The sequence below is a fragment of the Protomyctophum bolini genome (genome assembly GCF_963924005.1).
Source record: "Protomyctophum bolini genome assembly, chromosome: 13".
Taxonomy (NCBI): domain Eukaryota; kingdom Metazoa; phylum Chordata; class Actinopteri; order Myctophiformes; family Myctophidae; genus Protomyctophum; species Protomyctophum bolini.
The window spans coordinates 27,346,300-27,490,478 of NC_137874.1; the positions used below are offsets into that span (position 1 = coordinate 27,346,300).

At 41.3% G+C, this 144,179-nt stretch overlaps 9 protein-coding genes across 21 annotated transcripts in view; 5 read left to right on the plus strand and 4 right to left on the minus strand.

The window, feature by feature from the left end:
* Positions 1-641, minus strand: part of LOC308326525 (sushi, von Willebrand factor type A, EGF and pentraxin domain-containing protein 1) — an 895-nt gene extending 254 nt beyond the window's left edge. Inside the window, exons 1-2 of the mRNA XM_080779451.1 lie at positions 493-641; positions 54-254 (exon numbers count right to left, since the gene is read on the minus strand). Coding sequence (XP_080635577.1) covers positions 54-254; positions 493-625 — 334 coding nt within the window. The 5' untranslated portion in view covers positions 626-641. The remainder of the gene's footprint in view (positions 1-53; positions 255-492) is intronic.
* A 2,263-nt stretch (positions 642-2,904) lies between these two features.
* On the minus strand, positions 2,905-9,553 carry hinfp (histone H4 transcription factor). 2 transcript variants are annotated; one of them, XM_080780744.1, is made up of 10 exons: positions 9,088-9,553; positions 8,527-8,759; positions 7,870-7,981; positions 6,486-6,638; positions 6,284-6,361; positions 5,490-5,610; positions 4,770-4,908; positions 4,559-4,683; positions 4,073-4,463; positions 2,905-3,799 (listed from the first exon to the last, which is right to left on the minus strand). In XM_080780744.1, the coding sequence occupies exons 1-9, from the start codon at positions 9,236-9,238 to the stop codon at positions 4,103-4,105; spliced, it is 1,473 nt and encodes a 490-aa protein (XP_080636870.1). In that variant the 5' UTR covers positions 9,239-9,553; the 3' UTR covers positions 2,905-3,799; positions 4,073-4,102. The 2 variants fall into 2 exon arrangements, with proteins under 2 accessions (XP_080636870.1, XP_080636869.1); XM_080780743.1 differs by having other exon boundaries at positions 2,905-4,463.
* A 177-nt stretch (positions 9,554-9,730) lies between these two features.
* dpagt1 (dolichyl-phosphate (UDP-N-acetylglucosamine) N-acetylglucosaminephosphotransferase 1 (GlcNAc-1-P transferase)) lies at positions 9,731-15,771 on the minus strand. The gene is made up of 9 exons (XM_080779472.1): positions 15,305-15,771; positions 14,814-14,928; positions 14,252-14,465; positions 13,211-13,357; positions 13,018-13,102; positions 12,072-12,260; positions 11,858-11,945; positions 11,020-11,175; positions 9,731-10,906 (listed from the first exon to the last, which is right to left on the minus strand). The coding sequence occupies exons 1-9, from the start codon at positions 15,457-15,459 to the stop codon at positions 10,841-10,843; spliced, it is 1,215 nt and encodes a 404-aa protein (XP_080635598.1). The 5' UTR covers positions 15,460-15,771; the 3' UTR covers positions 9,731-10,840.
* A 211-nt stretch (positions 15,772-15,982) lies between these two features.
* On the plus strand, positions 15,983-36,184 carry c2cd2l (c2cd2 like). Its single transcript, XM_080779598.1, has 15 exons — positions 15,983-16,320; positions 16,696-17,136; positions 26,579-26,674; positions 27,045-27,164; positions 27,416-27,526; positions 28,308-28,421; positions 29,190-29,292; positions 30,003-30,135; positions 31,015-31,079; positions 31,402-31,523; positions 33,083-33,254; positions 33,357-33,455; positions 33,858-34,006; positions 34,470-34,686; positions 35,010-36,184. Exons 2-15 carry the CDS (start codon positions 16,762-16,764, stop codon positions 35,258-35,260), a joined length of 2,127 nt encoding a protein of 708 aa, XP_080635724.1. The 5' UTR covers positions 15,983-16,320; positions 16,696-16,761; the 3' UTR covers positions 35,261-36,184.
* Positions 36,185-38,253: 2,069 nt separating this feature from the next.
* Positions 38,254-39,063, plus strand: h2ax (H2A.X variant histone). Its single transcript, XM_080780075.1, has 2 exons — positions 38,254-38,550; positions 38,654-39,063. The coding sequence occupies exons 1-2, from the start codon at positions 38,381-38,383 to the stop codon at positions 38,910-38,912; spliced, it is 429 nt and encodes a 142-aa protein (XP_080636201.1). The 5' UTR covers positions 38,254-38,380; the 3' UTR covers positions 38,913-39,063.
* A 4,001-nt stretch (positions 39,064-43,064) lies between these two features.
* On the plus strand, positions 43,065-81,345 carry phldb1a (pleckstrin homology-like domain, family B, member 1a). Of its 11 annotated transcripts, XM_080780711.1 has the most exons (27): positions 45,808-45,912; positions 46,198-46,283; positions 48,453-48,554; positions 49,461-49,584; positions 50,781-50,951; positions 52,827-52,952; positions 54,228-55,387; positions 57,694-57,747; positions 59,761-60,000; positions 62,945-63,103; positions 63,704-63,841; positions 64,985-65,113; positions 66,685-66,840; positions 67,179-67,289; positions 67,624-67,716; positions 68,113-68,271; positions 68,898-69,029; positions 69,358-69,513; positions 69,918-70,061; positions 71,091-71,204; positions 71,312-71,381; positions 72,958-73,105; positions 74,999-75,089; positions 75,422-75,568; positions 75,986-76,205; positions 79,138-79,223; positions 80,259-81,345. In XM_080780711.1, the coding sequence occupies exons 3-27, from the start codon at positions 48,495-48,497 to the stop codon at positions 80,397-80,399; spliced, it is 4,329 nt and encodes a 1,442-aa protein (XP_080636837.1). In that variant the 5' UTR covers positions 45,808-45,912; positions 46,198-46,283; positions 48,453-48,494; the 3' UTR covers positions 80,400-81,345. The 11 variants fall into 11 exon arrangements, with proteins under 11 accessions (XP_080636836.1, XP_080636833.1, XP_080636840.1 ...); XM_080780710.1 differs by lacking the exons at positions 45,808-45,912; positions 46,198-46,283 and adding an exon at positions 43,065-43,323; XM_080780707.1 differs by lacking the exon at positions 46,198-46,283 and having other exon boundaries at positions 45,799-45,912.
* An 8,012-nt stretch (positions 81,346-89,357) lies between these two features.
* atf5a (activating transcription factor 5a) lies at positions 89,358-95,111 on the plus strand. Its single transcript, XM_080780353.1, has 4 exons — positions 89,358-89,583; positions 90,527-90,775; positions 91,119-92,307; positions 92,617-95,111. Exons 2-4 carry the CDS (start codon positions 90,634-90,636, stop codon positions 92,801-92,803), a joined length of 1,518 nt encoding a protein of 505 aa, XP_080636479.1. The 5' UTR covers positions 89,358-89,583; positions 90,527-90,633; the 3' UTR covers positions 92,804-95,111.
* Positions 95,112-95,121: 10 nt separating this feature from the next.
* On the minus strand, positions 95,122-105,362 carry stk36 (serine/threonine kinase 36 (fused homolog, Drosophila)). Of its 2 annotated transcripts, none has more exons than XM_080780352.1 (19): positions 105,163-105,362; positions 103,112-103,252; positions 102,264-102,341; positions 102,027-102,157; positions 101,681-101,930; positions 101,405-101,498; positions 101,015-101,187; positions 100,536-100,913; positions 100,094-100,222; positions 99,832-100,008; positions 99,643-99,734; positions 99,473-99,536; positions 98,361-98,471; positions 98,191-98,265; positions 97,986-98,100; positions 97,750-97,876; positions 97,430-97,610; positions 96,285-97,244; positions 95,122-95,850 (listed from the first exon to the last, which is right to left on the minus strand). In XM_080780352.1, the coding sequence occupies exons 1-19, from the start codon at positions 105,244-105,246 to the stop codon at positions 95,755-95,757; spliced, it is 3,456 nt and encodes a 1,151-aa protein (XP_080636478.1). In that variant the 5' UTR covers positions 105,247-105,362; the 3' UTR covers positions 95,122-95,754. The 2 variants fall into 2 exon arrangements, with proteins under 2 accessions (XP_080636478.1, XP_080636477.1); XM_080780351.1 differs by having other exon boundaries at positions 97,986-98,103.
* Positions 105,363-110,051: 4,689 nt separating this feature from the next.
* LOC308327463 (A disintegrin and metalloproteinase with thrombospondin motifs 15-like) lies at positions 110,052-125,029 on the plus strand. Its single transcript, XM_080780972.1, has 8 exons — positions 110,052-111,203; positions 115,780-115,912; positions 116,418-116,585; positions 119,055-119,341; positions 119,622-119,799; positions 119,904-120,079; positions 121,621-121,796; positions 122,168-125,029. The coding sequence occupies exons 1-8, from the start codon at positions 110,268-110,270 to the stop codon at positions 122,961-122,963; spliced, it is 2,850 nt and encodes a 949-aa protein (XP_080637098.1). The 5' UTR covers positions 110,052-110,267; the 3' UTR covers positions 122,964-125,029.
* Positions 125,030-144,179: the final 19,150 nt, after the last annotated feature.

Below are 144,179 nucleotides of genomic sequence, written 5' to 3' on the forward strand. Positions count from 1 at the left end.
CCACCCCCAATTACTACACATTCTGAATTTCTGATTGGCTGAGTAGCACTCACCGCAGGATATGGAGCAATCACACACGCAGGGGGAACATTGCGCAAAAAAACGTTTCCAGCCAGTCTCCTTCTTTGTACAGTTGTCGATGCGGCTGCAGCCTTGCTTGAGGGGACCGACGTAGCTTTTGTTGGTGCAGGTGGAGGAGCAGGTTCCATTCAACTCCCTCTCATTGATCTCAATAATCCCCTGTTGACACATCCCTAAAGAGAGACAGGACACAGAGACAAGTCCACTGATATTCTGAACTGACACATCCCTAAAGAGAGACAGGACACAGAGACAAGTCCACTGATATTCTGAACTTTTACAATCAGATCATTGGGAATGAATGATCAATTTCACCCCGTTTAGCATGATATGCTTTGTTTTTGCTTAAATGTAAGTCGCTCTGGATTAAGAGCGTCTGCTAAATGCCTAAATTGTAAATTGTTTACTTACGGAGGCAGATGGGTTTAGGAGTCCAAAGGCCGTTGGGTTGACAGGTTCTGGTGGGGTCACCTACCAGCATGAAACCATTGCGACAAGCATACCTCACGACAGAGCCTACCCACCAGTCATTTCCATACACCATGCCATTATGGTCCACATCCGGCCGACCACAGTTCACTGCCACACACAGAGAAATCTTAAAGATGATTTTAAGATAAAAAGATAAAATAAGTTTTATACAAAACATTTTCTGAGACAATTACCTCCTATATACCGAGTGTAGTTTAATCTACAAAGACAACTACTGCCTGGATAATGTAGTTTTTGTTGTGAGTGTAACCTCTGCAGAGGAACTTGAAACCAAACCAGCAACATTCAGAGTCTCCACAGCGATCTCTCCTCAGCTCCTGGTGTCTCCCCTTACAGCCTCCCAAACACAGGGGGGCAGTCCCAGACCAGTATGTGTCATCTATGAAGTCTGGCTCGACCATCCATTCTCTTTCACCTAGGATAGGTTACCTTTGTCAGCTTATTTTACTACTAATCCATTGCCATGACAAATAGAGCCCGAGTTGTGAAGCCTTAAATGTGGAACACAAATGAGTCAAGTCAAGGCTGACATGTAGGCCCAATAAAACAATGTACTACTCCCATCATGTTATAATTGTTTAGACTTTAGAGGTAACCCAGCTACTTGTTTGTATCCTGTGCCATTATCAAACCAACATGTATACAATTTGGTAAATTGGTATAATAATTATGAGATCTTACCACTATATTCCTCTTCTTCTCTTAGTTCAGGCAGTTGAGTAACGCCTGCGGTTTCCGAGGCTAGCAGCTGAGTGAACACCCTGTGGAAGGACCCCAACAACAGTAGCAGTCCATACAATCTCACAGTGGACAGTCTCCTGTTGCAAGCGATGTACCCCTGGCAAACAGCAGAACATGTTATTCATATCTGAGAACTGTACCTAGAATTATATATTTGAATCTAGTGGTATACTGCTTTACCATGATTGTGAAGAGAAACTGATCCAGAAGTCATTGAGTTATTATGCAATAGTCAGTCCCCTTGCTCCTTGACAATACTGTGGTTCAATCAGGGATGGAAGGAAGGAGGGCTGCTTACACTAAGCTAGGCTGGCTAATCTTCTAAACACTGCTAATGTTACAGTTAATGCTTTTGACTTTCATTTATAATTTTACTCAAGTAATGTATGAACGGTGGCTTTTATAAGATCACAGTAAAATACTGGGGAAGACACAAAGAAGATTACATTACATTGAGATATAAAATGTAAAAAGGTGATTGACTGAATTAGTTTGAAATTATTTGTTACACAGTATAAATTGCTTACAGCATCAAAACACGTAGCCATTCACTATCGCCACATTTCTGTCTCTGTTCATCAGAGTAATGAAGGAAGAAATGTTTGGCACTAGGTTAAGGCCAGATAGATGAAAGTCTCACTAAGTGGATTAGCTCCTACAACAAAGTGCTTTCTCACCCTTGCTCTCTCTTGTGTACTCCACCCTATAATACACACACACACACACACACGCTTTGGCAATAGCATAGTCTCTTTGGCCACTAAAGATGGCCCATACCATTTTGTAAGATTTTCTTTCCTCTTCAAATAAGGGACAGGGGGAAAAATGACTCTTTTTAGAGTCACATTCACTTTCTAGTTAAAATGTTATAATGCTGTGTAAAATGAATGCAGTTTCTGAAAAAAGTTATGTATGTCTAGGGGGGTGTTGGGTTAGAAAAAACTTCAAGCAGAACCCAACTTTAGGGTGGGCGGCTAATATCTCCTGCGTTATCAATAAAGATCTACCTTTACAGTTACACACACCCAAGGCCCCCAAAATACATATTACTGTATGTTGATGAAACAGACTCAACATACAACTTGTTCTTCAGAAAAACAAAATTTTGGCTGTCAGAACAAATAAAGCGGATTGTATTCACCACATACAGGTATGTGCTGAATCCCAGTGCTCACTCAGTAGCTGGGGATCACAGACAGATAGTAATACATTGTGAAACAAATTACTTAACACAGAACCCATTACTTGGCACATAATACCAGTAAGACGCGCAAACGCGGGAAGCGAACGCAGCTGAGACCCTGGAGATCATGTCTGTCTGTGTGTCTGTCCCGCTGTTACTGTATATGTGGACCTGGCCCCTTTTGTGCCCATATATGGAGCTGAGTGGACCTGGCCCCTTTTGTGCCCATATATGGAGCTGAGTGATTGCTGATGCAACACACTCCATATTTGGATAGCGGGACAGACACACGGACACACGGACAGACATGATCTGCTAGGTCTCATAGTAAGTGCTCAGTGCGTTCGCAATTAAATAAGTCAGTTGTTTCTTTGTACATTTAAGATATTTGTACTCATGACTGCTCTGTGACATTTATTACCAAGCCTAAAAGGCAAACATAAATGTTATTTGTTTTCATATGCTCCAAACAAAATGGATTTTTTAATTGGAATTATTTGTATGACAATTAATCATCAACTTAAAATGTGTAATCGTAGCAGCCCTAGCCCTTCTCTACACAGTAGACAAAATGAACATCAGTTGTGCAGTGCAACACAGGCAATGCAATATTGTGGATGTTACAAAGAAATCTGGTTGAATGAATCTGATTGAACAGTGGGTAAATGGTAACAACCATAAAACACAACATAATAATTCCATCCACCTAATATAGGTTTACAATCATCACTGCGACTGTAAATCACCAGTGTATATATATAAATTTAATTTACCCAAAACATTTATTTTCTATCAATTACACACGCCAGGACATTCTTTTTTTTGTTTTGTTGCATTCCTAAGGGCCGATTCATACTCATACTATTTTAAAGCAGAATAAAAGTCGGTTCGGCGCTGTAGAGCCTACAATTTGACGTCATTGGGGGGGGGGGGGGTACCGTCCTAAAGTCGGCTCTTCGGTGCTACTGAAGTTTTCTGACGAGCCGAAATCATTTCGGCACTACAGCGCCGAAACAGCGGTTTGGGGAGCATCTTTCCACTGTCAAACTATTGGCTTAGGCATGAGACTAAAATAATAAAAAAATGTCACATGAATTTAAGGTTTCATGGGGTATGTAATTGATAGAAAATAAGTGATTGTTTTGTGCCCTGTTTTCATGTTGAATCCTGAGATATCAATTTTGTGTAAAGTTAAAAGTAAATGGGGTGAGGGATACTTACTTACTGTGGGCCTTCATGTGGGCTTCAATCACAAGCTAGTCTGTCGCTGTTGGCCAGAAACCTTGTACGTTCAAAGCGTTACTTTTCAGGAAATGGGAAGGAAAAAATGGAAGTGTGTTCCAATGTAGTTATTATTTAGTCACAAGCTAATGTTAATACTTTTCATTGGTGAAATATAAAAATAAACGCACACAGACTTAACTACCTTCACTTTCAAATTTGTCAAAATGTTGTGAGCTTGTACTGTACATCTTCCATTTTAGCTACTTTTACACACGAATCTGTTGAATGATCAAGTGGGGAATTAATTTACAAAAAGAAAAAAGGCGAAACAGGGTTTCTGCCCGAAATTACTTTAAGTAGCTTTGGTCTTTGGTGTGGCTGTCAAAGCGCCTGCAAGCCCAGCTGCGTTGTAGTGTCTTGAAGCTGCAGCATGACAGAGTCCTCCCCTTCAGTCAGAACATAATAGATCTCTGCCGGATCTCCCTCTACAGCGTCTGTGTCCTGCTCTGCAGTACCCTGCGCCTCCTCCAACAAAACGCCTTTAAGATCTTCCTGCACCTGTGTGGAAGATGCCACATTAGCATCTTCGCCTAGCCCGAGGCCCACTCCTGGGGCAGGGGCAACATCCTCATCCTCGTCGCCTTGTCTTTCGTGTCTCTCCCTCATCAGCTGTTCGGTGAGCTCTACGCTCTCGTAGCGAATCAGCTGGAGGCGCATGAAGCCGTCCTCGTGCTCCTTATACCTAAACAGAACAGAGAGATTGTCCAGATTTAGGGTTATGTGAATTGGCATTTTGCGCTGCTGGAAAATGTAGTGTAGGCCCGGGCCGAGGCTTACCTGAACCTGGGGTGTCCAGAAGGCCATTTAAACTGGTGCTTTTTCTGTAGGTGAACAGTCAGGTTGTTGCCTCGGGTGAAGCACTGATCACACACGTGGCACTTATAGCGGGCCGTAAGGTCACCCTGATGGGAGCAGTGAGCAGGATCAATACAGAACGTTTAGCTCCCTGTCTGAGTGACAATTGGGTAAAAATGGTTTTGCCTCTCACCTCATGTTCTCTTTTGTGGTGAAACTTCATGGTTTTGATGGTGCGCGAGGTAAAGTCACAGCCGGGATTGTCACAGCGGTATGCTGCCTCACTGCTGTGAGTGTCCAGGTGTTTACGCAAATCGACCAGGTTCTTACAGCTGAGAGCAGAAAACGAAGTGGCTGAGCCAATGAAGAATACTTCTGTGTAGTGTGTGCACTTGTGTTTGTTTCAACCACCGAGTCATATAGTGATATATTTCTAGCAGTTTTGACATCAACTCATTATCATGCTGTCATTTGCATATTGCTGTGTTCACACTGGCAGATAGATGCATAAGATACAAAGCTAGCATTGTAGCTTTTGTAGCAGCTTTGTATCTTCATGTCACTGGCTTCCAATAAAAATTAATGGTAGACTGTAACCTTGTATCGGCAGTGTGAACATGGCATAAAACTGTCCTGTAACAATTGACAGTTATGGTGGCACTTTGCAGTTATTTAGGTAATGTTTCGAGGCACCTCTTCCTCATACTATTTACGTTTGATCCAGCACCCAGCCTAGTGGGTTTGGGATGCCTTCTGCACCTAACCTCAAAGATATGTATGCACTGAATGCACTACTACATGGAACTCTCATCTCATTCTCTATTTCCTTTCCAAAATACCATCAAGAATAACTACAGGTCATCATTACCAGACTTGGTCAATAACAAATAATATGGTTCAGCCAATGTTTTACCTGTACTCGCAATATTCACAGCTGTATGGCTTCTCGTTACTGTGGCGGAATTTGATGTGATTGCGCAGAGATGACGGTGATGTGCATGTCATGTCACACAATGGGCATTTGTAGTGGTTTACTAACAACAAGGAGAGAAACAAATCAATGGCGACATCAAATCATATTTAAATACTGACTTTAAGACTGCAGTGCTGCATACAGGCTAGTCAACACAGTAGGACTATTATATTATATTATTTCTATTAAAAGAAAATCAAAGTTTTTATAATGCACAAAAATAGCTGATATAAAAGCTTGCAATGCGCTGTGAGCTTGTAGAGTGACTATTTTTAGCCATTTTTGAGAATCGATTGTTTATAATCGATTACATTAGTTTGATGAACGGTGACACCTCTACAACAGTGGTTTTCAACCAGTGGTCCGGGGACCAACAGTGCTCCTTGAGGAGGTTCCAGGTGGTCCGCAGCTAAATGGAGTTGTTAACCAAGATCTTTATATAGTTAAAGATCTTAATTACTTAATTTACAAGTACTGTACATATTAGAGAATGTAGAAGAATTGTTATTTTGATCAACATTTGCCTGTTATCTCGCCTAATGGTACCACACAGCATGGAATTGTGGACAAAATCTTATCCAACGATAACAAAATATTCAAAATTTAGGGTCTGAGGATAGATTTAATCAAATTTAGGGTCTGTGGCTCAAATGCAGAATAAATAATGGGCCTTGAAATGAAAATGGTTGAAAACCACTGCTCTTCAATACAGACAGCATAGTGAAGGGACTGACCATGGGACCTCATGTGATCTCTCAGCAGTCGTTCTGTAGCATAGCGCTTGGAACAGTGAGAACATTGGAACCGCTGACCTATAGCACACGTTGAGACATTAACAGTGACAAGTGTAATCCGTGTGAAGAATTCTACACAAACACAAAGATGACGTTATTGTATCATGTTCCAACACCAGTACACCTGAGCCCACCGTCTCACCTTCCGTGGCGCTCTGTCTTTTGATGTGGTCAAAGAACTTGGTGTTGTTGGCGTACATTCCACCACAGGCTGGACATGCCACAATCTTCTCCTGGGTGTGGCTACGTAGGTGCTCCTTCAGCTTTGGGCGTCCTTTCACAGTGGCATCACAATCTGAGGAACAACAGACACATGGAGGAGTACCAAATCAATCTAATCAGTCCAATCAATGTCAGAGTTCGGGGGCTGTTGCAATCCTGATTTTGACAAACATTTACCAATATTCTGATATTTTGTTAAAAAGAAAGAAAAAGAGAGGAAGACAATTCTCTCAAATTGTAAAATAAGATTTGATGAAATTGATTTAAATTTATAATCAAACAAATCAATAAAAATATACTATTTTAAAATTACATATATTAAACTTCAATATAGAAAGAACATTTAACTTGAATTATACAATGAACAAGCAGCAAACAAAAAAATAATTATTTTACTTAAGTACTAAAGCTGTATGTAAAAAGATAAATGTGAGCTTGTAGATGGGCTATTTTCTGACAAATTCTAAAAAGGTAAAAAAGAAAAAATCGGGACACATCAGCTGCATAACTTTTGATACCGATGCTATCAAAAAGGTTCACCGATATACCAGTCGGGTTCTACTGCAACCGGATCTATAGACCAATTATTTGTTTACAAACATTGGGACTGAGCGCAAGGATGACTGTTTCATGTAATCAATTCCCAACAGATCTCCAAACCTGTTTGGGGAGAGTTGGTTTCAGTACATTCAACCTCCTCTTGTGTGTTGGCTAGTGAGGTGAACCCTAGGAGACATTTATACTTCATTGCGCAACAGTATTGCGCACAGAGAATAGCTGATATACAAGCTCACATCGCATCGCGGATGCGACTGTTGTGAGCTTAGAGGTCTGCGTGCACGACACCATCGTGGGACGAAGCATAAATTATACTTGATGGCCTGCAGGTGCGCGTGCAGCCATGCACAAATAGGCTCTGCTGCCACGATCATGAGCGCACCTCCCGTTCTTATGACAGCGACTGGAGGTGTGGTTTTGAGGACAACTGCTTTGAATTGCTATTATTGTTCACACACACACACACACCAGAAACGAATGGTTTATATATTTCAAGAGTGAGAGAATACAATACAAATCCTAATCATTCTTCCTCCACACTGGGAGAAAAACTGAAAAATCGGAAAGTTTGATGGGGCATTTTGTACACGTGAGTGCTGCTAGAACTTTTCCATTGTATCTTATGAGAGGTGGTGTTCTTCTGTTGCCGGCATGCACGCGCATGCTGGTGCTTATCAGTGTGACCTGTGACGTGGTCTGTTAAGGCGTCTATAGGTGCATACAGTGTTATGTTCCTGTGACTTTACCTTTCCAGCCACAGCGTATCAAGCATTCAGCGTCACCAACTGGTACATCTACACACAGGCAGTGCAACTCCACATGACGGTAAAACCACTCCGGGTTCTCATATGGAGGTTGCTGGTAACACATACAGATTAATTAATTAAAGACAATTAAAGAAAAACGAATCTTTAGTTTAGTTAGCCCTATTTTATACTTTTTGGAGTCAGGTGAAAATAGATGCTCTACAGTACTGTAGATGGCATGCCCAAAGCAGAGACAACAGGTTTAAAGTGGTTAGGAGATTATATAATAAGCATTTCCAACTCCATAATAATGTTTCTTTGACAGGCAGAGAATCCATAGCCTGGCATTGTCAGACTGATCATATGGAGAAAGTCCCACGTGAATGGTTTAGACTTTAGATTGATGCTAGGTACTTGGTTTTCCCGTGGTACCTAGTTTACCATGGCACTACAGTACACTGTCTCTTTGCATTTGATGTATGGGATTACCTTGCTTATTGTAATGTAAGCTGCTCTAGATAAGAGCGTCTGCTTGCTAAATGCCCACATTGTAAATTGTGATCAGTAAAGTCTAAAGTGAGGCAATGCCAAGCTAGAGGATCCCCGGGTCACTGTGTCAATACCAAGTCCTCTCTTCCTGTTCAGTAGTGGTCTTACCTCACAGTCGTCCCATAAGCAAGCAAAGTCTTCTGGGATTTCAGGAATGATGTTGCGGCTCTGGTAACCAATGGAACATGTGCCAAATCTGCCAATGTTGCGATGAGCATTTAGCACTTGCTGGCCCCACTGTTTTAGCTTAGTATGATAACAGTGGAAGAACACATGACGTCTCATCTCCTCGGGACTCTCCACAGAGCAGAAACCACAATCTTGCCACAGGCAGGTGTCTTCTGGGGATACAAACAAAACATGAAACCACTTACAGTACATTTCAAGCACAACTCAAAACAAAACTGTTAACTGTGGACGACACCATAAAGCATTACACTTGTTTACAATAGGGCCCACCATGTTCAATTCATCATAACAATTAGGTACAAATATACTCGAATTGTGGCCCTACAGGTGCCCTTTGAGAGCGGTTTTGAAGGAGTCAAGGGATTCAGATGTCTTAATGACTGTTGGTAGGGCGTTCCACATTTTGTGGAACACATTCTGTGTTAATGTATCCATTTAACATAGATAAATATAGCGAAATGTTACACTGGGGGCTCTTACCCGTTTCTTCGTCGTGTTCTGACATCAGTGTGTCAAGGTGACTCTCTACATGTTTGCAGAAATGTTCCAGTTGGCCAAACGCCTCCTGACAGGAACCCCATTCACATTCTAGTTCTAGCGGTGTTTTCTTCTCTATCCGTTTCGGAGCCATGTCGTCTAATCACAACTACTACCAACTCTACGCACAGGTTCATACACCAGTAGACAAGTTGCGTACTAAGGTTTCCAACACCGACCTGGGTGGGTTTTCGCAGGTTGGACCACCATCATCACCCCGGGCCGTCACCTGCCTGGCGAGTGGCGACAACTGATGTTACGAGCCAACCGCTTGATGCTATCGTGCCAACAACAAAACAACCAACTGCTCTAAGAGAAGCCTCAAAGATTGTTCCTCGTACGTTTAGATTCTGACAAAATAAATATGAATCGTCAAATTACTCCAAGAGCTTAATGACATTTCGTTGGTTTAGATTCAGAACTGGGAAAGACGGAGCAAAACACAAGGTAGCTACAGCCAATCACAACAGCTGTTATGACACACGTGCCGAGTTGCACTGAAATATGCCCCCAGGAAAGAGAATAACTTAAATTTAAGGTTCCTGGTCAACAATTTAAACAATGACGACACCATTATAATTAAATTACGAGTACTTTTATTTTTCAACTTGACACTTACATTTTAAAAGCAGATCATTTCTTACATTTATAATACCATGAATTGCTTCAAGTCCAGTGTCATTACAAGTTGACTTCACATTGATAAAGCTTGTTGAATATTTAAAACAGAAAATTCCTTTTCAGCTATCTTTCAGAAATATCCATCTATATTTCCAAATAGCTATAAATGTAAAAATCTTCATTCTAAAGGCCATCTTAACTTTTTACCCTCCACCATCCATAAAACGGAAGTAACTTTTAAGCGCTCCTGAGTTTCTTCTCACATAAACTGTTTTACTTGACTTACTAGAATGTGTAGATCATTCTCTCCAGCTTGAGAATGGTTCCCCTATTTATTATCTTTGCGGTATGACTACAGATATACACTCCATTTTTATTTCAGAGGCTATGAAAAGTAACTATACCTTTACCAAACATTGTTGACAATGACATTTATTTTCGCATTGGAAGAGAAGAGTTCAAGCAACATCACCATGCAAAACTATTTCAGTTTTTATTGCACAAAACTCTAAGCTATTCATGAACATTCTACCGACAAGTATGGCTGCTCTGTTGACCCAGTAGTCACCAACACCAACACCATTAAAAAAAAGACTTAAACAATAAACACATAAACAAGGCTGTTTTAATTATTCATTATTTGTTCGCGTTTGTTTACCATTAGGGAACAATAAGGTTTTATCTTTGTTGTCAAGTATTAATTTAATCCATGATTGGTGATAATTGACAGCAGTTCCCTGAGGAAGCTCATGGCGTTGTGCAAGCTAAAAAGTGAAAGCGTTCCACCAAAGTTAGAACTTGCTTTAAATCCTCTGAATCTTTACTGTAAACTGGTCTATGTCAAATTAAAAGTTGAAGTAAGTGGTCTGAAGAAGAAAATTAAAAGGTAAAGAAACTGGTCTGAGAAAGAAAATAAAAAGGGTGAAGAAAAAGTTACAGAATCTCAATCTCAGGTCAAATGGATCACAAAGCCATACGAGTAATTCCATGATATATGTCTTTCAGTCAATCTTCAGTCCGATTTCCTTCAGCTGTGTCTGCACATCATAAAAGAGTTGTTTTTCTTCACCTGTGTCTACTCATCATAAAAGAGGCGGACTAGATGATAGCGGATTCCAAAAGCAACAGCACTTCCCATTACCTAGGTCACAGACAAATAAAAAAATAAAACATTGGAGAAAAAAATAATCTAAGATGAATATATTACCTAAGAATCTGTGTTACTTTAACATTTAGAAAATAAGTTGTTGTTACCTGAATGAGCAGCATGATGGCAGTTAGATTTCTCTCATGGACGGGACCCAGTATTTTTAGCACCAGGTTAATTAATGTCATGTTGTTGCATTCAATAAACTCATCATCCCCCTCTTGGCCTCTCCGGACTTCTAACACACGCAATAACTCTGCCACCTGTTGGATATCAAAGGAATTGTTACTATTGTACAAATGAATGTTTTCTGGTGAGTTACCATTGGTCTGCCTTGTGTATCAATCTCCCTTTTCCCCCATTTTTTATAAATTGCAAAAATAGTACAAGCTCACAATATTATGTCACAATGTGACACTTTATGAGCTTGTACATTACCTATACTATCTTTACAAAAATATATATAATTGAGAAAAAAATATATAATTATGAAATAGGGCTTAACCACTGACTTTGAAACAAAAAGATATTTGAAATAGAAAAGCGATTTGGAGTAGAGAGAGAACAAAGCAGGTCTGGAGGACCCAGGTCCACTTTACGTGGCTAAAACGTGTTTAAAACCATGGAAAGACAACATTTTTGTTTATTGACCCCATTACAGCTGTCACCTGATTAGATCTGTCATAATGCATGTGCACAGGAAGGCCAAGCATTCTACATGTGAATGTCCTTCAAGTTATTTAGAAAATAGCCCATCTACAAGCTCACAATGAGACATGTCATAAGCTTGCAGCTCTGCCATTTTATTTTTTTCCCCTTTTGCCTAATGACATGCTGAGAATTGGGACACCAGGGTCAAAGTTGATCAAGAGATATGAAAACATTCTCCTTAGATCAAGTAGTTTGATAGGGAAAATTAGATAAATAAACATATTCCGCAATTACCTTAAGGATTAGATGTCCTAATTTAGAGAGGTCCTTCCTTTTGAATTTAGAGTAGCTCATTCCCAGTTTGCCAGTGTCTGGGTTTAGTCTTCATAATCATGAGTAACATTGAGATATAAAAAGAAACAGACAGGCAATGAAAACACACATAATCAGTATGTTTATATTAATGAAGAAATTGTCAGACAAGAAGAAAGGCCATATAAAGTGTTACCTGGGGAGGCGGTGTCTGGGACAGGGAATTACATGGAAGAGCTGAGGCAGCGAAAAGACAAAGTTGACAATCTGAGGAATGAAGAAGAGTAGCATTGTTTTGCTGAAGTGTCCCAGGATGCCTACTACAGCAAAGGTCATCCCAGCGAAGTAGCAGAAAGTGTCTCCCACAAACACAGAGGAGGGGTACCTGTCCAAAACATGATAGATACTAAAATAATATAACAGAACTGGCACAAACAATATTGCTGCTTAACCCATTTAGGGCAGGAACCGCTTTGGGGGGGTTTTACCTTTTTTTAAGTTTTTCAGAAAACGTAGGTCAGGATTTAGAAGCAGAAGGCATACAGCATTGTGTCTTTGTACAGTATGTATGAGCCGTGTTTGTAGCACGGATTGTGATGATTTGTTTGGTTGAGCACGTAATGTGACGTATGTTGATACAGTATATGATGATGTATGATGATAAGAGAGCCCCCAACTGTGTTTTTTTTGTGGGGGGCTACACCTCTTATATTCAGCTATTAGTGTCGATGTCTGTCCTACACAAAGAATTTACCATTGACAATGAATGGAGAATTCACGTCATATGTGTCTGAGCAAATCAGTATTTTGTCCGACACAAAGATTGACAATGAATGGAGAATTTACGTCATACGTGTCTGAGCAAATCAGTATTTTGTCCTACACAAAGATCGACAATGAATGGAGAATTTTACATTCAGTGTCTGAGCAAATAGGCAATATTTATCCCTAAACTTCTTTGCCATATTTTACTATCTTGAAAAACATGTTAGTTTAGTTACATCCAAATGATAAGAGCACACCTCACTTCACACAATTTATTTATTTTGAAATCGGCCTCAGGTCTAAATGGGTTAAGTTCAGCAGGAATACAGTGCATTGGGTCCATACTCAAAATGTTATAAGTAATGTGTCACACTTACCAATTGTGGTAAAAAAGTGCTAATGTGGTAAAGAAGAATGGTATCATAAAATATAGGGAGAAGACATGGTCATCCATGTAGTCACCTGCAAAATTAGACGACCAACAGGAAAAGACACAACAACCCAAGCGTCAAACAAAGAATGTGTGTTATATTGCAAATGTATGGATTGTGAAAGGAAAGCACCACTCACCACCAAGCTCCATCAGGTTGAAGATGATGATGGAGGCAGAGATAAACAAAGCTTGTCCTGACTCAATACCATTGATGCCTGCTAATATGTTGATGGCATTGGTGCAGAATACCGCCAGCATGCCCATGTACACATAGTAGAGGATACCTGGAGATCAATGACAAATGACCAATACAAATGTAACTGGTTCCGAACATAAACCCCAGAGATAAATTGGGTATTTTCGCTCTCTGTCTAAAGCATATCAAACTGTGGTGGGTGCTTGAAATTAAAAGGGTTTAGAATGACTGGCATAGATCAACATGGATATAGCCGTATTAGCCTGGAAGAGAGATCAGGTGGTCTCCAACCTTCTTCCTCCCCTCCTCTGGGAGACTCTGGGGGTATTGCTCATTTATACGTTCTGAAGCTTGCTTGGTGCCCTCTTGTGATTGCTGCAACAGGGGTTGCTGGCCCCTGTTACCCTGCCAATCTTTCCTGGAGGTCAGCCGTCTCTCCAGCATCACTGACCACAGTTGCCATCCAGACTTTCCTGGCTGGAAGTCACTGGAGTTCAGTTTGTAAATGAATCAAAGATGCAATTATAATATAATTTCTAATGGATATAGCCTTGGCCTGGAAGAGAGGTCATCAGGTGGTCTCCAAATTCTAACCTTCTGAGAGTGCTTCAATCAACCCTCAACCACTAAACTCTCAGGGGCCCGCTGGCCAAGTGCTCCAGGCGCATGCCACATATAGGCTTTGGCCTGACAGCGTCACATGTTCGAGTCCCGTTCATGACGACCTTTGCTGCGTGTCTCTCCCCGAGTCCCCTTCTCTCTCTCCCTCTTTCTGTCTATCTTAACTTGATAGTATCAATAAAGGCAGAAAAGCCAAAAATAATAATAAAAAAAACCCCACTAAACTCTCCAGTTGGTGGGTCGAGAAGTGATTGGCCAAATCAATGACCCTCTCATCCAAAGATGGACCATTGTCACCTCTTCACTGATTTACTTCTGTCACTTCACTATCTATCTATGTGGTAAAAATAAAAGAACTCACCCAGGTCCAAGTGTAGACCCAGCAGCGCTCGGACCGGCTTGGGTACCACAATGACGGTGTTGCCAAAGTTGGTGAAATAAACCATGAGCAGTGGCAGGGACGCCATGGTAGGAAGCAGAAGTTTGTGTCTCCAACGCAAGTTCAGCACATCATCCGCAAAGCCCAGGAAGATCATACAGCAGATGGCCAACAGAGCGCCAATTATCTGGACAAACTGACACAAACAACACATTGAACACAACTAAATTAGTGTGGAACAAAAAAAAAACTTTAATAGCCAACGGGAAGCGTTACCACCTATTCATCAACCCAATAGTTCTCAAAGTGGGGTCCGGGGACCCCCATGGGTTATTGAAGGGATTCCAATTTCCAGGGGGTCCACAGCAAAATGATTGGAAGTTAAGAACCAAATGGACATGGGTCTGTATGTAACTATTGCTGTGTGAGCAATATATATATATATTATAATGAAAAAAGTATCACCTGGGGGTCTGTGGCCTAATGTATATAAAGTTGGGGGTTCCCGGAATTAAAAGGTTTGAAAAACACTGCATCAACTCACCTCATTGTGAGGGAAGCCTGTGCCTCCTACGATACAGCTAAGGAAAGGCACTGGTATGAAGCAGAAGAGGATGATGAGGAACACGGTCCCACTGATGACACCCTGGGATTCTGGACTACAGACGACAGATAGAAAGACAAAGAGACATTTAGAAATACGATGCAGGTTAGAATGTCCTTTTGTTTTGAATAAAAACACACTGTATGTATGTTACATGTTAAACAAAAACTTGACAGAAACAAAGAGGATAATCCAAGCTTTCTGTACAGCTGCAATCTTTGTGAGTTTAACGTTGTTTACTACAATCATATAGGACTTTTCTGTTTGGATAAATGGGCTGTTGGTAAATGGTTGATAATGTAAGTCTAGATGCCAGATAGCATTATAGCATCTGAGTTTCTTGCGGCTATGGATAAGCCATAAAGCCAACCACGACATGATTTCTCTCATTCCAAAAATACAAAGACATGACAGATCATGTCAGCACTCACACTTCCTTTTTGATGATTTTGTTCAGGTCCACGCCGGACAATCTGGCTGAGATGAAATGGTCTTTGAAAGTTGGAATGAGTTTCAATGTGGCCACGCATCCAAGTGCAGACATAAAACAGTTAATCACAAGCGGTAGGACAGGAATCGGAGACATGTTGGTACTGAAGTCCTTCTGATAGATCAAAGCACACTGTCGCACAGTTTGTTTAACCTATTATACTCTTACGATCGATACCTGAGACCATGGATGGGAATTAACTGATCATTTAAACTAAATACATCCCGACTATAAGAGAAACATGGCCCCCTAAATTGTAACTCTAATCCATTTTAGCGAGCAAAATGTAAACGTTCCCATTGTTTGTACGATATATAACGTTAAAGTGGTCTAAACTACTACTCTGTAATAGGCAAAGATTTAAATATTAACTAGCTCATAGGGGAGAGACTGAGCCTCTTCCGGACACTCGGACAGAACCAAAGAGACGGACCAATAATAGTGTTACCACGGAAGTGACGTGTTCCTTACTTCCTTCTTCTTTGCGTTGCACCAAGGCATTACGACCAGCTTACACTAGCGCCACCTACAGACTGTACAGAGTACTGTAGAGCTGTGTCAAATCGTGGGCAGTGCTTGGTGAACAACAGTGTTACAACACAGCAGGGTAGGCTGAGGCTGCAACGACAAGTGAAGTGAAGGACTGAAGGTCTGCCTGCGCCCTGCACTGCCTGGGGATCGGGGAAGCTAAGTGCTGCTGCATCTAGAGTTGCAGTTTGTCGGATTGATACGTGACAGGACAGCGTATGTTCAAACTTCGCAGTGCCGGTGGCGGCGGATCGACCTAAGTGAACACCGCCGAATGATCTGATGATTTGGAGTGAAACATTTTTAAATGGTTGTTGTTATTGTTGACACAACTCTGCCTGCGCATCGCCATGGAGGTTTCATGTTACCGAGTTCTTGCATTCGATGCGTGCATTGGCAGCAGCAGCTTGGACCATTCAAACTAAAGCGGTAAGGCTGCTGGTCTCTGTTCAAAAAAAATGCATTGTAATATATATATATATATATATATATATATATATATATATATATATATATATATATATATATATATATATGTCATGTGTGTGTGTTTTGTTTTAGAATCGATACAAACCGTAGCACAGCTTTACCTCGTTCACGCGTGGCTCGTCCTCGTTATAAGCTAATAAATCTACGCAATGCAATATTCAATGCACTGAACTGCTTTCTTTTTAACGTGACCTAGAAACAGGCCAACGACTTTAAAGTACGTTGATCACATCCACCATCTTGGTGTGTATCCTGTGCTTTTCTGTGACATTCCATTATAAGCTACTGACTGGCTGTTGTGCTTTTAACTCACAGGCAGGCATTGGGCTGACGCGCTCACACTGCCTTGATCATTCCTCCAGAGTAGACCATGAGCTGTGAATGATGGAGGACGTCCTGGACATGAGCTGGCTGTGTCTGCTGGGGCTCTTTCTGACCTCCTTGCTCATTGTGCTGACATGGCTGGTCCAGTACCTGCTGACTGCACTACGTCTCAGGAGAGCGAAGCAAGACAAGCAGGGCAGGGCCGACACTGCCCATCAGCACCCCCTCATTCCGTCCCACCGCCAGACCAAGGGTGGAGGAGGCGTGTGGGGCTTTCTGCTCAAGTTGCGCTCTGGCAGTGATGGAGAAGGGTCCGTCTCTGAGGCAGGGGTGAAAGGTCTGCTTGCCTCTCTCTTCTCCTTCAAGTCATTCAGGGAGCACTGGCAGAGAGCCTGGGTCCGAGCTCTGAACGAACAAGCTTGCAGACATGGGGTATGTTTCAATTGGATATATGAGTTTATATTGGTAGTTATTATAGAATGCAAAGACAGCAGAGAGAAATGGCAGAAATCATGTTTAAAGAGAGATTAGTAACCATATTAATGTCATCCAGATCTGTGTATCTCATGTTTGATGTGTGGCGATACAGAGTGTGTGTAGTCACTGCTACTCCTATACTTGCGTAGGAGTTGGACTGTCACAATCATTTAGATGAGGATGGGGCAGGGCCTTGTATAACATCACCAGACTGATGCATGTGAGTCGAGATCCAAGACCAAGAAAACTTGGCATTGTACGAACACAGTGACACCCACAACTCATAACAATACTGTAGACATATTCTAGTCTATGTGGGGAATACATTATTCAATTATGTGTAGTTCAGACTCTTCAAGGAAAGAGAAATGTCATTGTTTAACCACCCTGGCCTTAACCAAGGCTTTTTGAAAAATATTAAAAAATAGTACTACATGCTCAAAATCCATCCCTTTGCGAAGCGTTGTGCACTTATGCTTATTTGTATTTTTTTTAAATGGGGCTTAATCGGACATAGCTTTAACCGTCCTCTTTCTCACATTTCTGAAATGTGTCAGTTATCGTATTACAACACAGCTTGTCAAGTTGTGAAAGACGGAGGTACTTAAGTTAAGTATTGCCCAGACAACACAGCCTAACAAATAAAAGCATCCATGAATTAGTTGTGTAACCTCCTCTATTTCATGCCACCAATATCGTAGGCAGATTGTTGCCTGTTTTTCCGTGTGTTGGATGCAGACAACAGATCCTACAGGTCTTTGATCTTGTGTATCAAAGTGAGCCACCCAGTCAGTTTGTCCTTTTAGCACTGAAAGTCTATGGATGGATTCTCTGGAGTGAAATGGTCAGATCCCTCTACTAAGGGCCTCAGTGGCACAGGTCTCATCTGGTCTTCTCTTGAGTGTCTTAAATGGAAGGTGGACTTACTATAACAGGAATAGATACATCTAGTAGGCTGTATGGAATTGACGTGTTAGGGGAAAATGTTAGGCGATAGATACCTTCTTTCTTGTTCATCCGCAAACCCAAAATTGTCATTCACGCCATGTCACTGTAACCAACGTCTGGGTTTCAGATCGCTACTGTAACCAGTACTTAATCCATGCTATTTTACGACTGGTAATTAATTAGAATGATTAGAAAGGGACAGCAATCCAGCATGGTCTTTTCATACAATAATGATTGTTTTTCTCCTCAACATTCAAAACCTTAGCAGCAGGCATTCCATTGAAAATAGGTTTAATCAAGACCACATGGCTTTAGTGAAATATTTGTGTTGAGAGACTCTCAATAATTGAATAAGTTAGTGATTGATAAAACATAATGAAAATATATGTTAAACTGTGGTGACATGTACTGTAGCATGTGGCAATTGATATGGTGAATTATATGTGGTTATGGACATTACAGTTCACAGTGATGTGAATTGTAACAGGAGCTCTTCATGGGTCAAGAGTTTTTCATGGGCCTGCAGAGTACACCGATGTGATGTCACTGATCACATGACCCCAAAACAGAAGGGGGGAGGGGGGGGGGGTATATTAATGACATATTTAAATGTTGAAAATGCTTTAAGACTGCAACAGTGATTAAGGGCAATGCAAATAAACGTAACTTGCATTTAATCCCTATATCTATATCCCTATATCATAATGTAAAGCCTTTTGTAATAATGAGCTGCAAGATTGTGGTTTGAGACTGACTTGTAGTGTAACTGAGAGAAGTTAATTCCCAAGTAGCCAAAGTGTCCCTTCTGCATTGGCCAAAAGACAAAAATGTAAAATGTAGGCTATAGTGATTGGGTACAATGCATGATTAGTGGAAAGAAACTCAACATCAAAGTATGAGAGAAAAGGTTGCCACTAGCCCTATGTTTCTGGATGGAATCTCCGACTGTTTATTTAAGTTGTTCACGTATGGCTAAGATCTGTTGTCTGTATATTAGCATTGCTCCCACACACCGTTTTATAGAGGGTATGCACGTGTCGTGACATCATCAACATACCTGTAAGTGCAGGAACGTCTACTGTGGCAAAAAACGACTTTCTGGCCTTGACAGCCCATACATCCAAACAGAAAAAATCTGATTGCATTAAACGATGTTAAACGACATCAAACTTTTGCCACTCACTTTATGCATGCTCACACCTTTTATACTAGTATAGAATTATTTGGTTTAGCTTGGACTTGTCTTCTGACTTCTGTCCTTCCTTCCTTACATCCTGACTTTAAAAATCTGCCTGAGGGGTTGTGAAGGCATGGCAGGTATTAGGTGGCCAAAGAAAGGCGAGTCATATCTCATCGTTAGCTTCTCACATAGCTTAGAAACACTCGCCACCTGGCCAGTGGCCACTAGCCAGGAATGTTGCTATTGCCGAAAATTGACACTTGAACAACAGCCTACTGTAAAGTACGGTCCTGGAGACTGGCATTGTGTCCTGTCTTGCGTCTCAGGATTAGGTTTCATCATAAGTGCCACTGGAGGACTGAAGAAAAGGCATCCATGTCATCATGTAGGGATTACCTAGTGACACCCTTTATAGTATTAAACCTACTGTAAGTATGGTTGTTAATCTTCTAGAGGGACTTGAGATGAATAAGCCTATGTTCCAGTTTGTAGGTTTAGGAAATAATTATTAGGTTGAAGGAAGCGCTTTTGTTTCTGCTGTTATACTGCTGGAAGTGGAATGTTTGTTTTGGTATAGTTAGTATTATTTTTCTCTTCCAATTACCAATGGGACCCAAGAGAATATTTGACTATTTGATAATAGATAATAAGATAATTTGTGTAATAATTGCCTCCAATATTCTAGGACCATTTTGAAAATTACAGGGGCTCATTATAATAATAAATGCTTGATTATTTCTGAATCTGGCAATATTAAATGTGTAAGACATATTTGTCAATATATGAAGTTAGGAGTTGTTGAATGTGGGTGTTATATGATATCAGCCTAATGGCTATTGGTGTTGGTTGACAAGGTCACTGTGCAACTTAATATTCCTGTTATGGATCGCTATTATTAAATGCATGCCAGCCCAGTGCTCACCGCTCATAGAACACCATCAAAGGGGTACTGTTTAGTCATACACATGATGTAAGCATTGAACATTCCAATGTCCAGTCCTATTAGTCAGTTTTACACTATTACAGTTTTAATAAAAAATAAATATATACTTTAGTTGCATTAGGCCTATTTTCACAGGTAGTAACTTCATCCTAATTTTATTATTTTGTATTTTAATGTTGTACTTCACCAATTACTGAATAAAACATTTATAAAATAAACTTTAGCTAGGTACACATGTTAGTACATTATGACATGATTATTATGTGATTCGTGATGGTGACAGACAGGGGCTTCTCCTACACACCTGGTTGTGTTTGGTTGTAGGCTCAAAACCACAGGTTGGCTATGACTGCCTTGGTTTCTATTCTTCAACCTTATCTGACTATGATCACAGTAGCATAGAGTTGCACATATAAGCTCTCCTTTACTTAACTGGGTCCATATAAACTGGTCAACAGAGTTACAAGCTTTCTGCCTGCTAGTAATAACTGCCCTGTGACTGGACTTGTTATAGCATGTTTATAGCATAGGTATTTGAATAGAAAACGGTGCAATTGTTCTGGGTTTAGAGTAGAAGAAGAAGTTAGAGGTTGGAGGTCTGTTCTACTCTTTCCAAATCCCCGAGCATGGCTGGCCAGGACACTTGATTGTGCAATATCTTGACGTAAAATTAAGTTAATTTTTACATTATTTATGCTAATATAAATGCACCATGTCTCTGTGTGTACGTACGTGTGTACATATGTCTATAATCCACATAACTGACCTCCAACACTAACCTTGACCACCGACTTCAAATTTGACACACACGCTCCACACCACCACAGTGAGTGCAGTGCCCGGTGTCAAGTCTGTCGGATCATCACAATGTGTTCTGACATCTGCATAATACTCCATAGTTGGGCATGCCTGATAAATAACTCCATATATGGGCATAAAAGGGACACAGACATAATAACTGGGTGGGACATCCATTTCCAACTTGTATCGTTCCAAGTATGCCAGTGCCCAACAGGCATTATAATGTGCCTGTGATCATTGACAGGCACAACAGACAACTGAGGCAACACATCATCTCTGTTCTGAAAAGGAACAAAGCGTGTGTGGAGAGCTCCTTGGTGTAGCAATAGACTTAAGACATGTAATGGCAGATCTAAGCTCACAAAGCGATGCATTGTGTTCGTGTTCAGTTTGTGACACTGGCGTGCAACTGCCATGATCTTCACCATGGGTGTCTTGTCTAGTTTACCTCTGGTTTGATGATAATGGTTCATATAGGGTCATCACTAATCCAGGGATTTGGCTTCAGCACAGCTGGTTATGGGTAATAATGTCAACAGAAGGCCATCCTCTTAGTTCCCATGCTCTTACATGTAGGCCTATATATTTGACACATTCAGTCAATAATTATCTGCTCCACTGATTCATTGTTATTGTTAGATGTGCCATTCTGACTAATACACAAACAAGGTGCTATCAAAGTAAGCAGGATAATGACTGTACTGAGCTTAGCCTACTTCACACAATCTAACAACTTCCCTGATCAGATTTCAACTGTACCTGTCTCCAGGCAAACACATACTGTACTGTGGTATAGTATAACATGAATAAGCACAAGACATAGTGTACTCGATCCTCCTTGAAAATGGGAACGCGGCACACTTTACAACTATTTAAGTACTATGCTTTATCTCTGACTGATGTGTGCAGCAGCTTAACTACATATTACACAGCCATTTGCAGAGCATCTAGATTCAGAAGAAATGTCTAATTTGACCAAGTTTACTCTGTGGGAGCACCTGAATCATTGGTGTGCTGTGGATCTTTTAACTAGTAGGGCTGTGACGTCGCGCATGTGCATAAAGCTCATTTGAATTGCATGTGGGGGGCGTGCAGCGGTGCGTGCGGCGTCTGAACTACCGGGATAACACGGCAGCTGCATGTTGAATTAAAAAACAGCGCCTACCATAACTTGGTGACTGAGAAGACAGTATGGCGACTGAACAATATATTAAATGGGACAGATGAAAACATATTTTGGCCATAAACATGGATGACATGACATTAATGATGATAAGATGAGCAACCCTGTGTAAACAGGCAGTAGACTAAGGGTAAAATGATGATATGGGTTATGGGAGAATAAGGTGACATGGCATGGCATCGGCCAAAGTTCAGGAGGATATGGGACATTGACAACTGGGCATTAGTTTGTAAACAGATAAGACATATTTATCTAACAGTTATAGTGAAGATAAACGTAAATATATTGCGTGTAACTTGGAACATTATTATTATTGTTGTTATTATTATTATATTGTAGATCGGCTAGTTGAACTATTTTAAAATGTTTTTCAAAATAGTAAAAAATGGCAAATACGTTTAGGGATAAGAGTGGCGCAAGATGGAGCCCTTGATGCTTTTATAATTGCAAGGCAAACTGAAAATTGCTCATTCCGATTGGACAACCAAACAGCAGCAGCTTTGTAACTGTTTGTACTTTGTAATGTCTTTATCGGCATGTCCATGTCTTAAAAGACCCTCGACTCACTTTTGGATTGTGACACCGACTTAGAAACAACATTCTAATATTTTATTATTTATCACATGCTCATACAGTATGTGTAGTGAAATGTTGGTTCAACACTGCACGATAGTGTGATGCTAAAAAAAGGGTGTGAAATAAGAATGAGGTCAACAAAAGCCAGGGGGCAGACTTTTCCTGGGTGGTCCACTCCACATGACCTTCAGAGGCTGTTAGCAAGACCCAGAGGTTAGTTGCTGACAAATCTGAAGTGGCACCATGGATGTCCTCAGGAAGAATGCCCACTGCAGTGTCTTTTGGACACATAGGGCCGATTCATACTCCTATTTTAGAGCTAAATAAAAGTCGGTTTGGCGCTGTAGAGCCTACAATTTGACGTCATTTGACGTTCGGGGGGGGGCGGGTACCGTCCTAAAGTCGGATCTTCGGTGCTACTGACATTTTCTGACGAGCCGAAATCATTTCGGCACTACAGCGCCGAAACAGCGGTAAAATAGGAGTATGAATCGGCCCTAACAGTGATGACTTATAGATGGAAATATGGTTAGAGCATCATGATTGAGTTAGTTATATCACAGAGTTGCGGGATGAAAATAGATCCACAAGCTTGTAGATCTGCTATTTTAGGCTTGCGACTTCATTGTGTATCAATCAGCTGGCCAAGTTTTTTCAATATAGAAAAATAATCTATGAGTCATAATAAATCGGTTATATCTCTATGAACACGCCACCATCTGAAATACGAGCCATCATACTGTCCTGTGTGGTGGACATGCCTGGGGGTGACAGAGCATTTTCCAGGGCCCAGCCAAACCGAAGTAAACACACACAGCATGTTGTGTAGTGTAATCATGTGACTGCAGTGTTGATCCACAAATCCTGCGTATGCTTGCAGCATTGTTCTTGGCTTCCTGCCCTTCTGGTTAGAGCACCAATACTACTTCATACACAGTCACACACATGCACGCACGCACGCACGCACGCACGCACGCACGCACGCACGCACGCACGCACGCACGCACGCACACACGCACACACACACACACACACACACACACACACACACACACACACACACACACACACACACACACACACACACACACACACACCACACACACACACACACAGCGTCCAACAGGTGCTCGACTATAGGCAGGGCCGGATTTACCTTCCTGAGGGCCCCCGGGCTGGACCAAATTTGAGGGCCCCCCTTGGGGGGCATATTGCGAATCGACCGAGCGGCGCAGCCGCGAGGCCGAATTCTTTTTGGGCTATTTTGTTTTCATTTTGGGGTACCCAGGCCCAATGTTCCTTCTAAAAGAAAATCGGTCTGAGCAAACACTCAAACCTCCTGAGCAGACATCAGCAACTACTGAGCAATCATACATCACCTTGACACCAACTATCCAAACGTTAGATAATGCGAAATGACGTCCCTCAGGTGTGATTTTTTATTTTTTCCAAATGGATTTTGGTATACGAGTGAATCAATGAATAGTTACATAAGCAAGTCACAACATTTATATTTTATATCAAGGTGGTAGGCTAGCAATTTTAGGAATATTCAGTTAGTCTACATATCAGTGGTTCTCAACGTTTTCAGGCTGTGGTCCCCCAAAGTAATCATATTTGAACTGGGGACCCCCCCACCCAGACAAGCAACAGAATGGTTCCACAGATAAATATTGTGAAAATAGCCGATCTACAAACTCATTGTGAACTTGTAGATCGGCTATTTTCACAATTGTTGCCTTTTTCTTTATTATTTAATAATCTGGCCAATGTTTATTTGACCAGTTTTTATAGCATGCATGGTTTTCTGATTATTTTTGATGCAGTAATGGTAGTTTTCTTTTAGAGCCTTTGAGGTATTATAGAAGTCTTAAAAGTCGTTAAATTGTCACTTTCACTGTCATCTGGGGTCCTCCCCCCCACCCCCAAATCATGTGGGGACCCACAGGTTGAGAACGACTGGTATATGAATACTCAATTGTGCATTACATGGGGGGCATGAGAACGTAAAAACTTTATTGGGACACACACACACACACACACACACACACACACACCTAAGGCTATGGGCTACTATTATATACAGTATCTCTACATAGCAGAGGGATTGATTGATTGAAGAAAGATGTATTAACAGATTGGAGAATTACAGAGAGGTTCCATATGGGACTAGACCGCTAGAGATTAATGTTAGTTTCCACGTGTCGTTTCATTCACAAGTATGCTACACCGGACTGGAGGCTTGTTGTGCTGTAGTGATAACCACGTTAGCTAACCAGCTAATACGAGGCTAAGTGGCTAACGTTAGTTCCCCTCTCGTTGTTGTTTTTTATCCACACTTCCATCCGTTCGCCTTTTAAATCTAAATGTCCCACCAACGCACGGGTCCAAGGCGCAACGCGATCTTATCTGGTTCTTGGGGTTTCATTAACACGGACTGAACTGCTGCCTGCTCTGCTGTCTCCAGACTCTCCACCTCCAGAACTCGCCGGAGTCGCCGCGCATACGGCGCACGGGCGCAGTCATACACAAGAGGAGAGGAGAGGAGGAAATCAAAGAGTCAAAAAGGGAGGGGAGGAGACCTGTCTGTCTCCTCGCCTGTGTAATCTAAATAAACTGTAAAGTAAATAGAAATAAAGTTTCACACATTTCACTTGAATTGGATTTCAATACTTTACAATTTTATAAAAAAAAAAAAAAATATATTATAATATTATATATTTTTTTTTCTTTAATTTTTTTCAGGGCCCCCCCTAGCTGTGGGCCCCCGGGCTTCAGCCCACCCTAGCCCAACGGTAAATCCGCCCCTGACTATAGGGTATTTGTTTACTTGTGCCAAGTACAGACTAACAGTGAATGACCTGGGGGGGCAGCGGACTGACCTCATGCTTCCTTCTATGCATGAGGAGTCGAAGCTGCTTCTTTTCACCTGACAGGGGGGGGGGAGTTTCCCCGGTTGGACGTAACGTGCGGAAGGAACACAACCAGTTCCTTTCCCCTCCATCAGGCGCCAGGGGGAGGTAGTTTAGAGACCAGGATTACTGCATGTTTTTTGTGAGGGTAACTAACCTAAGTAGTAGGGTCCCCTAGGGGACACGGGGAGAACATGCAAACTCCACACAGAAAGGCCCTTTCACCAACCCCGCCTCGGGTATGGGCACTGATGACGCGGAGGAGAGAACACTGCGAAAGAATACTGCAACCTTTCTGTCATTATAGGTATTACATGGGGACTGTTATTTTAAAGATTCAGGAGCTATTTTTAGCGGTGTGCTTTCTGAATGACAAGGTTGACCACCCACCCTGAAGCATTGCCCTGTGAATCCACAACTTCTGTGTCCGTTACAATGGCTCATTTGCATTTGCATACTCTGCAGTCTGTACTGCCCTCGTGGTTCAAGCATATGTTGCAAGTCTGTGCCAATATCTCCCAGCACTTAAGCTTCAAAGTCTAACTGAGGTTGTGATCCAATGTATATAAGCAGAGATGGTGAAATTGCCTGAACAAGGAAGTATTGAGGCTATAATTAGCCTCAGAGCAAATATGGATGGATTCATTCTGTTTAATAAATGACTTAAAGCCTGTTGTCAATTAGCATGTTACAGTGGAACGGCAGCAAGCATCTGACAAGCAAAATGCACCAGAGATAATCATTAAGCAATCAGAGTAAACAGTAAACAGTAAGACCAATCCTATTAAAATGGCATTTTATTCCCCTCCTCTTTTAATCTCCTCTAGTCATTATGTTTCCCTTCTCTCCACCAGAGCTCCATTCAGATAACGTTTGACAGCAGTCTCCAGCTAAACCCATCCGCTGAAATAGACAGAGTCACCTGTACTAACCAATCAGTCCAAAGTATGGTAAGTAAAGTCACCTTGATGCATCATCCTTTCATAGTAATCTCGATCTCTATCACAAAAATGCATTTCGTATCAAGGGGATGTAGAATAGCTTTATCAATCTTCTTGTAACCTAAAATATACAGAATCAATTTTGCAATGCACATTTGGTCTCCCACATTTATGTGGGACAGATTTGTGCATAGTACCTGTATCCATTGTTTTAATACCAGCTATAATAAATGTACTGGTTGAGTTTGGTGGCATTTGCTTTGATTCTAGTTGTAGAAATGTATTGATATTTTAGAAGTTAACAATTGCCTCAGGACAATTGAGTATTTCCTATTTTAATATCAACTTGTGACAACTTTCCTCATTTTGCTTTCTCCAGGTTTTACATTGCAAATGTACAGTGGACACAATGACGTTTCCAGTGACAGTCACTCAGCAGTCACCTGCTGCCGTTTCCATGGACACCTACCAGATCACCCTAGAGCCTATGATGGCAACGGTATGTTAATATAGGGTTGAGATTTTGCATTTAGGGATCACTAAAGATTTATTTGCATTGTACGCAAAAGTATAATTTACATGACCAATGGAGCATAGTGATTGTTTGGCATTCTATAATTTATGACAGTCAGTGTTATACCTCAATTTATCTCTTTAATATTCAATCATTATTATACCATAAAGCTTACAAACAACTTTCCTCCTGTCTCTGTGTGTGTGGTATGTGTCTCCCCCTGGCTACGCCATCAGGTGGTGGTGTGTCTTGAGGAGGTGGAGGAGGAGGGCATGCTGGTTTCCTGGACTCTATCCAAGCAGCCATCTTTCAACCTCACTGTCTGTCCACGCAGGATCCAGAGAAAGGTTGGACAATGGACACCACTCCTAATCTCATGTGATGGCTTTGTGCAGAACGCATCAGAATTTGTGCAGTTCTCTAGGACAGGAAACCCTTTTGGGTTTTTTACCTTTCAATCCGGGAATCCCTTTTGGGATAGGGTCGATTCATACTCCTATTTTAGAGCCGAATAAAAGTCGGTTCGGCGCTGTAGAGCCTACAATTTGACGTCATTTGAGGTTCGGGGGGGCGGGTACTGTCCTAAAGTCGGCTCTTCGGTGCTACTGAAATTTTCTGACGAACCGAAATCATTTCGGCACTACAGCGCCGAAACAGGAGTATGAATCGGCCCTTAGTTGTTGCTATTTACAGCAACATATATTAGATTATTTTAAAATTTGAATAAATATTAGAAGTACGTTTCGGAAGTACAAATCGGCCTCAGGTCTAAGCGGGTTAAAGGCCCCGATATGCCAAAACGGTGTTGAGTGAAAAGCCATAGTGCATTCATCATAATGACATTCATCATAATATGAGCAAATCATATCAATAGTCAGCTATCCCAAAGTTACGGACTACTGCCATCTCCTGGAGAGTTATATCCTGCACAGGGGCAGAAGTCAGCCATAAAAAAGCAACACTAAATCGATCTGATCAGTCACCGCAGTCGCCGCTGAGTCGGCATTAGTTCTTGCAACTTAGCTTGGTGTGCCAGGGCCTTTATGCAAGACCTCACATTGTAAATTATGTAACTTATCATGTTTAGTTGAAAGTCAGCTCTACAGTATTTCTTCTTTTTTTCCCCAGGGCAGTGACGGTGAGGTGGACCTGGACATGATTAGGGAGCTGGTAGAGGATACCTTGTTCAGCACTCAGCCAGCCATGGTCCTTAACCTCACAGCTTGTGTGTCCAGTCCTGCAGTGAGAACCGTCTCTTACATATTGTATAAAACATTGGCTCAAGAGGAGTTTCCTACTTACTTTATATTGAGATAAAGATCACATTTTCAAAAAAGGACTCAAAGCTATGTGTGGATGATGGATGAAAGACCCTATCTTAAAGTGAAATGGCTCTAAGTCAGGACTTAGGTGTACCAATGTGGTCTATTTTTCAGAGAGTGGTGAAGGTTGATCGTGTAAGCGCGACAAACAACCAAATGTGATGGGTTTCTATAATCCCAAAAGGGTACAATGTCTTGGGTCAGTGAGTGGGTGACAGCATGTGGAGCTAAAGCTCTGCTAAAGCTATGCAAAACGTTGCACTGGACTAGTCCAGGGGTTCCCAACCACTGTATGCAGACCGGTGCCAGTCCACAGGACATGTACCACCGGTACGCGAGAAGCCGCCTAGGAAAGATTATGGATTGTAAACAGCAAAGTTAAGTCCATCACATTTCCACAAATCCTTGGTATCATATTCATAATCATAACCAGCTTCGAGCATAATGATATGGCATAATGATGTTCTACGTCCGTGCTACTTCCGTGTTTCATAGCAGTGATATCACTGTAGAATCCTTGATATCTCTATCGTAGATGTTCCATGTGAGTTTATAACTACGAGCTGTATTTTCGCCTCGCGCTAATAAAACACTAAACAGAATTATTATTTCTTGTCAACATTCAAGTAAACTATCAGGAGATATAACTCAGGTAAAGTAATCCGTCACTTTTTTCTTTTGCTCTCAGGTTCCCACAGAGCATCTGCCAGTGGGTCTGTATCCTCCATCTCAGGGTGCCTCGGTACAACGGCTGCTACTTCGGCAGATCAAGGCAACCTTCCACAAAGGAGGTCAGTTTTCTTAGATGATCTGCCTACTTCTGCCCGACCGACACTGTTGTATGAAGACATTTCTTCATACAACAGTTTCTGCCCGACAGTGACTATATCTTGTTTATATCCTTGCTGTTGGGCGGAAAACTCAAAATTAACTTTTTTGTGCTTTTTGGAAAATGAAATTCATCATACAAGAGTGTCACACACTCTGAAAATAGCAGATCAGCAAGCTCACAACGCCTTGTGAGCTTCTAGATTCTAGATTTTAAAAAGAAAATCAAAACAATAAAAAAAGAACGTCTTTGAATTTACAAGGTTTCCACCTGACAGCGATGACATTGCCTTTCTGTATTATGGGTATATTCAACCGTTGGACAAGTGACTCTTGGTTTCATGTTTTCTGAGCTAACAATGTTGTCTGACATTATTTTGGATCTATGGCTGACATTGGCTGTGTATTTGGATGTAATGTATGTAAGATCACTGACATTATAGGGCTATTAACTTGTAAACTGAGAATATTCAACTAATATTCAAACATGTATTCACCAAAGCCAACTTACAGTTAGTTGATTTAAAATGTATTTGTGTGCTCGTGCTCCGGACAAGTGAGTTTTGTGTCCAGACAAGTGAATGGGAAATGTACTTGTCCGAAGGACAACTGCCTCAAAAAGTTAATATCAAGCCCTGATTTAGGTACATAATCTGTGTGCGTCTTGCTGCAGGTCTGTGGTCTAAACCAGCGGAGCTGTGTTGTGTGCTGAGCCTGAACCAGCCCTCCACAGAAAGCAGAACACACTTCTTGTCTCTGTCAAGTGACCCTCCCTGTTCACTGGAGTGGAGTGAAGACATAACTCTGTGAGAAAACAACTGAGGAGAAAATATACCACACATATTTTTTATATTCTTTAGATATTACATATTACCTCAATTAGACCAAAACTTAATAAACTTCTCCTGCAGCCGGAGAGAGAAAGTGATCGGTTCTAATACAGATATAATTTACTATATCTATCCATTATTTTATGGTGGGGGCCTTGTAAAGCAACCAGTGCCTTGTAAATACTTTTCTACAGGTCAGATATCAGAACAAATAGGTAATGGTATTCATCTGATCTTTTCATCTGGAAATTAACTGTACATGTCTCAAAAATAATGTAGTAAATTCTAAAGGCAAATGCGCACCACAAATGCGCACTCCCAGAAAATATGCCTATAGTTAGCCTCCCGAGATCCATACTGTCTCCAGCATGTCGCCGCTCCCTCTGAAGAATTCACACATATTATAGTAAATGATAAGAGAGACAATTTTTTTTTGGTCTGGTATAATCAAATATTTGATTGCTCTCTTACTTTGAGGTTATTTATTTATTTTTACCCATATCCTCTGAAGACAGTCCATCTGCTGTCTCCACAAAGTTTTTCACTATTTGTGAATTGTTAGCCTTTACCAAACTAGAATTTTAACATACCAGCGGTAACCTCATTTATGCTGATAGCTTTTAACCCATTCTGGGCGGGAACCCCTTTTGGTGTTATTTTATGCTTTAGCTATTGAAAAATAGCAGATCTACAAGCTCATATCGCGCCACCGTGTGGTGCACTACGAGCTTGTAGGTCAGCTATTTTTGAAAAATCGAAGAACGACTGACATAGAAACATAGCTTTTTCAGAAAACTGTCAGGATGTAGAAGACATTTTTTAAATCTGATCTCATGTTGCCATTTTGTGTTGCAGGGATGTCGGCCCAGAAACCAAAGAGATGAGAGTAAGGCTTTTGGAGCGCACCACCACCAGGGAACGTAAGGCAATATAAAAAGCCACTTTACATTTTGGCTGCTGATCAGAAGCCTCCTCAGCAGTACTGTTCAAACTTGGGAAGCTAAATCAAACACACAGACATAGATCACCCATTGAAACCCAAATAACACTCTTAGTGTTTTCAGTTTAATCTCATTTGTGAATATTTGGTAAGGAATCTAAGGATTCTAATATCACAGACAATCACTTGCAATTAATGTATGTCAGATGTTTACGTACCAGTTTTTGGTTTGCAATGTTGCATGTACAGACGTGATCACTTCTCAGTGAATTGCTCTTAAAAATAATATGTCTTTCTGGTAGGATACTTGCCGGGTTACGCCTCCATCACTTTGGACCTCTCTTGTACAATTCCTTCCAGACAACATGTACTGTCTGTCAGCCCAGGCCATGGTTTGGCACCAAGCGCTACTGTCACCTTAGAGGTCAGTGATCATTTAAACCAGTCCATTTCTATGAAATAGAGGCGCATCTGTTGCAAGAGTGACATAAACAGAGGTTGCAATATAGATTCTTGTATAAGATATGTTAGCTTGGATTGTGCATTCTAATATAATAGAATGGCTTTCCGGTTTATTTATAGTTTCCTTTAACTTCCACCATGTTACCTTTTTAGAATATGCATGTACACTGTTGTTACTATTCCCAAAGAGAATATGACGACCTCTAGTCCCTGCATGCAAATGCTTCATATTCACTCTAAAATGCCACCTCTAGTCCCTGCATGCAAATGCTTCATATTCACTCTACAATGCTATATATACTCTAAAAATAGATAACCTGCAGCTCAAGCCCTACTTCTTCTGCACACAGCAACCACAATCCTTTTGTTGTAATGTTTCGCCATCACTCTTTTTGCAATTACTTCTGTTTGTGTGTAATGCGATCCTACACAATTAAAAACACATTCATACCTGTATACTGCGCTGACTGCAGTTATAGAATACATGCCATTGTGATAGCGGATACAAAATACAGTCTGAGCCGTCATGTCTTACAACAAAAATAGCAGATCTACAAGCTCACGCACACGCTCACAAAACATCACAGCTACTGTACTTTCGATGAGAGACACCGGCATGCAACTAAGTATAAATCAATCTTATGGCACTATTAGAATACATGGGCATGATGATAAGACATGTGCATTGCTATCTCTAATACACTAGTGTGACAGTAAGCCTGTGGGCTAGCCTTAAGCCAGAGCAGTCGATAATGTATGTTGTATGACAGCATCATCCATTCTCAAAACCCGTCTCCACTGGCAATGTTCACCCTAGCTAGCAATGACTTGCATAATGAATTGTATAAGTAGCATTGGTGTTTTGGCACAAATATGCCAAATGGTACAAAAAACTAAAACCTAACCTAAAAAACTAAACACATTTCTTATTCTACATAATAATATGTTAGCAGCCCAAATATGCCACCAATGTAAACATTATGACCCACCAGGTTTGTATACGATACGAAGACACAACTTGATGGGAAAATGACAATGTCCATAATCTTGCTTGAGAGTGGCCTCACTCTCAAAACACAGTTCCTCTGTACTTATACTATTCCACGGCATGAATGCCGAATGTTCACAACCCTCAAACTATCCTCTTGTATCACTCTCTGCAATCTACACTCTCTGTTGCTCTATAGTCTATTGCGTTACTCTCCTGAGTTACTCTCATTCACCCTACTGCATCTCAGTCACACAAGCTTCAATCCTTTTTTATGTGCACACCTGGGTCAATGTCCTTTAATCACCGGCAATTATGTCTCTATGGTAAGATAAGGCCCACCCTCTAGTAGTCATTACAGCCATATACTGTATAAGAGGCGCCAATATTGATGATTGGAGTGGGTCGTGCCATCATATATCATATTATACACTATCCAACAGGGAGATTGGATTTGACCATAACAGTAATCAAATTCCGATCTCAGCCATGGCATGGATTCTCACTCTGGTCTCATTTTTTTACTCTTGCAGATACTGTGTGTGGACTCGGGGGAGCCTGATCACTGCCACAACGATGTACCACTCCGTTCCTTACTCACCCCCACCAAGAAGGTAGACGTCGACCGAACCATTATGCCAGACGGAACAATCGTCACCACTGTCACGACCATCCATTCACGACCCAAACTGGACCGCAGTGCAGGTGAGCGTGTTACAATGTTGGCCTAGAATGGGACATGCATACAAGAGGGTTGCAGTAACATAATGACAACACAATGAGGCTGACAGTGATGGTGACTTTTAGGTGATTCTCCCAAGCGCTCTCCGTCTAAAGTGGAGGTGACTGAGAATACCCACTTGATGCCGTCTGATGGCAGAAGCAGCACCAGCTCTCTTTCAAGCAGTGAGTTGTCACTGACTATGTGTGATCTTTACAGTGAGGGAGAATAGATGGCAACTAGTGTCACAATATTTTGGATCAATCATAAATGGCTCAAGGTGGGGTCTAAATCAGTAGCTCTCAAACTTTTTTATTCACGCTTTTTCAAACACTAAAAACAAAAAAATAGAAGATGTACAAGCTTGCAGCGCTGTGAGCTTGTACGTCTGCTACTTTTGAATAGCCAATGCTAAAATCTAAAATGACACAGATGCTTTCCCGGTTAGTGAAATCAGTTTTACCACATATATATTGGCTATTTTCAAAACATTGTAAAACAGTAAAAGGGCAGCGGGCTCACCAACTTGGAGAACAGCTGTATATAGTTTGGGAGAATAACGCGTGTGGATTTGTGTTGTTCAACAGACAGCCTCCTCTGTCTCTCTAATGGCCTGGATCCTGTGGCAGAAACGGCCATCCGACAGTTGACGGAATCTGCCAGCAAAGTATCTACAGGAAGCTGCAGGAAAACACCTACTAGGAGGAGCACAGTCATCATCTCTGGGGTGTCAAAGGTCACGTACGGTGCACTCCACCATCATTGGATGAATAACACAAGAACACAAAAATCCTGAGTGTTCATTTAACTCTGAGGTTGTAAAAATGGTATGGGTCCATTTGTACTCTCTCAGAGTTAAACTAACAGTCATTTTACAGGTATATTATTTGCTAAGAAATGTTCAGTTATTGGACCACAATGGAAACAAGTCCCCAGAACTTTTTTCTGACTGTACATTGTGCTGTTTACATTACTGACTATAAAGTATTTGATCAAGGTGTATTTTCCAATGTTTAGATTTTTTCCCTCCTGCAATAATTAAGTAAACTTGAATTACCAAAGTTGTCATTGTTGTAACTTTGGAGGCTGCTAAATCCAGCATCTCTCTGCTGTCTAATTTGTGTGTGAATTAATTTGTTGTATTATTTGATTTACCGTACCTGCTTATTGACATTTATCAAATGTCACACTGTTTTCAGGTTCCTCTGGCAGAAGATAACTGTGCTTTATCGGTGGGCTACGCTGCAGCCATGGATGCAGAACTGCATGGTAACCACTACGGGGTGGGGCATCATCAGCGGGACCCAGATGAGACCACGCCTTCAGATGCGTCGGAGCGTCCCTCTGTGGATGACGTGGAATCGGATACTGGTTCCACTGGTGCCCTGGAAACCCGCAGTCTCAAGGACCATAAAGGTGAATCTACTGAATCAACTCAAAGTCAGCAAAGCCAGTATTGGATGGAGAGTGCTTCAGTTAGTAGTGACATAGTGCATTTATGTGTTGTGGCTTTAACCACATGACTCTAGCATCCTTAATCTTGGCATATCATAATAGGCGAACATTCTGTAAAAATGGATGAATATTTGGCAAAAAATGGATGAACAATCCAAGAAAATAACTGATCTACAAGCTCACAGCATGTTGCTTGTAAAATAGATGATCTATTTGTCATACAGGGAAGTACATATATATAGGGCTTAAGTGGTTAATAGACTTAACTGCTCTTCTCCCTCCAGTGGGCTTCCTGCAGAGTGGGACAAAGCTGTTGTTTCGCCGAAGACATCGAGAGAGAGAACCCTGCACCAGTGTATCCCACGAGGACATATCCAATCTGAGTGATAACTGTGTTCCTACTGCAACCAGCAGCCGTAAAAAATCTGGCAGCTTCTCCCGACGTATCATCAAGCGATTCTCCTTCCGTTCATCAGGCAAGTCAAAGGGCAAAGCCACTACCACCAATGGGGGAGAAAGCACACTGGACAACTGATTGCCATGACGAGGGTAGGAAAAGAGGCAACTTATCTGGTTGAGAGGGCCATTGTAAGTCATGTCCAACTCACAACCTCCATTATTGCCACATGAAGAACTGAGGAGTCTTGACAATAATCTGTTTTTAAAGACAGATAGCGCACCCCAGGTGGGTGATTAACTGTGTTTCTTTCAGGATACCTCTGGTAGGGTTTTCCTTTGCATAGAAATCACTGCACCTTACAGGAGAAGAGAGGACTCATTGGTCTGAAGGAGTCTCCTGCTGTTTGTTGAATGAAATGGTAAGAGGAGGATGAATTGATTTAAATGAAATGCTGTATGCCCTGGTGAACACAAGAGCTCAGTACATAGAGAGAGTGAGTGTGAGTGACATCTCAGTGAATTGCTCTTTCAATTATTTAATTATATAAAATGCCAGTCTGATATTATTGGTTGCACTTTGGACTTCTATTTTATTTATTTATTTATTTGACAGCACATGTAAACTTATGAGTAATTTATAATATGTATTGCTGACCTACAAACTTAAAATGTTAATTTTGAATTATAACATAAAATGTTATTTGTAAAAAATAAAGTAATATTTGTATTACTTTGAAAATAGTACAACACCAGTAAACGTTTCAATTGTGATTCTTGCAATACATTTAAAAAACAATTTGGGACAGCAAAGCAAGTCATTCCTATTCACAACATGTTTAGAGACTGATATCAAGCATTATACTGTAGATGATGGTACTTGATGCAGGCCATCTGAGGAATGAAATGCCTGATGTTTGCATTTTCCATACCTTTCCAACGTTTTCTGATTTATATTTAAAAATAATGTGTGATTTTACCCACTCCTACCCCCCCCCCCCCCCCCCCCCACAAAAAAGGTAGTAGCGTTCGGTTCCATTGTACAAATGCTATACGTTTTCATTCTCAAACAGCAATTCTGGAAATGTTTGAAGTTGGCCTAAATGAGCAAAATCAATGTTGACTCATAGTTTCTTAAACATTCTTAAAATGTTGTCCATTCATGTAATAAGACGTGGCAGTGGATGCCTGTTTTTCTTATATTTTTTATTTCATAAAACTCACCTTAGCTTATCCTTTAGAAACCATTCTTCGATGTCGAGTTTGAAATTGTACTCCGAAGGTTAGTATTAGTAAACCACTTACTGATGTTACAAAGTATTGTTTTGTTATCAGGAAATGCTTGCCTTGTGGCTCCTATTGTATAGTTTTACCATTTAGACGTGCCTCTGGAACACTCTAGTTTGTGCATGCATTGATTCTTTCATCATTACTAAACCTTTTGTTGTCATTACAGCATGTTTCCTTATAATGTAGTTGCAGAAGAAATGTCCTACATTGTACAACATTTAGTGACATTGTCATTCTTCGGTAGTCTTAAGTCCAGGAACAAATTTTAAGCATGTAACGAAAGAATCACGATGCTCATGGAAGGTGCTGGGAAGCTGCAGTAACATTTCAATTTGGAAATGTTTATGTTATTAGTTGAGCTTAATTTTTTCACATAACATGTACATTGTACACTGCCTTGCAACTATAGGGTAAGAAAAGAAAAAATAATATCAGTATGATTCTTTACTAAAACACTGAAAGTAAAATTCAATGCAAGATATATAATTATGCTGTGTTTCAAAGGCAAATGATTCACCAGTAAGAACTGTACTGTACTTAATGTAACTTTTGCTGACCTTGGTGTAAGATTAAGACGTCTGGCAGTGTGTATACCATATTATTTCAATTAACAGAACCAAATTATTTATTTTGTATGTACGCAAATTAATTAGAAAATAAAAAGGTGTTGGTATAATGTCCCTGGGAGAACCATCACTGATAAGGTAAAGCATTTCCTAAGGTCATGAATGAAAATGGTTTAATCTCCCACACAAACTGCAACCAATTTGTGATGTAAAGAAATGAACACTGTTGATCCATGTGGCTGGCATAGGACTAAATGTGAAACAGCAATGGTTGCCCCTAATGTGTGTGTGTGTGTGTGTGTGTGTGTGTGTGTGTGCGTGCGCGGTTCCTATACTATTGATATTTAATTGGTTTAATTTATTGCAAATAAATTATTTTTGAAGGCTTGTTCAGCTGGAAACTGACTTTTTATTCTTTATTTACAATAATCTGAAGCAAATGAAATCACAAACAAACTCCTCTGGGCACAGGTCTCCACCAGGGCAGGTCAGGTTGTGGCCTCCTGGTGGCGCTATAACAGGCCAATGTGAAAAGGGTGGGATATATTCCTCAGCCTAGTAAGAAAATGTGTGAAAGATTTCATGTAAATTGCACACTGTGTTCATGATTTGTGACATGAACGCTGCCTCATGGTGGCGCTATAACAGGCCGTTCTGGAAAATGTGGGGCAGAGGTTCATCGTTGGCATCCAGGGAGTGTGTGTGCAAAGTTTGGCATGACCGGCCGGTTAACGGTGCTGGAGATTAGCTGGTAACGGACGGATGGAAAGACAGACACACACACGGACGGAGTGTAAAACATACTCTCCCATGCCTTCGGCTGGTGGAGACTGGAGACAATAACAAACCATACAGTCAAATGTTGTACATGTCTTAATGGCAATTGTTTAGTTAGAACAATTTAGTCTATATCTAAGGCTCTGAGTCCTCTAGTGTTAAACAGCTCTAATAATGCAAACTTTCGACATTTCGAGCTATGGACCAGAGCTACATGAACAACATGAAGCCGCCAAAACTTTGAAACTAGAGGGAACATTCACTACTGGTGCATTACTTCTACCTTACTTGATGGGCATGCACACGAGCCATTCACAACAAGGACGAAAAGCAACGACGAATCAAATTCAGTCGTTCCACAGACTGCAACTGTTTGGATTAAGGGAGAGTATTTTGTCCAATAAATCTCTGAATTCCTATCCCACGTGTTCTTCCAAAGCTAATGGCGTAGCGCGTTCGACTTAAACAGCCAATCAAAATCTAGGGCGGTACAACAGCTTATATACATCGGGTGTCTGTCTCATTTTTCCGCATCACGCAATACATTCATTGTTGCCTTTTTGCAAGGATCTGTGCAGATAAGATAAATAACTATATCAAGTATTAACCGAACCTACTAAGCTACCATGTCTGGAAGAGGTAAAACCGGAGGAAAGGCCCGTGCTAAGGCCAAGACCCGCAGCTCCCGTGCCGGTCTGCAGTTTCCAGTCGGCCGTGTTCACCGTCTTCTGCGGAAAGGGAATTATGCGGAGCGTGTGGGCGCCGGAGCTCCAGTCTACCTCGCTGCGGTGCTCGAGTAAGTTGACATTTTTATTCACAGCATGTGCCTTGTAGCAGCATAGAAACGGTGATGAAGACAACAAAGTATGATACATTTTAATCAACTTAATCTATCGTAGGTACCTGACCGCTGAGATCCTGGAGCTGGCTGGCAACGCGGCCCGCGACAACAAGAAGACCCGCATTATCCCCCGCCACCTCCAGCTGGCCGTGCGCAACGACGAGGAGCTGAACAAACTGCTCGGCGGAGTCACCATCGCCCAGGGCGGCGTCCTTCCCAACATCCAGGCCGTCCTACTGCCCAAGAAGACCGGACAGGCCGCACCGAGCGCCGGCAAGGCGGGAAAGAAGGCCTCGTCTCAGTCGCAGGAGTATTAGCCTGCAGGCTAACGGACAAAACTTTATACCCCAACGGCCCTTTTAAGGGCCACCCAGCTATTCATTGAAAGAGCAAAACTGTGCCGTTGTTTTATGTTCATTATGTTGGTCATGTGCCTGGTTTTTGAATAAACTTTTGTATTTTAACGTACGTTACACTAGTAAAGCGTTGTTCCTCAACGTAAGCTATGTAGCTAAGCTAACTATTTGGTTCTAAACTAAGACTACGACTTTACGGGAGGCTTTAAAATATGGTAATTTTTGGGTGATGTTTAACTGTGCACTGAAGTTAACTGACTGCGTGGACAATGTCCTGCACGAATTCCCTACAGACTTACAGGGTGAACATTACTGCTTTGGATTCATGTGCTAACCTAAATGAGTGTTGCATGAAGGGGGACAGACCATTCTGTCATTTACTTTGTACCCTGGCGCCACCGTCTTGGATATGATGCTAATATATATGCAACAGCGTTGACTGCGACGTTTACGAGGTAGTTTCCCTGACGAAGTGACAACTTCCATTTATTTGCCAACCCCCAGGGCGTAAATGATATGCATAGCTTATGTACCAGAGTTGATTGGTGCACCGTGAAGAATCTTTGCTCTGCAGAATAGATCATCTAAACTCAGAACATGGCTTTATCTGTTTAGGGAGCAAATGCAACTCCTATATTCTGTATTTGTTTTTACTTCTGCGTGACATGAGCGGGTCATGTGAAAATGACTTTACTAAAGTGTTAAACATTCTGATGGCAATCATTTAGCTCTTCTAAAACTTGTAGCCTAAACATTCAGGGATGCCCATACAGGACAAGTGAATTAAAATATATAAAATACAAACTAATACATTCCAATTTTACTTGTTTATCCGGTATGAGTTGAGTTTTCCTGATGTATTTTATGTCCACAAAAAAGATTCTGAGACCGGTGTGACTTGGAACACTGAATATAGAGCTTTTAACAACACAAAGTTGTAATTCCTTAAGTGAAAAATCCATTATAACTCCACATCACTGTCATTCTATTTCATACAGGCAATACTTTATATTGTTCTGGAGTCTTCTGTACATGGTTTGAGATCCGCATTCCACCAGGTGGTAGCAAAGACATGGATTGAGATTGTTATTGCCACCCATAACAAGCTTTTGGGTACAATGTCAAGTGAAAATACTGTAACCTAAACACAGCAGGGGTGGAAGTAGTACTCTGATTTAAGTAAAAGTAGCAATGCCTCAATCAATGTACTCTGTTACTGTTTTCAAGATTTGACTAGAGAAAAACTATACTTAAACTATAGTAAAAGTACACATCTTTTTCAAAAATGTGTCAAACTAGCTTAAGCTGCATAAAATAGCACCTAAGTGGTTAATGTGTGTACATGTTTTGTAACAATGTTAATCTCCAAAGTAACTTGTAACTGAAGCTGTCAAATAATTCTAGTGGAGTAAAAAGTACAATATTTGCACTGGGAGCCGGGAGGTATAGTGGAGTAGAAAGTATAAAAAATAGTAAGAAATATTCAAGTAAAGTAACAAGGACACTACTTAAAGTAAATGTACTGTCTTAATATTACTTGCCTATATCCTAGAAAGCCTGCATCTTCATGGCTAGACAACTCATGTCCACTGTTTTCTACTCAAGTTGATAGAAAGTCCACCGAACGGAGCTAGTCCAGCCTAAAAAAAGTATGCTCCTCGGAGCACAGAACTTCACCAGGTCTGGTTGCCTACCCAGGGCTTTGAGACTCATCGGGTGCAGCCAACTCCCTGGCATATCTTTTCAAATGGGGGTCCACGGGCTAAGTAGTGTCAATTTGGGGGTCCTTGACATGAAAAAGTTTGGGAACCACTGCTTTAAACACTTTAGCACTTTATGAACATGAACAAAATAGATGGGTCCCCCCTGGAACTCCCTCAGGTACCCCTGGGGGTCCCCGGACCCCACTTTGGGAACCACTGCCATATCGTACGGCATACTATGGCACGCCGTTTTTCATCATTTTTGAGGATTTAAAAAAAAATGAAAAAAACGATGGGTTATAGCCCATGTTTGTTGAAATTTTGGGAAAAAAAAGTTAGCCTCGTTTCTCATCATTTTGGACCGCAATTTCTCCAATTTTCAATTTCCGCAATTTCCGCAATTTCCAATTTCCGCAATTGCCAATTTCCGCAATTTCCAATGAACCATGTAAATACAACAAATTGAGCAGGGCCATTTGGTGGTGGTGGTGGTGGGAGGGATCACATTTCTGAAACAAACAGTTGTGACATTTGTGATGTCTCGTAGGAAGGGTTAAAAAAACTTCTCAACTCAAACGCCAAATAAAAGCTTTTATAAAAGGCCCAAATAAGGTAATAGGCCAAAATGCGAAGCGGCTTGTTATAGCCAGAACATGCGGCCAATTTGAAAAATTCCGGGTGAAGGTTCTTCCTTGGCCTACTGGGTGTGTGCAGGGTGTGTGTGCAGATTAAATTTCATGCCGTTCGGTCCAGTGGTGCCTGAGATGAGCTGTTCATAGACGCACGTGCCCGCGCACACACACACATACACATCTGGACAGATAGCCAGACAAAACCATGATCTCGACCAGGCCATTCTGGTCTGGCGGAGATAATTATTTCTCATAACTATGAGCAGAGAATACTTATATTGAGCCTTGACATTTACCAGAAAGGCCGGGGCCTAACTTCCCAAACAAACATCAATGGAAAATTCCTCCAGAGTGGTGACAACTTAATGTCAAATAATGGAATATGTGAGAGAAATTATCCTGAGAATCTATGTCTTGTCAAATGTTTATCCACATAATGCTACGCTCTCAGGTCATATTTGGTCAGCCCCAAAATTCTTCTGTCTGGGATGTGAAAGAGATGGCATCTGGTGATTGTTAGCAATGGCAGCAATTCCAGAAGTTTTCATTTTAGCTTTTTTGTATTTTCAAAACATTTGCTCCTCGTTTTGAACATTTGTTTCACTCACATATCACAGACATGTGTCCCTATGGACACCCATAGGACATGGTACTGATGTGTGTTGGTTTTGGTTGTTTCAGTTGGGGCCGAAGCAGCAGCATGACGCACCAGAATCTTGAACCCAGACCAGTACAGAGGAAACCAATTACTCTGGTTCAGGAATGTGTCCAGGATCAACAGACATGGCTAAAATTTCCCTCTGGAAAGAAATATTTCAATATCCATTGGCTGTGCTGACTATCATTTCCACAGTGGTGCTCTGCTCAGTCAAAAAACATTCAAATAATAACAATATTAATAGTCCCTAGCCTAATTCTATCGCCTACTGGCAGTGTGCACAAGATTGGCACTGATCAGTCCTGCAGTTTGCGAGATTAGCTATGGACCAACTACGGACAGTCACACAGACAGAAAGACAAGACAGACTGACACTCTTCTAGATGCTCGCCTCTGAGTTTCTTTCTTAAAGGGAATAAAACGTCTGGGTTTCCGAGGCTAGCCTCTGAGGAGCCACGCTATCAAAATACCCTGAAGAACTTTAAGCATCTGCACTTTTGCACAGCATTGGTATTGAAATGACCCTTTCACTTTTGTTGAGAGACTGAAAGTCAGCAATGCATTAACACAACATTATCACACACAGGACATCATATCAGATTGTAATAATTACAGCTCAGTGAAATTACTGGTATGGGATACCCACTCAAATTGTCTTGTTGAAATTGACGGGAAAATATATCAAATGAGCAGCACAGTGAAATGTGCTATTTAAGAATTTAAATAGCTTAGCATGAAGCTGCGACAAAATAGAACACATGTATGCAAAAATGACCATTTAAGGGAACTTGTTTTTGTTGACCTCAGACTTTGATCCAACTCAACAACCCCCCTGTAAAATAGTTATTAAATCTGGTCTGAGCTAGGGTTTGAAGTGGTTTGAGCATGATTAGCAAGAGAACAAATCTGCCTTGTATTAACAGTGTGTGTGTGTGTGTGTGTGTGTGTGTGTGTGTGTGTGTGTGTGTGTGTGTGTGTGTGTGTGTGTGCGTGCGTGCGTGCGTGCGTGTGTGTGTGTGTGTGTGTGTGTGTGTGTGTGTGTGTGTGTGTGTGTGTGTTTGAGAGAGAGAGAGAGAGAGAGAGAGAGAGAGTGTAATGAGGGAAAGACAGAGTGGGATGATGCAAATGAATAAGAAAAAGCAGTGATAGGCGGAGATAGAGAGGAGGGGGGACAGATGGAGGGAGTGATGATGTGGAGATCTTTAATCAGTTTCTGAGCATTTCAACAACCTAACAGCAAGCAACATCAAGACATTAAGGACATTATTACAGGATGGACCTGGGAGAGCTTTCATATTATGACTTGGGAGAATGCGTTGTCTCTTAGAAGGAATTTTGGACTTTAACATTTCACTGGAAGAAATTATTAACCAGCTCCGGTAAGTTTTATGCAAATGTATGTGTGCTTGTGTATTGCAATAAGCTGGTGTGTGTGTGTGTGTGTGTGTGTGTGTGTGTGTGTGTGTGTGTGTGTGAGTGTGTGTGCGTGCGAGAGTGCAATACGTGCGTGTGTGAGAGAGAGGGAGGTGGGAGTGGAGGGTGGCTGAAAGAGGGAAAGCAATAATGGGGCTATTGTACCAGTGTGTGTTAGGGGGTTCTAGTCTCACATGGCCCAGTTATTCCTCACATTGTGTGTGTGTGTGTGTGTGTGTGTGTGTGTGTGTGTGTGTGTGTGTGTGTGTGTATATATATATATATATATATATATATACGTGTGTGTGTGTGTGTGTGTGTGTGTGTGTGTGTGTGTGTGTGTGTGTGTGCAACTGTGCATGCGTGCGTGCGTGGTTGCTTGCAAATGTTAGAGATTTTTATGTGCGCCCAGTTTTACGGCATAAACCAAATAACACAGGTGTCACACTATGGTTCTTCTGACTCACGAGAGGACTCTTGCAGTGTGCAATGTGTGTGAGAGAGAGAGAGCAATAGTTAAAAGTTGGATCATGGTCCAAACCCAGTACGCTCATGAATGGCCACTTTCATGTGTGGGAGATCAGTCTGCCTGCTTTGTAACTGTGCAAATACTTTAGAAAATAGCCAATCTACAAGCATTGTTAGCTTATAGATTGTCTATTTTTGAAAAATCGTTGCCATTGTTCTATTATTTTTAAATCTTCGTTTAATGACAAGAGCACAATTGGGATGCCAGGGTTAAAGTGATTCCATTAGAGGCTGATCAGAGAACACCATCAGAAGACAGCAAAGCTGAGATTAATGAATGTGCTCACTGTTGCCAACCAGACTTCTCACTCATCCATAGGGTTCTTTATGGTGTGCAGGTGCACCTGGCACTAAGTGCAAACCCTGCCCGCATCGCTTATTATAGTCTCTTCATTGTGACCTTGAACTTTGTACATATTTTAACCCAAAACTCAAGAAGGTCTTTAGGAAGCTTGAAAATTCATCTATGCCTTCTCGAATCGACCTTGATCATGATTGTGATATTGAATTTAAAACCCATTCTCAAGTTGTTAACAAACAAACAGAAACACACACAACCAAATAGAGAGGATCCAACGGCATGTTATTATTGTAATACATTTCCAAAATATTCATTTTCAAATGTTTGAATAGTGGAAATAACATTCTACAGTCTCACTTTTGAGCTATTTTTTTTTTGGTTTGTTCATTTTTAAGCCATTTCACAGTGGGTGGTCCATAACCAGAGGCTATGGACATTCAACTTAAGCATTTCCCTCTGCTTTTCCAACACCTTCACCAGCCACCCACTGTCAATGTGCATGATGCAGGTCAGTGAAGACCACCCTTGGAAAATGTTTCCTTTATTTTGGTATTTAGCTGTAAACTTTCTGAGCAAACTTGAGGGCTTCTATTCAGCTGTCCCCCCACCCACACTTCCATATGTAACTTCCATCGCTTTGAGAGTCATCATGGAAGTTGACTCATAGAAACCTAGCTACCTGCTGCAGTGCTGCCCTGTAGGCCTCGTTTGACGAAGCCCATCTGGTAACTTAGCAGTCTCTATTTATTTGTTTGTTTTCATTTCCCTGAATGAATAGTCATCTGCTCCACTTCCTGCCTCTCATCTTGGGCCTTGAACATGGGAAAATACTTGGTGAGATCAATAGTGACTCTTTCTACTTTCTCTCCCCCACTTGTTCTCTTCCAGCCAGATTGTTCCTGTGGGACTTCTGAAAAGATGGCTCACATGTTCACTCACTTCCTGTGGAACATAGTATTTTTGTATCCCAGCCCTAGTGATGCCGCAACACTAAGTCATCTTGTAAATCATTATTCAACAGTTTTCCAGATTGGAAAGTCCCCTCCTTTGTTTTGTCAACAGCACGCACAGAACAGGAAGCTGAAAGAAACGACACAAGGTCTTTTCCACCTCCTATACTTCTACGCCACATGTCCATACATTTCCACTCCGGACCCCAAACCTCATAGACTCAGTCAGTGTCTGTTTTACTAATACCCTCTGATCATTCTAGATGTGTCCTTACTCCTTATGCTCAGTGCATTGCAGTGATTGGTTCCCAAACTCTGATCTTCTGGTGTGTGGTCCCCATCTGATCTTTGAACAGCATCCACCCCATGAGAATAAGTTCATCCCTTCCGTTCTCTGAAGACGGTCTGAACTTGACCTTTGGGCTGGCTATTCTGAAATGTTTAGTTAAGTGCATTTGTCAAATTCTTTAACCCATCGGGGGTCATGGGGATTGTTTGTAAAGAAAGTCTGAGGACAGAGGCGGGCGCTGTGACCTTTACTCTGCAGTGAGACCATAATTTTGGCAGGACACCTCTGAGGTTGTGTCCCCCCTCTGCCGCGTGTCAGGGGTGTAACTCTGCACTGGCATGGGGGTGGGGAGGAGGGAAATAGCAGAGGAGCTCCTCAGTGTGAATGAAGTAAGCAAGGAGACATAAACAATAATGTGGACACTGCTCTTTGGATTAATTTTATGTGGACCTAGCTTCTATTTGGACTCTCTACGAGTACAGGAATGGTAAGTGCATAATATCATACAGTACAATGAATACAGTAAATTGTTGACAAGATCTGTCAACAGCACTAGTACTGTATACAACACGACTACAGCATTTTAACCTTTTTCACAGACATTCTTCAAGGGGTTTCATTTCTGGATGTTAAAGTATTCAACAATTGTTTTTATATTTAAAGATTTTTAAGCTGTTGTCCTGCATGCCCAATCCCAGTCTATATTAAATGTAAGTAATTTCTCTTTAAAAGTAGCAGACCAGACTATGTGGCGGGTTGTGTCTATTTTCAGAAGCCAATACCAACCCTGAAGGGCTGAACTGCCCCCATAATCACAGGTTACAGAGGAAAGCCGCATGGAACTATGTCTTCAGCTGGGTGTGTGCACAAAATCAGTGAGGCTTGTGGGAGTTTTATGTGCGCGTGGGCGATTCCGTGCGTGTTTTTGCGTGCATGTGTGTGTGACACACCATCGTGCCTGTCCCTCTCTCTGTCCTGGAGTCTGCTTGTGTAATTTGGCCCAGAACCGGCCCAGTGTTGACAGGCTGTGGGCTGATAGTAGTGGAGTAGGGGCCGGTGTCACAGTTGAACAGTGGGATGTTCTGTTCTCTGGGTCACTGGACCCACTGAGACTCACATTGTCAGATAAAGTCTTGTGGTTTCACCCAGCTGCCTCATCTGAAGTGACATCACAGGCTGAATGAACGCCGATGCCGCCATGAAAGTCCACAGGCAAACGTAGAGATTTTTTTGTTTGAATTGAAACGTTGCACAAAACCTTAAGCTAGAAAGTTACAAACCTTGGAATTATGGGTTGTTTAATATTTGTTATTTACCGTAATAGAAGAAAATCATACTCTATCATTACTTATTGTCCATTGATGGACAATAAGTCCGCTTATAGAGACTTTCCCTACATTAGGCCGTCCCTTGGGGTTAGGGAATGATATGTCACTTAAATATGGCTCTCCAAGTAATTTTTTATAGGTGACAGGCAGCAGAATTCTACTCAGTGCCTCTTTAAAGTAATCGCTGTTTGCTGACATTTTTTACAAAAACAACTGGCCAAAATTACGTATTCAAGAAAATAATTTAAAGGTGCATGAACGAGTGTCCTTACCATCGGTGTACTTAGCCTTCACTGATGCCAATTATTCTGGGCCTCCTGAACCATTGAGGCTTTTCTCCCAGTTCAGCACCCCTGTCTGTGGGTGAGAAAAGACGGGCCATCGTCTTGTAGCTGACAGGCATGATGAGTCATCTGTGAGTGTGTGTCTGTGTGTGTGCGTGCGGGTGTGTATGTGGGTGTGTGTGGGTGTGTTTGTAGGCATGTCTAGTCCTTTGTGGTTGTTTTCCTCCTTGGCTGATGATCATGTATTCACAGCTGGAACTAATCTGTAGCATCTGTCTGAGAGTGTGGGGTTTGTCTACTATTGTGCTTGTGAGAGCCATGAGTCATAGTGACTTGTGATCAGAGGAAGTAGTGATGTATACCTCTAACTGTATACCCCACAGAAGTGGTTCTCAAACTTTTTTTATGTCAAGGAATGGAACCCTATGTACTTGACCACACAGTCTACTATCTGAAAACAAGAGAAGATTTTTGATGTTAACAATTTTTCAAACGTATTCCAAAATGTTTCAAATAAATGTCACATCAGGATGCGTTGTTAAATGGAATTAAATGGTAATAAATGGACTGCATTTATATAGCACTTTTGTACTTCACATTCACCCATTCACACATCGATGGAGGAGGAAACCATGCAAGGCACAACCTGCACATCAGGAGCAATTAGGGGTTCAGTGTCTTGCTCAAGGACACTTCGACACTTTGCCAGGAGTAGCCGGGAATCCAACTTGGAACCTTCGTATTCCAAGACAGCCACTCTACCTCCTGAGCCGTTGTTAGCTTGTAGGTCGGCTATTTTCAAATAGCCTACAAAAAGGGTTAACTTGGTTAAAGTTAAACCAATTTTGATACTGTAAATCTAAAAATATATCATATTTTGGTCATATAAACATATTTAGCTGGGGGACACACTTTGAGAACCACTACACCACTACACTAAAGCACCACTACAGCACACCACCTTTGGTATACTCTACCTTACACACTTGCATTTAGCATAATACCATTTATAATCCCTATAATGGCACAGTATGACAATATCACATACAGTAACAGCTGTTGGGGCCCTGTTCGGGAGCAGCAAATAGTGAAATAGTTGCCAACATTATTGTCAGAAGGTGGCAGTAGAGATAGAGTTACTGTAATACCTTTCTGGTGGCTTCTACAAATGGGCAACCTTCTTAAGTTTACAACTGTAAAATAATGTCAACTTCAGAACTTCTTGATGTATCCTGTTGTGTTGCTTGTTATTGGGAAACAATGACCCATTATGACAGTTCTGACTGTGTGCCTTGTCACATGGCTTATAATTGGGACAGAGGGGTTTCTAAGGAGAGCACTGTTCCTATTGTACTGCTGCTGTAGAGGCAGAATTCCCACTGGTCTGTTATGTGTATTGCTGGTGCATGCTCTAGGATCTTCACGTGTCAGATGGTTTCACTGATAACTCAGCAGACATGGACCGTGTGAACTGGACGACAGTGGAGCATGGCCGACAGACACATCAAGTCTTACAGGTGAGTGATCAGTGACCTTTAATTGTTGTCAGTCTGTTTCAAGTCAAACTTGTAAGTAAAAAGCAGATTCCTTTTCTTTTTTAATGATAAAAATTACCAGCTACTGCTTTCTCTAGTCTAGGCCATACTACAGTATACTGTATCTCTCGTGCACACATTACTTTGGACTCTTGTTACTTTGCACAGGTTGATTAAACTTACTTGATACTATACAATAAACAGCCTGTGTTAAACTCAGAACTGTGTACTACTAATGGAACCAAATGGACCCTTACAGGTCACTAAGGAGTTACTATGTAGGCCTACCCACTCCTGCAACTTCAAGTGCAGTATATACCGTACATACATATGCTTACGTCTTTAGGTCAGTAACCACAGAAACAGAGCTGGAATATCCAGGGGTGGATCGCCAGGAGCCGCAGTCAGAATCAATTGTACTTTTACTCTACGTACTGTACCAGTCATGATATAGTATACACTGTACTCTAGATATAGTCATGATATAGGCTATATACTTTGAGTGTAGATTTTCTGAACCAGTTTCTCCAACACAAGATAACATGCATGTTCTGTCCTCAAAATAGAACATTGGCATTTGCCAACATTTGGCAATATATACAATTGTTACTGATCATATCCAAAGATATGTGCTTACTTAACAGACATTAATATTAACATAGATGCACTTAATACAGTGTAGTGTAGTACAGTGAGGACTGGGTAGTGTAGTAGTGGTGCCGTGTTTTTGAGGGGCTCCTATATTCAGCTATTAGTGTAGATTTTCGTCTTAAACAAAGTAAGACGAATTGTCAATCACAAAACACAAAATTCCCATTGACAATGAATGGAGAATTTACGTCATATGTGTCTGAGCAAAATCAGTTTTCTACCTGTTTGTGATGACAGAGCACCCCTTTGGACCTGATTGAGACTGGCAAGTCTTTGAAGGTCCAGGCAGAGCGCCCTCACCTGGTTAGTTTGGGAAGTGGACGTCTGAGCACAGCCATCACCTTGTTACCACTGCAGGAAGGTGAGCCCTGATACTGTAGGTTGGCCTCTGTGTGTGCGTGTGCGTGTGTGTGTGTGTGTGTGTGTGTGTGTGTGTACGCACGTGTGTGCCGTGTATCTGAACAAAACTAGTATTCATGATATAAAAAGCTCTATAGATTCTGTTCATCCATACGGTGTACATTCTCTGGCCTCTGTGTTGAGCAAAACATGATGTAATCTGTAATCTTGTCAGCTATATGATGTAGTAGTATTCACAAGGAATGCTATTCATTTATACGGTCAGATCTAACACAGGTTGGACCTTTCACAAGCAAACAACACAAATTCCTAAGTCATACATTGACGAGAAAGAATCATAGCATTCAGTTGAAGGTCATGTGGTTCATGTATGTGACTGGCTGACTGCATGTAGACATTGGAGTGGATAAAAACATCCACACACTGTTTTATAGCTCCAAAGAACATACTTTTTATTAATGACAAAAAGTCTGTGGAAAGTGGAAACTGCAGATGTTTTTATCCTCTCCTTGGTCCTTTCATTGATGCCTTGATGTCCAGCACCTGGCCTAACTACGGGCACACAATCTTCTCTGTGAACTGCATGCAGACATTGCAATGCCAGCACTGCCTCCCCCAACCCCATCGTCCACCCCAACACGCACGCACGCACGCACACGCGCACACACACACACACACACACACACACACACACACACACACACACACACACACACACACACACACACACACACACACACACACACACACACACACACACACACACACACACACACACACACACACTTCTTATTACTAAAATCATTCTGAGATTATAACATCATATGCACACAGCAATCATTTGCATTTACAACATACCTGTCAATTCTATCAATTTCTGTGATTTTTCTGTTGCCATCTATGCAGCACATACTATAGGTGAAATGCCTAGTTAAAGAGTTTACTTTAGAGGTCAAAAGGACAAAAACAGGGTCAACGTGAACCTATAATGCTGTCGTCTGCCAGCCTAAGATTGTCTTTGGGGTGAACACCTGTTGTTTCCCATTCAAGCACTTGTTCAGTCTGATTCCATTTGTAACTTGGTCTTGTGGTCATGACCTCATATGAGATCGGTACTTGGTCTGTGGCTTCTAAAAAAGACATCTCAAGGCCAGTAAATCCCTACAGTGAATGATCATGTGTTGCCTACTGTTGCAGGGAGGAATACATTGGGAAGTGAGGGTGCAGACATCCCTCTTCAAGGTGCAGGCATCTCCACTCAGCACTGCTACATTGAAAAGCAGGGAGGCTGCATCACCCTGCACCCATGTGGAAACCAGTGCTCTGTAGATGGCCTTCCAGCCACCAAGCCTGTTCGCCTGACACAAGGTATAGCACCATCACACACACTACACAAAAAAACATAGACAACTAGGCTACCTGTATTGCAATATTGAAATGATTCTAACGATGATGATGATTATTATTTTGATGTATTATTGTATTTTTTCTTCTTACTATGCCATCAATAGGATGACATGGATGGATCAATATTCTGTGGTTGTTGAATTAGGGAAAACAAACCTCCTGTCTATTTCACTCATTTTAGGAACCTATAAATATAATAAGCCTGTAACAACTAATCGAATGATAAATGTATGGCTAAATTCGTTGCCAACTAATTAGACCATCGTTTTTCATAAGCAAATAATCGAGGGTGTTTTTTTTAATTTATCACGGCTGTTTTGCACTACGGTGAAGTCTCCTTTGATGGCATGATGATGTTTTATAGCTCAACGTTGAGAGAAAGAGGAGAGAGACCATCGTGTAACTACGATACACAATTGTAAAACAGCCCCTTGTTCTACTACCAGTGGCGTGCAAACTTGCCCTCATAAAGGGCCAGGCATGTCCCCCCTCCCCCGGCTCAGCCCCCACCTCCACAAGCCTTGCAAACAGCATTTGAGGCAGAGTTCTGAGTTAGCGTGTGTGGAGGCAGCAACTGCTCAGCAACACTATTTCAAGCCTTGGATTAAGGGAGGACTATGCTGAGAAATATGAATCAACATCTCTGCTAATTATTCACCACTGGAAACAAAGTTTCAATATCGGATTTTCAGGAACTATACAATTACAAGGTAGGCCTATTGGGGGGAAAAGCATGGATACATAGGTGGGGAAAAAGATAAATGATTGATGTCATTGTGACATTGTCACATGATTATTATAATTATAATCCATCCATAGGCTATGGCCATTATTATTACTTGTATCCATTTGTTTTACAGTGTTTTAGAGTGCTAATTGTGTTTGTTATAATTAACAGATAATTAACAGACTCCATGATAGTCATGTTTCTGACCACTGTTTTAAGCTGAACCTCTCTTCCATTGATTCCAGCATTATGTTCTGCCCCTGTCTAAGAGGCATCCAGTCTCTTAAGACTCATGCTTTATCACATGCCCTCTCTCTCTCTCTCTCTCTCTCTCTCTCTCTCTCACCTGTTCTGTGGCCACATGCTAGCTTGTTTTGTGGTTTACATTCAATGCATTCTACAGTCTCAATGTAAAAGTGGACGTGAACACATCCATCACCTATTGTTCTGTAATGATACAGCTTAAAAGTAGATACCACAAGCACCACATATAGATACATAAGCGACAAGTCGCTTATGTATCATTGATTCATGTTACCCAGCAAGATTATGTACAGGATCATCAGGAGTTTTGGATTACATTGAAAACTCAATATAGTGTTAGTGCTTGTTAAATGTAGTCCTGTAAGACCCCTTTACACATAAATATTGAGCAGCTGACTGAGTTTGAGTGCTGATAGTCAAAGCTATTTTCTGCATCAGCAACACTGTATGCCTATCCGTTTGTTTTCGTATGAGCAGAAATGTAAACATATAATGGCCTAACATTTATAATTCGAATGAGTGTATGTCTTTGCTGCCTTCCATCCAAATTAAGTGAAACGTATTGGCAGCATGTAACCACGTTTGAATCGTCTTCAATTCAATTCAATTCAATTCTATTCTATTCTATTCTATTCTATTCTATTCTATTCTATTAAAGTGTCAAATCACAACAAGTTGTCTCAAGACACTTTACATAGAGCAAAGGACCGACAGAGATTCCACCCAGAGCAATCCATTTTGCGACAGTGGTAACACTGCAAAGGGAGGCATTAGGCATGCAGTGCTACTCTGCTACACAAACACACCTGCTCCTCCTTACACATAATGTTTATTTGGCCTGACAGGGTGCATGCTGTGCTTTGGTCAGTCTACCTTCTTCCGGTTCAACCACCCAGAAGAGGCTCAGAGGATGAAGAGCATGCTGCCTGGAGGAAGCTATGGCTTTGGAACCCCAAGATCTCACCACACTGGTATACAACTAGTAGTAACAACTTTTACACTACAGTGTTTCCCGAACAATGGGTCTGGACCAATTTGTATGGGTCTTCTCGAGTACATTTCCTACAATCCTTTAAATTGTTATTTCAAAGGGTTGAAGGGGGGAAAAGATAAACAGTCAAACAGGGACTATGTTTCTTTTCCCTTTTTGCTTCCTTTATGATGAATTTCTGTTCTGTTCTTTAACTATACAGAAGTGTCTATTTGTACGTCTCTAAATGATTTGATGAATTGAACAAGGTGGACCCTGTTGTAAACAAGTGTAATGCTTAATTGGGTCGTCCACTCACAGTTAACAGTCTTTGTATTGAGTTTGTGCTTGAAATGTACTGTAATTCTGCAAACTGTTATTTCAATAACAAATATGTCAATCAATCAATCAATAAGAAATAATGAAAATAGTAAGTCAACAAGTCAAAGGAGAATTGGTAAGTCTTGATAGACAATTTCAAGTGGTGACATACAGTACAGTACGTAGCGACATCTTGCACAAGTCTAATTATCTGTGGCCTACATATTAACCTATTTCAGTCATGACACAATTTATGCATTTGTAACTCTGAGAGTGGCTTGTACTGATTCTCAGAGTGGGGTCCAGGGAGCTCCCATGGTTCTTTGAGGGGATTCCACATGGACCCTCACAGGTCTGTAGCTCTTGAGAGTGTACAAATGGAACCAAATATGCATTTGATTGGTTCATTGGTTCCAATTGTTTGGTTCATTTGTAAACTCTCAGAGTTATGGGGGTCTTTAAATCAAACAACCACTGCTGTAGATTCTATTCTCCTATGACCTTAGTCGTTTTGACAAGTGGTGCCTGACCTATGAGCCACCACACCCAGTCTGGTGTGTTTGCAACCCACTCCTTCCTGACCAGGCCCAGATTGCATCTGCCCTGATTGAAGTATGGGGTCGTAGTTTTTATATTTAGCAGCACACATCCCTATAGGATTACAACACATTGGAGAAACCAAATATCCTGGGTTTGGTCAGAGTCCATGCAGTAGAACAAGGCCTGTGTGTACTGTGTGTGTGTGTGTGTGTGTGTGTGTGTGTGTGTGTGTGTGTGTGTGTGTGTGTGTGTGTGTGTGTGTGTGTGTGTGTGTGTGTGTGTGTGTGTGTACGTGCACATTTGTGTTCATGCGTGCTTGATTGTTTGGCTATATAGTGTGTTTATACTTTCCATTGGCTATACTTTCATTTGTGCTCCATTCTAGTTCATAATGCTTCCATGTCCTTTCTTACAGATGCCCATGGTGCTCTGAACGGGAGCCACCTAGGACAAGGCTCCCTGGCCAGCAACATAGAGAAGGACCTCCAGGACTCTCTGGTGCTGAAGGAATCTCAGAACTCACCGTCCTCAAGGCCTAGGAAACCTGCCCATCACCTGATTCCCCAGTCTCCTCATCCAGCCATGCTCAACGGAAGAGATAGCGGACTGCAAGGGATTGCCTCGTTTTACTCCAAGCCAGCAGCCACATCAAAGGACTCCAGCTATGGCAGAAGCTCCCCATCCCTGCACCTTCCCGGTGAGATGCACGGAGCATCAGCTCCTCCGGTGCCAGCCCGTTCTATAAGCTCCACCCAAACCAACCAACCTCCTGTTCCACTTCCTCGGACCATCTCCGCTGCACCTGCGGGTGGACAGAGAGTGCCAGGAAGCCCTAAACGTTTAAGGAGCACCCAAACAGAGGCATCTTCGAGTCCTACACCAAACTGCACATGGCCAGATCAGGAGACAGAAAACATTAAATCAAATCACAGTCCATCCCCGATCTCTAATACCAGACTGACTCCCAAAATGCCCCCTGTAGCTCCATCAAGCCCTAGGTTAAGAGGCTCTTCCCTACAGAAGAGACCTCCTAGTCCCCTGAGAGAGCCCAGTCCGTTGCTCTCCAACACTGACATTCTGCAAAGGTACAGGGCTCCAGATCCAAATGGATGCACCGCTCTAAGAGAGCTGCCTCCTCCCAGCCCCTCCATGTCTCGCAGAGGTACCCCAGGATTCCATGGCTCGTCTTCCTCCCTCTCCTCCCATACGTCCACTGTTAAGCCAGTCCCAGAGAGTCCTCGGGCACCACGCAGACCTGTGATTAGCTCAGAGGAGCAAAGCATGAGGCCACCGAGTGCTCAGAGTCCATCACTGACCTGGGGCTTGGTTAAAGAGCAGGGTGGGGGGCATGCCCTTATCCAGGGACCGGGCTCTTTGTCTAGCTCATCTCCTCTGACCAGCCCTCAGAGCCAGAGGAAGGCTTCTTGCACCGCCAGTAGAGACCCTTTTCTGATGAAGCCTCACACCAGGGGACGCAAAAACAGCATCTCTGAAATCAGTGACGAGGATGAGCTGCTGGAATACCATCGCTGGCAGATAGAGGAGAGGCTCCGTGAGCAAGAGATGGAGAAGCTGGTAAGTGATTTAAGACTGAACTGAACCATGTATACTGTAAACATAAAACCTGATCCATTTCTGTCAGAATGGATCAGTTCCCTTTTCAGTGGTGACCTTGGATTTGTACATTAGTATTTCTAAAGACACATATCGTCCTCCTCTCTCTGGAGTCCCTGCTTCCTATGAGTGGGTGCATGGTCTTTTTCTTCTGTATGTTTCTTTGCATTAAAGGTTGACAATAATTCTAGCCTACTAGCATGGTAGACAGCAGGTCTGAGTGTCCTGGCACACAGCCACAAGCTCAGCTCCCCATGGTGCTGGTGGCATGGTTTACCAATTTGGCCCGAGTCTGAAATGCCAGTGTACATTGCTCAGCAAGTCTGAGGGTACATGTGCAGAGGGCATAGCCAGATACCTCTCATCACTATGTTTAACCGATAAAAGAGTGACCTTCAGATATAAAGACGCCTCCTCTTGACTGGAAGTTCCCACTTATATTCATAGAAGCCCTAAAAGAACAAGCATAGTTCTTAGCCATCCTCAGTCCGCACCCGCCCACCCTCCATCATTCCTCAGCCCACCCCAGCCGGAGCCTAACAGCTGAAGGGACCACAGAGGGGGCAATTCCCGTCTGTCCATGAGCACAGGCTATTTCAGGAACCAAGAGGTTTCTGGTAACAAATAAGACAGTTATTGACAACATGCAACTGTGGTGGAGTGGGAGGCCATCTGATCACTATGGTAACTTTCTGTATACAGTATGTGAGTAAAGGTACAGATACACTCCCCAATGAGTTTGTTTCTCACACCTATATTCTCTTATAAGACCTTATCAGGTCCTTTATTTTCAAGTATAGCAAATTTCAGCAAAAGAAACACGTTATTACATTTGAATTTGGTAATAGGATACAACTAAGGACACTATAAAAGTTTAAACTTTTATAGAAAAATAAAGTGAGTAAAATTATAGTGCAGAAGAATTACTAAAGAAATCTCAGTAAAAGGCAGAAACAAACAGCTTTTAGCTGTGATTTAAAATAACTAGGAGTTGTAGCAGACTAGGAGTTTGTTCCAGATATGTGGTGCGTAAAAACTGAATGCTGCTTCTCCACATTGAGTTCTGATTCTTGGGACATAAAGCAGACCATAGGAATCTTTAATACAGCAAATCAATTTAAATTCATATTGCATCCAACAGCATTTATTTTAGACATTGTATTGTTTAAGAATGCAATAATAAGAATCTATATTATCATCTTACATTAATATGTCTGTCTGTCTGTCTGTCTGTCTGTCTGTCTGTCTGTCTGTCTGTCTGTCTGTCTGTCTGTCTGTCTGTCTGTCTGTCTGTGTGTCTGTCTGTGTGTCCCACCTTTGTGCCCATATATGGAGCTGAGTGATTTGTTTGTGATTGATGCAACACACTCCATATTTGGACGTATAGCTGCTTTGGGGACTCCTTATATGGTTATGGCTAAGTTAAAAACTTAACTTAAAAATAACTTAACTTAAATATGTACGAGCTGCGTTCGCTTCCCGCGTTTGCGCGTCTTACTGGTATATACAAATATGTATGTATATATGTGCTCTTTTAAATGCACCGAATTAAAATGTACTTACTTACTAACTAACTTACTTACTTACTAACTCACTTACTTACTTACTTACTTACTTACTTACTTACTTACTATAGTTGCTATTCTTTTCTGACTGTTTTAAAGAGGCATTGTATGATTGATGCTGATCAAACATGGAGATACAAACCCTTGTTCTCTTGAAACGCTTTCTTTGTGCACTGCTGTTTATCTGTCATTAATTGTAAAGGTCACAGCCAGAGTAGAAAGGTTAGTCTTAGCATCAATTGCAATGACCGGTGAGTCGTTTTACAGACTGGCTGCCGGCTTGTTTTATTTCAGTACAGTTTCAGATTAAAAAAAAACATTGCTTAAAGTCATCCTTTGTAACGTTTTAAATTAAACAAAAGTTGATTCTTTTCTTGATAGTATATTTTTCACAATAACCATTCCACATACAGCAAATGTGCTTTCTTATTATTATTCACAAGTGTCGGCCCCCCAAAAATTACTTAGGCACCGGAAATGTACTAGAAATGTATTTATGTATGTTGTTGCTTTCCAAAATATTCTCGGGGGCCCAAAGGGGTGTGGCTAAAACAGACTACTAAAATTAATGTTAAACAGCAAGACTTTAATATGACTTGTCTTTGATTTCCATACAGTAGTTTAACCACTAATATAATAATGATTTAAAAGGAATGATCTCTTTGTGACAGTAGTTTCCTCTTCTTGCTATTCTGTGGACAGGAAGGTCCCACCCTGCCAATGCCAGCTAGCAGTTTGCTTAGACAATTACTGCAGGTTTGTGTGGATTTTCTATCATGCATTCTAAACAACATTACATTTAGAATAGCGTTGTTTGCACAGACCCCTCCTCCACATTGTCTGTTCAACTCCCACTGGATCAACTTATAATTCATATCCACCTACTGAGGATGATGAATAGCTTTGTTTACTCACAAACATTAGCCATCTCTATTGGCTTCAGAGCAAACTCAGCAAAGCATAGATCCTAAGAACCACAGGCTTGTTGGGCCTAGATTTGAGTACCGTAGTTAGTATATAGGAAAGCAGAGGAGCCCGGCTTCTGAGGGCCTCTTACATCAGGCCCATTTGGGCCAAGGGTATTTATTTCCATATTATCTGTCAAACCATATTCTTTAAAAGCTTAGATCCAGGCCCGATCCAGCCATTTCCTGTCAGTCTACTGTCCTATCAATAAACGATCCAGTAGACAGAATGATAGAACAGGGGAAAAATACAGTATAGAGAGATATAGATATAGATCTTAGATCGATAGGTTAGAGATCACTGATCACATGAACTTCAGATACAAAGTTTAGTTTTTCATCACTAACACATATCTGTGTTATTGTTACCAGCGGCAGCCTGCACTGTTATTTTACTGGATAAAAAGTATAAATCAATTTATGAAATATACAGTGGTGACAAGAGAATATACTGTATAGACTGAGCAGAGACAGAACCTATCATTGGAAAATGAAATAAACAAAGCCACTGGAAAGAAGAAGCAGTCAGGCTTTAAAATGATCACATGCAAGCACCAAGGGCAGCAACTAAAGCAGCTCTCATCCCAGAGTTAAGAGCAAAATGAGTGTTGATGAGGGGTTTGTGCATGGTATCATGTGGTGCAGTCTGTAGCTATCCATTTCTATTTACTGTAAGTGAAAACTGTCAGAAAAAGACTCTGTGATCCACTCATACAGCACTGACGAAGGTCCTAAGACTGAAACATTTTCTGCTTTTTTGCACTTTTCACTTCATGAGCATGTTAAAATAAAATATTTTCTTAGTCTCTGTCTAAGGAGTCTTCCCTAAAGGTTTATGTCTTTTTCTGCCAGTTATGTTTTTGAGACCATGTCTTTGAGACGACCGTTTATTTACTGTGTGTACAAGTGTAATAAATAGGTGGTAATTCATTACAATATTGTCAGGAATTCCAAAACCTTTTCATGCCAAGGCTGTGGAGGGTGTCCTCCTGGTGAAACTGGTCCTTGGCTTCAACAGCTCTCAACACAAACCCTGGCCATATTTTGGGCATGTCACTCATTATAGGTGAAAAACGTAAAAAACTATGTTTTAACATTTTACTCCATGGAAGTCTGGAAGGATGCAAATCAGGAATATACTGTAGGCACGGCGGCACAAACGCCACACAAAGCTCTACCAACAAAGCCGATAGGTCCAGTTGGTCCAGGGGAGCCGATACTTCCAACCCCAAGCACAGAGTTACACATTTCCTAAATATATATTGTCCTCTCTTTTCCTATTCCAACTGACCCCCCCTGGTGTCCTGTGTGTTCTTTTGGAGTTTGCCAGTCCTATACATATACTGTACATATTACACACTGCAACTCTCTCAGGAGCCAACACCCCCACCCCTCACGGTATGATGTAAGTATAAAATGGCTGCTGTGTGAATGTGGTCAGTAATCAGTTCAACTCCATGTGGCTCACTTCTTTCTATGATGTCTGTGACAGAAGTGATCCAACTCATTGCCCATCTCTGAACCTGCCAAATACTAGCGTCTGGCATGCTCTAGTAGGATTCTGTTTTCATATGCTGTGTACAGTACTCGCCCTGGCATAGGGTATTACACGCTCCATGTTGAGGCACAGATCACGTCAACGTCGCCATGTTCAGCTATCAGGTTACAGCTGGCCGCTGCCAACAGCTGCTTCAAAGGGACAATGTCATGCAAGGACATTTCAGGCCGCTCAGGAATAGGATCTGCATTGTATCTGGCCGTGTTAACCCCTCATCTCCATTCATCCCTCCCGCCTCCTGTATAGGAGCGAAAGAGGCTGGAGTCCATCCTGAACCTGTGTGCCGGATACAACCAGGAGGACGGGCCAGAGGAGCTGGGCCACACAGGGAAGGCAGGGACGAGGGAGGGGCATGCCAGAGGCACCTGCCCCGAGTCTGGAGGTGGGCCGACTGCCCAGGGCGGAGAGAAGGCTCCGAGGCGGAGAGAGAGTGACGAGGAGTACCAGAGAGAAGAGTCCAGCAGCACGGAGAGCACCCATCAAGAGGTGAGATACAGTACAGCATGGGTTTACCAAACTATGCAGCTCCCAACCCCAAAATAATGCTTCCATTGACTCGCGACCCTAACCTAACTCCGGAGGTAAGTTTATGCACATAAACGTGCACGTTTGGTGCGCATTCGTCTGCACATGTAATGCATTGTAAAACTTTGGGCTATGTAGGGGTTTTGTAACAATTATGGTTAGAATCAGGGGTCATCGCCATGCTGGCTTTCCAAGGAAGCTTTGAGAAGGAAAGGACATGGTCACGTGACTGGGCTGCGCCATGACACTTCCATGGATGCTTTCAACTACACCAGGAAGTTCGTCAGAATGTACTGGAGTCATGAGAGCTCATTGACCAGCTCATGAACAAACACTATTTCTGAATGACTGAGACCTTTTGTAAAGTAATAGCTTCTGGAAAATAACAGAAGACATGTAACACATTATTGTCTGCTGTGTTGCTTTTCGATGTGTACACTGTGTTATTTTATAGAGGTATGGTATCTAAGGGCGGGTTCGAAAATAGCGCACTGAGTGCACTGTGCAATGCAAATTAATAGGCGAGTGCGCTTTGGTGCGATATTTCCGAACGTGCCCTTAAGTGCACAAAGCACCTTTCTGAACGTAAGTATCGCGAGACTTTCCACCGTTTCCTGTCTGTTCGTCAAATCTCACGATACCTCCAAGCCAGAAATGATACCTGCTGCTGTTTAGATCCTCAAATACAATTATATACTGTGCATTCTGTGCACATCGAAAAACAAGTGATTCGAAAACAACCTGTGATATGTCTTCTTTTATATTCCTGAACCGATTATATGACAAAGGTCTACATTGTTCAGAAATAATGTTTGTTATGAGCTGGTCCAGCCGGCTCCATTCACTGCCGTGTATTCATTGAACTTCCGATGTGAGTTTTGGCTCCCATGAAAGTGTCCATGAAAGTTTCATGGCACAGCCCAGTCATGTGACCATTTCCATTCCTTCACTAAGCTTCCTTGGAACTTTCATAGCCTTTCCTGGTACCTCACTTCCTTTTACTTTCTTCGGTTAAAATTAGGGATGCACGATAATTATCGTCCCGATAAATTGCGACCCGATATTAGCAATTATGACGTCATCCCGATAAATTCGATAACGTTATAATAGCGCCGATAATATACTTTATATGGGCTCGAAATTGCGATCATTTTGGACGCAAATGCGCCTGAAATTTTATCTGTGAGACATAAAAATATAGTTGGTAGCAACTATGGGACTACCAATCATTTCTGTGGTGCGCCCAAACGCTCCCCGAGTCGCCAATCTCTCCGGAGGAACGGCTGAGACGAGCGAGAGAGAGACGCTTCTCCACTCTGTCTGTTGCAGTGTGTAGTTCCATAGCAGGCTAATAGCCCCGCCTGCTTCTCCTCTCTATCTCCCCTCTCTCATTTCACTCACTGACTCGCATTCATACGAACGGTGACAGCAGCTGACGAGCGCGTATTGGTGCTCGTTCATTCATCGCGCTGTTGAATGCGTGTCACTCGTTACCGGTTGTAGTTTATTAATTTGCTCCAGTTGTGTAGCATTGTGAAACGCGACGCGACCGTTTTGGTTGAGAAATGTAGAAGTAGTAGCTGTTTGGCTACATGATGCTACAGACCATGCTAATGACTTATATGCTAACAACAACGTCTATCACTGGAACTTGGATAGTGTTGTATTTGTGTTTGTGCACACACACACAGACAATAGTGGTTCTCAAAGTGGGATCCGGGGAGTCAGAGTTTACAAATGGAACGAAATTGACCCTTACAGGTCCATTTGGTTCCATTTGTACCCTCTCAGAGTTGACATTGATTTTACGATATAAATAAAAAATTATAAATTGAGGTCCCTTATGTAAATGGCATTAAATGGGGGGTCAGTAGCCTAATGCATGTCAAACTGGGTGTCCTTGAAATAAAAATGATGAGAATCACTGCTAGAGCCCTGGCATATATTTTCAAATGGGTGTCTGTGGGCTAACAATTTGGGGTCCTTGCTCCTTGACATGGAAAAGTTTTGAGGCCAACTGACCGGACACACACAGACATTCACAGACATTATATTGTTGTTTTTATTCATTTAAAAAAATTCACACCTGTGTGAAGTGAGGGGCACTCTTATCATCATACGTCATCTGGCCAATCACAATTTGCTCTGGGACTCCCAATTTATATTGTAAAATCAATGTTATTTTTACTCTGAGAGTATACAACTGGAAATGTTCCATTTGTACACTCAGAGTTACAGACCCATAAGGGTCCATTTGGTTCCTAACTATATAATTTAGCTGGGGACCCCCTGGAACTCCCTCAGGTACCCCTGGGGGTCCCCGAACCCCACTTTGGGAACCACTGATATAGCCTACTATACTGTAATTGCTTAGGTCAAAGCTGTGTTACATGTACCGTTACTCACTAGTATGTATTTTTTATTCATGTCTATATATTTTTATTATCGGTTATCGTATCGGTATCGGTCTTGAGAAGCAAGAAGTTCTCGATATCGGTATCGGTTTCAAAAAATCAATATCGTGCACCACTAGTTAAAATAGCTCTATACTATAGTACTCATTGCTCATCTTTGTCAAACATTTTTGCCAAACATACACATTTTGCCACAGACATACAAAATGAGCGGACAATACTATTAACAGAATACCATAAGGAGATAGCCCTTAATGACCATTACAGGTCAGTAACTCTGAGAGTGTGTAAATAGAACCAAATGGACCCTTACACTCTCAGAGTTATGGTGGACCACTAGTACTAGTTGGACTCCTATGTGCCATGCATTGTGTCATAGTAAATCAGTGTATACATACATACATATCCGGAGGAAAACCAGGAGACTTGACATTCAGTAATTGGGTCTTATGATCAGTGTTAAAGTGATCAGCTAACTTTGTGTTCCTCAGTGTGAAGAGCTGTTGGGATATAATGTAATGCCTGGAGGAGCCAGCAGCCAGGACCAGCTTCACCTGGAGGATGAGAGGAACATGGTGCTGTCCAGAGTGGACCAACTGAAACACACAATCACTGAGCTGGAGCAGCACATACAGGAGACCAGACAGGAGGTTAGCGCGCGCACACACGCACGCACGCACGCACGCACGCACGCACGCAGGCACACACACACACACACACACACACACACACACACACACACACACACACACACACACACACACACACACACACACACACACACACACACACACACACACACACACCGCGAACAATAGCAATCACACTGTATAACAAAACGTCTCTTGAATCAAATTACTGTTATGTGTATCTGGTGAAGGGATTGTTTGCAGTTTCCATTCTATTTGTTTGATATTTATTCAGTTTACTGCTGTGCAACACAATGCTATTACATCACATGACATGTAAATCAGATTAGCTTCGCCTTGAAAGCACAATAGCATTCTAACATAATTGGTGCAAATCCTTGATTTCTCCATACTGAATTAACTGAAGAGCTTATCTCACAAACAATCAACATAGTTATTTAACCACTCAAGTACCATTGTATACTTTTTAATGTTTTACAATTGTTTTAGGAAAATATTTTATTTATTTTATTCGTATTGAAAATATTCACCTATAATGATGACAAGATAAGACACGTTTATTATCTATGAAGTGATTGTAAAACGCTTCCAAACCCCCAGGTGGAGATGGAGCGAGCTCTGCTGCAGGGCGAGAGCCAGGCGGAGCGGGAACAGGTGGAGGTGGAGAATGAAATGATTGCTCAGCTGCAGCTCCAACTCAGCCAGCTGGACAAGACCACCCAGAGAGACAAGAGCAAGGTGGGCACGCAGGGCAGGCTGCAAACAGTAAACATAGCCCTGTCAACCCAGTCTGCACTGTCCGTCACACACACACACACACACACACACACACACACACACACACACACACACACACACACACACACAAGCACACGTACGCACGCAATTACTTTACCTTTTTCGCCTATAGGCTATAATGACATGAAATAGGTACTCCAGTGTTAAAATTATCAGTTAACTTTGTGTTCCTCAAGAGCTGAAGAGTGAAGAGTGTGCATGAGAATGTACAGCACACTAAAATAGTTACGTGTACTTGTGTGTTCATTCGAACATGCGTGCATGAATACTGATGGTCTGCATGACGGGGGACGGGGGATGGGGAGGGAGAGGTGTAGGGGTTGAAGACACACAAATCCAACCTCCTGGGAAATTTGCAACCAAACCAAGTCAAACGTCGAACATTACTTTGTTCAGTACAAATGACCACCATGAAATCTCCACATGAGCTTGATGTCATACCCACACAAAAAGTAAATGTACGACGAACTCTATGACAAGTTGATTTAAATTACAAAAACATACCGTTGACCTTGTAACTGAGCCATGCGCTGACTCGAGGCCTTTGCAAACTGTTCTGACCCTAACATGTATGTACATACGGTATGTACCCACTTGTCGTTTTAGGTCTGCTTATGCCGTTTATGCAGTCGTTGTTTTGCGTGTGGGTGTGATTTCATTCATTGCATTAATCTATTCTGAAACAGTTTTGCCGTCTCATAATTTAATGCTACTGAATTGATTGAAGCCTGGCTGTCCATAACGTCCTGATGACCTCTAACCTCTGCTTCATTCATATATTATACTTAACATGGAACGCTTGGCTGCATGGATTTGAGATGGCATTTGTGTTTTGTTTTTCTTCCTGGGTTGGCACGTGTGCTGCTCCACGTGTGTGTGTGTGTGTGTGTGTGTGTGTGTGTGTGTGTGTGTGTGTGTGTGCGTGTGTGTGTGTGTGTGTGTGTGTGTGTGTGCGCGTCCGTGCGTGTATGCTATGTGTGTGTGTGTGTGTGTGTGTTTGTGTATGCATTTACACATGCATGCACGTGTGTGTGTGTGTGTGTGTGTGTGTGGGTGTGTTTATATGTTTTACGTGTGTTTTAGGGGAGGGCTAATGTGTCGGCTGAGCGGCAGCTCCTGGACAGACAGAGGGAAGAGTACAATGAGCTGAAGAGGCAGTTTGATAAGTGTGACTTGTCTCTAAGGGAACAGTTGCAGGAGCGACTCTGCAGGGTCAGTGTTCTCACACAGCAGCCCACTGGCTGGCAACAGTGAGTTATACTACGCCTAGTGACAGACAGAAACGCAGGCACCGCACGGCGCACGCCTAATAGCACTGACTTATACGTACTGTAGTTGCGCATGGGGTCACAGGCACAGGTAACCGGAAGAGTGGGCACCTCAGAAGTCTGGGCACCTCCATGTTAAATTGACTATTTTCTCCAAAACTAAAATAAAGAATGAAATAAATGTATGACTTGGAAAATGGTCTGAATAAGGTCAAGTATAATGTATGTATGATTTGAACATTTTGTCATTTAAGGCCTAGCTATTCCTATACAAAATCTGTGGATAGACAATCATTTATGGCAAAAACAGTTTAGGTCTGATAATGATGTACCGTGCATGTTCAAATCATGTACCCGGCTGTATACATTATTTCTGACCATTTTCCAAAGCATACTTTTATTCTTAACTTTTTCACATTTAGGAACAAATTGCCGATTTCACATTGCCCAGACTTCTCAGGTGCCAAGTTCAACTCCTCCTGAGTCCTGTATCTGTCACGCACCAGAAATTGCAGATGTACAAGCTCTAGTAAACTTGTATTTCCGGTACGCTACACCTGCGTGCAACTATTTGAAGTATAAATCAGGCTTAACATTAGCGCTGTTTGATGCACTCCAAACAGAGCTATTGGTAGTTTGCTTATTGTGCACTTCTACTTCCCCTGCTGTGGATCTCTTTTTACTTCAAAGCTGGTGGCACATTTGTGAGGTTCATATTAGCTCTTTGCATGTTTGTGAGATATGAATAGACACTGTGTATGTGCCACTTCTTGTGGTTACGTCGTCTCGCTTACCTACTGGGAACTCCTATTTGCAAGTCTACTAATGCATTGCTATTAACACTCAGCACCCCGCCTCTAAGAGCTTGCTAGTCACTTGCATATTAATATTCATCATGAATGACGGCCTTCTTTTGTGAACATTACACTCATTTGGCAATAAGGACAATGGTTAAAGGAGAATTCCATGTTAGAAGGCTTTCTTACCTTTATTTGTAGTTGTTACGTTCCCACCAAAGAGGTCCAGGTGTTATCTTGTGCAAAAGCGCATTATTTCCCCTCAATTAATTTAATTGAATTGCATTGAATTAAATGGGGCATTGGGGTGTTGTGCTAATTCGCTTATTTCCATCACTCAAAAATAAATGTCTTTGTATATATCCTCTCTTCATAATGTAAATAGTATCCCAAGCGGCACACTTTACTACTTATTTTGATGGAAATAAGCGAATTAGCACAAAAACCAAACCCCCATTGAGGGCTTATATTAGGGGAAATAGCCAATAATGCACTTTTGCACAAAATAACACCTGGACCTCTTTGGTGGGGATGTAACAACTACAAATAAACATAAGAAAGCCTTCTAGCATGGAAGGCTAAAAATATTTGCTCTCTTCAGCGTGTTCAAACAGTGTGATTATCCTGCGTGTGCGTGTGTGTGTGTGTGTGTGTGTGTGTGTGTGTGTGTGTGTGTGTGTGTGCATGTGTGTGCGCGTGCGTGTGTGTGTGTGATCAGGAGTCTGAATCTCTTGAGAGTAGGACCAAACAGTTTGAGGATCTGGAGTTTCGTCAGCTAGAGGAGGAGAGCAGTCTGGAGGAGAGGAAGGAGTTGCAGACCTCCCAGCTCCTCCATGAGCGAGCTGAATACCACCGCAGTATGACCCACAGGAAGGTACAGGCTACATCCACACTGACAATTCACTGTTATGTTTTTAAATATATTCAATACATGAATATATACAAATATACAAAGCTATATTTTACTTTTCCAGTTTGGATATTTTTTTGGGGGGGATGTGTGTGTATATAGCCTATATATTTTTTGTTGTTGTTGTTGAATATATATATATATATATATATAGTTATATATATTTATGTGTGTGTGTGTGTGTGTGTGTGTGTGTTACACAACAAAGAAAAAAAGAACAATGCAGCATATTGTCATATGTGGCCGTGACGGTGACATTGGTGATTAACAATAAGATGTTGCTGTTGATTGATTCCCTCCAGGAGAGGGTGGCAGCTCTGGATGCTCAGGCCAAACAGATGGGATTGCAGGCAGCTCAAGAATGTGAGAGAATGGCTAAAGACAGAACCCTGGCCCTGCAGCTGCTGCAAAAGGTGACATGAATGTTCCTCTATTTTACTTGCATGAACTCTGACTGGTCCATTTTGTATGATATCCTGTGTGATGCTCATGGATTGATGTCGATGGTCACCATGGCTATCCACCAATAAAACTTGCATCTTCTTTTATAGCCTATTGTTATCTTTTAATTATTATTATTAGTTACCCTACCACTTAGTCTCTACCGGGTAGAGGTAAGGGTACAGAGTCTACCATTACCTGTGTCTTTGCTGCTTTGACAACTGAATTTCCCTCGGGTAGTAATAAAGGTCTATCCAATGTATCTATATCTGTTACGTCTGTGACCATGCTGCATGTGTATTCTAGGAGAAGGACCGGTTGTGTTCCCTGGAGAAGAGGTACCATGTTCTGACAGGAGGAAGAGGCTTCCCCAAGCCCCACAGCAGCAGCCCCAGAGAGGTGAGCAGGAGCCCACAATATCACAACACCTGAGGCCCATTCTAGTTTTCACACTTTCAAGATTTTGTTGTACAAGATCGCAGTGTGTATTGGATATTGTATATATTGTATATCTGAATAGCCAAGTGACACAGATGCTTACCCGGTTTTAATGGGTTAACCCTCTAGACTTAATAAACTGGACTCAGTTCCAGTTTAGCTCTGTACTTGGACCGCTGTTCTAAAATCAAATTTTGGCTAATGTCCCCCCAGAATAATAATGTTGAACAGTGTTTTTAAATATATATAAATAAATGAATCGACACAAAAACAATTCTGTTCTAATTCACCCCCCCAAATTAATATTTGTTTTGATTATTGAACCGATGAGTTGGATTAACTGTTACACCTCTACAGGAATCTCTTCACATCAGCGAGCCTGACCTCGCTAATGAGGAAGGTCTGCTTCCTAGCGCTCGCTCTTCTCCCACCTCCTCCTCCTCCTCCTCCTCCTCCTCCTCACACATCCCCTCCCCCGAACTCTGTCCCGAACCCTGTCCTGTTAGGCCACAAGAGGTAACACACAACAAAACCCTCCTTCAGACTAGAGCCCGGCCGATATGTACTGTACGTCTGGCTGATATATCGGTCATTATTTGACTTATTTTCTCAAACAGAAAATTTGGTTGGTTAAAAGTGGTAGTCGGTGGAGTCGGACTCAGAATTCTGTCATCGTTCGGGCTCTACTTTAGAAACAATCTAACAAATGTGTGACAGCCTGTTTGTACACAGTAAAATCCTAAGCAAAAAGTGTTTGCTGACTAAAATGAATGAGCACGACATGCAGTGTGATGAAGTGAAGAAGATTGTGCTGCTGTGTTTTTACAATTGCCCAAGCCTCAGGTTGTATCAAGTATAATCTAAAGAAATGGCTTGGGTTCATTCTGCTCACCTCATATGGAAACATATGTCATATGAACATTTTGAAATGTGAAATATACATGATATTTATTTGTAAGTCACTTCATAGTAGCTGGATGATGTGAGAATGTGTGACATTAGTTACTACAATGAATATTGACCTCAAAGGCAGAGTGCATGTGAGAGGGGTTTGCAGTGGGAAGCGATTAAGCGAATCGTGTTTGTAGTATTTCTCCGGTCAGTCATTTTCTATATTCCCTGTGTTCTGGCTGTTGGTTCAGGAGTACCTCAGGCTGTCTGATGTCTATAAGATGTATGGAAACGCTTCTGTCCTACCACACCCTCCTCCTGCTCCTGCTACTGTCCACTGCCTTTCCTTGGCCGTAACGTTAGCCCCGGCTCTGCCCTCTGAGGTAGAACCACTGCCTGCTCTTTGGCATTCTCCGTTTTTCAGTAACATATCTCTAACTTATGCTCTGTCGTACCATGGCGCCGCAGGCCGGAAATAGCCAATCTGTAAGCTCACAGCATGTTGTGGATGGGACACGTTGTGAGTTTATAGATTGGCTATTTTCAGCATACGATGAAGTATAAATCAGGCTGTACTGTGCCCAACATAGTACCACTGATGTTGTAGGCTATACATGGTTTGCTTGGAGAGACGTCTTATTTTCTGTTTCTGCTCTCTTTCCCTATATCAAATCATTGGATGGGTTGGTTGTTTTGTTGCTGATGATGAAGGAGTACATCACAGTCAGTCAGTTAAGCCAGATCTACAGGATGCAGATAGTTGACTCCGCCTCCTCCTCCATCCAGTCATTCCATCTTCCTCCCCCTGTTCCCTCCTTACTGTGCCACTCAACTGCATGTGGCCCTCCCCCCTTGCTCTCTATGCAGGTGTGTATGTGGCCCTCCCCCCTTGCTCTCTATGCAGGTGTGTGATTCTTGCCTATCACGTTCACCTATGATAACCCCATTTTTCCACAACTGACCTCGCTTTCAATTAATTGGAAAATGATTCTTGCTTTTTCTTTACTTACATTTAATTGCTCAAAGAGGAACAAATATTCTATAAAAAAGGGATTCTGGCTTTATTATTGTTATTATGACAAAATAATAATAATAAAAAAAGGTAATTTACCCTGAACTTTACATGCTCTTCTTTGCCAGTGCAATCACCATAGAACAACACAGGCTTAATATCGTACTCTCAAGAATACTGCTACTGTCCCTTTCCCTTTTACTGCCTGCTTGGAATGCTGCTCTTTTCTCCTTTGGCTGAACACTTTCTATCATCTCAGAGCCAATTTGATGTGAGCAGGCAGGCCATGCCTGCACTGAACCTAGAGAGGTGGTACCAGGACATCATGGCTCTGGGAGAGATCCACCAGTCATGTCCTCCTCCATTGCCTGCCAAGTCTCTTTCCACACGCAGACAAGGGCAGGTAAATTCTCGCACGTCACTTTTTCCTCTCTCATCTAACTGTGTGGATGGGAAGACGACAGATATGTGTATGGAACCGTCAATTATTTGGTTTGATTGGTGTTGACTCAATGAGATGCTAACTTTTTTTTTCACTGGGCCGTATACTTAAACTTGTGATTTTTTCATATAGAAAAATAACATGAACTGAATGAATGAACGAATTATGAACATATAATTTATATGTATAAACATTAGACATTGTCTTGCTACATTTTTGTTCTCAAGTTCTCAATGCCAACTTGCATGTTCTGTATTTATCAGTGGTCCTGCCACCTCAAACCAACCAATATGTTAATAGTAGATGGCCTCTAGTGGGCAAATGAGTGAAATGCAGCCTATTCCATTCCATGTATTTGTCACTCACTGCTAGAAAAGAAAAACTTAGCAGCAGTGGGGGATGTGCAATAAAATGCTCACAATCGGGTATGAATTGGCGGTATGTATTCGTATATGTACATCATCAGCGTTCGCAGCAAATGTCTTTAGCACTTAGCAGCAGCAATGTGGGATGTACAATGGAGAATTTGATCTCCTACCCCTGCCATCTCAGCCAGGCCGATGGGCCAGGAGGCAGAGATTATGTTTTTGCCACGTCCATGTGTGTCCCCGTGTGACCGCCTCTGCACATGCAGCCAATCACAGACACTGCTGGACTGATCGGCATGAAACTGCATACCCATCCCCAGTAGGCTAAGGAAGAACCTCCAACCCATCTTACATCAAAACTGGTGACCACGTGGTCACGCTCATGTTACTATGACTCAGCATAACCGCATAACGAGTTCCCATGTGCAGCTATACGCCCAAATATATGTGTTGTCTATACGGCATTCTAATTATTTGGGTCCATGTTTATTTCCTGCAGCTACTGATTACAACACTGCAACAGGAGATAAATTAGACCTGTGTAGAATTTGTCTCTACACCTCTGTTTGTAGGTGTCTCTCAATCCAAGTGAGAAGAATATTAAATGCAGTATTATTTTCAGGTATTTCAGTGCAAATCAGATGGAGACATTGGACAGATGGCATCGTACTCTTTTGCCAATAGTGTCGCGGCACCGCCACACTCCAATGGAGTGGAGAGAAATGCGTCCAAAAAGGTCAGTGTCTTAATCACGCACATCTGACAGAATGTATTGTATTCAGCTTGAATTACTTCCTGTCATTGCGTCTGATGTCTTCCTTGTGTGCTATGCTGGGCATGCAGCTGGCGTTAAGAGAACTGTCAAGTCTTCCAGACATGGACTCCAGGAAACAGTTGGCTCTGCAGATTAAAGGTAATGCTGTCCCTCAGGGATGATCATGCATATCACATTTAATGGCCTATATCAAATGCTTTATTACTTTTATTTTTGGCAGATTGTTGACAGGTTGAAAGGACTTTCACTTGCATGTCGTTGTTATTCACAACTTCTGGACACATAATTGTAAATGTAGACCAGTTTTGGTCATGCAGTGAGCAACGCAGTGAGACTTGAAATTTGCTAGTCATAGATAATTCAGCCTTGTTAACCCAAAATGTATTGGTAAGCATTAACAATTTAATGACTATATATGGAGACATTTTTAAAATAAAATATATTTTAAAAGAAAGTTGCGAATAGACAATGACATGTATTGATGTATAGTTCTAACCCTAGTGTCCCTATTTCTATCTAATATCTTCAAAAGTTTTTTGATCATTTTTAATAGTCAAATCGTTAAAGGTTAAAGCCTCTTGCTCCTGGCCTTTTAATGGGAAAGGGGAAATGGTGTGTCTTCTGCCGGCTATGTGTGTTGTCCAGGAGTGACAACTCTGTCAGAAGACCAAAGTAGAATGACATGTAAAGCAAAGGGTGGCAGAGACCCTCACAAGCACTAGAGGGCACTGCAATCCTTCCAGTGGTGGACACAAGAAAAACTAAAAATGAGTACCGTATCTGTACTTTACTTAAGAATTTTCATTTAGGATACTTTTTCTTTTCTCCAGTTCACTACATTTCTAGCAAGGAAAAAGGTAAATTATGAATTAACCACCTAAGTTTTATTTCAAATATATTGAAATTAGCAGATCTACGAGACTGATCACGTCTGGTTGCTGCTGTTTTCACTATCATTGATTTATTTTTCTTCTGGAAAATGTCTAAATCTCACTGCATTGATATACAAAAGAAGATACTTTGTAATTTTGAATACTTCAGACAGAGCAACTTTCACTCGCAGTTGAGTAATATTTTGTCCAGAACCGTAGTTTTTAGTACTCAAGTACCGGGACACAGTACTTTGTCCACCATGTTGTTCCTCAGTGATCTCAAGAAATCATTTTGGCAGTGGTGGGAAATGTACTTAAATTAAAAGTATCAATAGGCCTACTACAATGTAGTAATACTCTGTTACAAGTCAAAGTCCAGACAATCAATTCAACATTTGTACAAAAGTAGCCTACTTGGTATCAAAATGTACTTAAAAGTACCAAAAGTAGAAAGTACTCATTATGCAGAATGTCCCGTTCACAAGTTCTTATATGTATACAAATTATTTGAAAATAGCAGATCTACATGCTCACAATTCTTCGTCGCACCGCGATGCATTGTGAGCTTGATGATAGGCTATTTTCAAATGGCTGAAATGTATATAGGGCTAAAGTGGGTAATGCATGTTTTGTAATAATAATAAAAATCTACAAAGTAATTAGTAACTAAAGCTGTCTAAATAAATAATTGTAGATGTACTGGAGTAGAAATAAAAGTACTGAAAATTGGAAATACTTCGGTAAAGTAAAAATACCTCAAAATTGTACTCAAGTACAGTACTTGAGTAAATGTACTTTAGTTACTTAGTTTACAACACTGCCTTTTGGTCTCACACACACAGGCGCTTCTCCTATGGTCCATCACTCCATTCTACACCACCAGACGCCGCCTAGTGGCAGCCAGGCATACGACACCCTCAGCCTGGAGAGCTCAGACAGCATGGAGACCAGCGTCTCCACTGGCAACTCCAACGCCTGTTCGCCAGAAAGGTGAGCGTCTGTGGAGGGAAGGAAGACGAGGCTTCTGGCTCTGTTTCCATGGGAACACTCAAGTCTGCCTTGTCTCCCCGAAGAAGGGTCACCAATGCTTTGTTCCCCCGACAACATGTCTGCTGTCTTGACTAGTTGTTAACGCTGCCTGTTGCCATGCCAACGTTTTCAAGTTTTTCAATGTTTCACAAGAAAATAGTTTGCTAACATTTAGTCAAAATGTAAGCCAGTTCGCTGGTGTTCACAGCGGAGCTCTAAGCGCTAGAAGAGTTACCACTCACTGTTTTTATTTTATTTTATTTTTTACAGTTTGAATTTTTAGGTACATCTATATCGTCCCTGTGGGGGAGGGAACGTTATCTCTATAATTCGACTTTTTATGTTTTTTTCATCAGTCAATGCTGTACTTTGAAACTACAGTGTCACTCAAAAGTAGTAAATACAGAAAACTAAATCAAAGTGAAATGGTTAATTGTTACTGTGGGTTTTCATACATTTTATGAAAACCCACAGATACAATTAACCATTTCACTTTGATTTAGCTCAATATTTAATATTGAACCAATGAAAAGTATTTAACAAGAGCTTGTGAGTGACTACATTCATTTTTCCATCTCCTGAAAAGTAACCGTTTTCCCTTGACAGCTGCATAGTGTTTATTTCCTTGTCTAGCCTTGTAGTGCAGGTGTTGCAGAGCACCCACTTTGAATGATATCATCAACCCATAATCATCAGTAGGCCATGTAATGGAGCAAGTATAGGCTCTACTGGAGCCTACTTCGATTAGGAATCGTGGAAGTGAAATTACTTCTACAGAAGCAAAAACATCGTGAAACTGACCGTGAGGCTGGTTAAGACTAAGGTTAGCGAGACTGAGGTTATGGTTAGGGTTGGTAATAATCAAACGCAGCTCGCGGAGTTCAGTCAGTCAACCTCAAGGGAGGTCTTGCCATGCTCAAATGCCCTTACTATGCTCAAGGGGTTAACATGCTGCATTACTATGTGGGAGTATACGTGTGTACAAGTCTCACACGTCATTCGCCGATGCGGCAGTCAGCTGACTAATTGGGCAGGCTACTTAAGCTCACTAGACTCCATGCTCTTCCTGCCTTCCTCTGCTCATGGTTCCCGGTTGTATGTGATGTTTTCTCCCACCACCACCCCAGCACCACCGGTGGGCTCTGCTATCTATGCTCCCCATGGGGGGGTTATTGTATATCTATCTCCCTGCTCTTATGTTTTATGTTGTTGCTAATCATGCCGAGCAGGGAGAATTCCAGCAGAGCCGAACGCCAAGTCAAATATCATATGCACACTCATTACTCATGCTGCAATAAATATTGTTTAATCTATTCGTGAGTTGTCTGACTGAAATGCAGTTGGCCCTCATGCCCTGCCTGAGGGCCACTATTGAAAGTGTTCTCACCTTCTCTATGCTTGTATGGTTTGGTCACACAACCTCTCAAGACAAATCAAAGCTGGAAAGAGTAGTACGTCGCGCATCAAAAAACATAAGATGCAGCCTCCCTACACTTTCCTCACTCTATTCCACCAGAATAATTAGGAAGGCAAATAAAATCATTGCAGACAACTCCCATCCTGCACATCACCTCTTCAATCTCCTCCCATCAGGCAGGAGATATAGAAGTATCCAGAGCCCCTTTGCGAACAAATATTTAGTTTCCCATGTGGGAGACTCAGATTTTAATGTCTCCATGAGAGGTCAGAAGGCGGGTGAATGTAGCAGAGTAGCCTAGCAAAAACAGGAGACCCATGTTACACATGGTTACACATGGCTCACACTGTGTGTGTGTGTGTGTGTGTGTGTGTGTGTGTGTGTGTGTGTGTGTGTGTGTGTGTGTGTGTGTGTGTGTGTGTGTGTGTGTGTTGTAGTGGCTGTGGGCTGGAAGCCCAGAGGATAGAAGACATGGAGAAGCTGTTAAAGGAGGCTCAGCACGAGAAAGCCCGGCTGATCGAAAATCGGGTGAGTTCTCAACAGCATTTCACCCCAAAAGCCCATAAATGGTTTCTATTTGTATTAAACTAAGTAAAGACCTGTGTTTAAGGGTCTGGAAATCACAGAGGATTATTATAACAACAAAAAACTACTCTTTAAGAAGCTGTTTGTATATACACATCAGGGACATATTTTACAAACCCCCCTGATCGGGATGTGTCGACTGCTGACGCTGAGGCACTTTGTTTTGCAATATTTGTCTGCCATTAACACCCCTTTTATCCCTCTTTACTCTCCCATTTCTTCTCCTCATATCCCCATCTGTTCTCCCCTCTCCTCTCCTCTCCCGCTGCTCCCAGGAGAGGGAGGTGCAGGCTCGGCGGCAGATGTTGGAGGAGGAGCGGAGGAGGCGCGAGGAGGCCGAGAGGAGGCTTGAGGACGAGACGACACACAGACACAGGCTCGTGGAGGAGGAGGTGAAGATGAGAGAGAAGCACTTCTCCCAGGTCAGTGGAGCAGCAGGACAGAGGGATGAAACGAAGGAAGAGGGTAAGGGCCCGGGGGGAGGGGGGCGTTGGAGGCAGGGATGAGAGACTCAAAGGGGGGATGAGTATGAGAAGATCAGACGAGTGTGTTAGAGAGGAGAGAAGAGACACACAGAGGAGGTATGGGGTTAAAGCAGGTGGAGATGGAAGGAGGGGAAGGGAAGGGAAAATGAAGAAAGAATGGAAAGGGGGAGTAGAAGTAGAGCAGCAGAAAATTGTTGGCTCAATGTAAAATAATAATACAAATCATCTTGCCTGATCACGACTTTTCTTGTGTGACTAAATAAAAATCAATAATTATCCAGTTATGCGCAGCAGATCCAATTTACCACAATCACTTGTATATTAAGCTTTTGTCTTTTTCTCCCCCGTCTGCAGGCCCGTCCAATGACGCGCTACCTGCCTAACAGGAAGGAGGAGTTTGACCTGCGTGCTCACGTGGAGTCATCGGGTCACAACATAGACACCTGTCCCTATGTCATCCTCAACGAGAAGATGTGCAAGGGCCATTTGGTCAAGATGGGGGGCAAGATCAAATCGTGGAAGAAACGCTGGTTTGTCTTTGACCGCTTCAAGAGGAACTTCAACTACTACGTGGGTGAGGCCCCCTGCATTTAAGCGGATTAAAAGTGCTGCGATACCTCAACAGCTTGAATTTTAAAAGCAAAAAAACTTTGGTAGGATTCTTATTCTTGTCAAAAGAGAAAACCTATTAACCAAACGTGCACCCCCAGTGCATGCAGTCTTGGCTAGCACTTGTTATCAAAGCCGTATCAAAGATACAAAACAAAACCTGGCCTTTTTTTCTGTTTGCTCCTCCTACATGCCATAGTATGAGTTAATTAACACTCAGACCCTCAGTGCTCTAAACACTAGGCAGCATGTCTGTGGGTTTAGTGACATCAAAGCTTGATTATGATTCTCCTTGAATCACAAACATTCTGCTTGGCTTGGTTTACACAGTAGTGTCATTATTTCTTTATGATTAAATTGATCACTATTGTGTACAGAACATAGACATTCCAAAGTATTTGTTTATACATGTTGACCTTCCATGTGAAAAGGTTGCCAGCACTCCCTCAAATCAGACCTGTTGTTCTAGGTTATTTCTTACATGCAAGAGTTACCTACATGATTATTTGGTCAAGACTTCTCTCTCATATGTAGTAAGATCATGTGTATCCTAATTGAAATTGATTTGAAATTCATCACACTGATAGTATATCAGACTGATAGGAGCAACCGACTTTCGAGAAATTAACTTGTATGTCCAAAACTTTAACACCTACTACTTTTCAGGAAAAGGAAAAAACTGTGTTCCAATGCCCAATGCAGTTATGATGTAGTGACAGACAGCTATGTAATACTTTTTGTTTAAAGGAGGGAAAGAAATACTATACTATACTAGCTATCGACATTCTACAGTTCACAATGCAACAAGTTGAGAGCTTGTAGATCCTCTATTTTTCCAACACTTTTTAACACTTCGACACATATACTGAAGTATAGAAAATGCCATTAACTTGAAAAAAACATTCAAAAAAGATCAAGTATGAAGATACAAGGTTTCTGCCTGACAGCGGCGATATCCTTATCACTGAGTCCCTCGTTCTCTCTGCTTCTCTTTCTACTCAATTGCCTAGCCTTTTCACCCCCTCACTCCTGATGAAGATCATGGTGATGATGATGATGATGAAATAAGATGCAATACCCTCTCAAGATGTGTTTTTCTTGGGGAGGAGGGCTAGCTCCTGGCTTCTTCGGGACTAACGAAACAAACGCAAATTTCAAAAAACATTTATCTCATTACTAAGCAGATTTGGGCGTGCGGAAACGGGAAGCAGACGACAAAATGTGGGACGGATTTCAAAAGAATGCCTTTAATTGTTGCTGGATGTTTGTTTTATTGCCGTTCTGGAAAAGATGAAAACAAGAAACGCTGTTTATTTGAACAAGAGCAAAATTCAAAAACATCTTTTTTTAGACGTGTTTTCCAGTGCAAGAGATGTTGGACAGGAGGGGACGATGCTCTATCTCAGGGGGGCCTCTGGCACAACCCCCATTTAATATCACCCAAAGAATGATGTAGCCTAATTATCTGACATTGGGTTCATCCTTAAAGCATCCTCAGAGTTATCTGGAACACAATCACTTAAATGCCTCAATCTGGTGCAACAGATATAATTTGGAGTTGGCTCCCATAGAAGTGGTCTTAAGATCTGCTCTACAGTATGGTCTTGAACCAAGGGATAAACTTAAACATCCATGAAAAAGCTTTTACTTGAAAAAGCCTATTTCTTGGAATTAAGATCTCAAAGAATGAAACTCATAAGAAAAAAAATCACACAAGTGAACTGAGTGGTGCAACTCCCCCCCTCTCTCTCTCATTAGCAGGCAGGCAACAGTGCAGCACTATCTCTCTCTCTCTCTGTTTCTGGCACAACATCGCCCCTACTGGTACTCATAGTCACGTAGGTTAACGTCACATAGGTTAACACATAGGTTAACACGGACATTGCTGTTCCTTGGAATGGTTGCACCACTCAAAAACAAACAAACAAATCTAGGCTGATAAACCACTAACTCCCGATCCCGACGACATTTGCCACGTGTCAACCCGCCATCTCTCTCCCCATTTCCTGTCACCATACTGTACGCTATCTTGAAAGAAATCTTGAAAAAAACCAAGTACAATTTGAATAAGTAAGTATTTAGAGTCACTTTGACTCAAGTGCTGACTTGTTATACTGTCAATTGTAAATTGCAAGTCTTGGTGTTGCTACAGCACATCAGTCCAAGACATAATATCGGGCAGACAACTCATATCTCCAAATATATATATATATATATATATATATATTGGTAAATTACGTCATACAGTGTCACAAAAATAGCCAATATACATTGTGAGCTTGTATTAAAATATTAGCTATTTTAGCTATAAAACAAATAATAATAAGTGAAAGTGAAAGCTATTGAACCAAAGAAAGTATTAATTAGAAGCAGGCGTAGGCAACCTTAGGCACGGGTGCCAACATTGGCACAATGGAAGGTCACTGGCACACCTACACACACACACACACAGACACACACACATACATACATACATACACACACACACACACACACACACACACACACACACACACACACACACACACACACACACACACACACACACACACACACACACACACACACACACACACAATTATTCAATTAGCCACAATTATTATTATTATTATAGTCAATTTAAGTCCCCGCACTTCTGTATGCAAATTACATCATGCACATTCAGAACGGGTAAGGACTAGTCATTCTGAACTCTGACTGGGGAGGGATAAGAGTCTATATGTGAAATAAGATATTTCAAAAGGTTGTATAAGGTATGTATATGGAAAATCTAAATGGGTTCAGTATATTTTTTACTTTGATGTGGTGTCATAATGTTGATACGGCACACTGGAACCCATTGGAACACATGGACAAGACAATGTCTTATCTTCCTGTTTTTTGTCCTCTTCTTGCAGATAAGCATGAGACCAAGCTGAAAGGACTCATTTACTTTCAGGCTATTGAGGAAGTTTATTACGATCACCTACGCAGTGCCACTAAGGTAGAGAACGCTCATATTTTACTATACAAATTTTACCTTCATATTTCTTTAATACATGAATAAACAGAATAAAATTTGTTTTGTATCCTACAAACTATTTTCTATGGCAGAGTAGTACATCAGTGATAATTAGAAATTACATTTCTACTTCACATAGGCTATTCTAAGAAACGTTATTTTTATCTCAATCAAACGATTAGGATGTAATAGTCCTCAATAAGAGCAGCATGTAATGACCTAAACAATAGTTTAATAGAGGTTATGCACTATTGAGTAATGGAGTCCAGTTATTATTGTATTATTGCAAATTGCTGTTCATGCCACTTGTATACTACTGACTTTCAAATATCAGATTCAGCAAATCAACAAAAGTCAGAATCTCAAGGCACACCTGGTATTTATGATAATAAATAATAACTAGAAGAAAGGTGCAATTCTGGGAAATTGCAAGTGTGGTTGCACTGATGCGAGTCACAAGGAATCCACTGGGAAGTGAATTCCGTCTTACCATTTATATTATATATTGTGATATCATGTGAAGCATGACAACAGTGACAACAGTGTGTGAAGCATGACCAAAAGCTTAACCTTTTAAGTTAACAAAAAGCAGGTTCACTTTGCTGGCAAATAATTCTCGGATAGAGAACAATAGTGTTATATAGCAACCACACTAATAATAATAATAATCATAATAATAATAATACATTTAAATGTTCCCAAAATAGGAACACAATGTTTAAAGTGGTAAAAAAAAGGTAGTGTATAATTTGGCTCTTAATTGGGAAATGAGTGCCCACAAAGTAACTTAAAAGCAAATCATGCTCGTTTTATAGCTGTATAGATTGGAATAATAATTGACTACCACAAATTCCCACGGCACACGTGGACAGTCCTCGGCACACTGTTTTGGAACCGCGGTTACACTGTATTGTGAGGAACAGAACTGTGAGGAAAGGTGATGTGTAACAGGTGTAGTTTGTTGTTCTTGATGTACCACGTCTCCCCTCCTACCCGTGTGTCCTGTTAATCCTCCAGAGCCCTAATCCATCTCTGACATTCTGTGTGAAAACCCACGACCGCCTTTACTACATGGTGGCCCCATCTCCTGAGGCCATGAGGATATGGATGGATGTCATAGTGACTGGTGCCGAAGGCTACACGCAGTTCATGAGCTGAGGGGACGCTCAAGAGACACACCTGGGTCGTAAGAGAGACATGTCTGAGCAGCCAGACACCTGAGCTGTGTGCTGCTGTACCACTCCCAGTCACTGCCCGTTGAGATGGGGGAGATTCACCTTGAGGGGATGTGATGATCATGTGACAGATGGACATCTGAAGGAGAGATGAATAATCTGGAGCTCCCACAAAAAGCCTGATGCCTTGAAGCAAATGAAGGTTTTACCATAAAAGGCCTGTATTTGTAAGTGATAATTGTATTTATATTGTCTTAAATCCAGAATAAGGTAGGGGGGGGATATATGCTGCCTGGAAATGGGTCTATCAAAGGAACTGTGTATAAAAAGGATATGACATAAATCACATTCTGTTTGTATTACCAAAGATAATATTACAATTACTACAGTGCTTGTTTCAACACAGATCTTACTGTTATATTGGTTTTATATATAAGAAAATTAAAGAAATAAAAAAACAGCTCACATTGTTTACACTCCTAACATAAACATTGTATTACATATAATTGATTCTGCTTCTGATTGCATTTTATTTCTTTATTTTGCAATCTGTTCATTTAATTACACAGAATTGATTCTGCTTGTGATTGCATTTTATTTCTTTATTTTGCAAACTGTTCATTGACCATTGTTATGATTAACAAGGAACTTAATTTGGTAAATATTTCAACAATAAATTAATAGCTATGTTTTAATTTCTTTGCAGAAACAATATAAGTGTCAGACTATTGTAAGAATATTTGTTTTTATACTGTTCAATGGGCTTTCATACACTAACACACAATGAACATACTTGTATTTTGTAAACACGTTTATGTCAGAGGAAACATTCTGGCAGTATTCTAACCACGGGAACCATAAAATGGAGAGAAGGAAAAAAATAATATTGTAACATTATCACATACATACTAAATAAAAATGTCTACACATTCTTTTTTTTCTGATAAGTGTGTGTGTGTGTGTGTGTGTGTGTGTGTGTGTGTGTGTGTGTGTGTGTGTGTGTGTGTGTGTGTGTGTGTGTGTGTGTGTGTGCGTGTGTGCGCGTGTGTAACTGCGTATATAGTTTTTAAACGTATGAACTGGAGGTGCTCCGATCAGGTTTTTTGGGACCGACCGGATCACTGATTGTTTTTCTCACGATCGACTGCCGATACCGATTTTGTCCACGTCCAAACTGTTCCAGTGTGTGTGGGGAGGAAGGGGAGAATGTTTAGGCCTGTCACAAACATGCAAGACGATATTATACTATATATCTGATTGACTTTTATACCACTTAAATGGTATAAAAGATGGGTTTCTCTAGATCGGGTAATTGCCGATCACCAATCGAGTAATTTGGAATGAAAATCGGCCGATCACTGATCGGTGGCCGATCGATCGAAGCACCTCTAGTACGAAAACATACTTAATTAGCCCTCATTAACCATAATGAACTGCAGTTTCTGAATCAAGATCATGCTTGGTGTCCCCTTCAGTAAAGATTTAACAAATTGTATGCTGTGTATCTTTGCATTATGAGAGTATAGTGGCTTAATTAGTAGTGTTGCTGTCAACACTGACTATCTACATGATCTGTTATTAAACTGCCCCATATACAGCATTCATTCTTTGGTTGCTTCAGAAAATACATATTCTGCTTGGCCCTAAAGTATGTAAACAAACAACAGAAACACAGCCTCCAAACATCATGTACTGAAATCAAATGCAATTTATCTACACATGATTCAACACAGAGAAATTCTTAACAGTTTTGAGAAGACAGCTAAAAGAAATCTAAAAAATAATCAACATAGATTCTCTGCTAAAGTGACACTATAGGCCAGGGAACATTTTATATGACTATTTTGTCAAAATAATCCTTCTCCCTTGTGAAATAATGCCAGTGCACGAGTGCATGCGTTGACAGACGGTAACTTCTGGCTGGGCTGTAGGCCTATTATATTTGATTACCGGTAACCTAACCCTTAAACACCTGAGGCCGATTCTACAAATGCCTTCTAAATCAGATTTTTTCAAGATTTTTCAAAAATGTAAAAACAAATAGCAAATGTAGGAGCTTGTATATCTGCTATTTTCGAATTGCCAACGCAAAAAATCTAAAATGACACAGATGCTTTCCCGGTTTTAACAGGTTAATAATCGCAGAAATCATTGCAAGATGAAAAATACATATACTACCGTCTGTAATCACAGAAGCACACTCTGACAGGTAGCTCCAATTAGCCCAAAGTTAACATTGAGCTGGAGAGTCAATTTTCCAGCCTCTGGCTCAAAGTGGTCAACATGCTATTGGCTTTGAACATATCAGAGTTTGCACATAGCCTCACACATTCGTCTTTGGCTGACACTGAAATAGATTTCCACATCCTGCCTTTCATTACCATGGAACATCTGAAGTGCCTTGCTGAATAAATAAACTGATATTTAAGAGGGTTGTGAGATCATTACTGTGCTGATGAGCTTGACTGACACACTTCTTCAGTTAAGTAAAACTGAAATATCCATGAACAATAGTGTATAACAAAATAAACTGTTTCAAATGTAACAGCAGATAACAAGTCAGTGAAAAGCCAGTACTGACCTCATGAGGGCAACAAAAACATTACTTTCTATATAAAAGTATAAAACTTAAATTTACTCACTGAAACTTGGTGATAACTGTATGGATATCTAAAATCAGTAGCCTGGCTTGGCCATTATCTGCCCAGGGCATTTTTTATTTAATTTTCTTGCACCGGTCCGGCACGTGTCTGGCCACTGCGAGGCTATAAAATCAGTACTTGTTTTACAAAATATAGCTTTGGGAGATGACAAAGACACTAAATAAAGTGTATTTGTAAAATAAAGTAAATATAAGAAATGTAAAAATAGATAGATAAATCATACACGCAATGACGCACACGCACGCACGCACACGCACACGCACACACACACACACACACACACACACACACACACACACACACACACACACACACACACACACACACACACACACACACACACTATTCACACATTCACACATTATCACAATAATTATGTTTTCACATGTGTAGAGCGGTAGGATAGAGCGGTATAAATTATGTTGTGAACACCCTAATGAATCTGTCTTTAAGAAAAAGATCTTATATCTTGAAAGCTCACGGTTGATGGACAAGGAGCCCCAAGGGTTCTAAAGGCTCAGACTGGGAGGATCAGACTGACACATCACAAGCCTAGAGAAACTCATTGAGGAACCACTTGGGACACACCTGCACTCAACGATGTAACCTTGAACAGTTTTAAAGCTAATGGATGTAAAAGGAATGGGTACAGTAGGTAAAGAGAGTGAGTTCAAATCTGTGGCCTGTGAATATTATATATGATTTTAGATGGTCTTGGGTCTTAATCTGAATCGTCACTGTCCGGCAGAAACCACCTCCAACTCCAATTTTTTTTCTTCCTTAAATCAATGCTATTGAACAACCTTTATGTCTGAGAGTTCAATTGTTCAAGTGTATTTGGAACAAATGGAAAGTATTAAAAAGTGCATCTGACCAAATCACCTAACTCCATTAGGAGTAGGACCCTCAAACTGTCTGCTAAAGCAGCAAACTGGCAACATGCAAGTAATTGCCAATATATAAAGTCACAACACCAACTTTCATGAGGCAGTATTACTTTGTTTTAAAAAATATATGGTTTTCTTCATTTCCTGACAAATTAACGAAGCCACAATATACACATATATATATATATATATATATATATATATATATATATATATATATATATATATATATATATATATATATATATATATATAATATATATGAATTGAAAAATAACAGAAAAGCTTTGTAAACTACATAACAAGACTCTTTCTGGATTTTGTTCCATGGAGTGGTTTCCTAATTCTGTGACATCCCAGAGGAGAACAAAAATAAGCTGTAGTCCTACAAATCAAACACCACTAATTCACCGCAGTGTCCTTAAGGAATAGTAAATAAACCGAATGGCATGACATGCTGGATTACATCTGACATGACTGATGTTGAATACAAATTATGTTATGTTATGTCAACTTGATTAACACATTTTAGCCAAATACCCAACCAAAATGAAACTATTTGTAAACTAAAAACATAAAAAAAATGTTAGTTCTGAACTTCATGTTTTAAAATCATGTTCAAAGAGGGCCAAAACTTGAGGACAATAAATTCTGAAAGCAATGATGATGAAACGATGATGTAACCCTTACTAATGTGCTATACATGTACTTTGCATGCAGCGTCTTCTTTTCTAACTTCTATGGTCGATACACAAATTATTGAGACAATGAAATTGGCTATGAATTAATGGCCAGCCCGCTTGTACACAACACATGTACTTCATTTAAATTAGATTTTTAAGTATCTGTCTTACTTCTAGATTTCACCTGTTGATTACTTTATCAATACTAGCCAAATAAAGATATGCCCTGATTGAAATAAATGTGTGTTTTTAAATCAAGTCATTACAGTATGTACATTGTGATCATTGACAAATTCAAAGTGTATATTATGGAGACAACATCGAAACTCATAGCAGCATTCACTATAGGCAACAGTGGATTTGTCTCATGGTGAGAAAACAGGGAGTCCTCCGTGGACCAATTAAACCAGCTGAGAGAGCAGTCAGCGATATCCTGGGAGACCTGCTGCTAACTTCACCAACCACTATTATCTCAATCTGGTCACTGTTACGACTGCATTTATCTAGATTGCATCAGATTAACCTTCTACAACTCAAGCTTCTCTAATAGCAAATTATGTGTTGGCTACTTTACGTGACAAGAAACAATGTCTTGTTAAATAGCTCTTCAGTAACTGAAAGACTCAATGATGTATATTTCCCAAGATAATCTGATGAACACAAGTGACGTTTAAATGTATTGAAAGACCCCCTTTCACATCCAAGCATTGATTAATAATCAAAAATCTAAGTAATGTAATGTAAAATAATAGTAATGGACAGTGGTGGAAGAAGAACTCTGATTATTTTACTTAAGTACTGTAAAAGTAGCAATACCACAAAGTAGAAATATTCAAGTAACAGTCCTGTATTCAAAATAGTAAGTAAAAGTACTCATGGGGGAACCAGAAACAAGGCCACATATACTGCAAAGCAGTTGATATTCAGAGAGGGGGGAGATAAAACAGACCTACATAGACACAAGGCCTACAGAGACATTCTTTGCCACCATGCCAGTCATGAACCAATAGCCCTGTCACAGTGTCACAACTCACAACGAACCTCAGCAACATACACACATAACCTACTAAATAACATTTGGAATTGATGGCTGTTATGAAGCCCAAAACCTCTAGCTCAAACCAAAAGGAAATAGAAAAGTGATCAAGAACCACGTATACACATATACTGTTCCCTGTTACAACTCACACCTTCAACGGCAGATACAACACACAACATACAAACTGTAGATTTACATCAGCATTCAATTCCAGAGCCAGAAACAGTTACTGAACATGTTTCATTGCCACCCAGTCATTGGGTCCCAAAATGACAACAGCTTGAATCACACACAAGCAGCAGCAGCAGCAGCAGCAAAGAAGCACACAAACGTAGCTGTTCATGGATCTACGTTGGTTCCTACCTTGAGCCATCTTCTACTTGACTTCATTGGTTGTGTAAGTGATGCCTCCGGCTCTCTCTCTAGTTCATGATGAACCCTCCATGCGGCATCTCCAGTCATCTCCAATCTCCATCCTCCATAGATCTGGCTATCTGGCCAGTACTTTCCTCCCAGTATCAATGGCACCGACCAGCCTCATTCTCCTGGCTCTGGCTGCCATATTCTCACTCAGCCTTGGATGTTTAGTACTGCAAATAGCATTCTGGGGTAGTGCAGTGGCCAGGGATTTAGGGCAGGCTTTAGGGTCCAACATTCACAGCATGTCACAGGAGAATGGACTCAGGGCTGAGAAGCTGAGGTTGGGGGTCTGGGGTCATCACCCTGGCTCGTGTACCTGTGGAGCAGTTTGAGAGAGACACCATAAGCTTTGAGTATACGGAAAGTAAGTAAGGTAGGAAGAAAGAAAGTGAGCCACATACTGTACAGTGTGTACACTGTATAACTGTTACAACTCACTAGCAACAGCAGACAGTTATTTGCAGGGTTATATCGTCCGATACCGATTCTGATACCAATATATTACATTATTGACAATGAATGGAGAATTTACGTCATATGTGTATGAGCAAAACAGCTGTCAGTATGTCTGTCGGTGGAAACCCTTGGCCAATAAGGGACCACCATTCTTGGTGATGTAACTAAGGTATGTTTCAAGGTTGGTATAAGGTCAATAATTGATTAGAGCGCCCCTCACTTCAGACGGGTGTGATGATTGTTATATTATATTTATATTGAACTTGATTTTTTGTTTTGCTGGTGAAAGTAGATGGTAAGCCCCCATCCCCACTAACAGCTTTCACATATCTGTGAAAATAATCAGGATAATTTTGAGACCGATCCGATCCCAATATGGCATTTCGATATGCTACCGCTTATATTGTGCATCACTATTACGGTACATTTTAGGAAGACAGCTTTGGGGGACTTTGGACATGTCTGGACCAGGGTATCCTTGAAATAAATTGAGAGATAGAAATCTAAATGTGCAATTCAGGTTGTAAAACTTTCAATTAAACCATCATTGGTAAACACAGTTAAGTATGAAGTTTCATACAAGGATTTGGTGCCGTGACACCCCAAACAAAACATTGTCTGTATAGTTATTTTATAAATGTATATAGATCACATTTGTTTGTTCATTTCAGCGACCTCCATATCACTCACACACGCACACCAGAGGTTAAAGAGCACACTTGAAGCCTGCTCAGGGAGTGCCTACAAATTCACTGTGTCTACTTTCTAAGGCAGTGGTTTTCAACCATTTTCATGTCAAGGTCCATTATTTATTCTCTCAGACCCAAAACTTGCCTTACAATATTTTGTTATATTTTCGTTGAATAAGATGATGTCCACAATTCCATGCTGTATTTGATGTGGTACCATCCATAGGAGAAGTTTATAAAAATACCAATTCTTCTACATTACCTAATTGTGTAGACTTTTTGTAAATTAAGTAATGCAGATGTTTAACAATAATTGAACTCTTAAGAGCATAAAATGAAACCAAATGGACACAAAGAGCGTAAAATCCCATGGTCCATTTGGTTTCATTTTACGCTCTCAAGAGTTAAAGATCTATAAGGGTTCATTTGGTTACCAACTCTACATCATTTAAGTTTAACTGTGGCGATGGACCCAATTCAGGCAAAATTATAATACCTAGATATGCAACTCAGCAAGTGAAGTGGAGGAATGACTGGCCAGGATGTAGGAGAAATGCAAAGGAAAATATGGAAGAGAGCAAAAGCGTGTGTGTGTGTGTGTGTGTGGAGAGATAGAGAGAGAGAGAGGGGGAGAGAGAGAGAGAGAGAGAGAGAGAGCATTGTAAATCCCATGGCAACAGCTACCAGACAACAAGTCTAAAATAGGGGGCAGTGTCTGCTATTACTATAGCAACAGGAGAGAAGCTCATTCAGACAGCTTCAGGATTTGCTGAAAGGAGAACAACAAAGCTTTATTCTTTACATAATTCTCATTAACAACTATTATATTACCATTACAAAAAAGACATTCCACTGTTGGACTCTGCAAATATGTTAAATGTAATGCCTGGAAGTCTTAAGTAGGAAGGGTGCCATGAAAAAAAGCATTCTCCATGTAAACAATTCGATATTAGTCCACAATAAAATAAATCTAAAAAATACTTCCAGTCTATCAAGGATTAAAAACAAGCAGAGAGGGTAATTCCCATGCCATTGTGAAATGTCAATTTCACAGCTCATTATAATTTCTCAGAGCAACTGTAATGTTAAATTAACACCCTACAGCCTACATAGTGGCATGTAATAGCAATTGCACGATGGAATAGTAGCATGAAAATCTATCATAAAAGCATCAAAGCATGAGTTATTAAATTACTCTGTCTGTGTGGGGCCGGCCTATGTTGAAGAAGAGATAAACTGTCAGTGAAATGAAACGTCAAAAGTGAAAAGGGGATAAAAAACGATGGAGTATGCCCCAAAGTAGCCTCGGAAACCCCAAACGTGACAAAAACGAATTTCACCCACTGTTTAAATAGCACCTGCTTTCTCCTTTAAAAACAAAACGCCTGCTGTTTCCGAGGTTACCTGTAAACCTTTGATGTGATAATAAAGATGATTCTGATTCTTTACCATTAAAACCATTTGAGCCACTCTGGAGATGGATGCCTACAACATTCCACAGATTCAAACTTCCATCTTGTGTGTCCATTCCATACTACTTGGTGGTTTGTTTTGTTTACGTGGAACATGTGCACTGCACACACGCCGCATGAAGAAAACATGGGGATGATGCTTTGCCTCGCCTACCATTAACCAATCAAAGTTGCTAGTCCATCCGTTCCAGCCAATGAGATCGACGCCATTCGTGCAGCCACCCAATCGCTGTCTGCCCGGAACACTGATGCAACTAAGCTGCAACAGCAAAACACCGCGTCCTCTGTACTACAGATCGGTGTGCTTCCACGTTGATAGAAAGAATCAAATAGTTCCCTCCTTTTAGAGTTAAACTCTGCTATAATAACACAACCACGCGTGACTTTAAATTCATGCCAGGTTGACAATTGGGTGTTTACATTAAAGCATTATGCTCTCGTGAATCAGGAGCAGACAGACAGTGGATATTACATTTTATTTTAGCAACATATACCTCGCAGCCGTAGGACATCATAGGAAATGGAATCATCACCCCACTACTATGGTCTTGTCTATGAAATGTAGGCTGAGCCTTTTGGAGGAGTGGGGCGGAGTAATCTCCATCCAGCATGTTGTGTCCCTGTGACGCAGTCGGTTGCTAGGTGTGAGTGAACTGATGCTCTCTCTTCTCTGTCTGAAGAGTCTCTCTCAGTTATCAAGTCGATCACAACAAAGCAACAACACTACTACCTCTGTGCAGTGCCGGATATCCCGTGCATAATATGGCTTTTTAATTTTTTGAAGAAGTTGGACGTGACAAGAAGTCGTGCTTTGCTTAAGCAACGCACCAAGTTCTCTACATTTTCCGCAAGAATGGAGTAAGTAGGACTCACAACTTGTGACTTTACATAGATTCAGCAAAAAGCACGTATGCTAAAACTTTGCTTTGTGGTGTATGGGCTTTGGTGTTGTTATTGCTTTGTTGCAGATTTGCTCAGTTGGACAGGCTTGGTTTGATAGGTGCCTTTTGTGTGGTTGTATGGGCATTTAGCCTAATGTTGGTCGTGATAATGGTGCACGTAGTATGCAACTTCGTCAACCAAACAACAATAAACCTTCTAAGATTGAACATTCAAGGGCAGTCTGTATATTCAGTGCTTTGTTTGAATCAAATGTCACCTTGTTGCGCAGCCTTGCGCCTCTATCATAATTATTCATTTGAAAGATTTTAAGTAGGTAATAGAGTCTCGACATGATCTGATTCTGATTAGTCAGATTTAGGCGTTACAGAGAACTAGAAAGTCTGGTTCATCTTGTCAACAGCTGATCCCATGACAACGTCACTAGTCCCACGTGGTTTGAAGGGGTGGAGTGCATTTGCTTTGTGGTTATTCAGCACTACATGGGTCATTCATCATTCTCTCTCCCCCACTCTACACATTCTGATGGTTGACTTACTTGTTTGCGTATTTGTTTGACATTGTATTATTTCATTAGCCTCTATGTTTAAAAAAAAAAGAAAGATATTCCACTGTTGGACTCTGCAAAGATGTTAAATGTAATGCCTGGAAGTCTTAAGTTTGACTTAAAGGACGGGTTTCTTCATATGGGGCATCACTTCAAGGTGATATCCATTTTTAGATCACTGGCCAAAAGCACTGCACTAGCCGCTCAAAGCCGAGCCAAGTGAGGCTCAGAAACGTATTGGTCGCACCATGCTGTGATTTACAACCTGCCATCACTACAGTGAACTTCATACTTCATGTACTCATTTCACATGCTCACATTTTCTAACATCCTCACTCTCTGTTTACCTTCTAGGTTTCATTATGCTTACCCAGCCCTGCTCTCTGTGGCTCATTTGTCAGACCTTGCTTGCTCACATCATATGCTTGGACGTGGACTGAATCAAAAGACCAATAGACAAAATGATGGCAACATCAGTTCCTCTTTGGAAGACAATTCGTGTCTGCCAGGCAGACCCCCTCGCTCTCTCTCACCCACAGGCTAACCACAGCCAATCACAGGGGTGCAGGGGGGAGGTGTCAGAGGAGAGTCAGCACTTAATTGGTGAGTTGCAGAGAATACGCTTTTTTATTTTTCCCCATTTCAGGTGGGCACGGCACTGCAGCACATTCGTTCTCCCCGAACTGTGAGTAATAAACTAGCTATGTCTAACTGATTAATATCGCTCAACTTTTTTGAAAAAAATATCCTTCGAGCCACCCACTATTTGTCGCTAAGACCGATGCCGCTGTATAACATGAACGACGATACCTGCAATTTTGCATGACTGTGCTTCAGTGAACATTTCTATGACCTTTTTGGTTTGGTTTGGTTGGGGGTTTCTTGATATTTTGCTTGCCTATGTTAAATTGTTTATTTAGACATTTCTTTCTCTTTTCCTCAATAGGTGATGGTCTCACTGACTGGATGACAGAAGAAGTGGATTTTTCCTCCTACCTCCCAACCCCTCCCTCCCCTCCCTCTCCCGCCAATGCCTCCCTTCCCCCTTCACCCCTACAGAGTGATATCCAGGTGCCCTCTGACTTGGAGGTTATGACCTCTCTACTACAAGAAGAGCTTGCTCAGCTGGAAGACTACTTCCTCTCCGAACCCCTGCCAGAGAAAGGGCTAAAGTTGGGGAAATGTGACAAGGGTCCAATTCCAGCGGGGCCCCAGCCGTTTTGCCAGTTACCGTATGCGGCATACTCTACTTCCAACCAACCGGAATCCAGCCCCCTTCTTGTTACCTTGGCAACCGGGGAACTGGACCTGCTGAGCATTTGTGGTGGGCCCATGGGTCGATCCAAAATTCAGAGACACACGCCATACAATTTTGGTCGCCCAAATGGGTGTGGTCGCAAAAGAGTTCCTGATGGGATGAGGTTGGGTGATGGCTATGAGAGTAATATATGGAGTTCCAAAGGCAATAACTCAGGTACCTCTGCGGTGACCCTAAGTGGTAGTTACAGCTGTGCAGAAGATGAACGGATGGTAGGGAAAGGTTACTGTGTGGGAAGTGCAGTGGAGATTAGATGTGCCGTTGTACCCAAAGACAAGAATTGCTGTTTCAATCAAGAGATGGTAGGTGGTGGAAAGCTTGTTAGTGGTGGATTTGGTTTTGGTGGATCGCTAGATGTTACACATAAGAAAGAGGATCAGTTGATGTATGGTGTGAGGGAAACCAGTGGAAGTGCTGGCATCAGTGAGGTGCTGAGTAATGTCAAAACAAGCATGGAGGTGAGTAAAGCCACCATTCCATGGAAAAGCCAAAGTAGCGATGGCTGTTACCTTCAAACAATACCACAGTCTGAGGCCTATCATAGCTTCTTGGAGAACATCAATGAACAGGTGAAAGCAGAAAGTTTACAGATAGGACATCAAAATGATCTACACTGTAGCTATCTTGATGATCAGGGCACAGAGTGTCTTTTAATGGCTAGGGAGGGTCTTAACTTAGGGTCTCCAAGCCACAGACAGGCATGTGTACTGAAGGAGGACCACTGCTCTGTGAAATACGAATTGGACATCATTCCAGTAGAAGGCGGCGGCGAGCGCAAGCAGAAGAAGCGGGATCAGAACAAAACAGCCGCCCACAGGTATGTTTAGGTCTGTTATGCCTGATTTAATACTGTGTGTTCACTTTGGTTTTCCTTCTTTTTTTTGTAGGGTTAGGGGTTATGCCTGATTTATACTTAGTTGCGCCACGCAACTTAGTTGCGCCACGCAACTAAGTATAAATCAGGCATAACGCATTGTGGCTTGCGCGCAACTTGCGCAACCAAGTATAACTTGGGCTTTAGCGTTAACGCTAGCTGTCTGAAAAGATGATTAATATGAAAAATAATATGATTGCTCTAACAAATAACCTAAATGGTCATTTTTTCTACTGTTTCATGTCAATGTAGGTATCGCCAGCGGAAAAGGGCGGAGCTAGATATCCTAGAGGAACAGCTGCATGGTCTTGAGGGGCGGAACCGGGAGCTTCGGGACAAGGCAGAATCGGTAGAACGCGAGATCCAATATGTGAAAGACCTACTGATTGAAGTTTACAAGGCCCGTAGCCAAAGGCTCAAGCAGGACACCAATGCATGACGCCAAACTTGTGCAAGTAGATTTAAAGTGGACATAACAGGGAAACTGTAAAGATTTTTTTGTTTAGTTGGAATATCCACAATTGAATGTTTGTGATTTTTTTTTGTTATGGTGTGTGGGGTTATTGCATGTTTTGCTAATGTCTTTCCCCCTCCCCTTTTTTTACAATCTAAGTCCAAAACCTATTCAATGCTTCCACTACTTTTGCAATATTGAAATCGAACCCATTGAGTCTGCACTGTGATGTAACATTTAAATGACAATCATTTTGAATGGATTACAAGTTGAATGGGTCTAACTGAGATCAGCTTAATTTCTAGTGAGCTAATATTTATTATGCAGGTTTAAATTATTTGACGGCCTTACATTGGAGTTGATGTCAGCAATAGAACTGAAAACATATTTGTATTTTCAAAATTTATTTGTAAATATTACCCATTTAAAATAATTGATGCAAACAAATTTATGTTTGACTAGAGGTGAAATCGTTGATTGATTGTTTTGAATGCACATTTTAGAAAAGATTATTTTTCTAGAATTATTTTGACTGTCGCTTGAGAAGGAACTAATATGGTCGTGGTTTTGAATAATTCGAAGCATTATACGTATTTTACCTATATTATGGTGAACAAAATCATCTCATACACAGTAAAAATAACTTTTGAAACTCAAACTTGGCAAGAAATTCAACATTATAATCAAACATTCTATCTATTATCAATACTTTATACTATCAATACGTTATATCTACTATCAATACTTTCTATCTATTATCAATACTATTGATATTATTATACTATCAACACTTCCTCTGGTGTGTTATGGAAGTCTTTCATTTTAAATAGCCTATTCAATTCTAAATGGGAATCAATGATCTCTCGATCATACACTTTGAGGAAAATACACTATTTGGTTTTGCTGCACAAGAACATTTTACTTTACCAAGTGGACAACCATATAGTAGCCTATGATTTTATAATATTTCTTATGAAACTATCATTTGTAGTTTATTTTAAATAAAACCAGGCCATCTATTATTGTGAATATTATAAGTGAATATTCGTATATTTTCTTTCTCTATTATTGTGACAAAAGACAAAAAAAAGTTAAATGTAATATGATGCAAACTGCCATGAATGTGAAAACATCTTTCACCATGCTGTAGACTTTTCTCATTTGAGAATTGCAATACAATCTGTTTTGCAGCTCAGGTTATGTAATGTATCCCCATACTCCTACGTGTGATTATTGATCATTCACAATGGAAGATTGGGCTTGATTATTCCAGTCTTTACATGGTAAAGATTTGACAGAAGGTTTTAGTTATATGCACAGCTATATGAGTAAGTTTCTATAAAGCAGTCAGTCATACACCTGCATGTGCAGCAGCACACCCACAATACATCTGGGTTTCCCTCTCTGTAGAAAATGTAGGATTTTGACTCTTTGATCGCTTGTGTAGGCAATACGTTTTATATTGCTGGTATGCACTAATTTATAACAACTTTGTATGTTGAGAGGAGCTTGGTAGCATTTTCTTTGTAGAAAACTGACTTGAAAATAACTTAAAATTCGATTTGTGAAGTGAATTATTTTCTGTCTTTATTTTGTTGCAGTTTGTTTTGGTAAACTGGCCACTCCAAGGAAATAACCAAATGCGTGTTTTTGTTTAATTGTTCCCATCTAATATTTAGGGTCATATGGTAATATGAACTTTCATTCATGTTGATTATTATGATCCTTTTGTATGGGTATAGCCTATAACTTAATAGGAATCGCGGTTCCCGTATAGTAAACTGAGTTTATATTGGAAATCTTTAATGATTATCTAATTTATACAAAATTTAAAGCAAATTAGCCTATTGATTTTATTTTTCATTTTCGTTGTGTTCATACGTTTTTACAAATAAAGTGATTGTGTCCATCTAAATTCAGATATCTTTGTTTTTTAAGAGCTTTATCGGTCAGTGTTAGCGATGATAAACGTGATTATTCATCAACAAACCTTTATTATAAGTAGCTATATTAGCCTACTGTGTGTGCGCAATTTGTTTGGAATTGGAATAGAATTACCGTAAAGTCTAGCATTTTGCGTGCATTTACACCCCCCGGCCCCCCGCGTTTACAAAACCGAGATTAGAGACCCGTCTGATTGACAGAAGTGCATGGAAGCTTTCACTGCGCTGAGTGCGCTCCCCTACAGCCGGCATAGACTCGCATGCAGAAAGTGAGAAAGACACACTATATTGAACGAACTTGTGAATTTTTCCGATAAGACTAACTCTGTAGGCTACCCCAAATAGCTTTATTAGGCCTACTTACAATTCTATTCATATTTATTAAATCCACGTCCTTTGTTAAATCTGGCCTAAGCAGGATGCGCCGAATGCCGAATTGCCGATGCGGAGTTTCACGGTTCTCCGTATAATTTAGGCCCTGTGTCTAAACACTATCGGGGGGAAATTAACAAGACGCCCAAGATAGTTTTCCGTTGGTAGCAAGAAATTGTTTACTCACCGTTCATTCCGCAAGTATTTATTGTTGCACAAATAAGGATAATCTCAGTTTAGTTGCAACGATAAAAACGTACATACAATGAAATGACAATGAAAAATCCTTTCTATGGATTCTTGATTAGGCCAATTATTTGTCTAGCTTTTATGGACACAACAATTTTATTTAGAAAAAGAGAACTGGTCCATAACCTGAACAAAGAAATATAGCAATTTAATGTAACAGAACAGATATATTTAGGCCCAAGTTTCTTAATGGAATGCCTAAATAATTGAACAAAAAATAATTGTGTTCCCATGTATGAAGATTGATTTGGGCAAGCCCTATAAAAGTCAGGTTTACACATCAAACAGAAAAAAGGGGCAACACCTCCCAAAATAATACACTCCGGGTCTCATCTAGTGACATATATCATAAATGGTGTCATACCATGACATTTATAGCAGGGCAATGAGCTGTCCATAGTCAGGTGGTAGAGGTGCATGATGTGAGGCCTGGAGGAGTGACTTATGGGCACCAAGGGTCATCAGGACCTTGAAATTAGGGGAAAGAGAAAGAGAGATACATTTTTATGTCATATACTGTAAAATCCAGTGTTAATTTAACTCTGAGTGTGTAAATACAAATGTAAGGGGACACTTGCATTTACACTCTCAGAATTAAACAAAAAACTGCAGTATTGTTGTATGCCTGAATGAACGAATATCTTAATAGAATACATTTATTCAAATAACAGTCAAAATCAAGTCGACATCATGTAAATGCAGAATGCGTGCATGCAGCTACATTAACAGCGTTAATGTAGCTGCATTAATGAATCTTTAATGAAAACCAGAATTTGCATTAAAACATGCATAACCCATCTTTATTTATAGCTTGTTAAACAAAACAAAAAAGTTAATAAAAACGGAGCCAAGCATAGTTGGAGACATTGAAATACACATATACGTGTCCCTGTCCCGTTTACCTGTCGTATTGCATCCTCCCTGCTGTACATGCATAGGGTTGCTATTGCCGCTTGTCTCACTGCATGATGGCCATCTGTGCATGCAGCAGTGAGAAGTAGGCTGGGCACGTCTTCTTTCAAAAGCACGGACACTCCTCCATGGATATTTAGCAGGTTTCCCAGGGCTGAGCAACAATGGCGCCGTGTGAGGACATCATGGTCAGTGATAAGTGGTGTCAACCTGGCTGTGGTCCTATTGGCCTCTTCTATCCACCTACTCTCCATGTCGTCTCCATCTGTTCCTTGCTTCAGCATTGAAGACAAAACTCTCCCTGCACCAATGTATGTGGGCACATTTTTACCGTTGTCATTCCTTTTGCTCCACCCTGTAGCGTTAATGCCCTTTCGATTCGCCCTTCCCGGTTTAAAGCCCACCTGCCCGATCAATCCCAACCAGTTCCCAACAGCCCTGCAGGCCATCCGGCGGACAGGGACACAAGGATCTTGAAGAAGATCTATCATGGCTTTGAACATTTCAGGCTGCAGTGTGGGTGGTGTGTCCTTCACTGTGGTGGGCATGAATGGATTTATGTTTCCTAGCAGGCTGCAGGTGGCCGCCCGAATCCGTTCACGAGGATGAGACAGGGCCTGCTGCAGCCCTGTGGATTCCAGGTGCACCTGGAGGCTGGCAGGCCTTGGGGAGCAGCGGGCAACTTGGGACAACAGGTTTAGAAGCTCCACAGCAGAGTCCCACAGCACATCTGCCTCCAGCAAGGCAGAGAGCAGAGAGCTCGCTGTTCTCGATGGTGGGACCTGCCCTCTGGAGGCAATCACCTGGTTCGCCATGGGTCGAGAAAAGAAGCCACAGGCCCCGGCAGCTGCACTAAGACGGGGAACAGAGCGGCCAGGGTCACACAGGAGCAGGCGGCCCATTAGTCGAAGAGGCAGCTCTAGCAGGGCAACAGGAAATGTTTGGATCACCTGCCCATGCGCAAAAGACAACACACCCAATCAAGTTATCAAAGATCAAACAGCAGACATAAAAACAACAACACTCTCTCTGTGGCACGAGACAGTGACAATTACTATGGCCCTGATGTGTGGCTGTTGAAATAGTTATCATCTGTTGCATCACAGTGTTCCCTAAACCAGAACGAAATATTAACCTGCAGAAGGCCTGTAACAATGCCACAGCTATCATACGACTGGAGAATCCTGGCCATGGTCTTCGAAGGCAGATCCAGGGCAAATGGAAAACACAGCAAGTGGGAGCCCAGCACTGTAAAGCTGCTGGGGCTCAAATCCTCCCAAAGTGTACCAGGAGTCCCTTTAGACAACTTACGAATCCTGCAAGGTACAAGAGGGGTTATTCTTAGCATTGTACAGACATGGTTACCGTTCTGCTTTAGGGCTGGTGGCCCAGATGAATATGTAGGCTAGGTGAGAGAGAGTACCAAAAGAAAGGAGAAAAAACGTCAACACTAACCAATCAGCGTCAAGCAAATGGCTAAGGGTGTACGTGCACTTTGATGCACTCTCTGAAAACAGAGGGACACAGGACTGGGGATCCTTGGTAAAGACAGACAGCATGGCAGACAGGAAGACATATAGTCCTGATGAAAAATGAGAATGGATGAGTAATGAAGTAATGTCAAATCATGTGAAATCATTAACATACAGTAGTTGCTTTCAATCAAATAGACTCCATATATTATGATTTACCGTTTGCTGAACAGAACTCAGTGTTGAATGAGGTTTCTTCTAGTGAAGAACCAATTCTACACCACATGTTGAACAGAGTGTCTGAATCTATAGATGCAGAGAGTGGGCCATTTTCCTGCTGGTGTAAGAGAAGTGGACGAGACTTTAGAGGTTTAAAATCGACTTTATAGTTATGGTTGTTAGCAGTTCTGCCTTACTGTCTGACCTCTGAGAGGGCATGCAGAAACAAAGACAGGAGGCCATCACACTGTCCCCATCCTGGAGGTAATGAAAGTTGGGGCTGAGGGGGGTGAAACAGGCAGACTTGCATTACTTGAACGTTTATACTCATATTTATTGTTAAACATACTGCACATTGTTAAACATATTGGTTACCGTATGTGAGTCACAGAGAACGTCCTGCACCAGGGCAATTAGATTATCCATGGCAACATCCACAGACACACCATGTTGGGTAAACATGGACAAAACCGAGGCGGCCAGAGGCTATATGGGGGATAGCAAACACACAGTATGAACACCTCATAATTCACCTACATATGCAGTTATGCACCATTGGAAGCAATTAAGTCATTAGTCGCTAGTTATTAACTTAATATAGTTAAGACACACATCCCACTCTCATTGTTCAAGGCTGGTTGGTAAGCCGAATTTGGGACCGCCTATGATTGGCAGAGGCTAGCTGTTACAAGACTCAGATCAGGTCTGGTGAAATTCATTTTAAATATTGAATAGAATGAATGGGGCGCGGCTAAACTGTGGTTGTGAACTGTGATTGAGTGGTTACAGGATCTATATGTTTTTCTGACTAGGTGCAAACTAAAACTATCTATCAGCAAAACTGGAAGAGAAATGTGGCGCAATGGAATAGATCCTGCCCTTGCTGTCAGCAGCCCCAACCCCATCTATCCAATTCAACATTCCCCATGCTTTCTCTGTGAGAAGGAAAGCCTGGGATCCAAAGTTACTTGGTTCTTTTTCTTTTTACCCCCTTTTCTTCCCAATTTAGTAATTAAGTCAATCAATTCCTCTCCATTCCTCTGTGTTGTCACTGTTCAACTGTTGTATCCTACTGACTCACCGGGAGGACATGGAGCCTTCAATCTACTCCTCCCGCACAACACTCCCTGACAGGTGTCGCCCCAGCCAGTATGAATACATGCACAGCTTCTCTCCTCTGAACACAGGCCAATTGTGTTCATACAGTATATGCTCGACAAAGTCGGATGTACCACAGTGGAATCGAAACCAACTTCTGCGGTGGTGGGGTTTTTTCTTTGAATTATAAACTTCTGATTTCTAATGTACTAGTTTAAAAACCACCATAATAAACTGAGCCGGCCAAGGGAAGAGGATGACAATTCAATGCATTTTGATATTGAACCACACTCCTGTCCCCACACAGACATCTGCCAGGGTATTTTTTCACCAACACATATTTCAGTAACACTTCAATGTCAGGGTACTAAATACATCTGGGTACTTACTAACAAAGGGTTGGGCTTTGGTCGATTGAGAATTTTGATAAAGGGCTTGTTGAAGTCTTCCAATCTACAGTAACAGAAGAGTTTGTAAGCAATATCAATATGTAAAAATTTATATTTCTTAAAAGCAAAGAATTACAAGATTAGATGAAGCATGGAGAGAAAATCCAGACCTTTTCTCTGTTTCTACCCAATCACAATGCCTCTCCCAGTAGGTCAAGAGAACTACCATCATTTCTCCCAGCACTGTAACACTCCAGGGTTGCTGAGCGAGCAAAAGAGGACAAAGCAACAAGGTTATCAGCACTGTGTTGCTTACTATGAATTCAACCAGCAATCCAAAAATAAATAGTAGTAGTAACCTCAACAAACACTGGGTTTTCAACAGCAATGTAGACCAAATCAAAAAGGAGCTGGGGCAGTCCAACTTCACAGCCAATAAGATAAGAGATCTCAGCATCAGCGGTCAGGATCAAGTTGCGTAAGATCTTCAGGGGTTGATGAATCTGTGATGCTCCCTCCAAAACTCCATCTATCAGCTGATCACAAAGAAAGAAATTATATTGCTGGCATAATAAAAGGTAAAATAAATACAAATGCTGAATTTAACTCAAACATCAATACCTGGTATTTAACTGTATTGAACTTCATTTTCAATAGAGGAATAATGATTTGGAGGTTTGGTGGTTCAGACTGATGACTTGGGTCTGTATTTTCGACCAACTTTTCCCACTCCAATTCACTGTCAATATCCTGACACAAGAATAAGTGGTTACATGCATTTATGTAGTAGCACATCACTACACACAACTTAATCATCAATATTTGATTTTTAACATTATTATTATTATTTTAAGATGACACAGACAAATTGTTTTGGGCTAAAACATTTTTATTGATAGTTAGGAACCAAATGGACCATTGCGGCTACATTTGTTTGTATTTACACGTTTGAGATGAATTCCGGCCATGGCCTAATGCGTGTCAAACTGAGGGTCCTTGAAATTAAAAAGGTTGAGATAAACGTTTCTACATAATATTGTTTATTATGACAGAAGACGCTGACCTTTCTGTGCGTGGTAGTTAGGCCGTCCTCCATGCACCTTCTCAACAGCTGAGGTCCGACCTCCACAGAGGGGAACTCCCGATCATAGTCTGTGCTGATCTGACCCCTGCGTGGAATCACAAACACAACCCTGTGCTGTGAGGTGATTGCATTTTGATTTATATTCTGTTTAATAGTGATGGAGGTGCCATATACTGAATATATAAAGTACTTTTCTTGTGATGTCTCATTGGCTTTATTCTTTGACTTCAGGCCCAGGCTGGCTGGTATCTGGACTGTATTTTCATCCAACTGATTTGAAGTACCGGTAGGTGCGATGTTGTTTGTAAGAGGTTTGCTGGCTGCAGAAGATATTCTTGCTGGCACTGAAGTGGCTGTCTAGATGGTATAAACAGAACCGTTTACAGCTTTTTGGTGGATTTCTATGTGGTTGATGTTGCATGTAAGATAAACATAAAAGGTGACTCTTTCTCTCTCACATGTAACGGTTTGCTTTTTTTAACGTTGTCCCTCTGTTCTCTGGCCTTGCGAAGTAACCTGCTCTCTCCAGAGAGTGGTGCTGTCTTTTCAGCTACTTGCTGGAGCTTGAGTGCTTGCATGTCTGGGCTGGGTGTGACTGTGAGTGGGCTGAACGCACTGCAGTCCGACAGAACTGCCCCACATCATCGTGGGGTAAGGAACAAGCACACTTTTAAAATGAAGGGCAGTCATAACAATTGTATGAATATTGTTGTGTATTGTATAGGCCTACTGTCTATTTATGAATCTATGCTCCATACTATGTGAACATGGTCATTAGTTAAAAAATAAACCAAATGAAATGAACTACTGTACACCAAAATGTATACTATAACTCTATGCAGCCTCACCTAGAACTCCATCAACAACAAACGGATGATGCAGTAGTTCTGGCCAGGATAACCTCTTCTGGGGGTCTTTGGTCAGTAGGCCTTTCAGGAAACTCTACAAAAGCAAATAAAGAAAAATAAACAAACAAACAAACAGTTGGAAGTGTACAAGAGTAACAAAACCTTTTGAATTACCTTATTCTTCTCTCAGTTACATATTTTGTGCAGCAGATACAAAGGAAAACAGGCTGCTTAACTATACATTAAACAGTATAGACAGTGTGTATCTATACATACCATGCAATTCTGGCTCATAGTGTCTGGCCATTTGACTGCATCTCTCACAATAAGCTGCACAAGGTGGAAGATGGAGTTGGTGTAGAACGGAGGCGCCCCCGTGTGGAGCTCATAGAGAATGCAGCCCAGAGACCACAGGTCAGCAGTATGGTCATATGGCTTCTCCTCCACCAGCTCAGGAGACATGTACAGTGGTGTTCCCTTGATAGATGTCAGGACCAATGTGGAGACACTCATGGCTCTTGCAAAACTAAAGGATAATACAGTATGTTTATAAAAAAATGTGATAAAATGTCTGTCATTTATTGCTGATTTTTTAAACAATGTGTTGCCCATTTTAACTCACCCAAAATCACACAGTTTCACCACACCACCTTTTCCCAAAAGAATGTTTTGTGGTTTCATGTCACGATGAAGAATTCTATGTGAATGTAAATAATACAGAGCTGAGACCAGCTGGCAGGCAATCTCATGTACCTTGGAAGAGGAGAACAATTCGCATAATTTAGAACAAAAGAAAACACGTCAAATAATGGTTTTGGCTAAAGTCCTTAACAGTATTGTTTGTAATGTAAATTATTACTTGATTTTCTGGTAGGTTTCCATCATCCTCAAGAATATGGAACAAGTCCCCTTCTGCATATTCAGTTACAACCACAACCTATTAGCAACAAATAAACATACAGGATAGTGATCAATGTTGTATTATCTATAAATGCACCACGTCTCTGTCTGTCTGTACGTGTGTACAGCTGTAATGCACGTAACCCGAGAACCGTTCGCCCCACACACGTGTTACACACCACCACAGGGAGTGCAGTGCCCTGTGTCGAGTCGGTCAGACCCACGGTTGTCCAGAACCACCACAAAAGACCTCTCTCTGTCCAGGTGATGGTCAGTGGACAGGGCTGCCCATGTTCCATAATGGACCTGGCCTGTTCTGGCATCACAACACTCCATATTTGGGCACAGGGAGACAGATACAGAAATCTCCATATATGGGCATAAAAGGGACACAGACAGATGGGTGGAACGGGAACTCTGACACGGGTACAACGGGTATTGCATAGCCGGGTGGGGCATGCCCGGGCTCTGGACAGGGCCCAAATTAGCCAATTGATCACACCTGAGCTGGCCTGTTCTGACATGCCCATGATTTTCTGACATCTGCATAGACTCCATATTTGGGCATACCTGACAAAGAACACAATATATGCGCATAAAAGGGACACAGATAATAATTGGGTGGGACATTCCCAACTTGCATGGGCACCGCTCTAGTGAATATAAGTCATCAAGTAAGTAGAAAGCTATTGTTTACGTTTTTGGGGTGGTTTTATGGCATCTAAATTAAACTAAAAATAAAAGTAACTGACAACAAATAAACAGAAAAAACAGAGGGAACATTATGATAGATATAGATAAACATACCTCTCTTTCAGTCTCAAAGCTGTCAAACATTTGCACAATATTAGGATGCTTAAGTCCCCTCATTATTTCAATCTCCCTCTTGAGATTGTGGAGCTCCTTATCAGTGCGTCCCACCATTGGAATAAACTTCAGGGCCACCACCTTATAGAGATAGATGGAGATAACTGTAAATAATGTTACTTTTTAACAATACTTACTTTGACAGAAAGTAGCTCATAACATGTCTACGGTGGATTTTTATGACACAAAAGCTCGGCAGATTGAAAGAGGATAATTCAAGCTTGCCTTACAGCTGCAATGTTGGTGAGTTTAACGTCGTTTAATAAAAGCAGATCACAAACGCAAATTGGATGAGTGGGGAGTCAATGGAGGGTATTGCAACTCTAGATTCATCCCAATATAAAAAGATCTAGAGTTGCAAATTGCGGCTAACATTTCCCTAGTGCCGAGTCTTCAAGGTGCCCACACTGCCCAGTTTCCCTACTAAGAATGTTTGGTAACACTTGCAGATAAAGTTCATGAAATAACGATGAACTAATGCTTAACTAATACATTAGTTAAGCATTAGTTAAGCATTATTTAATCACAATTCATCATTAATTCATGATGACTTCATCATGAATTAACTGTAGTTAGTTAATCATGATCCATGGCATTCATGATTTAATTTATAGATCAGATTTTTTCGCCCAAATCTATGCCCACGATGAGTGCTCAAAGGCGGGTAGGTTTAGTCAGCAGACTCTGTCTCTCTGGAGGTAATTTTTCTCAATTCTATGCCCAGGATGAGTGCTCAAAGGTGGGTAGGGTTCTGTCCGGAGCTCTCCCTGGTGCTTTATGGATCATTTTTGGACTCCCCCATTTTGCCCAAATCTATACCCAGGATGAGTGCTCATATACGGGTAGGGTTAGTGAGCAGACTCTGTCTCTCTGGAGGTAATTTTTCTCAATTCTATGCCCACGATGAGTGCTCAAAGGTGGGTAGGGGTCTGTCCGGAGCTCTCCCTGGTGCTTTATGGATCATTTTTGGACTCCCCCATTGAGAAAAATTACCTCCAGAGAGACCGAGTCTGCTCACTAACCCTACCCATCTATGAGCACTCATCCTGGGTATAGATTTGGGCAAAATGGGGGAGTCCAGGGAGAGCTCCGGACAGACCCGTCAGACCACCTTTGAGCACTCATCGTGGGCAAAGAATTGAGTAAAATGACCCATGGGTACAACCAGGAAGGGCCTCCAGAGAGACCTACCCGCCTATGAGCACTCATCCTGGGCATAGATTTGGGCGTAAAAAATTAGATCTATAAATCATCTACAAATCGTGGTTAACTGATGATTCATGATGAATCATCATCATCATCATCATGAATCATGATGAATTGTGATGAAATAATGATTTGCTTAACTAATATATTAGTTAAGCATTAGTTAATCATTTTTCATGAACCTTATTTTATGATGAATTCCTGTTCTGTTCTTTAACTACATAGAAGTGTCTATTTGTTTGTCTCTAAATGTTTTGATGAATTGAACAATGTGGACCCTGTTGTAAACAAGTGTAAGGCTTAATTGGGTCGTCCACTCACAGTTAACAGTCTTTGTATTGAGTTTGTGCTTGAAATGTACTGTAATTCTGCAAACTGTTAATAAAGATTTCAATCAATCAATCAATATCTGAAAGTGTTACCGAATGTTTTGGTGACTCCAATTCGCAGCAATTAAATGATTGTGTCACGGGTGAGTATGGATAGTTTGGCTACACAGGACAGCCTGGACAGGAGGACGGTGGACCACAATGGAAACAATCCTCTTTGTGTTGTGCTTTTAACAATCATTATAAAATCGTACCTCTGTACAGTACTGTTTGCAAACTGTTAATAAAGTATTAAATAATCAATAAAAAAAACCACTATAGTAGCCTACACACGAATTGTTGATGATGCCGCCGCGATGACTCACAGACACAGGATTGGAATACATAATATAATGTACTTTAATAATAAGAGATGTATAATTGGAGACTAACTAACTATATATAGTAACTACTTACCTGACCAGTAAACTTTTTCCTTCCCTTGTAAACGCGCCCATACGAACCTTCTCCTACCAGTTCCAAAACGTGATAGGAATTCATATTTGACAACCCAATGAACAAACTAACGTTGTTCTAGCCTACTCCCCGGGTTTGTTAGAAAGTTTGTTTTTGTTTTATTTTCAATACTTCTAGACTTATAAATTGGATTGTCTGCAAATCTCAATGTAGCCTACTACGTGGTTTTTATGTTATCGAGTCCGTAACAGACACTTTCCAAAGTACTGAAAAAAACAACAAAACAACGACCGCGGTGAAGTTGGTTTCAGGTTAGGGAGCAGGATGATCTGCCAATTTACAATAGTATCAAAAATACTTGCAAACGAGATCCTAATTACCCAGACGTCAGGTTTTTTTTTTTTATAGATACATGCTATACTCTAACTAATCAAGAAAATATAAATGTCCGTATTTTATTCCCCTTAATGTAAAACTATAGGCTGGCTTTTCTATGGACAGCAAATATGTACGGGTCCTTTAGCCTAGCAACCACGTTTGCGTTCCTAGTAACGGAGGACACTACAAAACATTTCCGTTTCATTAACATTCAATACATTCTGTCCAACGCTTACTTACATCATTCGATATAGTATGTTGTTATTGTGTTGTTAATGTATTGTATTGTATTGTGTTGTTAATGTTACGGTTTTAGCGCTATACTTCGATAAAACAAAACTATTTAGTGCGCATTCTGCGCAACACCTACTGTGTCCGCAAGATGTCAGTCCTGCTTCATTGAGAAATATGGTAGCCTACCATTCGTGATGTATCCACAATTCCACACGCCAACATTGCCCAGCAAGTTTTTGATCGTTAACTGTGGACGACACCATAAAGCATTAGGCTACACTTGTTTACAATAGGGTCCACCATTTTCAATTCATCACAACATTTAGAGACGTACACTTCTATAAAACCAAGAACAGGAAATCATCATAAAAGGAGGTAAACTGGGGGGAAAAACATAAACAGTGAGGGGAAGAGGGGTGGGGGATTCAGATTTTACAGGGGCCAGTTTCGAATTCCTTGTGAGCTAAATGAATTTAGTCCCTTGTTTGTGCCGAATCTGGGTTGCACATGGTATGTTGAACTCGTGTTGTGGGTGTGGACTTCGTTGACATTAAGGAAGTATTTAGAAACATGTATGGTGGTGTAGCGAATCTTGTGGACCAGACCCATTGCAAGATGCTGCACTCTGTCGTCAACCCTAAGCCATTCCAGATTGTCAAAACGAGCAGGGGTGAGGTGGGTTAGGGGAGTGAGGCCAAGTAGTAGCCTGACCAGTTTGTTTTGGGAAGTCTGGAGCCTTGTTTTAAGGGCCTTTGAGGTGCACGTACCAAGAGGTGCATGCAACATGTAGTTCAGCAACAGGCAGTTCATGATTCTTTGAGGAAAAGTATATAGGCTGTGTGTGTGTGTGTGTGTGTGTGTGTGTGTGTGTGTGTGTGTGTGTGTGTGTGTGTGTGAAATTGTACTTGTTGTTGCCCTACTTAATTGCTTTCCACTTATAGACTACCATACTAACCACAAAGCAGTGGTGTAGACAGGTGAGGTGACAGCTTACTTTATTAGAATGTTGTAGGATCTGCAAGTGCATAAATTGTCAAGGCTTGCACTGATATGCACTGCAATGTTTTATTGCCTTCAACTGCATTATATTAGGCTATATATTTATGTAAGACTTCTTACAAGTTATTCTCTTTTTATTCCATATAACATTTAAAAAAATCACACCCGTGTGAAGTCAGGGGCGCTCTTATCATCATACATCATCTCATTGTGTTTACACAACCACTCAAAATTGTCCATTCATTGTCAATGGCATTTAATGCTTGTGTTAGGACAACGTTTGTGTTTACACACACACACCTCTCAATAAAACTATAGAAGTGGTCTACTGCAGTCTTACTCTTAATGCAGATCTTCGCCAGGCCTGCTCGCATAACTGCTGTGGGCTGTGTCAGTCACAGTCATGGATGGGGTCCAGCCACAGAGTTGCCCACCAGGACACAAAGAAGCTGCAGGGGAAATAGTTTATACGACAGATGGGAAGCGTTTAACATTTGTGGCACCCCCAGTGAAAGTGCTTTTGGTGGTGCGCTGTATGCAACATGCTATTTCAATTTGGGGATGATTGGATTTTGGCAAAACAAGAAATATGGACTATGAAAACCACCAATCATTGTCACATGATGCTCTACCTAATTTGGTGAAAAAACAAAATCATGATTTGTAGCATTTTTGGTGGTCAGTTCATCATTTGTTCCATTTTCTTTTCAAAAAGGAGTAGCTTAGTACCAAGAAGTGTTTTTTGAAAATTGTGGAAAGTCTTGTCAGGCGGTATTTGGCAGGGACTATGGGGACTGGGGAGTTGTGTCATAATCCAAGGGACCCAGGGAAAAATGATTGTATGACTTACAGTTCAAGAGTTCTATGTTATTCTGTTATAGCGCCACCATAAGGCTGATTTGGGGAGCAGGTTCTTCCTCAGCCTTGTGACTCGTGTGCACAAAGTTTAACGTTGATCTGTCTAGACTCTAGCGTCGAGGACGAGATTAGCTGGTCAATCAGTCACAGCTGCGACCGGGATTTCCATAGATATTAAAATATATATATGCAGCGTTGGAGCGACCTGTCTCCAACGGGAGGATGAAGGCATGCTGCGTCGCTGCCACTCAAGTGACTACTGGCCAATCACAGCATGTCTTTTCCGGGACATTGCCAAAGCAAGTGCAGCTGGGAAAGAGGGAGTCGCGCCTCTGATTGGCCTACCGAACTTGGCAAGCTTTGCTTTCATTATGCTTCGCAAGGATTCTCTTGCCTCCATGTTGCCTTCCCTCAAGAGACAAACGGCCCAGAGCCAAAGAAGGCGTCTACCATTGGGATTTCCCATAGAGTTACCAGTAAGACGCCCTAAAGGGCGAGTTCGCGTGCACCCATCCGCCTGGGTGACAACAGACTGCTGGGCAAACGCTGGCACTTTGGCATGGGGGGTCAGATCAACATGGAATAAATTCTGTACTGGCCATTATGATGGTCAGATCAACATAGAATGTCAGAACAGGAAGGACGGGTGGGGAGGGACCTGTTCTGACATGTCAGAACAGGTCAGCTCCATATATGGAGATCTAAGGGTTTGAGGTTTGATGCCAGATATAGAGTTGCTGGCCAGCTCCATATATGCAGATCTAGGTGATGATCCAGTCTTCTCCATGTATGGCTATCCAGGGTTTGATGAGGTCAGTGTCGTGATATTCATATATGGCCATATATGGAGTGTCACGAGGCGTGATGAACTGACAGCCATATATGGTGGCGTGACATGTCACGAGGTGTGATGTACTGACGGCCATATATGGTGGAGTGACGTATCGACGGGCGGACTGACAGGTTTTGCAGGTTTTCATAATCTGCGACCTACGGTTGCAAATAAAGTATAGGCGACTGTGGCTCAAGAGGTAGAGCAGGTCGTTCAATGATCCATGGGTCAGCGGTTCGAATCCCGGCTCCTCCTGTCTACATGTCGAAGTGTCCTTGGGCAAGACACTGAACCCCAAATTGCTCCCGATAGGCTGGTTGGTACCTTGCATGGCTTCCGCTGCAATCAGTGTATGAATGTGTGTGTGAATGTAATGCACAATCTATGTAAAGCGCCTTGGATAAAGGCGCTATATAAATGCACCATTTACCATTTATAGAGTGGACCGGGAGCGACAGCCCCGCCCCCTGCTCTTCATTTCAATAGAATTTGCTCAGTGGCGTTTGAAGCACCCAGAAGACTGCCGGAATGACCATTATAACTCATTGGCTCGAGCGAGCGGACTCAAATTTGAAGTCAGGGTTAGATTACGCACATGACGTCACAGAATGAACGTGCTGCAGTTCCAGTTTTGGCTAGTTGGGTAGTGGCAGCTTCAACATTGGACAGCCGTTCTGGGGGCTTGGATGCAGTCCGCTCATGAGAGGCAGTTCCACGTGCATCACAGAAGGGGGCGTCGCCAATTGTGTGTAATTTTGGAAAGGAAAATCCCCTTTGCGTAACAGACAGACAAACAGACACAGAGACGGACAGGGGCAAAAACACAATCCTCGCCTTCTGGCCATTCCAGATATGGCGAAAATATTAAAAGAAGAAAGACCTGATCATGTGGCCCCTCTAGCAGTTGTGGCCCTATAAACCTAAACATAATTATGTAGGCCTTATAGAGCAGGGTTCTCAACCAGGGGTAGACCTACGTGAACACCTATAGGGGCCGGTTCTGCAGGGGGTTCACAAAATGGTGATGAAAATATAGGATAAAAAAAATGAATGATGAATAAATAGATATTATTTATCTGTACACAGTAGAATGGCAATAAAAAGTGCACTGAGCGTAAAGTGAGACAGAGTTGATTGTTCACTATTTATAGCAAAACATATATAGGGGGTACTTCAAGATGAATCTCAGGGGTTCAGTGCTCGGTTGAACCCCCTGGCACAGGCCTGTTTATACCAGGGGGGTCAGCAATAATTTAAAAAAAAGAGCAGCTGATAAATATATTTCGCCATTTATAGGCTATTTATTATCTAAATACCGTACCTAAATTAATTGGTCCCGATGAGAATAAGCTATCCAGATGTGCATGCAAAGTGTGCTGTGTGGCATGCACCACACACTACACAGCACGTGAAGCCCTGGTCCGGTGGGAGGAAGTCTCAATTCGTGTAGGCTGTTAGGATTTGCAAAGTTTCAAGTGGCCGCAGGGTAACCTTGAATGAAACAAGACGCACATCCAATGAGCTTTCCCAAACACACCCCTCAAAGACACATGCATAAAGTCCACACTCAGAAGGCAGAATACGACTCGGAGTCAGCACACAGGTGGAGGATGGGAATGGGTCATGACCAGGAGGAGTTTGCACTGAGTGGAATTAGAGCTGCAGTGTTGTAGTAGAATAATAGGCTACTGTGGGATTACCCTCTCATTTTGATTCTGCAGCTCTCATCGATTTCTTTGCCAGATTGCATTTTCCTTGTGTTGTGGGCATTTTTTTGCATTCTCTCTTGAATGCAAACATCGTCATGTTTATCAGGACAGTCTTTCTCCTGTATTTTATAGCCTCACTCTCGAAACCCATTCATTGTATGGAAAGTGAGCTCTGCTTTCCACTTAGACTGGATAACCAAAATTATGAGAAGGGGGATTTGGACAACGCTGCGGATATTTTCAAAGGAAGTTGTGTTCTGAAAATACATGCGTTCCAGCAGGATTTAGTGCTCGATTTACATGAAGATTCCATTTTTCTTGCTCCATCTGTCTCTGCGCAAGACACAATCTTGGTTAACGATGTTGCAACTGATCTAAGCCGGTGTTTTTATTCAGGCTATGTAAACTCAGACCAATATTCATACGCAGCATTGAGCGTGTGCAAGGGGGTGCAAGGCGCATTTGGTTACCAACAGTGGGAATATTTCATCAGTCCGGTCCAAAATGATACCAGCGTGGTCGGGATCGGGAGCGCACACATACTCCAGCGCCGGATCAAAAGCAACCTAAATGCCAGCTCAACTTCCAGGTGCGCAGTGGACAGTGGCATAAGTCCTGAGGTTGCGCGGTCCTTGGAGAAATATAAGCACCTGAAAAGTAATAACAATGTAACTGAAACGCTGCTGAAAGGTATGGGAAGATCAAAACGATTCGCTTCGATTCCCAGATATGTGGAGACACTTGTAGTCGCCGATGAAGCCATGGCTGAGTTCCATGGAGATGACCTAAAACATTACCTCTTGACCTTGATGTCCGTGGCAGCTAGACTCTACAAACATCCCAGTATTCTTAACTCCATAAGTATCGTAGTTGTGAAGTTCGTGGTGCTAAGCGAGGTTGAAAAGGGACCAAAAGTGTCTGGCAACGCAGCAATGACCCTGAGGAACTTTTGCACTTGGCAGAAAAAGATGAACAAGTATAATGACAAGCATCCAGAGTATTGGGATACAGCAATTCTGTTCACTAAGCAGGTAAGGGTAGGCTTTGGATCAATGTGAGATTGTCTACAGTGGAGATGTTTATCTGGACAGTAGCATACTGTATAAAGTGGGCCAATTCACCAATGATTAATATAGATGTTAATTGTGTTTTGGCAGATCTATTGTGTTCAGTAAAAAAATAATGATTACATACAATCTCAACCTGTAATCTGGACCTATAATCAGTATTGATCAATAGTTGATAGGTCACAGAGTTGATGTCCTGAGTCCTATAAATCGAGCAGCCTTGTTTTCTCAAGGGCTAGTTTAAAAAAACACAATTATTTTGTGCACCTCTAGATATTTGGCCCATGATGTGCAGGTCCAAGACAAAATCACTGCTATTAGCCATTACTCAACTCCATGATACATGATCATCCATTAGCCTTTTGTCCTCTTGGATAGATTTCCTTCAACTGTTACAGGGGAGTCTTCGGTGTACAGCTGGAGAAACAAACCAGCCGATACAGCTGCACACAGGTTTATTAACTCTTCTGTACCTGGATTAAGAGGTTGTTCCATGGTTCAGGAAGCTGTTATAGTTGGCAAGCATAAAGGAACAGCTGCGGATGCACTTAGAGTTTCAGGGATTTCTCCAGTAAAATGCAAGACTAAAATAACAGGATGACTTTTGGTCAAATGTGACGTTACATACAATATCAAATCACACAGCTAATTGTGTAGCATGGTGTGTTATCTAATCTATAGCCAACCTTTTAGAGTGTCACTGCCCTGAGGGATGCACTAGACTAGAGAAGGAGACTTCCCTCAACCTTCCCATTCTTCCTCCAGCTGTGGGCTTTCCAGCCCGTCCCACCTCCTTGCCTGCTCCCTATTAAACAGACCCCTGAGGGAAGGAGAGGAGGAGGAGGGGGGGGTCCTACATGTTAGTGATGTCCTCTCCCTCTGTGTCTGCCTCATCTGTTGTTGGCTGTCTTCAACTGTAGCCACTCCAGTCCAGAGCAGAACTTCTTTGCAGCTGCATTAGCGCTGTAGTCTTGCCTCTCTACAGTACATCACATTCTTCAGTTTTCTGCTCTGGTTGGCAGGTTGTATTTCCTGTTCATGTTTCTAAATTCTCCCACATTCTTTTACTCATGACACCTCAGATTACTTATCTAGAAGATTACGTGAATATACACATCATATACACATCTGACCCATTTCCCCCAAGGGATTAGGAAAGCGCATTTTAGCTGATATATGTGTATATACTTTTTTGTTTTGTTTTGTGTGTGTTACCAATCTTTAGGTTCATATGCATGGAGCAGACAGTGTGGATGTTATGTGGTCAGTTTGCATGACAATGCTCATAAAAAAAGGATGAGGGATCATTCCTACGGACAGTGAGTCATGACTTGTTGCTGTGCCTGACACCTGGCAGCTGTTATTCACAGGAAGGTTCTTTTTTAATAGAATGATTGGCCTAGCCACTTCCGAGATTGACCAGTATAAGAATACAGGACAGCTTTGCTGTGGAACGTAAACTCTCATGAAGTGTGATATTTCTAAAATGGCATGGTAAACAAAAGATTCTGTCAGAAGCAACTAGTACTTTGTGTGTGAAAACAGTTTATGGATGTTTATGAAGAAAATGAATAGGAAGGATTGTGAAAAGTAACTAGTTAAGTCCCATAGACTTTGTTGTATGACAAATAGCGATCTACACGCTGCGCCCTGGATGTTATATAGTCCTTTACCTGTACCACTCGTTATTGGATATAATAATCAGATTAAGGTAAGAAAATGGTTAATCCGGAATTGCTGTCAACAACAGGGCCACAACAAACACACAAGTAATGGAACATTAGATGATGATACAGATGTGAGCAAAATCTATCTCAGAATGCACAGGTTATTTCATTGTCATGGATTGCAACACATGAGATCAGTTTCTGTAAAACTGGCTGCAAACTGACTGTCTGTTCTGTCCCAGCTGACTAGAATCTGTTAGCACACCATCATTCAGATTGTGAAAGAAACTACCAGTTCCTCTCTTTAAGATGTGGTGTTAAGTCTTTGGTTAAAATGTCTGTTTCTGTACTTAAAAAAGAAAGAAAGAAATGAAAACAATAGGCCAAGGAAGACTAAACCTTTTAAATCAGCCTCATGATGGTTGGTGTTACACCAAGCTACTTTGCACTTTGGCCTATAACTCTTTACTCTTGGTTCATATAATAACCTATAACTCTTTACCCTTGGTTCATATAATAACCTATAACTCTTTACCCTTGGTTCATATAATAACCTATAACTCCATCCCTGGATTCCTTGGATTCCATGATGCAACTTCCCATATACTGTTTCCAAAACTTGCATACATCAATCAGCATGATCTCTGGAGTCATGTGATACATTTTTGAAGGGCAATAGCCCCTCCTATATCCAGCTTTGAGTGTTGAAGAAACATTGAAGACACAAGTGTGTAAACACAAACATTGAAGACAAAAGTGAGGATGCAAATTGTGATTGGCCAGAATGAGATGATGTATGATGATAAGAGCGCCCCTCACTTCACACGGGTGTGATGTTTCATATTCCATTCTGATTGGCTATGACTGCCTTCCCTGTTTGCAGTAAGGCTCATGAATGCATCATTCGATCAACCCCAAATTTGAATTTGCATAGATGCTGAATAAAGCTGGCTGCACCCCGGTGGATTCGAGCCCACACCCTCCATGGTGGTGGGCAGGGACTTTACCACTGCGCCACCCGAGCCACCCTTACATGACTTTCACTAACACTGGGAATTGACAGGACAGGCTAAATACAATCCTTTGTTTACACATAATGCATCTATTAACTATTGGACACAATGATATCATTAAAATAATTAGTGGACCATTATTTAATACATTTTCCTATCTAGGATAATATCTCATAGTGTTGCATGCATATAAAAAACTTTATATAAACCCTTTCCAGTCCCATGGTATAAATGTTGGCTATGGATTAGATTGGACTGCAATCATCAAGCCTGTGAGTCAGGTTTGTGCTCACCTGTGATGTGTTTTTGATTGAACAAAGTCTGATCAGTGTAGAATAGATCATAGTTTTCTATCTGGATTAATGATATGATGACAGAGTTTTAGTCAGTGGTATTGTTTTTGTATACAGTGTTTTTCTATCTTACTTATTATATCAGTCAGAGTCTGTCTACTGTTTACCAGCCCACAGTGTCATTTTTAGTTTTTATGAAGACCAACTCGGCTTTGTCCTCAGGCAGTTATGGTTTCCTTTAAACTCGGCAGCTTCCATGGTTGTTCTATGAAGTTGTTGCACATTTATTTACTTAACTAAGCTACACAAGATGTGCATTGTGTGTGAATAGCCCTTTTTCTCCAGAGCATTAGTAAGGGATTCTAGCCATAAACCTGGCACATTTATATTACCCCAGAGGGAGGTGGCTGGTAATACTGTAACTATAGTTTCTTATTAATGTACACAATAGACCTGGGCTTAAGAGAACACAACTAAACATTTCCAGATCTCATAAACTATGCTTATTAATGTTATTATGATATTAATGTTGCAGAGGCATTGTTCACTAGTCCACATAATTAGTAGTATTGTTACTGCTCAACAACTAAATGAATTAAGTATTCATTTTGAATGGACCCAAAGCCCTAGTATAAAGCCACTGGCAAACTCACCAATTTACAGGGTCCACCATTAAGTGCATACTTATCTGTGCACAAAATGAATAGAAACCAACAGTGGTGCTTTACTTTGCCGAGAGATATTTAACAGACATCTTTCGTATCAAATGGCAACATCAACACCAAAAGAAAAAGATAGATGACAGATGTGGGAAGTAGGTCATTGCAGAGAACAAACTCATTGACATGGCTGTTCCTTTCTTTCTTTCTTTTTTTTTTTAGTCAATAAATGGTCCTGCATACGTCATCTGCACACATGAACACATCTGGACTGGATTTTCACTGGCTAGCAACTGTGCTTTATACTGTAAATAATTTGTCATAGTACTTTAGTTCTTCACTTTGCATGTATGATCAAGAGGAACAAATCATCTTGGGGTTTGAGTGATTTAGTGTTGAAGTGAGATTGAGAAAAACAGTGCATTCTCTTCAGCGGCTAGATGTTATTGTCCTGCGTCTGAGGCTAGAGGAACAGTTCTGTTCAGGGATTGAGACAGAAGGGCGTTGCAGCATGGTGGTTACTCCAAAAGTTGTCAGTGAGCCCTGTGATTAGGAGGTGCAGTCAACTGGTCCAAATGCATACACACTAAATTTGTGTTTAAAACGTTGCGGTAGAGAAATAGGTCATTTGGAAACATCTCTCTTGGTGTGGAAATGTTATGATTGGAGACAGTTACATTACCTCATATTAGAAGGTGAGTCCAAACATACTTGTCCACTAAAAATAATTACGGACTGGGTGGCAAAATGCCTGGCCCTAGCACCATAAAACTGTTTCACAAACAATTATCACGCCGCTCTTAAGTGCAGCAAGCATGGGAAGTCGATACCGTGATTAGTTGAGCTGAGGTTTTGAAGCACACGGACCAGCTTAGCAGTAAATTGTGTATGTTTCGTCCCTTTTCCAGGACCTATGTGGAGCCTCCACCTGTGACACTCTGGGCATGGCTGATGTTGGCACCATGTGTGATCCCAAACGGAGTTGCTCTGTGATTGAAGATGATGGCCTGCCTTCTGCCTTCACTACTGCTCATGAGCTTGGTGAGTGCAGTCGTTCAACACCATCATACACATCTACGTTCTTGTGGACTTACCGGTAGAGAGGCTCTGGGAGTTGGAAGACCCTCGGCTCGCCCAGTCAAAGTGTGTCAAAGTGTCCCTGAACAAGACACAAAAATAACACACAAGTCACAAATCTGTTGGATAATGACAACAATGAATGAAACAAAACAAGATAAAGATCAAACAAAACTTAAATTGAACTATAAATTATATATGAACTATTCCAACAGCCAATATTTACATCAATGTCCTCAAATTTAAATGTTTAAACGGTAACAGCTCCTCCTGTGTGCTGCCATCCGCTGGGCAAATGCACAAAAGTAATTCTCCTACTCTGGGAACCAGTAAATACTCCTTTTCCCCTATGTACTGATAATCATAGTTCCATCTATTCTAATCATGTAGTTTGTGGAAAATGTCCGTTCAGTGTTGAAAGACATGGTGTATGACCTCCCCGTCCTGTCCATCTGCTTTTCCTCGGCAGGCCATGTGTTCAACATGCCACATGACAACGTGAAGGCCTGTGAGGATGTGTTTGGGAAGCTTCAGGACAACCACATGATGTCCCCCACGCTTATTCAGATCAACCGCACCACTCCCTGGTCCCCTTGTAGTGCTGCCATCATCACAGACTTTCTAGACAGTGGGCACGGTGAGTCATTGGTACCCCTGTAGTATCTGTGCACAGTAAATCCTCAGTGTTAATTAATCTATTACGGGTGCATTTGGTCACATTTGTATACTCTCAACGAATGATTTGACCAAACACGGTAGGAGGAAACCAAGACAGACCAACTTCCATTGATTTCAATAAATCAAACTTTATTGTCACATTCACACACAAGTGTCAAAGTCAAAGCGTGGGTGAAATTCTTCTTAGTGTTAGCTCTCAACATTGTATTATTTAATGTTTCCTGTATTTGTTTCCTGTGGGTGCCTGCCCCTTTAGGAGACCAGAAGCAGGCCATGAATCTCTTAATTGCAATAAAGAAGTGACAGATACTAAGCAGAGATACTTTCGCCACTTAAAGTCAATGAAGTACATTTTTGACCTGTTCTTCACAAGGCACATATTTTTCAGACTAGAACGTATCTTTGTACGAGACCTGCAGGTCTGTGTCAGCCTCACACTCGTGTGATTTAGCAACACTAGTTATAGGACTTTAGTGACAACTGGGGTGACGCCACCCACTTAATTAGGAGAGCAGAAGTACAGTATATACCAGTTCACCTGGCAGTCTTGGAATCTTCTCTATTAAGGACTTATGGTTTTATTGAATGAGGTCTGCTGCAAAGACCCTAAAGATAGAGATCCTTATATAAGATGGTGGCCCTCACATCACTTGATGGTAACAATTAAGAAAAAAAAGAAAAGGAAAAAAAAATGTGACGTTGGCAACAAACTGCTTACATTGCAAGAGCACATGTTGACACTGACATAACCACAGAGATTTGTCTGTCCTTGGTCAATTTTGCCACTGGAGTGGACCCTGATACGTATGCTTTAAAAATGTTTGCTGTGCAGAGGCAAGCCTATTGACCTTGGCTTGAATTGACATTTACATTTAAAAATTCTATACATTTTCTATTTTGCCTCAGCTTTATGTTTCCTAATAATCAATTGAAATAATGTGATCAAGAGCGTTGCGTTGTTATTCTTTCATTTGAACATTCAGTATACATACTGTATCAGTACTTGAAATGTGACATCTGACTGTGTAACCTGCTGCACAATATTTTACATTTCCTCAAAGGATATACTGGAGAAGGACAGAGGCATCTGTAGAAATGCATTCTGTGGGTTGCAGAAGGATTGCCAAGCAGTGCAAACCACTGAACTTGGCCTGCAGAACCTTGCTAACTTTTATTTAAATCTGTTCTGCATCTGTCCCAAATTAGAGGGGTTGTTCTAGGGAGAGCCACCACAGTGGTTTGGACAGCGAGGTGCAGTGCCCAACATTTCCCATGCAGGTTTACTCAAAATAGAATGACTGTCTCCTGTCTTTTTCAGAGAATCCTGCAGAAAAGAAAAACACACAGTGATGCATTATATAAAACACTTAATTTGACTGTCAGGAGACATTGTTCAATGTTTTCTTCTATGTCATGAAAACAAGAGTTAATATCACAAAGTAGCTTTTCCTTATAGAAGAAAGCCGCAAATACTTCAAAAAGGAGTGGCTGTTTTGGGGAAAAGACATGTCACCACACTTTGGTGCAGTATGAGATGTTAGTTTTTGCAACAACTTTTCTGCCAATGGACATAAACCACCAATAAACACAGCCATGGTCTGATGATTTGTCATTAGAGTGGGAGAGCAGACTTTGTTTTCATTTCATTCTGCTTACTGTGTGTTGTTAATTTTCTATTTAATTTTCTATCACAAATTTGACAGCACACTTGTGCTGCCACTTGCCAAACTAATACACAACAACAAAATAAGTAGGTTACAGTGTAATGAGTTGAAAGAAAGCAACAGCACTTTTTTCACCAGGAAAACCACTTATTTCTGAAGTGTGAATTCCCCTTAAGGGTGAGAAGTTGGGAGTTCCAAGTGTTAAAATACCACCACCTACAACCCCGCTCTTTCTCTGATGCTGGTCTTTCATGTTTCCCAAACACCTGCTCGTCAAACCCTAACCACTATATTAGGCTGTTCCTGGAAAGGACCGTGTCTCTCTTTATTGTAATGTTAACCCTTGCACCTCAAAACCTCAAACACAAGACTGATGACTGTCACCCAACAAGAGAGGAGTTAAACAAGGGTGCGTTTAGGCTTACTGATGTGTCTCTGTTCTGTTTGCTATACTGAACCATCAGCGATATCTAAAGAAGCTCTTTTAATTATTACATGATTTCATTAAACATTACATGGTGTTGCTGCTATTTCATTCGACAACCCCCCACCACACACACACACACACACACACACACACACACACACACACACACACTGACACAAAACACCTTTCTTGCAAAAGTACTGTTGACTATCACTGAAGACAATAAACTTCACTGATAAAAAAAAAAACTCCCAGTGTTGGTGTGTGCCTTGGTTACTTTACTTACCAAAGTATACATAAAATTGGACTACAGTCACACTTAGTCTTTCCGATCCAGGTGAGTGTCTGCTGGACCAGCCCCAGAAGCCCTTGGCCCTGCCTGACGTGCTACCTGGAGTCGCATATGGCCTAGAACGTCAGTGTGAGCTGGCGTTCGGAGACGGTTCAAAGCCTTGCCCCTTCATGCAGCCACCGTGTGGCCGTCTGTGGTGCACAGGAAAAAACAATGGCCAACTGGTGTGTCAGACGCGACACTTCCCCTGGGCAGACGGTACAAAGTGTGGGGATGGCCAAGTCTGCATCAGGGGCGTCTGTTCTGACAAGCAGGGCGTCTATGATGTTAGGGTAAGCCTACTACGAAATGTCCGTCATCATATACGCGCAGTTGCACTGCACACGCACACGCGCACTGCACACGCACACGCGCACACACACACACACACACACACACACACACACACACACACACACACACAGAGTTATCAGTATCAACTTAGACCTATCATAGCGTTCCAAAAGCTGTCTGAGTGGTGTAAAATGTGTCACCTGTATGGAAATGGACTGAGGTGTAATGCAGCAAGAGCTATACTGTATTACCCCACTGTTCCCTGTCTCCCTACTTTAGGTGGCTGGGCGTTGGGGGAAGTGGGGTTTGTTTGGATCCTGCTCACGCACATGTGGAGGAGGTGTACAGTTGGCTAAAAGGGAGTGCAACAACCCAGTTCCATCAAACGGGGGTAAATACTGCCAAGGGGTGCGGGTCAAATACCGATCGTGCAACCTAAACCCCTGCCCTGACACAGGTACGAGTTGCTGAAAACAGACAAGTATGTTGGAGGATGTTTCCCCCCTGGGGGTTGTTTCACCTCCTGACCTCTTGCACCCTCCTTCCCCACTGTGTTTGCAGGTAAGAGCTACCGTGAGGAGCAATGTGCGGTCTTCAACGGCTACAACCTCAACACGAATCGTCTCACTCCCTCCGTGGAGTGGGTACCAAAGTACTCTGGCGTGTCCCCCGAGGACAAGTGTAAGCTCATCTGCAGGGCCAACGGAACCGGGTACTTCTACGTCCTGGCACCCAAGGTGAGCAGGTCCACCTACGCTGTCTGTGGACGGGTTTTGTAAATAAGTTGCACCCATGATTTAAGCTTTTTGCTGTTGGATGGAAATGTATCTCCGAAACTGTTTCTTTGCAGGAAATGGGAAAAATAACCTGTATTCCAATGGATCCAATGTAGTTATTATAAGCTATTATTAATACGTTTCATTGGTTCAATATTTATAAAACCCACAGACAACCACAGCTACTTTCACTTTAAAAATGTTTCACAAGTAGCCGATCTACAAGCTCACAATGTGTTGCGAGATGCGACTTGTTGAGAGCTTGTAGATCGGCTATTCTTTACAGTAACTTTAGTGTGACACAGTACTGCAGTATGACAAAGTAGGTCATTATTTTACGTAAAACGTTTAAATATGGAGATATGTCGTTTCTGCCCGACAGCAACAATATGTCAGCGTTGATCAATTGCGGCTATTTGCAGACAGTTAGTTAGTTTTTCCCCCAAGAAAGTTTTATCTATAATTCTATCGCAGACACACAGTAGTCTCCATTCATTTATTTATTTTCATATATACAATATATACAGATTTAACGAATGGAGAATAATACTGAAGTACATACAGTACAGTACAGTACATATACATGACATGTATATGTAGCAAGACAGGAATGAAGAGGGGGAGGAGAGAGGGCTTATCTCTGTGTAGAGTGAGCCTGAGCAGGCTTTGAATAAACCCACGGTCCACATTTCACACCATTATGTCATCTGAGGAGGAGCCGATATAGGATAAAATTCACTGGACATTATATTCTAAGCGGTTTATCATACTGTATGGCATGGTTTCATTTGGGCCTCTTCTATTATGGTATGTGGTGTGAGGAGGCTCAATGTGCTCAATTACATGTTTAGCTAACTTATCCAATTACGTTTTGTCACGTGTTAGGGCCCCAACATAAAATAGATAAAATAGTATAGGGTTTGAAGCACAGTACTCTACTGGGCTGTGTGTGTTTTTACACTTTACTGACCACTTTGCACCTACACTGCCTACAGCCACCTAAAAGTTACCAACCTCTGGGGTTGTAGCTCTGCAATTTTCGGCATGCAACGCCACCGTTCGGTAAATGATGAATCAGACTTTACTGCTGATTACCATAACCAACGCATATCAAACTAACGGGCTGTGACCATGTTTTCAAATACCTACGGGACCCTTAAATGAACACGAATGTTTGTGCACACGCTTGACTTTGGACACACGCACATTCAATTTACATGCACATTCATATGCATGCGCATGTATGCCTAACACACGCGTTTTCATCAAGATGAGGAACAATTATTTTACTACTGACTTCACAAGCGCTGACATCGATTATTGTTTAATTGTGGGGAAAAAATGGGAAATTTTGTGTTTTAAAGATATTTATCAGGACACAACAAGCCATACCTGGGTAAAAACAAGTAAAAAAAAGTACTTGCGGCTATTTGCAGTCATATAAAGACAACTCAAGTTTTCTAAGTATAGGGTGTTAATAAAAGTACATTTGTGTACTAAAGGTGGTCGATGGGACATCCTGCTCTCCAGACTCACCAGGGGTGTGTGTCCAAGGGAAGTGCATCAAAGCTGGCTGTGATGGGAAACTGGCCTCCAATAAGAAGTTTAACAAGTGTGGAATCTGTGGTGGTGACACCAAGGGCTGTAAGAAGGTGTCAGGCCTCTTCACCAGACCTATGTAAGTGAATCCCTCACTTTGTTGAGCTGCAATAGAGACCAAACGTCTTAGCAGAATGCTTCTCAGTAGTCTAAATCTAGGGGATGCAAAGTGGCACTAGCATGACAGCATTCGAACACACAGTATTGTTATTGTAGGTTGGATCATGGGCACCCAATTGCTGTTGTGACACACTTGATAACTAGCTCTGAATGTCAAATATTCTTATTGCTATTATTAACCTTCACTTTCATCATCATATAAATTGAAAGGTCGTAATTACTCTTTACAAATAATTCAATCATAGAATGAACATGAAATGAATGGATAATTCAGTTATTAACAGCATCATTGTCGGTGTGACTGCACCGGGATTATGTTTTGTCATGCAGAAACGGCTACAACTTTGTGGTCATGTTGCCAGTGGGCGCCGCCAACATCGACGTCCGTCAGCGGGGCTACAAAGGCATGGTGAGAGATGACAACTACCTAGCGGTGAAGAACAGTTATGGAGAGTACCTGCTAAATGGGAACTATGTGGTGTCTGCAGTGGAGCGCGACATCATAGTGAAGAACAGCCTGATGCGCTACAGTGGCACAGCGGGAGTCTCTGAGACTCTGCAGGCTGTCAAGCCCCTGGGAGAGTTCCTGACAGTGGAGGTGCTGTCGGTGGGCAAGATGACCCCCCCTCGCATCCGCTACTCCTTCTACCTGGCCCGTGACAGCAAGGAGGACAAGACTCTGAAAAAGGAGAGTCGTGCGCGCTCCTCTAACAGCGTCCTGGCTGAGGACGGTGTCAAGGAAACGGGCGAAGACGTCCTGAAGAAGCTCTCCTACAGTAAGGACAGGCTTGAACCTGGGAAGTGGATATCCACAGGGTGGGACCAGTGCTCCGTGACCTGCGGAAATGGCATCCAGAGGAGGATGGTGCAATGTCTGCAGCCAGACGGGAAGCCGGGGTTAGACTGTGATCCTGCGAAAAGACCATCAGCCACAAGGGTTTGCGGAGACCCATGTCCTGAGTGGAATATTGGCGAGTGGACGCCCTGCTCCAGAACCTGTGGGAAGGGCTTCAAGAGGCGGCCATTGCGCTGCGCCACGCAAACTGGGCTGCTGCTCCCCAGGGACCATTGCACTGGCACTCGCAAACCACAGGAGCTGGACTTCTGTAACCTAAGGCCTTGCTAGTGACTAAAACCTCTGTCCATATACTGTAGTAACCCCTTTAGATCGGACCAACAGGAAACCACCACCCACCAATAAGATTCACACACTGAAATCTGTCTGTTTGATGCAAGTGTTTCCATTTGCAACATGGGGTGAAAGAGGCTGGAGAAGAACTTGCTTGGAAGAGTGGAGATGATAATACAGGGAGTAAAAGTTTCCGGTGACTCAATGCAATTACTCTCACTATCACATTATGACAAGTTTTGAATGCAGATTTCTAGTTGGGTTGTGCAAACAGATCAGAGCAGCGTTATAGTAAAGAACTTGAGAGCAGGTTGACCATTTGTTAATTGTGTAGTTTGAAAAGTGATATGTTGGGGAAATGAAAACAGAATTGACCGTATTGAACGACTGTTATATACACAACAAAATCTACAACTCTACAGAATATGCCCTAGTATTGCACAATACTTAATATGGTGAGAAAATGTAGATCTTTTTAAATGTGGAGAATTTCGTCTTTTTTTTTTAGCCTCCCCCTGGCCAGCCGGGGCGCCTGATGGAGGGGAAAGGAACTGGTTGGAAAAACGTGTTCCTTCCACGCGCTACGTCCAACCAGGGAAACTCCCCCCTGTCAGGTGTAAAGGAGCAACTTGGACACTCAGGCATGAAGGGAGCATGAGTTAAGTCCGTTGCTCTCCCCAGGTTGGCGGAGGGTGTGTAGAGCCCAGGATCACAGTAGATGATTGGCACAGGGGTGAAAAATGGGTTACAAAATCGTGGGATAAAAAAATATATATAAAAAAAAATGTGGAGAATTTAATTTGAACCACCCTTTAACCCTCCCGTCCCTGTTTTGAGCCAACAAGCTATTTTGATGGTCTTAAGTGCTTAAATCGGGACAGTTGTTTTTAAAGGAAACAGTGAAAATATAACGATGCCTGTTGTGCTGAAAGTCGACAATGATCATGTCACTGCTGCATTTCCATGGTGCCTCTTGAAATCTTTAAATACAAAAAGAAACACAGCATAATACACATAACAGTGTGTTCCTTGCTGTAGAGGCTGCCTATTTTTTAATTCATACCTTCTGCACTGCTGCTACCCCAAAAAAAATCTACTTTGTATCAATCCAAATTGGGTCAGGGACTAAGGGAGAGAGCTACCACAGCATCATGTTCTAAACATTTCACTCCAAGAATTTTAACATGAGCGGAGGAAAAAAATCCTAGATTTATAATTTTTAACAATAACAAAATGGTACAATGGACCCTTGTGTTTCTTCTCTTGTACTCTCCAAATGAGGGAGAAATCACCTGTGCTGTGTAGACGGTGACTTTCTGCAGACTTTGCTCTGAAACAGTCATGGAAACAGTTAAAAATAGAAATCTGAAATCACACTGGTGGCGTTTGAACAAGCTGGACACAAAACAGGGCAGGAAACACTGACCACTCCAATGTCTTGCTGTGTGTCAGCTGGCATGGTAGCTAGCTCACAGTGATGTCATCAGGCTACACCCTACCGTATGTTGGACTGCTCAGCTAAGATATGACTTGGTCTGTAATGTGACTCTTTGTGACTCCTCTGCCACATTCAACCTCTGTCTTTGGCTCTTTTCGACCACGAAAGGTAACCCAGAACCTTCCATCACCTGAAACTTTTCAGAACCTGTGAAGTTCTATTTTGTTTACGTTGTAACCAGAACTGCCCATGAACGGAACAAAACTCAAAACGCACCGCAATGCAGCTCCTTTTTTATTGTAGGCTAATTCCGCAATTTTTGAAAATGTTTGAGTTCTGGGTTTCCAGAACTCAGGGCTAGTACCATCTCCTGAGCAGGGCCCAAATTAGGTTCCGAGAACCTTATCTGAAAGCGAGCCATAGCTTATGGAAACCAGAACCTGTGAAATACTTCACAGTTTGCTTAGTTATTATAGTCGAAAAGAGCCATTTGTTTCTCTTCTATTGGTGCTTGCATCATTTGACCAGAACTCTCGTCTCCTCGGTTCATAATGTTCAGCCAGGGCTGTAGCTCCATTAAGTAGGCACAGTTGCCATAGATCATTTATTACCGATGAAACGATAAAGTGGGAGGGAGGGAGGGAGGGGGGGGGGGGGGGGGGGGGGAGATTGGCATGGTTGTACAGAATGTGTGTTTCACTGGACCACCTCATTCATGGCCCAACAGCCTGAGCCAAACCGTTCTTTCTGCACACTTGATGAAATCCCTGTAATCCATTATATTCTTGTTTTGGTTCTTAATAGGGCCACGTTGTGCAACTAAAAGATGGTTCCTGTATTACTTGGAATATTTTTCATCAGCTTTTGCACTTTGTACAGTACAGCAAAAGAATCCAATGACCTGCACGGGCTTCCTTGTATACCATGTATACATCCAATCAGCTGTGTGCAAATAAGCAATGTAAATACTTTTTTTCATATTTTTGTCTACGCTGGCATTTGCAGTTGTCTTTGACTTCAGTATATTTATTCCAAATAAAATAATAAATGAACAACATTGATACAAAATGTCTGTATTTTTCATTTTTGTAGCCATGATATGGTAGTCAAATTAAGTCTATGCTTAGTCAGCAACTCAGCATTCCTTGGATAAATAAAATGTTAGAAAAATAAATAAAATAATTATAAAATCTTGGCGCAAAGGTGATTAGTCAGCATGTGTTAGTTTTGCAGCATTCCAGACTTCAATCTTTGTTTCTCCATGCTTTCAATCAAACAGTTAAAGTTATCTAAACAGTTTAGAAGTAGGTCACTCAAAACATGCACCTGCAAATATGTGTTTCTTTTTCTTCTGCAAATGTTCTGTTACAAGTTCTTCTATGCAAGTGTGTGCAATGTTGAGGCACGAATATGACACAAGTCAGCACATAACAGACTGAGGTCTGTGGACACAGATAATAAGTAGCCTACTTGGAGGTATTTTCTACTACCGCATTTCTATATCAAACAAGGTCAAGTTTATTTACATTGGGCTATTCATGTTACAGCAGTTAAAAGCTCTTAAAACACAGTAAACATACGACAAAGGACAATAACAGACAAATACAGTCACAAGATCCAGATAACAGATTAAAGAAAGTACCAAAGTAAAAGTACTCAATCTTTTCAAATGTGTCTATAAACTGTTCGCTACATATTGTGAGCTTGTCGATTGGCTATTTTTTTAATACACTTCAGAAGAAGTAGAAGAAATAAAGTAGTGTATAATGGACATCTCAATTAAAGTAAAAGTACCTCAATATTGTACTTAAGTGCAGTACTAGTAAATGTACGCCGCCACTGTAAACAGCTATACTGACATGTCAGTGACAAGGACTTGTCTGACCTACATAAGAGTCGAATGAGGCAAACCTGGAAGGCAGGCAGTGAGAGTGTTTATTTGCTCCCCAAGTTGGCCTGTTCTCAGGCTCACAGTGGTATCTAGTTGCAGGCCTGATAGATTTCAGAATGCCAGACTCCTTATCAAGACGAACGCTTGGCTCCTTGAGTCCTTTCACATTATGTTTTTGATCCAAAGAAATAAATCTGATACTTCTGTGAGGCCCAGTTACATGCAAACTTTAAACTTAATTAAATTAAATGTTCTCAGTCCCAAAACAGTGTTCAGCCTTCCTAATATACAAAGCATGTCTCATTACTGTACACCATAGTAACTGCCAGCTGGCTCCACCACTACAGAAAAAGTTTTGCCTTTAAAGGAGAAAACCTTCTTTACTAACGATCCCTGATACCATCCTGGTTCGTTCACACTTCACAGTTTCAAACACAACTTTTTGTAATCATCCAAAAGGAAGTGTAATTCCTTTTGGAGAAAGTATAATTCTGGATCCCTGAGGTTTGTGCCCAAATCATGATTCGATGAGTCGAATGATATTTGTGCGCCATAAAAAGACGATCTACAAGTTCACGACGTGTTGCGGATGCGATGCATTGTGAGCTCGTAAATCGACTATTTTCGCCGTGCAGCCCCGTCATAGGACGGAGCATAAATTAGGCGTAAGAATGAGAAAGGGCCAAACCGTTGGATGAGAGGCGACATTTTGACCTCATTAGAGCATCCATGTTTCCCGTTTAAAGGAACTGACCCACAAATCCAGATTTTCCTTCCATTTGACACCCCCGCCTCCTCGCCAAAAAACCCTTACACTTAATTGGTGAAACCACCGAAAAATAGTCAAGAGCCTTCTGGGGATAATTAGGGTCAGGATCCAAAGACTAGATTCTATGTGGGTTCTTCCGCCTGATCAACGGCAGATTCCTGTTTTTGTGGTACTTGCTGAGTCAGATCGTCTGTGGGCCACGAAAAACCATTTGAAAGACGTTCAAAACGCTGAAAGAAGTGCTTTGTGTGAAGTTGATGGGATGCTGTGTGGGTACAATGTCACTGCAGGACCCAATAGGCATCCTCATTAATGCACAACATCTCTGAGGAGGTCTGCTGACTGCAGCGGGAACTCAGTCTGCAAACAATACCGATGACAGATTCCCGGCTGACTTCCTCCTAACTGATTCATCAAAGTCGGATTGTGTGGTCTAATGTGTTCACAATGTATACATGTGACCTACTTTATTATCATTATGTTTTCTTTACCTCTAGTCTTCAATCCTATAGTCTAGACTTTGCAAAATGGACCTGAGTTGGCTCTATTGAAGCACTTTTTTCTGTCTACTCTACGTCAAATCTCTTTGCCAAAAATAGCAGATCTACAAGCTCCCAACGCCTCTCATACCTTCAACAAATCTAACATTTAGTTTTCTGAACATATGTTATGCTGTGGTGGACATAAAGTGTGTGTGTGTGTGTGTGTGTGTGTGTGTGTGTGTGTGTGTGTGTGTGTGTGTGTGTGTGTGTGCGCGCAGGTCCAGAGCTAATCTGGCAAACCACTGGACCCATCAGTGCCAAACTTCATACTGTATACTGCCAGTAGGCCAAAGACAGACTTCAATTTTTTTTCCAAATGTGTATAAGTATTATACTTACATTTTATAATGGAGGTCAAGGCACTGAAACCTTAACCTAATTTGGAGATAGGACTCTCCTGATCATGGCCCAAAAACACTATTTCACGAAATTAAATATTATTATATAAAACATATAAGATCTTAGTACCTATGCAAATGTTTTGTCTCATGGGACCCTCAGTCATCTTGTAACATTTAAATATAAATGTTCAGAATGAGGTAATGCATAGGGAACTCTATGGGTAGTATATCAACACACATATTAATGTACAGAACATTAGAGCTCAGTAATCTGGCATCACTCCAAGCCACCTGTGATATGGAGATGTGTCCTTGACCTACCTTGGTGGGCTTAATAGGAGAGGAAGCATAAAATGGGCCAGAGAGGGCCCACCTGGGGTGGATTTGATGTGGTTTGAACATGTCTTGACAGTTGACATAAAAATAATATATATTTTCTTCCTTTTTTTTAACCACTTAACCATTTAGTATAGATGTAGTATACATTTTTAAATGACAAATGTTTCCTTTTTTTCTTTTTCTTCTCACCTTTAATAACATGCTCAAAATAGGGATGCCAGGTTGAAAGGGGTTAAAGTCCATGTTTAGGAAAATAAAAGGAATAGGGAACAATGGATGAATGCACAGCAGGAAGGCCAACAGCAAGAAATTGCATTCAGGGTTTTAAAATGTAGGATAATCCCAGAAGAACAGTAATGAGTGTACCAAGTAGACTTCACAATTTAGCCATCGTTTATAGTTTAGAGATAAAATATAGAAAAACCTAAAAGTAGTACATAGTGTCAGTGTTGAAAACACTAATATGTTTGCCAGAATGCTGGCAAACTGTTGCTTCAGTGCAGCTGTAGGAGAAATAATTTAATGTTTCATTTAAAGTCCCCCTCCACAGGCACGTCAACTATAGAGCATCAGATTTCAATCTGGGGTTTCATATACCATTTACTCTAATCAAGGTCAGAATGAAAAGGAAGATAAACTAGAACCATGTGTGTCTTTATGAGTGGGAATATGCTAAGTACGGAGTGGGGGTGGTTTGGAGATCTTACATTATTCTCTTTGCTAGTCTATAATTTGGATCACAAAGGAGAGGGAAAAAAGCCAAAATATGGCATTAATCATGTAGTTGTGATCAACGTTTCAGAGTGTTTATATTCAGCAGGAGCAGAGCAGACCACTCATACTGTGCAGAGTGTATTTTAAATACATGTATTTGAAATGCATATTTAAATACTTGTTTGTACATTTGGCTCGAATGGAAAGAGAATGAGATGTAACTTGTATCAAGATTTGTCATTTTACTCCGAAAATGGACACATTTGAAACATTTACAGTACACAGGTTGTGGAATAAATAAATAAATAAAAAACTCAATGTGAGATGGCACGTGATGATTCTCCACATGATATCTAATCTACCCTCATAACAAATTAGGGCGGGTCTTGAGACAGACTTCATATCACCTTGCCTCAACTATAGTGAATGAAGCCTCATGTCCTTATGCATTAGAGATACTTTTGTGATCACCAAATTACTGCATAACACATGGTCAGACAAGTCTAATATTTCATTATTTGGGATGCTATGTCAGTATTCTCCTTAGTATCCTGGTCAGTATCCTGGTCAGTATACTGGTGTCAGTATCCTGGTCAGTATCCTGGTGTCAGTATCCTGGTCAGTATACTGGTCAGTATTCTGGTGTCAGTATCCTGGTCAGTATCCTGGTGTCAGTATCCTGGTCAGTATACTGGTGTCAGTATCCTGGTCAGTATTCTGGTGTCAGTATCCTGGTCAGTATCCTGGTGTCAGTATCCTGGTCAGTATACTGGTGTCAGTATCCTGGTCAGTATACTGGTGTCAGTATCCTGGTCAGTATCCTGGTCAGTATCCTGGTCAGTATTCTGGTGTCAGTATCCTGGTCAGTATCCTGGTGTCAGTATCCTGGTCAGTATTCTGGTGTCAGTATCCTGGTCAGTATACTGGTGTCAGTATCCTGGTCAGTATACTGGTGTCAGTATCCTGGTCAGTATTCTGGTGTCAGTATGCTGGTCAGTATCCTGGTGTCAGTATGCTGGTCAGTATACTGGTGTCAGTATCCTGGTCACTATCCTGGTGTCAGTATCCTGGTCAGTATTCTGGTGTCAGTATCCTGGTCAGTATACTGGTGTCAGTATGCTGGTCAGTATTCTGGTGTCAGTATACTGGTGTCAGTATGCTGGTCAGTATCCTGGTGTCAGTATCCTGGTCAGTATTCTGGTGTCAGTATCCTGGTCAGTATACTGGTGTCAGTATCCTGGTCAGTATACTGGTGTCAGTATCCTGGTCAGTATACTGGTGTCAGTATGCTGGTCAGTATCCTGGTGTCAGTATCCTGGTCAGTATTCTGGTGTCAGTATACTGGTGTCAGTATGCTGGTCAGTATACTGGTCAGTATCCTGGTGTCAGTATCCTGGTCAGTATCCTGGTGTCAGTATCCTGGTCAGTATCCTGGTGTCAGTATCCTGGTCAGTATACTGGTGTCAGTATGCTGGTCAGTATCCTGGTGTCAGTATCCTGGTCAGTATCCTGGTGTCAGTATCCTGGTCAGTATACTGGTGTCAGTATCCTGGTCAGTATTCTGGTGTCAGTATCCTGGTCAGTATCCTGGTGTCAGTATCCTGGTCAGTATACTGGTGTCAGTATGCTGGTCAGTATCCTGGTGTCAGTATCCTGGTCAGTATACTGGTGTCAGTATCCTGGTGTCAGTATCCTGGTGTCAGTATCCTGGTCAGTATCCTGGTGTCAGTATGCTGGTCAGTATCCTGGTGTCAGTATCCTGGTCAGTATCCTGGTGTCAGTATCCTCCACTCCTAAAGCAAAAGCACTCCAAAATAGCCAGGACCAACATTGTGTGGAAGTCCTTTGGAATCGGGCCAGAGCATTACAAGATTTAGCTTCCTTCAAAATGCAATCTGCATTTAATTTGCTCATGTGTCAGTATTGTTTCGTACAATATAGCTTAGTAGGTATAAAATAGCATATTCTATTCACGGAGATTCATTTGGATTTTTTTTAACAATGCAGAACTCCGCTTTAACAGTTCTGCACTATTCTCAGTATCATTGCTCTAAAAATCGTTTTGCATGAAATGAAGACAAAACGCTCCTTCTCTGTCTTTCTCTCACCCTCTCTGCAACTGTGAACCTTGGGGTTAGATGAACACCTTGTTTTGAATAAGGAATGCTAACAATGCAACAAGCCATTTTAAGAAACCCGAGGGCCAAATGTTGAAATGTTTTCCCACATTTTCCGAAAAAGAAAAAAAAAGTGGAAATGTCAACGTATCCCTTTAACCTTGGCCCAGATAAAAAATATATAGTGCTGTTGCCTGTGTGTGTGTGTGTGTGTGTGAGTGAGAGAAAGCGAGAGAGAGAGAGAGAGAGAGAGAGAGAGAGAGCATGCATATGCGCAAGTGTGTGTGTGTGTGTGTGTGTGTGTGTGTGTGTGTGTGTGCGCGCGTGTGTGCATGCATGTGTATTTGGAATGCTGCCACCTCAGTCTGGCCCTGCAAATCCCCAAACACTGAGTTAAATACTGCAAAACAGTCCTAAAGCGAGCAGTGAGAGGATGAAGTCATACTTACGCTATACCTTTTACAAAGTCTACACAATCGTACGAGTATAAGGCTGTTATTCTACGATTTCATGCTGTGTTAGATATAATAATATGCATAAGTAAATGTGTTAAGTGCAATATGCTTACTGACAATGTGACTTAAAGCCTATTAAGTACCTAATCCTTAAATGAGTAGTTGAGAGTTCTAATTATAGGAGTTAATAAGTCATGATTTATAAACATGAGCATGCAATCAAGGTTAGGATCTCACTAATCAAAACCTGCTGTGGCCACAACACCCTGAATCAAGCCTGGAAAATACATTTCCAGTGCTTCTATGCAAAAAGACATGCACAGGTCGTATAGAAAAACAGTGTGTGCGTGCGTGCGTGCGTGCGTGCGTGCATGCGTGTGTGCGTGTGTGCGTGCGTGCGTGTGTTTGAGGTTGAACTTGAAGCCGGCGTTTCTTATTGGCATGTATGGGAAACTTTACAGAATACACAATGAATGGTTTACATTATGTTAGTCATAGAAGTCCCAAATTGGGTTAGAAAAATATAACATCAACTTGAGATTGCCTGAACAACTAAGAGATATGTATACCCTGTCCAGAATGACAGAAACAAAACCAAACAAAGCACACTTTACTGAAATCAAGGAAATTGGATGATGAATGTAAAACGCAAGGCAACTTGAACGAACAACACATATTATGTTTCTCTATTAGTTTCTACGGTTGCTAACCGTATAAACTGAAATCTATACTTTGAGTTATGAGCAAACATTCACAACAGAGAGGGAGAGTGCACTGTAGGTATTGTCATTAATCTTGTGAGGGCATGTTCCTTCAGGTCTGTCGTGTCTTTCTAATGCCAAATTTATGTTCCGTCGTATGTTCCGACAGCTAGGGTCCCAAAAATAGCTTTAGATCTACAAGCTCACCAAATCTTATTTGCAACATGTTGTGAGCTTCCATCATACAAACATATTTTTGTGAATATTTTCTTGTCAAGCTAAGTGAAAGTTGAATTATCCATGAACAAGTATTTTGGACAGCACTGCAGCAAATGTTTGGGAGTTTTGCTTTCAATGTAGTTTCTTTTTATACAGTACATTAGCATTATACCGGTTCACTGCAAAATACATTTAACTCTTAGAGTAATAGTGATTTTTTTTCCTATAACCATTTCCATGTGCTCCTCTCTGTAGCTTGTATATGATTTTCAATCTCTTGATAATTTCAGGCTAGCTAGACTTGGCTCAACAGTACAAGTGAACTTAAGCCAACCAAACCTAAATCGTCATTCTCCTGCGATGGAGATCAAAGAGCTTTCATGAATGTTTCTCTGATATACTTATCTAAAGTTTGGATTAGGAAAAGGAGAACCAATAGCTTCCCCTATAGATGGCGGTAGACCAAACATCAGCCACTGAATTCTCATTTCATGTTCTGGTGAAAATATCCTAAATTCACAATTTGTCAATCGTTAAAGGATATAAAAGTGGAGGCATTGCAATACTTTGTAAAACAAATCGGTTCCCTGTTATTATTGAAATGTTCCAAGTAAACCACTAAAAACATGCATAACTTACTCCTAGTTTCCATGGAAGCATCAATAGGGTTATGACTAAAGGCACAGCACAAAATGGCTTATGGTAATGATAGCTGGAATTCCCCCTTCTTCATTTTATTTTCCTCATTACATATGACTTGTTAGATAAAGTTGTGCAACACTCATATGCCATTGCCCTCAGTGCTGTGCGGTTGTGAAAGCAAACATAGTTTATAGAAATTCTTGTATTGTTGTTTTTAGGGATGCACAGGGAGTCAGGGACTCCATATCTGCCCTATTTTAGCATTATGTCTGCTGAGAAAGCTATTCCCAGAGCAAACCTCTTTCACATAAGTTTTTTAACACTGCTGGCACAACACTTTTGTCAAGGGACACAAAAAGTTTGCATAGACAAAATGAAAACGCTTAACAAAGGAGGAAGTTACTAATGTTGGTCTGGAGAGGGAAATCTGGAGCTCTCTGGTGGAGCTGTTGCCCCCGCGACCCGACTATGGATAAGCGGTTGAAGATGGATGGATGGAGGCTCCCAAAGACCTATCACCACTCAATACAGAGAATAATTTATTTTATATGAGTCAAGTATTTGGGTTGGCAAGTTAAATATCTCTCTCTCTCTCTCTCTCTCTCTCTCTCTCTCTCTAATGTTGTGCATTCGTGAGACCAAAACCATTTAGTCTTCTCTAATTGATTTTGGGGTCAGATTTTGGTCATGTTTTTTTCTGCAATTCATGTGCACACATGAACTGTTACCAGTGAATGAAATGTAGAGTGTATTCATTTCACCTTCTATATGTCGCAAATTAATTTGTAGCTTTTGATGTGACCCTATAATGCCTAATGCCTTTATTAAAACATGACTATTCCTAATACATATGATAGGTGACATTTATTAATAGCCAACGTATAAATGAATAAAGTCGTCAAAATGATTGTGGTGCTACATTAACTATACTTTTGCTGGAACCCTCCCCAAGGACCACTGGGGGTCCACAAACCCCACTTTGAGAACCATGTACATGCAGTCAGTGTGCAGTATGCACACTGCAATGTATAGTGTTTAATGTAGCCTACAGATTGCACTTTACAGTTTGCAGTTTAGAGTTTACTTTTATTTGTGCAGTGTGCAGTGGACCTTCCCGGTTCCCTGACAGCTGCTCTACCTTCTAAGCTACTGCCACCCAGTACTACCCAAATGATGCGAATAGTAACTACAGTATCTTCACCTCAAATCTAGTAGGATATAACTAACAGATGACTAGATGAGACTACAGTTTCAGACTGGAATGTGCATAATAAGCACATAATATGCACCGCATGCTAATCTGCATTGATCAGATGTAGGTCACAAATGGTAGAGACAAAGACAAAATCTGGAATCCCTTAACAGCGATGTGACAGTAATCTTGTTGTTATCATATGACTTTATTGCCAAAACAACACTCAGCTATGTTCATTTGTCAGTCAGCCGCACATGTTGGTGATATTCTGCTGTGCAGTGAGACAGCTAACTGAAAGTGGGCCCAAGCATCACATTACAGCTCTGTTGCTCTAAGAGCTGTCATGGAATAAGGTTTGAAATGCCAAATGCATCTGCAAACCAAAGAAAGAAAGCTAAATTATCCAATTATTTAAGCACAGAAAATCAACACTTCAATCAACACATTAGTCAAAATTCAATCAAAATTTCAGATTGATTATTAAATGTCTCTTACACATGAGGAGCTGACTTGTTAAAAGCAACTATTTCATAAAGTTTTAAGTACATCATGATCATGAGTGCAGACAGAATTGTTGATTTCCCCAAATCCTCCTCCCAAAATAAACTGGTCAGGCTCCTACTTGGCCTCACCCCCCGAACCCACCTCACCCCTGCCGACTTTGACAGGCTGGGATGGCTTAGGGTCGACGACAGAGTACAGCATCTTGCAATGGGTCTGGTCCACAAGATTCGATACACCACCAAGATACCCATGTACTTCCTTAATGTAAACAAAGTCCACAGACTCCACACCCACAACACCAGAGGGAGTGCAACAAACCATGTACAACCCAGATTCGGCACAAACAAGGGACTAAATTAATTTCGCTCTAATGCCACCAAAATGTGGAACGCCCTACCAACAGTCATTAAGACATGTGAATCCCTTGACTCCTTCAAAACCGCTCTCAAAGGGCACCTACGGATGGCTGCAATTCTAAACTGGCCTCTGTAAAATCTGAATCGCCCCCCCCCCCTCACTGTATATGTTTCTTTTCCCTTTTTGCTTCCTTTATGATGAATTCCTTCCATTCTCTAAATGTTTTGATGAATTGAACATGGTGGACCCTGTTGTAAACAAGTGTAATGCTTAATTGGGTCGTCCACTCACAGTTAACAGTCTTTGTATTGAGTTTGTGCTTGAAATGTACTGTAATTCTGCAAACTGTTAATAAATATTTCAATCAATCAATTTATTGGTGAGTTTATTTGATTTGAAAAGTGTTTCATTTGAGAGTTATTTGTTCATTCAAAAGCATGGTATCACATTCAAAAGAGAAGCGAAGGACTCTCTCTGATCTTCAACAACATCTCCAGTTCCACCTTTCAAAGACATCAGTGTGTACGTCCTTTGTCCATCAGTGAGTGTCTGTATTATAGTTCAATGGTGGTGTATGATTGTGGGTACAGCACTGTACAACAATAATATGTACAACAAGTAATGTTTATTGCATTCCGAACTTGCATCGTTCCCGACTTGCATCACTCCTGAGTAGTAGTTCTAGTATTTTCAAATTACACAGAAAGCAAGACTAAAACATAAATCATTATATATATATATATATATATATATATATATTAGTGCGGACAAGTAGTGCGGACAAACCACAGAATGTTATGCTGCACTGAGTTTACCATGAAATGTACACTCTCTCTTACATAAACTGTAAGATATCCAGGGCAGCGTAGAAATATTTGACATATGAATTAACTGTACCATTTTCCTGATACAGTTGCTTCATGTACAGGTGGTTTGAATTTAACTAATCCAGCGGTGTAGGTCAAACAGCTGCTTCATGACCTCACATTACAGAACATGCTTTTTTGAGTGTTTCACCCATTTTGTATGTTTTTTCTATTGTTTGAAACCACATCTGAAGGAGCTGTTGCCCATTCTGGCTATGGATGAATGATCAATTGATGACAGCTGCATATAATCATTGTCTCATCAGTATCCATCTACTTGATTGAATCCTTTGATTGAAGCCTACTTTCACTAAACAGAAACCGGATAACCTTTTGGTCTGAATCAGCCCAATTGGTGACATTATTACACTCCGCTCTCTCATTGAAATTCCATAAATCAAAAGCTAAAAACTGTCAAGTCCAAACCCGATGTGTGGCTGATGGCTGATGTGCTGGTGGTCACATTAGAGTTGCAACATTAAAAAGCAACACATGGTAAAATACAGCAGCAAATCAACCCCAAACGTGTTGTTTTGCCATAATCAACAATCAGACTGCATTCCTCTGGCTGCATAGTGCACTATTCATCATTAGAAATGACATGCAAGAGAGCACAGCTGTAGTGTGCTTATCTCTTGTGGGGAGGAGTAGCTGCAGATAGAGCTCCATGAGGGATTGTCCTATTGCATGGTTACACGTATCCCTCCATCCTAGGCAAAATGGTGTTTGAATGCGGCTATTGCTTTTGGCTGTCATCATACATTATGTTATTGGACATGTGTTCTGTTTCACCCAAGAAAAATGTCTTGAACCATGAGTCTTTTAACATTTTGATTTGTTATCGGATAGACGTGAAATAAACATAGTCCAACATTGACTGTTTTTGTCTCACCCTAGTTTTCTCTTAGTATTAGTCCAATGTGGTGATAATGAAAACATAACACGGATAAACTCACCATTTTTAACTTATCTTTGCTGTCAGAAGTGAACAATTTCATGTCCTACTTGTATATTATGCGTCAAGATTTTCTTTTTGTTTTATTGAAGATTTGACATGCTGTCTGTTTTTGTGACACTGCCCCAGCCGCTCAAGAAAATGATTTTGGTCACATTACGGTTTGGAACTTAGCCTGTGCTGGCAAATCTCTGTGTGTGCTTGCTGCACTGCCTCTCTCGCTGATGAAAGTCCCAGGGGAGGTAGTTCCATAGTGTAACTTTCCAAAGCCTCACTTCTACAGCCAATGTTTCTTCAACCTTCGGACATTTACTTTTCAAAGTATAAATTATGATTGATGTTCACGTTTAAGCTGTGAACCTGGGGAATAGTGAAGGTTTTGCAGAGAATGGGTCTGCTCAGAAGTCTTTGAATTCCAATAAACAGCATTCCAACTACATGGTCTGGCTTGCCACAAAGGCCAACACTTTATTGTACATGCGGAGGTTCTGGGGATTGTACCAAGAATGTCTGCTATCATGTACAGTACATAGTTAGCAATTAGCATCTCATAACTGTCGGTTTATATGTTGCTGATGTCACTTGATCTTTTCTATACAGACGTTAGGGTTCGGCATAGTGTTTGAGGTTATGGTTAGGCATTGTTTAAGACAAGTGAAGATCAATGCTAGGGTTTAGACACAATGGAGGCGAAACACATGGGAGGAAGTGCGTCTCCAGGTGAGGCATCATCACACTTGTCCCTCCTGAACTATCCAGGTTCACTCAGAATAATTGCTTTGCATTGCCTTCTTGCTCTTCCTTTGCCTTACACAGTTGCTAATTTAAGTACAGTGAAACAGTTTCATTTTCTTGTAAAGCAGTCCATACTGCTAAGCTGTCTATGACTGCTTAGAAATATTTGGAATATGCTCATCGAAGCAAAATGAACCACAATGTCTTCATTCAGTTGCAAATGAACCCATATATTGGCTCCATTGAACATCTTCTCTCCTTCTGTTCTTTATTTGGTTTATGGTAATTTGCCCTGATTTGCCCTTTCTGACTTTCCCTTATGAGCAGCTCCATTATAGAGGGGAGAAACAGCATAGAGCTTCAATCGTCCTTTACACCACACACAGACAGACACAAACAGGATACCATGGAGCGTGATATATGAGTTTCCAGTGTTACAGTAAATTTCAAGTTTCCATGGTGAGAATGTGGGCGGTCAACATTTAACTGCCTTCATAATGGCTCTCTGGCTTTCAACGAGACCTTGGGAACCTGATTTGAGGACGAGGAGACAGATTGCTGAGGGACACCTGGGTACTCTTGATCAATGTCCCTCTCTTTCCTCCTCCCACTGACTGCAGTCATGCTGGAATGTAACTAGACTGATGGTGGATGACTAAGATTAATGGACAGTACAGATAAATACTAGCATAGGAGTATAAGGAGTAATATGCTCCAAGCTTATTTTCAAATCTTCAGAAATCCATGATAACGCTCAGCTTTACTTAAAGGGACACTACAGTATCTTCATAATTGTTCCTCACTAATGCTCATTATAAGATGGCACCATTTGTCTATGCACGCACGCACACGCACACACACACACACACACACACACACACACACACACACACACACACACACACACACACACTCACTCTTAATTTACGTGATTGGTTAGCCGATTTCCTCATCTACATATGACTTAAATTTTCCCTTCATTGTCAATGGCATTTAATGTTTGTGTTGCCACAAATTTACGTCATATTTGAGGCACATATGACCTAATTTCTCCTTTCATTGAACTGAATTGAACTGATTTTATGTGATTGATTAGCCAATTTGCTCGTCTACATATGACCTAAATTTTCCCTTCATTGTCAATGGCATTTAATGTTTGTGCTAGCGCCCCTCGAAAATAAAATAAAATGCATTTGGTAGAGCTTTTTCTTAGCATGTCCTCCTTATTCTCTGGATTATGGAATCATCTTCCTATCCATATGTGAGAGGCTAGCTCGGTTGACTCATTTGACAAAAGTAAACTCAAAACGCACACCTCAGCCTTCAATTTAATTTTCATCTGTATACAGGGGTGTCAATATTTCACTGAATAATAATTCATGAATAGAGGAAACAAAATATCTCAAGTGGGCCGACGGGGAGAGCAGTGTGGCTCTGCCCAGGGGTAAATTGCAGATACAAGCCGCAGTTGTTTTTGTGCATGTGTGCCGTCTGTATCTTTCTGTGACAATAATTTCCGCTTTTTATTGAAGGCATGTCTAATTTGAGGACTTTTTCTATATTAGTTTTCATGAGTATCAGGCCTAATTAATTCTGGTCAACATCATGTTATTATATTGCATATGTGTGAGGCTGTGTCTGGCAAATATAGTGAGGGAGAATTCTGCATTATTACACACTACTAAATCCTTCCATCCATGTGCACATGAGAATGCCTGCCAATATCATCGTGATTCCTTGCAAAACTTGCTTACTGTATGCAACATTCAATTGGCCAATTATTTTACTTATATTTCCACATAAATGTCAAAATTGTGGCATCAATATACAGTATGAGTAGGTTATGTGGTGGCCTGGTGGGTGGTGCATTTACTCAAGTTTACAGATCATTCATTAATCACATGCGCTTCACCTGTAATAACAGCTCCATCTCTCACTAAAAAAAACCTCAAGGCCTCTGAGAAATATTGATTAATAGCTGCATGATGTATTCTGCTAAGTTTTAGATTTGAGTTACTTTAGTTCTGCAAGTGCACACACGCCTAGAAGACAAAGAACCTCCTCACTGCCCTTCACTCTACACTCGAGCTGTGAGTGTGTGACCCACAGTCAGGGTCTGGCTGGCTGCCAGGAGTCAGGGAGGCGGAGTCAAGTTCATCCACAGCGGATGATATGTACGTCTTCATTATTACTGTCACTGCAGCTCAGGGCCCTTTCAGCACACCAAGGAGCTTGGCTTCTCTTCATGCAGGTGTGTGATGTTGGGTCATGGCCAGTGTGCCAAACTGGGGGATGATATTCCTGGGTTAGTTTGTGTCAACACGAGCCAGAACTGTAAATCGATATGCTTAGTGATGGCCTCGAAACACGAGGCGTGTTGCATGGGGGTCTCAGAGCGACTGCTCGGGTCCTGTGTGCATGACTCATTTTGACCAGCCTAGATGCCATAAAATGCATGGTAGCCGTGATGTCTACTCTGGCATATGGCATGTTACCGTAATGTATACTGACTTGGAAATAGGGAATGCAAGGCTGACGTCAATGCGATCTATGCAAGTATTTAAACTGTTGTTTTATTTAGTGCAGGGTTTGATTATAGGTCTAATAATGGCTTAATGTTTTTAAATGTTATCAGTTAACTCCAACAAGATCAGTGGAAGGAGTTTTGGAGTTACTGTATATGGTTTGTTTTATCATACTGTACATTATTTTTCCCATTGGCTGGCACCTCACAAGGTGCCAGCCAAAAGGTGCTGTGCACCTTTTGCCTACCTGTATATTGTTTTCTCTACAGTACAACCATATCTCATAGTTTTCTTAGGTTTGGCTTATTTTTGGTGTTGCAATAGTGATCCAAAGAGTGTAGCTTAGTATCAAGGGCTCACTATATTGTCTACAGTGGTGAATGAATTGAAGGAGGACATTTGTAAAGTAAACAATTTTGAAATGTGGTTGAGGATAAGGATATGTTCCCACCAAGTGATTTGAGTCAAATCCAGTGTTTACAGAGCATGGCCTCCCATAAGAGTGCTTGCTTCATTGAGTGTTTTGGGGCTCTGTGAAGCACCAAGGCACTCTGCTCTTTATGGTTTATATCGAGTTACAGGAGATGGACACCTTCCAGACACAACAGCAACGTACCCCTATCACTTGGCAGCCTGAACTGGGCGAGGTGTTACAGGTCAAGAGCTGTTTCTTTCTTAGAGCTTTCTTCACTGAACCGAAATCAGGTTTTTCCACCATACTTCTAACATACAGTTAGACAATATAAAAAGTCACAACACCAACTTTGATGAGGCAGTATTACTTTGTTTTCAAGGTTGTCTTAATTTCCTGAAAATGTATATTTGGATTATTTTCCATTTCCTGAAAAATGAACATTGTGGAGTTAAGTGGTTTCTTCCCAGAGATATCCTCTGTGATCATTACCAGTGTCTTTTAAGTGCTTCCTTCCACCCATTCTCCAATTCATACTTATTTCTGTATTTTTTTCTGTATTTTTTAAATGAACCAATTTCTTTCATTTAACTGATGTCCTGGCTTCTGTCCACTGTCTGCCTGTTTCTATTTAGATTCAATTAAAATCCTGAGATAATCCTGTTGCTGGAGTAGATCACCAGAACACTAGGACGTGGTCCAGCCTCACACATTAACTGTATCTGTACTCTGTTAGTGCTGGCTCTCCCTTTCCCATGATGACCAAATCATTCCTCCACCAAGGCTCATACGGTGGAGCAGGGAGGGAGGACCCTCCCTGCTCCACGGTATGACCTTCCCACACGCAGTCACTCCTTATCTTTGGGATTGAGCCTCTGCTGTAACCCTCTGCAAGTCTGCAGCGCAATGGTGAGGTTACGGTAACCTGCTGTAGAACACAATGCACAACCGGTTTCGTTTGGCAAGAATAGCCAACCTACATCCTCATTGCTCACAATGCTTTGGCTGGTAGGTCTGTTATTCTCGGCCGTTCAGTTTTTCCTTCTTGTCGTGTTGTGACTCCTGCTGCCAGTTTTATGAATTTTTTATGCGAAATGACATTCTCAACAACCAGAAATCTGGTCCATATTGAGTAATGCCAGATTTATTCTTAAACTGAAAAGATGTGACTCAAATCAGTTATTTTTGTCGAGTGATACTGTGATAGGCTATGGACATTTTTTAATTGGCCCTACAATATAATTAATTTATTGCAGGGTGACTGTTTGAACACTCCAGTAAGAGCTACAGTTTAATGCAGTAAAACGTCCTGAACAGTCTAATCTTCCCACATTCACTGTACAGCACAATACAATAGGTGGACAAAATGTGCCTTTAATTCATTCCAAGTTGAAACAGCAGAGTAGAACTTTCTTTGATATTAGAATGTGTGAAACTAGCACTGCTTTTAAATATTACTTTTTTCTTTCATTTCAGGACTCGTCACAGCCAATGTTTAAAGATTCTTGATACTTCTGTATTTGCAAACCCTGGAAAATATATGCTATACTTTTCCAATGACCAAGCTACAATACAGCAATCACAGTGTCATAGATACATGAACAACATCAACAGGGCAACCACGTGAACCCCAGCATCCCTATTTTGGGATGACTGGGGGGGAACATTCGCCAAGCCGATCTACAAGCTCACAACAAGTCGCAATACAACACGTTGTGAGCTTGTCTATCGGCTACTTTTGGCGAAGAGATTTGGTGTAGAGGAAAATTGAGTATGGCAACTCATGTCCAGTTCTTAAGTATAGAGATATCACATAACGATCCACTACCTCTGGTCATTGTTAATGCATGAACCCAGTCTGAGGACATTTGAGCTCGGTCTGACTGCACCACTACGCATCCGTAACAAGCACTGCACCGTGCACATTCATTGACTGGATTTTATTGTGTTTGTCTGTAGATGCATATCTGTCTGTTTGTGTGTTCAGAACAACAGCTGGGGTCCAGGAGGACCTAGCGATCCCAGCGGTGCCACCACCCCCCCCTCCCATCCCCATATTCCACCTCCAACGAACACACACACACACACACGCACGTCCGCGTGCATGCACACCGACTCTCTCTCTTGCACACTCTCTCGCTCTCTCTGAGCTTTGTCAGACTGGCCCCAGTTCCCTCCTCCCTTCATCCATCCATGGTGACTCATTCACAGAATATTCTATTTTCCCCTGTCGTTTTTTCCAAGGCTACGCCATCCATTTTATTTTGCATCGTGCGTTTAAACAGCTAAGCGCTCCAGTGGTGCAAACGCATATTTCTTTAGAGAGGAAAGTCACATGACAGCAGGCATGACATTTATGAGAAATACCAGGTGAAAGCTTGGAAAGCTTAAATATTGAATTCCTTCAGTAGTTTGTATGACAGACGGACAGCAATTGTCTGTCATTATATGATCTGGCCATTTAACCATTAAGAACTGCAGCCTTTAGGTTTCTCGTAGAATATTGATAAGCCAAACATTATATATGTAATGTTTACGTTTGTCTGTGCCTAGAAACATTACAGTGTAGTTTATTACTGCATAGGCTGGCTCTGCTTAAACATTAGAATCCTCACCATAAGCTGTCCATTTCTTACACACTACCCTTACATTCTATTGAGTAAAGACAAAGTGACTGACCAGGGTACTTGAGGGGATTCCAGGGGGTCCCCAGCTAAATTATTGTTAACTCATTGTGTACAAATGAAACCACTGGGGGTTTGAGAGTCACTGCTGCGTTAAGGTAGCGGTCAGGGTGGGCCAGTGTTTGTGGTGACTTCAGACAGCTGCAGGTCTGGTCCACTGAAGATGATGCATAAACATTATGTGTCGGTTCATATTGGTGCCACTGCCAATAAGAAGACACAAAGAACAATAACAAAAGAGTAAAGGTGAAATCGACAGTGAAATACTTAGTGTTCATTTAAACTTCTGCATTTAAGCCCTATTAAAATATGTTTGAAAAGAGCCGATCTACATGCACAACCTCAGAATGCGCTGCATGGTGACACGTTTGAAACAACATATTTTGAAAAGCTTGCCTCTGCTATGTCATGGCCAAAAGACGGATACCAGGGTGAAATTTAGAAATTAACCGATCAGGATTTAACAGTCTAGAGAATAGATGCAAGAACAGTTGCAGTATCCCTTTGCTGTCCGGTGGAAACCTTGTATTAAGCTACTATATTTTTCAGGAAATGAAAAAAAGAAAAGAAAAAAGTGTTCCAATGGATCAAATATAGTTATTATTTTGTCTCAAACTCTTGTAATAAATTGTATTGGTTCAATATTCACACAAACACACAAAGACATAAACACTTTCACCTTGAAGGTCAACAATGTGTCCCGTTGCGAAGCATTGAGAGCTTGTCGATTATTTTTGCTACTTTTGTGTGAAACTGCGTGGCAAAGTAGGTTTACGAAAAAGAAGAAAAAAAACATTAAAGCTGAAAATGGT

Bases quoted from the DNA above. Each gene is read 5' to 3' on its own strand.
- h2ax (XM_080780075.1), top strand. From the start codon at position 38,381: ATGTCTGGAAGAGGTAAAACCGGAGGAAAGGCCCGTGCTAAGGCCAAG. The intron at 38,551-38,653 runs GTAAGTTGACAT...AATCTATCGTAG, and splicing joins TACCTCGCTGCGGTGCTCGA to GTACCTGACCGCTGAGATCC.
- phldb1a (XM_080780707.1), top strand. The intron at 69,514-69,917 runs GTGTGTATGTGG...CTATCATCTCAG, and splicing joins CCCCCTTGCTCTCTATGCAG to AGCCAATTTGATGTGAGCAG. The intron at 71,205-71,311 runs GTCAGTGTCTTA...CTGGGCATGCAG, and splicing joins AGAGAAATGCGTCCAAAAAG to CTGGCGTTAAGAGAACTGTC.
- dpagt1 (XM_080779472.1), bottom strand. From the start codon at position 15,459: ATGTCTCCGATTCCTGTCCTACCGCTTGTGATTAACTGTTTTATGTCT. The intron at 13,103-13,210 runs GTGAGTGGTGCT...CTAATTTTGCAG, and splicing joins CAACCTGATGGAGCTTGGTG to GTGACTACATGGATGACCAT. The intron at 12,261-13,017 runs GTAAGTGTGACA...TGTTTTGGACAG, and splicing joins GCACTTTTTTACCACAATTG to GTACCCCTCCTCTGTGTTTG.
- stk36 (XM_080780351.1), bottom strand. From the start codon at position 105,246: ATGAATTCCTATCACGTTTTGGAACTGGTAGGAGAAGGTTCGTATGGG. The intron at 102,342-103,111 runs GTATGTTTATCT...TGTTGCTAATAG, and splicing joins GCTTTGAGACTGAAAGAGAG to GTTGTGGTTGTAACTGAATA. The intron at 101,188-101,404 runs GTGAGGCTGCAT...GATGTGGGGCAG, and splicing joins TGTTGTTGATGGAGTTCTAG to TTCTGTCGGACTGCAGTGCG.
- hinfp (XM_080780744.1), bottom strand. From the start codon at position 9,238: ATGGCTCCGAAACGGATAGAGAAGAAAACACCGCTAGAACTAGAATGT. The intron at 4,909-5,489 runs GTAAAACATTGG...TTCTGCTCTCAG, and splicing joins TGTGAATATTGCGAGTACAG to CTGTAAGAACCTGGTCGATT. The intron at 4,464-4,558 runs GTAAGCCTCGGC...TGTTCTGTTTAG, and splicing joins TCTGGACACCCCAGGTTCAG to GTATAAGGAGCACGAGGACG.
- c2cd2l (XM_080779598.1), top strand. From the start codon at position 16,762: ATGATGGAGGACGTCCTGGACATGAGCTGGCTGTGTCTGCTGGGGCTC. The intron at 33,456-33,857 runs GTGAGTTGTCAC...GTTGTTCAACAG, and splicing joins CACCAGCTCTCTTTCAAGCA to ACAGCCTCCTCTGTCTCTCT. The intron at 34,007-34,469 runs GTCACGTACGGT...CACTGTTTTCAG, and splicing joins TCATCTCTGGGGTGTCAAAG to GTTCCTCTGGCAGAAGATAA.
- atf5a (XM_080780353.1), top strand. From the start codon at position 90,634: ATGATGGCAACATCAGTTCCTCTTTGGAAGACAATTCGTGTCTGCCAG. The intron at 90,776-91,118 runs GTGAGTTGCAGA...TTTCCTCAATAG, and splicing joins GGAGAGTCAGCACTTAATTG to GTGATGGTCTCACTGACTGG. The intron at 92,308-92,616 runs GTATGTTTAGGT...ATGTCAATGTAG, and splicing joins AACAAAACAGCCGCCCACAG to GTATCGCCAGCGGAAAAGGG.
- LOC308327463 (XM_080780972.1), top strand. From the start codon at position 110,268: ATGTTTATCAGGACAGTCTTTCTCCTGTATTTTATAGCCTCACTCTCG. The intron at 119,342-119,621 runs GTAAGCCTACTA...TCCCTACTTTAG, and splicing joins AGGGCGTCTATGATGTTAGG to GTGGCTGGGCGTTGGGGGAA. The intron at 121,797-122,167 runs GTAAGTGAATCC...TTTGTCATGCAG, and splicing joins GGCCTCTTCACCAGACCTAT to AAACGGCTACAACTTTGTGG.